This window comes from Pristiophorus japonicus, chromosome 23 (genome assembly GCF_044704955.1).
Source record: "Pristiophorus japonicus isolate sPriJap1 chromosome 23, sPriJap1.hap1, whole genome shotgun sequence".
Lineage (NCBI taxonomy): Eukaryota > Metazoa > Chordata > Chondrichthyes > Pristiophoridae > Pristiophorus > Pristiophorus japonicus.
Genome location: NC_091999.1, coordinates 58,120,809 through 58,264,987, shown reverse-complemented (window position 1 = coordinate 58,264,987; position 144,179 = coordinate 58,120,809). Strand labels below are relative to the sequence as shown.

The window sequence follows — 144,179 nt, the reverse complement described above, 5'->3', positions numbered from 1 at the left end:
CATACTTGCATGTTCTGTCAATATTAATAAAGTAAAAAAGTTCGAGAATATGTGTGGTTATAGATTTTCGATATATAATCGCAGATAGAGAAATGGGAGGGGGAATGTGTGCGCGAATGCTCTGTTCAAGAGATGATGGATCCTTATACTTTATCAAGAGTGTAGCATCGGCTGTGTTTCATTTCGATTTACTTCAATGTTTAACACAAACAGCGATCATTATAATGGGCAAAGTCGATGAAAATAGATTGGTGTGCAAAGGGGCTCGGATTGCCTGCGACACATTTTTTGCCTGGCAGCAAAAGTAGGAATTCACCCCAGTCCTACAATACTGATTCAGTATTATTATTCCTAGTTAAATAGAAACCGTTACTGAATTTGAGGAAAATAGTTGGTTGAAGATTTGGCGATTTTTTATAGTGTAAAGTGAGCAGCTGTGTAACATCAAACTAAAGCGCTATAACGCCCTTTATGCCGGAATTGTGTAAGTAAATAGTTAGCAGTTTCTATTAATGTAATGAAATAAATTCGCACAAACATTTGCCAACATGTAAAAATGGAAAGTCACTTTCCTTTAGTCACCAAGAGCAAGCAAAAATATGTTTAGCATATTATTATTCAAGATTGCAATCGATAGATTTTTGCATATTGGAGGTATCAAGGGATATGGTGATAGTACGGGAAGGTCGAGTTGAATTCGAAGATCAGTGCTGTCCCTGTGATTTTGAAGCAACGGCCTCATTTACGCCAGGCCGGCAATTCGGGTCACCAAACGGGTGTCCCGATGCTGCTCCTGGGTTGAGATCTCCCAATATCCGGACGCTACATGCCACGTGAATTTCCTGTTCATCACTCTTTCTATCTCAATTTTTTCTCAGAGTTTTGTGTCACACTCAATTAGATGCGAACATATTTAAATGGAAATTTCATGCAGCTTATTGTTTTATATCAAATGTTCATCTATCACTAAAATATTGTAGCTTCTCTTTGCAACTAAATATAATATTTACAAGACAAAAACATCAAACTTATTTATAGTTTATTTAATTACGCGTGGCTACTAATGTACATTTTTTAAATAAATCTTAGCCAAAACTTGTTTTGTTCTACTGGCCTACGACTAGGCCCTGTGCCCAACTCTCACCCTAATGACCGTTTCAAGACCTGTTCCAGCTTCCCCGATGAATGTCGACCCCTCCGACTCCCTCAACGTTCATTATGTCTTAAACACTGGTCCTATGATCCATGTTAAATTTTAATTCTGTCTACTCAGCCTTAACGATTTTCCTGTCAAACCCATCACTCCTCGGTTATCTAGCCCGGTTTTATGCTGAACGCGCAAGCAGCATGTCTTCCATGCCATCTTCCTTGCTCATCCACTTCTGGCCATCAGGAGTGTCTCAGAATCGAGCATCGCGAAATTACCCATTAACACTAAGCAGCCATACCTGAACAACGTTCTATCCAGTAAATAAACTATTCACCTTATTTGATAGTGATACTGACTCTCTCAATTAATAATTATTGTATAAATTAAACATAATCGCTTAAGTTAACTTATTCGATAAATGTAATCATTGATTGAATAATTGATTTAACAGCCTCACTTTTTAAAAATTCTATCCGATACATGTGATCGTTCTCGTCTGATATCTACATTGGTTTACAAAATGTAGTCTGTATTCAGTTTATATTCAGTCTTTCATTATCAGCAACGCAATCATTTCTGCTAGGAAACCCACTAGAAGCCGCCGAAAGATCCGATTTAAAGGCCAACATTAGCGCATTATGAGAAATAACAATAAAAAGTGGGTAACAAAAATGAACCAAAACCCTCTGAAATGAAACTGCAAATGTTGCAGCTCTGAAAATAAACCACTGAGATGGAAATGCACAACAACTCAATCAGCATCTATAAAGAACACAGAAAGAACCTGGCTTCGGTTACAGGCCCTTCACCAGAAATGATAAATTCCTCACCAATGACCTACACATCAACCCTCACATGTCGAATGTTCCTTACAACCGGGGACCCATCTGTTACTCATGTGCAACTTTTCAATGTTGTCTTTTCATGCACACTGTACGACAACGAAAATATTGAAGATTGCAATCCCCAATAATAGAAGCAACTAATTAAATGGGGATAAACCCCTAGATTTTATCTCTAGTGGAATAGAAAATAAAAGCCAAGAGATAATAATGAAACTATATAATACAAGAAATTGCATTTATATTGCGAATTTAACGTAGTAAAGCGTCCCAAGACGCTTCACAGGAGTATCATACTGAGCCAAATATACGGAACGATAACCAAATGCTTGATCAGAGAGATAGGTTTAAGGAGCGTCTTTCATGACGAGAGAGAGATAGCACGGTTCGAGAGAGAATTCCAAAGCTTAACGACTAGGGAGCTGAAGGCATGGCCACCAATGGTGGAATGAAGAACATTGGGGATGGGGGATAGGCCATAATTGAAGGAATGCATTCATGATCAAAGATGGTAGGGCTGAAGGAGGTTACAAAGTCTGGAGGTGTGGTGCAATGGAAGGATTTGGCCAACGGTGAGAACGTTCAAATCAAAGCGTTGTTCGACCAGGAACTCGTGTAGGTCAGCAAGCACAGGGCATGATGGATGAAACGGATGGTTGGAGTCAGTATACGGAAAGCATGGTTAACGAGATTTAGTTAAGAATACGGTATAAAGTATTGCAGTGTTGGAAGGATAGTGAGGCAATAGAGAGAGAAAATCACGCGATGCTGATTGGCATGATGGTATACAAATATCAATAAATCTTCCAAAATTGTTTTTTTATTGATTAGAACCCTAATTATGGGATGATGTGATAGAAATGTTTCAAATTATGAAAAGATAGGACAAGGGAGCGAGAAACAGACTGCTTGCATTGATTGAGATATGTAGAACGTGGAACACAAAAGGTCGATCCCAACTGAGCAGTTTGGTGTTGGAGCTGGAAATGAAAATCGACCAGCTTCCATAAGGACAAGTGATCAGCGATGCCAGTTTTAGGTAATAGCTGCAAATTGCAATCCTACCTCAATATTGAAAGTCAGGGCCGAAGAATTAATCTCAGGTGTTAGACACTGAATGTCAGGCACTGCGTATACCGGGCGATATATACACCTGGATATTGTAAATTGCCTCCGTCCTTAGCAACACGGGAATATAAAAATCAGAAGGAACACTGGGGTGAAATTAGTGACGGGCTGTAGCGAATAGGCCACCTGTTATATGCTCAATCGTAATTTCTTCTCCTTCGATGTCAATGGGCAGATAACCGGGATAATTGTAAAACTGTTTACTGATTACCTCTACCATGAAAGACCAATTTCACCCATAATCATTTCAAGCAGGCACATCTTCACTTCAAGAGGTAGTGTAAAGCGGCTGATAATGAACCTGCAGCTCGTTTTATGGCCGCATTTTCGCCTACCTCAGTGGCTCCGTGCAGGTTCCGATCTCGCTGCTGGCTCCAGCCAGTTATGTAGATAAGATTATCCATTGATTAAGCTTGTTAAGCCCGCCCAGAGCATTGCTCGGGCGGTTTGAAGGAAGGGGGCCTGATGACGTCATTTGGAGACGCGTCATCAGACGGTTTCCTGAAAGGGTCCTTTTCGAAATTGAATTTAATAGTTGTGCTCTGAGTGTTCCACAGCATTGAATTGCTACAAACAGTGACACGCACTGCAGAAAGATGCACGGCTTCACCCAGGCTCTCCTATGCAGCACAGAGAGACGTTTTCGTTACTTACTATGGGCAGGGGCGACCTCCCCAGGAAACCAAATCAGCACGGTTGCACATTGTAGTGGAATCAAAGGCAGTGATATCGTCAGCAGGACCAGACTGCAGTGGTGCAAATCTTTCCATGATCTAAGTGGATCACACCCTTTATTGCAAAGCCATTCTCAACCTTATCCTGCTGTGCCACTCACCACAGCCCCATCACTTCCTGCACATTCTTACGCACATCAACTTTCCTTGCACATCCACCTATCCCTCTCTATCTACATTATAACTTCTCCATCTCGCTAGCCACGCCCCATAGTCACCCTCATCCTGTTGCAATTATACCAACTAACAACACACAAGGGTAGGCATGTGTAGTTTAGCCAATGATCATACAAGGTTTCTGTTAATGTGCTGTCAAACATTGACACCTTTAATTTCATCACTTTGTGTTCTTGGACAGATTTATGCGCACCTTCAGATGTGATGCTATGAGCTGTGTGAATGTTGAAACATAACGATACCCCCCGCAATGGCAACGAGTGTGAAAGCTGTGGCTTGGGCACTGTAACGACGCTGTATGATGTTCTTTTGGAGTGGTGTCAAAATGGCGCATTATGTGACAGGCAGGCTGTACAGCGTCTGCTGAAGTAAATCATGGTCAGGCCATCCCTCCCGTCCTGGTCAGCAATATGGCCGAGTTCTGATGCCCTCTCTCCTGTGCAGCATCAGTTGATTGCGGAGAAGGATGTTGTTGTTGGTGCTGCTTGTGTTAATTGTGATTATGGTGCTGGCGCTAATCGTGATGGGATTCAGAGGAGCAAGGTGAGAAAGCTTAAATTGCCAAAGGCTAATGTAATAGATGGCAAGTGACCTTGAGAGGACAGAAGTGATCTATCAATGGTGAGAGATTGTTCCGAAAGTGAAACTTCCAATGAGAGATTGTTCCTAGGACGTGCAACGTCCACAAAGTTCAATGTGCCTCCCAAACCCAGTAAGCAAGACGTTTTAATCTTGAAATACAAACAGCTGTGAGATGGGAGTATTACAACATATTTGTAGCTAACAGGTAAAGAAATGAATTCATGGTAACAGATCGCCCGATGTCCTGCTTCCCGAGCCGTGTGAATCTCATTGAAAACCTGGCAAAATGGGAAGTTCAGCTCAACATTATTTTTAATAAACTCTTAACAAGGTCACAATGACCTAAATTGCCTCGCCTGCTGCAGCGTGGCGGGTCTGCTGAGAGTTTACAGACCGGACATCTGGGAAAGTAGCATGGTGCTCGGTCCCAACCCACTGTCAATGTTTTTATTTTGATAGCTGACTCTCCACCGATCCCGCCCTCTGAGCGCTGACAAAACTCCAGCATCCCAATTTGTATTTCTATTGAAGTCACACAATACAAGGTGTACTAATACAAAATAATGTGTCGGTAGACAATACAAGGTGTACTCACACAATATAAGCACTACTCACACAATACAATGTGAAATCACACAATACAATGTATCCTCACAAAATACATGGTGTACTCACACAACACAAGATGCATAAACTGACAATGCAAGTTGCAGTCACACATTACAATGGATTCTCACACAATGCATGATGTACTCACACCATAGAAGCTGTACTCACACAATAGATAATATATTCACACAATACAAGATGTACTCGCACAATAGAAGATGTGCTAACACAATACAATGTCTACTTATACAATACAATGTGTACTCACCTGCTTTAAAGTGTACTGCCACAATACAATATATATTCACACAATACAAGGTGTACTCACACAATACAAGATGTACTCTCACAATACAAGATGTACTCGTTCAATAAAATGTGTACTCACACAATACAATGTGTACTCAAATATTCCAATTTATTCTCACACAATAAAACGTGAACTGGCAGATTACGGGATGTACTCACACAATACAAGGTGTATTCACATAATGCAAAGTGTAATCACACAATACAAGCTGTACACTAACAATACAAGGGTAATCACATTACAAGTTGTAATCACACAATACAAGGTGTAATCACACAATACAAGGTCTATTCACAATACAAGATGTAATCACACAATTCAAGGTGTATTCACAATACAAGGTGTAATCACACAATACAAGGTGTAATCACACAATACAAGATGTATTCACACGATACAAGGTTTACTCACATGATACAAGGCATACGCACAAAATGCGAGGTGTACTCACAAAGTGCAAAGTGCTCACAAAATACAAAATGTACTCACGAAATACAAGATTTACTCACACAGTACAACGTGTACGTGCACAATACAAGATGTACTCATGCAACTCTGATTGTCCTCGCAAAATACAAGGTGTGCACACACAATACAATGTGTAGAAACATAGAAACCAGAGAAAATAGGTGCAGGAGCAGCCCATTCGGAACTTCGAGACTGCACCACCATTCAATATGATCAGGGCTGATAATGCAATTTCAGTACCCCATTACTGCCTTCTCTCCATATCCCCTGATCCCTTTAGCCGTAATGGCCAAATCTAACTCCCTTTTGAATATATCCAACGAACTGGTCTCAAAAGCTTTCTGTGGTAGAGAATTCCATAGGTTCACGATATTCTGGGTGAAAAAGCTTCTCCTCATCACGGTCCTATATGGCTTACCCCTTTTCATTAGACTGTGACACCTGGTTCTGGACTTCCCCAACATCGGGAACAAAGTTCGTGCATCCGACCTGACCAATCTCGTCAGAATTTTATATACTTCGATGACATTCCCTCTCATTCTCCTAAATTCCAGTGAATATAAGCCAATTGATCCAACCTTTCTTCATATGTCAGTCCTGCCATCCCGGGAATCAGTCCGGTTAACCTTCGCTTCACACCCTCAAAAGCAAGAAAGTCCTTCCTCAGATTAGGAGATAAAACTGCACACAATACTCAGGGTGTGGTCTCACCAAGGCCCTGTACAACTGCAGCAGGACCATCCTGCTCCCATACTCAAATCCTCATGATATGAAGGCCAACATGCCATTTGTTTTCTTTACTGTCTGCTGTACATGCCTGCCTATTTTAATGACTGATGTACCATGATGCCCAGGTTTCGTTGCACCTCCCCTTTTACTAATATTTCACGATTCAGATAATAATTTGCCTTCCTATGTTTGCCACCAAAGTGGATAAGCTCACACTTCTCCATATTTTACTCAATCTGCCATGCATTTTTCCACTCACTTATCCGGCGAATTCAACCTGCAGCCTCTTAGTATCCTCCTCACAGCTCACACTGCCACCCAGCTTAGTGTTATCTGCAAAGTTGGAGATATTACCTTCAATTCCTTCGTCTAAATCATTAATATATATTGTAAATAGTTGGGGTCCCAGCACTGAAACTTGCGGTATCCCACTACCCCTCAAAATTAAACCCTTTGTCTTTCTCTACTGAATTCTAAACTTCTTCCAGTCCTCAGGTTTGCTACTTTTTCTGGCCAATTTATGTGCCTCTTCCTTGGATTTAACAATATCCACAATTCCCCGTGTAAACCACGGCTGAGCCTCCATCCCCGTTTTATTTTAATGCCAGACAGGGATGTACAATTGTTGTAGTTCATCCATGTGATCTTTAAATGTCTGCCATTGCCTATCTACCATCAACCCTTTAAGTATCATTCGCCACTCTATCCTAGCCAATTTATGTCTCATACCATCGAACTTACCTTTCTTTAAGTTCAGGACCCTAGACTCTGGATTAACTGTGACATTATCCTTCTTAATGAAGAATTATACCATATTAAGGTCACTCTTCCCCTCGCATGACAAGATTGCTAATTAATCCTTCCTCATTACACAAGACCCAGTCTAAGATGGACTGCTCTTTAGTTGATTCATCGACATATTGGTATAGAAAACCATCCCAAATACACTCCAGGAAATCCTCCTCCACAGTACTGCTACCAGTTTGGTTACCCAGTCCATATGTAGATTTAAGTCATCAATGATAACTGCTGTACCTGTATTGCACGCATCCCTAATTTCCTGTTTCTTGCCATCCTCACGCTCACTACTACTGTTTGGTGGTCTGTACATAATTCCCGAAAACATTTTCTGACCTTTGGTGTTTCGCAGCTCTATCCATATAGATTCCACATCAGTCAAGGTAATGTCCTGCCTTACTATTGTGTTAATCTCCTCTTTAATCAGTAACGCTACCCCACCTGCTTTTCCTTTCTGTCTATCCTTCCTGAATATTGAATACCAATGGATGTTGTGTTCCCAGCCCTGGTTACCCTGGAGCCATGTCTCCGAAATTCCCAATTACATTATATCCGTTAAAAGCTATCTGCGCTGTTAATTCATCCACCTTATTATGAATGCTCCTCGCATTGAGACTCAAAGCCTTCAGGCTTGTTTTTTTAAAACTCTTTGTCCTTTTAGAATTATATTTTAATATGTCGCTTTTTGATTTTTCTGCCCTCCACTCTTACTTTTCTCCTTCCTATCTTTTGCTTCTGCCGCCTTTTTACTTCCCTCTGCCTCCCTACATAGATCCCCATCCCCCTGCCATATTCGGTTAAACACTCGCCAACAGCACTAGCAAACACACCACCGACGACCTAGGTCGCGGTCCTGCCGAGGTGCAGACCATCCGGTTTGTACTGGTCCCACCTCCCACAGAACCAGTTCCAATGTCCCAGGAATTTGAATACCTCCCCCTTGCCCCAGTCCTCAAGCCACGTATTCATTTGAACTATCCTGCTGTTCCAACTCTGAATAGCACGTGGCACTGATTGCAATCCTGAGATTCTACCTTTGAGGCCCGACTTTTAAATTTAACTCCTAGCTCCCTAAAATCAGCTTGTAGAATGTCATCCAGTTTTTTACCTGTATTGTTGGTACCTATATGCACCACGATAGTTGGCTGTTCATCCTCCCCCTCCACAATGCCCTGCACCCGCTCCAAGACACCCTTGACCCTTGCACCAGGGAGGCAACATACCACTCTGGAGTCTCGTTTGCGGCCGCAGAAATGCCTATCTCTTCCACTTATAATTGAATCTCCTCTCACTATATACCTTCCACTCTTTTTCCAGTTCACCTGCGCAGCACAGTTACCCCTGCTGCCATGAACTTGGCTGCTGCTCCCTTTCCCTGATGAGCCACCATCCTCAACAGTATCCAAAACTGTATATCTGCCCTACCTTCCTTCCCCTGCTCTTCCTGATGGTCACCCATTCCCTATCTGTCTGTGTCATCTTTACCTGCTGTGTGACCAACTCACTAAACATGCTATCCAAGACATCCTCAGCATCGCGGATGCTCCAGAGTGAATCCATGCACAGCTCCAGTGCCTCAATGTGACCTGACAGGAGCTGTAGCTCGACACACTTCACGCACACATAGTAGCCAGTGTCCCTGACTTCCCACATACCATAGGAGGAGCAGGACACGGCTCTGGGCTCTCCTGCCATGACTTAACCTTTAGATTAACATAATTTGGCAACAATGCCAAAGGTTTCCTACTGATAAGAAAAGAAATAGATAAAGAAAAAATGCTTACCAATCAACCAGCCAAAAACTTACCCGCTTGGCTGTGACATTACCCTTCGATTTCTTTTTACTTCTATTTTGCTTTTTGATTTTTGACGCTACACCAGCTGTTCCTGCGACTGCTATTCCTGACGATCTGCCGCAGAACTTTTATCCGCCTCGATCCTCCCACTCCCTCTAGCTCCTCCAACTGATGCTCCTCCCGATCAGAGAGCAAGGTTTACTCACATAATACATGTTGTACTTATACAATACAAGCTGAAATTACGCAATACAATCTATTCTCACACAATACAAGGTGTACATACACATTACAAGGTTTACGCACACAACCCCAAGGTGTACTCACATAATAAAAGGTGTACACATACAGTAAAAGGGGTGCTCATACAATACAAGGAGTACACATACAACAAAAGCTTTACTTTCACAATACAAGATGTACTTACACGATAAAACGTGTGCTCATACCATAAAAGTTATACTCACACGATATAAAATGTAAACTCACACCATAATATCAATACTCACACTATATAAGCTGTATTCATACAACAAAGTCAGTACGCACACAATACAAGGTGTGCTCACACAATAAAAGCTGTACTCATGCAACACAAGTTCTCCTCACACAATATATCGTGACTTCACACAATACAAAGTGTACCCACACAAAACAACATATACGGACAAATATTAATCTGTACTCACACAACACATTGCATACTCACCCGCTACAAAGTATCATCATTGGCAGTGCGTCGAAACGAGGATGACTTGCTTCCACGCCAAAAAGAAGGATGAGTTCACAGATGTTTCAATGAAGAACCTAATATTCCAGGTTCCAAACTACATCCTGACGGGTGGAAGATGCTTGTGCATGGATTTTTTTAACGTGTGGTGGCCGTTACACACCAGCCGCCACACGGGCTTGACAGAGCTAGGTCTTATTCCAGTGGCAAGGGTTATCCTAGATGTGCTCTGTTGCACGGACCTAGTGTGCACACATATCACTGTGTGGTCTGGCCCGCGCTGCCCAATGGCACCGAACCCACGCCTCTGTAAGCTACAAGGCTCCGGACTCAGAGCTGGAGAGTGGGATTAGGCTGGATAGCTCTCTATCAGTCTGCGCAAACACGATGGGCCTAAATGGCCTCCTTCCGTGCTGTAAATTTCTATGGTTATATAATGAGAAATAATTTACAGTTTCGGGGGTCGATAACCAGGTGTTTAAAGGCCATTCATTTCTCTCTTTCCATATCGCTGTTAGTTAAAGGTACACAGATTGATTTCCCCTCATTATGCATCTTTAGTTGTGAAACAAAAATCCTTCCTGTTAATAGAGAACCACATTCTGCCCTGGGGGAGACGGCGGGTAGCTTCAGCCTTTAAAATTCTCCTCCTCTTGTTCAAATCCCGCCAACACCTCGCCACTCCCTATCTCTGTAACCTCCTCCAGCCCACCAACCCTCTTAATGAAGGAAAACATTTTCAGTGTCAGACGGCTCGGTAGCCAGAGGACACCGATTTAACATGATTGGCAAATGAACCAGATGCCACAAGAGCGAAAAACATTCAGTAGCGAAATGTTATGGCCTGGAACGCACTGCCTGTAAGGGTGGTGGAGGCAGATTCACTCTTTACGTGCAAAAGAGATAAATATTTGAGTTGCAAAGATTTGCAGGGTTATGAGGCAGAGCAGTGGAGTGGACTAATCATACAGCTTAGGATAAGCAAGAGAGTAAAGAATGTTCCAGAGAAACTAGAACTGTCTGTAGAGAATTTATATCTTGGGCAGGCAGCACAGTCGGTTGGAATGCACATCCTGGGCAGGCAGCTCAGTCCCATGGAATGCACATCCTGGGCAGGCAGCTCAGTCCCAAGGAATGTACATCCTGGGCAGGGAAGCTCAATCCCACGGAATGCACATCCTGGGCAGGCAGCTCAGTCCCATGGAATGCACATCCTTGGCAGGCAGCTCAGTCCCATGGAATGTACATCCTGGGCAGGCAGCACAGTCCCATGGAATGTACATCCTGGTCAGGCAGCACAGTCCCATGGAATACACATACTGGGCCATGTGGGAACATCTGGATGACCACGTTGCGGGAAGTGTCGCCAGCTCCCTAATTGCCTGTTTGATGCCCTCCCCAACATCACTACTACTGTCTGGATGTCGGTACACAACTCCCACTAACGTGTATTGCCCTTTGGTGTTCTGCAGCTCTACCCATATAGATTCCTTATGTGCATTTTGAGCATCGGGTTTCGGAGCTTGAGCAGTTGCTAGCGTCAATGCAGTCTATCCGCGGGGCTGAGAGCTTCGAGAATAACGTATTTCAGGAGGTAGTCACCCAGCAGCTTAAAATTGTGCAGGCATAGAGGGAATGGAAGATCGTCACACAGACAAGGAGGAACTGGCATGTAGGACAGGAATCGCCTGACTCATTAACCGATTTTCAGTTCTGGTTAATGAGGAGCATGATGGTTGCTCTGGGGAGTGAAGCCAGTGCCAAGTCCATGGAACCATGGGTGGCTCAGCTGTACAGAAGGGAAGGAAGAAGAGTGGAAGAGCAATAGTGGTAGGTCATTTGATACATGGGGAATAGACAGACATAGAAACATAGAAAATAGGTGCAGGACTAGGCTATTTGGCCCTTCTAGCCTGCACCGCCATTCAATGAGTTCATGGCTGAACATGCAACTTCAGTACCCCATTCCTGCTTTCTCGCCATACCCCTTGATCCCCCTAGTAATAAGGACGTTTGGAGGCTGCAGACGTGACTGCAGGATAGTTATTGCCTCCCTGGTTACAGGGTCAAGGTTTGTCACTGAAAGGGTGCAGGACATTGTGAGGGAACGGGGGGAGGGGGGTGCATAGCAGAAGTCGTGGTCTAATTGTCAGCAATGACAAAGGTCGAAAGAGGGATGACGTCCTTCAGGCAGTTTTAAGGGAGCTGGAAAGGAGACTAAAAAACAGGATATCAAATGTAGTAATCTCCAGATTACTCCCAGTACCACGTGCTAGTGAGTACAGAAATAGGAGGATCGAGCAGGTGAATATGTGGCTTGAGACGATGCAGGAGGGAAGACTTTAAATTCCTGTGGTATTGCAACTGTTTCTGGGGGCGGTGAGACCTGGACAAGCCAGTCGGGATGCACCTGAACAAAGCTGGGACCTAGATCCTCTACAAGCTGGGGAGAGCCTCAGCTCGTTGGTGGGAAAATGTTTGGATAAAATGCTGAGGGATAGGATAAATCTTCATTTGGGAAGACACGGATTAATCAAGGACAGTCAGCATGGATATGTTAAGGGAAAGCCAGGTCTGTCTACCGATTGACTCTCCTATATAGCCCCTCAAAAAATTTAATGAGGGCAGTGCATTTGAATATGTGTATATGAATTCTAGCAGCGATTTTGATAAAGTCCCACAAGGCAGACTGGTCACAAAAGTATAAGCAATTGGGTACAAAGCAAAGTGGCAAGTTGGATCCAAAATTGGCTCAGAGTCAGGAAGCAAAGGTTAATGGTTGATGGGTGTTTTTGAGACTGGAAGGCTGTCTCCAGTGGGGAATCCATAGGGCTCACTACTAGGTCCCTTTTTTATCAATAATTTGGACTTCAATCTATAGGGTATGATTAGGAAGTATGCAGATGAAACACAAATTGGCCTTGTGTTTGATAATGAAGAAGAAAGTTATAGGCTGCAGGAAGATGTCAATGGACTGATCAGGTGGGCAGAATAGTAGCAAGTGGACTTCAATCCGCGGAAGTGTGAGGTCTTGCATTTGGGTGGGCTAACAAGGCAAGGGAATACACAATGAATCGTAGGATACTGAGAAGTGTAAATGAATAAAGAGACCTAGGAGTGCATATCCACAGACCCATGAAGGTTTCAGGACAGGTAGACATTATAAATACATTAAGAGGATAACTAGAGAAAGAATGGGGCCTATTAAAGACCACAAAGGAAATCTGTGTGTGGAAGCAGAAGATGTGAATATAATTCTTAATAAATACCCTGCATTTGTTTTCACAAAAGAGAGGGGCGATGCAGATTTTGCAATGAGGAATGAGTGTGAAATATTGGACGAGGTAAACATAGTTGGAGAAGAAGTATTAAGGGATTTAGCAGCTTTGAAAGTGGATAAATCCCCAGGCCCAGATGAAATGTATTTCAGGCTGTTAAGCGAAGCAAAAGAGGAAATAGCAGAGGCTCTGACCATCATTTTCCAATCCACACTGGCTACAGGTGTGGTGCCAGAGGACTGAAGGACCTCTGATGTTTAACCTTTGTTTAAAAAGGGAGACAAGGATAGATCGATTTATTAAAGGCCAGTCAGCCTAACCTCAGTGGTGGGAATTTTTTTTGGAAAAATCCTGAATGACAGGATAAATCTTTATTTGGAAACACATTGATTAATCAGGAAGAGTCCGCACGGATTTGTTCAGGGAAGGTCATATCTGACTAACTTGATTGAATCTGTCCCCTCTTCCAAGTCATCTATGCATATTGTAAACAATTGTGGTCCCAGCACCGATCCCTGTGGCACACCACTAACCACCGGTTTCCAACCCGAAAAGGACCCATTTATCCCGACTCTCTGCTTTCTGTTAGCCAGCCAATTCTCAATCCATGCTAATACATTTCCTCTGACTCCGCGTACCTTTATCTTCTGCAGTAACCTTTTGTGTGGCACCTTATCGAATGCCTTTTGGAAATCTAAATATACCACATTCATCGGTATTCATCATGCTCATTATATCCTCAAAGAATTCCAGTAAATTAGTTAAACTTGATTTCCCCTTCATGAATCCATGTTGCGTCTGCTTTATTGCACTATTCCTTTCTAGATGTCCCGCTATTCCTTCCTTCATGAGAGCTTCAAGTATTTTCCCCACTACAGATGTTAAACTAACCGGCCTATAGTTACTTGCCTTTTGTCTGCCCCCTTTGTTAAACAGAGGCGTTACATTAGCTGCTTTCCAATCCGCTGGACCTCCCCAGAGTCCAGAGAATTTTGGTAGATTATAACGAATGCATCTGCTATAACTTCTGCCATCTCTTTTAATACCCTGGGATGCATTTCATCAGGACCAGGGGACTTTTCTACCTTGAGTCCCATTAGCCTATCCAGCACTACCACCGTTGTGATAGTGATTATCTCAAGGTCCTCCCTTCTCACATTCCCGTGACCAGCAATTTCTGCAATGGTTTTTGTGTCTTCCATTGTGAAGACCGAAGCCAAATAATTGTTTAGGGTCTCAGCCATTTCCACATTTCCCAGTATTAAATCCCCCTTCTCATCTTCTGAGGGACCAACATTTACTTTAGTCACTCTTTTCCGTTTTATATATCGGTAAAAGCTTTTACTATCTGTTTTTATGTGTTGCGCAAATTTACTTTCGTAATCTATCTTTCCATTCTTTATTGTTCTCTTAATCATTCTTTGCTGTCGATTAAAATTTTCCCAATCTTCTAGTTTCCCACTAACATTGGCCACCTTATACGCATTGGTTTTTAATTTGATACTCTCCTTTATTTCCTTGGTTATCCACGGCTGGTTATCCCTTCTCTAACCGCCCTTCTTTTTCACTGGAATATATTTTTGTTGAGCACTATGAAATAGCTCCTTAAACGTCCTCCACTGTTCCTCAATTGTGCCACCGTTTAGTCTGCGTTTCCAGTCTACTTTAGACAACTCTGCCATCATCCCACTGTAGTCCCCTTTGTTTAAGCGACTGTAATATAAATAGAGACAGGGTCTCGTGTAATGTAAACAGAGACAGGGTCTAGTGCAATGTAAGTAGGGACAGGGTCTAGTGTAATCTCAGCAGAGACAGGGTCTAGTGCAGTAATACATTTTAAATCTCTGGCTTGTGGTTACTGTCCGTCCTACCAGTGGTAAAGTTTTCTAACTATTTACTTGATTAAAACTCCTCATAATTTTGATCGCCACTATTAAATCTGCCTTAACATTCTCGGATATAAGGAGCACCGTCCCAGTTTCCAGCTGTTCTACTGATGCACCTCATGAACATCCAGATGAGGATTCGCTAAGATTTGATCCCATTTTACAACAGTGCCAGAATATCATCCCAGGCAAGATAAGAGCATTATCCCCAGGAATTAAACCGATTGTGTAAGACTCGTCTCAGGCACTGATCTTTGGACACTCTGAACTAAATGACAACATCTAAAAAATTAAGCTGTGACGTGCTAAAGCCCCGGTACAATGGGATCACTCTCACCTCTGAGTGAGAAGGCTGTGGGTTCTCAACCCCTCTCTACAGACTGAGCACATAATCTCGGCTGGCACTCCCGGTACCAGTACCGAAGGAGAAGGGGAGGGGGGGCTATATTGACGGTGGAGCAGTCTTTCGGATGAGACGTTACATCTGCTGAGTCTTCGCTTACAGTTGGATGTAAGAGATTGAATGGCACAATTTTAAATAGCAGGGGAGTTCACCCCGAAGTCCATTACACATACTTATCCATTAACCAGCATCGCTAAAGAACAGATTCTGTATTATTATCACATTATGTTTGTGGGAGCTTTCTGTGTGCAATTTGACTCCACGTTTCCTGCATTACAAAAGTGACTACACTTCAAACGTACTTCATTATAAAGCACTTTTGGACATTCTGACGACGTGAAAGTCGTGAAAGTTATTTCTAAACGTCAACATTTAAAATACACGTTGCAATGGGTGACTCCTCTGTTCGCTGTTTTAACGTGTTTATTTTAAGTGGCTGGAATCTTACGCTAAATGGACATCCAGTGAATTACTGATCTGTTCAGCGAGATTCCATTGACATTGGTAGCAGAATTTTCAGAATTGAATTATTAATTTTAATATGTTCCCTTTGATATAAATCACATCTCTTCTAATTGAACAAACCAAAAACCGATGTCACAGCTGGAGATATTTCCATTTCTTTGTACCAACTACCAATATTCATAAAATAAATCGTGCTGTGAGTTAAAACTAATCAGTAAATGACTTTGTGGATCTGCTTTTGCTGCCATGAACACTTCATGGAAACCTGTGAGGTGTTTATGTAAATAAACGCAGAAATAGAAGTCCCAGATTAGAATAGTGAACGACAGAATAGAAATAAACAGAGAAAGAAACGCTAATGTCTCAACGGATTCCAGCAACAATTGATGTTTGGGATATTTATTTTCAGTTATTGGTGAACAAATCAACGATGTTATCCGCGGCCAGAATAGGGAAAGATTCTAGTCACCGTACATAGTCACAGCTCAAATGTATTCGTGGCAATTCTCTGTATCCCCTCCCTCTCTGCCTCTCTCTACTATCCCCACCTTTTGCCTTGCCTCTAAAGAATGCGTCATTATTTTTACTTCACAATAAGAAGCCAATGTCAAACAAAAATATTCTCTAAGGTCTATTTCCAGGCCTCAAACCAAATTGGTGGGTGTGCGGAGAGGCAGCTTTATAATAAAATATATCATGTGAACTCAATGATCTTGGGTGTTTGATGTGACTCTGTAGCGGGAACTTTACTCTGCATCTAACTACGTGCTGTACCTGCCCTGCGAGTGTTTAATGGGACGGTTTCGAGGGAGCTTTTCTCTGCATAGACCAGTGATGTACCTGCTCTGGAAGAGTTTGATGGGACGGTGTAGAGGGGGCTTTACTCTATAGCTTACCCGTGCTGTACCTGCCCTGGGAGCGTTTGATGTGACGGTATAGAGGGAGCTTTATTGTTTTTCGAATCGTGCTGTACCTGAGCTGGGAGTGTTTGATGGGACAGCATCGAGGGAGCTTTTCTTTGCATAGACCCGCGCTGTCCCTGCCCTGGGAATGTTTGATGGCACAGTGTGACATCACTATCGCAGAAAATTGTTTTTGTCAGTGCAACTTCCTGTATATTGCATTTCGTGTTTACCTCTTTGACATCATCACGTCAGCAACACGTAAACAATGGGTGACGTCATTGTTTACAACAAAGCAGCGTCATGAACGTGATTTAGTCGCCATAGCTTCATCGGTGCGACGTCTGACCCTCAGCCAAATGGATTGCTCGATTTGACCTATATAGACACATCTATACCCCAGGGTCTAGTGCAGTAATAACCGAGACACGTCCAAGTATAACATAGACAGAGAGAGGATATAGTGTAATATCTACAATGACAGGGACCAGTATAAAATATAAACACACAGCGTCTAGTGTAATATAAACAGAGACAGGGCCTAGTGTAATATAAACAGAGACAGTGTCTAGTGTAATATAGAAAATAAAGGGGCTAGTGTAATATAAACAGAGACGATATCTAGTGTAATATAAAAAGTGCAGGGTCTAGTGTAATATAAACAGAGACAGTGTCTAGTGTAATATAAACAGAGACAGTGTCTAGTGTAATGTAAAAAATAAAGAGTCTAGTATAATATAAACAGAGACAGGGCCTAGTGTAATATAAATAGAGACAGGGTCGAGTGTAATATAAATAGAGACAGGGTCTAGTGTGATATAACCAGAGACAGGACCAATCTATTATAAAGAGACAGGGGATAGTATAATATAAATAGTGACAGGGTCCAACATAATATAACAAAGGATAACGTGCTCTAATACTAACTAATACATGAGCTATTGTAGTAGAAACATTGACATTTTCTAGTGCAATATAAACTGAGACATATCGAGTGTAATATAAAGAGAGACATGAACTAGTGAAATATTGACAGAAACATGGTGTACGGTCATATAAACAGAGACAGCATCTAGTTCAGTAGTAACTGAGAATGGGTCTAAAGTATTATAACGGAGGGTCCAGTACTGTGATAACTGATACAGAGCCGAGCATAATATAAACAGAGACACGGTCTAGTGCAGTGTAACTGAGACAGTATCCACAGTAATAAAATTGATCCCGAGACTTGTGCAGTAATAACTGAGACAGGGCCTTGTGCAATCCGAAAAGAGAGATGATCGAGTGTAGTTATAATTAAACAGGGTCCAGAGTAATTTAAACATATAGAATGCCTGGAATAATTTGATGGTAACATTCCAGCCATGCGAATCTTCACGTCTGTCTGACTGTCTATCTGTCTTTCGTTCGGTCGGTCGGTCCATTCGTCTGTCCGTCCGTCCGTCGATTCGTACTTCTATCCATCTATCTGTACTTCTATCTAATATTACACTAGAACCTGGCTCTCTTAAGACCCTGTCCCTGTTAATATTACACGAGACCCTGTCTCTGTTTATATTACCCGTGTCCCTGTCTCTGTTTATATTGTACTAGACCCTTTCTCTGTTTATATTGCACTAGACTCTGTCCCAGTTTATATTACACTAGACACTGTCTCTGTTTATATTAGTCTCGACCCTGTCTCTGTTTATATTATAATGGACCCTGTCGGTGTTTATATTATACTGGGCCCTGTCCCAGTTTATATTGCACTAGACCCTGCCTCTGTTTATATTACAGTAGACTCTGTCTCTGTTTTTATTACACTGGACCCTGTCTCTGTTTATATTACACTAGACCCTGTCCCAGTTTATATTACACTAGACACTGTCTCTGTTTATATTGTACTAGACCCTGTCTCTGTTTATATTACACTAGACCCTGCCTCTGTTTACATTACATTAGACCCACTCCCAATTCATATTACACTAGAGACTGTCTCTGTTTATATTAGTCTAGACCCTGTCTCTGTTTATATTCGACTAGACCCTGTCTCTGTTTATATTACACTGGACCATGTTTCTGTTTATATTAAACTAGACCCTGTCTCTGCTTATATTACACTAGACCCTGTCTCTGTTTATATTGTTCCAGACACTATCCCTGTTTATATTACACTAGACTCTGTCTCTGTTTATATTACACTAGACCCTGTCTCTGTTTATATTGTACTAGACACTGTCTCTGTTTATATTACACTAGACCCTGCCTCTGTTTACATTACACTAGACCCTCTTCCAGTTCATATTATACTGGACCCTGTCTCTGTTTATATTAAACTAGCTCATGTCTCTGTTTATTTTACACTAGACCCTATCTCTCTTCATATTACACTAGACCCTGTATCCGTTTATATTAAACTAGACCCTGTCTCTGTTTATATTACACGAGACACTGTCTGTGTCTAATCGTCTTAACACTATCCCTGTTTATATTGGACTCGACCCTGTCTCTGTTTATATTAAACTAGACGCTGCCTCTGTTTTTGTTACACGAGACCATGTCTCTGTTTATATTACACCAGACACTGCCACTGTTTATATTCTTTCTGACACTATCCCTGTTTATATTACACTAGACCCTGTCTCTGTTTGTATTACACTAGACTCTGTCTCTGTTTATATTACACTAGACCCTGTCTTTGTTTATATTCTTCCAGACACTATCCCTGTTTATATTACACTAGACCCTGTCTCTGTTTATAATACACTAGACCCTGCCTCTGTTTATATTACACTAGACACTGTCTCTGTCTATATTCTTCTTAACACTATCCCTGTTTATATTGGACTCAACCCTGTCTCTGTTTATATTAAACTAGACCCTGTCTCTGTTTATATTACACTAGACCATGTCTCTGTTTATATTACACCAGACACTGCCTCTGTTTATATTCTTTCTGACACTATCCCTGTTTATGTTATACTAGACCCTGTCTCTGTTTGTATTACACTAGACCCTGTCTCTGTTTATATTACACTAGACCATGTCTCTGTTTATATTACACCAGACACTGCCTCTGTTATATTCTTTCTGACACTATCCCTGTTTATATTACACTAGACCCTGTCTCTGTTTGTATTACACTAGACCCTGTCTCTGTTCATATTACACTAGACCCTGTCTCTGTTTTTATTCTTCCAGGCACTATCCCTGTTTATATTACACTTGACCTTGTCTCTGTTTATAATACACTAGACCCTGTCTCTGTTTATACTACACTAGACCCTGTCTCTGTTTATTTTACTCCAGACCCTGTCTCTATTTATATTACACTGGACCCGGTCTCTGTTCATATCACACAAGACCCTGTCTCTGTTTATATTCTTCCAGACACTATCCCTGTTTATATTACACTAGACGCTGTCTCTGTTTATAATACACTAGACCCTGTCTCTGTTTATAATATACTAGACACTGTCTCTGCTATACTACATTAGACCCTGTCTCTGTTTATATTACACCAGACACTGCCTCTGTTTATATTCTTTCTGACACTATCCCTGTTTATATTACACTAGACCCTGTCTCTGTTTATAATACACTAGACCCTGTCTCTGTTTATACTACACTAGACCCTGTCTCTGTTTATTTTACTCTAGACCCTGTCTCTATTTATATTACACTGGACCCGGTCTCTGTTAATATCACACAAGACCCTGTCTCTGTTTAAACTCTTCCAGACACTATCCCTGTTTATATTACACTAGACCCTGTCTCTGTTTATAATATACTAGACACTGTCTCTGTTTATACTACATTAGAATGTGTCTCTGTTTATATTACACTAGACCCTCTCTCTGTTTATATTACACTAGACCATGTCTCTCTTTATATTACACCAGACACTATCTTTGTTTATATTCTTTCTGACACTATCCTTGTTTATATTACACTAGACCCTATCTTTGTTTGTATTACACTAGATTCTGTCTCTGTTTATATTCCAATAGACACTGTCTCAGTTTATATCACACGAGACCCTGTCTCTTCTTATAATACGCCAGGCATTGTCACTGTTTATATTATCTTCGACACTGTCTCTCTTTTTATTACACCAGATCATCTTTCCTTTTCAAATATATATTGATTTCCCGATTTGAAAGTTATAATTAAATTTGCTGCCATCACCCTTTCAGACACTACATTCCAGGTTATTACAACTCGCTGCATAAAAAATCTCCTTATCTCCCGTCTGGATTTATTTTTTCATTCATCTTAATCTTTATGTTCTGGTTACCGATAGACCTGCCGATAGAATCCCCACCTTACTATCAACTCAATGAAACCCCTTCACAATTTTGAAAACATCTGTTAATTCTCCCCTAAGCATTCCCTGCTATAATAAGAATAAACCCATCCTCTCTCGTCTCCAGAAAACTGAACTCCCTCATGCCTTGCACCAATCTCCTCTGCATCCTCGACAAGAGCCCGACAATCTTCTTAAAATTTGGATTGAAAAAAATTCAATCTTTATTTGCCCTTCAGATTATTTCTAAGGATACATGCTCCCTTCAAATTTGACTGACTGAGAAGCATTAATTATATTGTTTTACTTGTTTTGACAAAATGGACGGTGACTGAAATGCTCAGCAACATCCGTCTCCACATGACTCATGTATCAATATGATCATTGTCGCCACCTGCTGATAAACGACATCTACTGCAAGCTCCAGAGCTTACTTCAAACATGATTCATAACACCCACAACAATAACTAGCTTGAACGTTTACCCAGAGGATTTTTTTTAGAACAAACCACAAGAGGTGCAGATGATCAGGAAGTATCAAGGGCGGAATTAGCAAAATTATTATTGCAAATTCACCTTCAGCTCATCATACAGAGCCGTCAGATTAGATAAACTTCCATAATGAATAAAAACCTCACAGGAAAAATGGTGCAACCGTGGCTAACAAGGGAAGTTAAAGATAGTATTAGATTAAATTAACAGCCATGGAATGTTGACAAAAAGAGTAGTAAGCCCAAAAATTGGGAAGATTTTGGAATTCTGCAAAAGATGCACATGCAACTGATAATATGGGAGAAAATATAAAATTAAATAAGCTATCAAAATCTACAAACAGATTGTTAGAGCTTCTACACGTGTATAGAAAGATGACTTAAATTAGCGTACTTTACAATACAAAGGTAGATGGGACAGTAAACAGTGAGGAAGAAGTAAGGAGGCTGCAAAGGGATATTGACAGGTTAAGTGAGTGGGCATGAACATGGCAGATTGAGTATAATGTGGAGAAGTGTGAAGTTACGCACTTTGGTAGGACAAATAGAGACGCAGAAAATTTTTTGAATGCTGAGAAACTGGGTAATATTGTTATTCAGAAAGACCTGGATGGCCTTGTACACGAATCACAGAAAGCTAACATGGAGCCAAAGTGAGCTATTAGGAAAGCAAATGGTAAGCAGCATTTTATTGCAAAGGGATTGGAGTATTAGAAAAAAGAAGCCTTCATGCACTTATATAGGTCTCTGCTGAGACTACACCTGGTGTATCGTGTACAGTTTTGTTCTCCTTATCTAAGGAAGGATGCACTTGCCTTGGAGGGAGTGCATCTCAGGTTCATCAGACTGATCTGATTCCTGGGACGGCGGCGGGGGCGTGAGGCTGTTCTACCAGGAGAGATTGAGTATCTAATGTCCATATTTCCTCGGAAGTCACAACATAAGAACATAAGAATTGGAGCAGGAGTAGGCCATATGATTCAGCGAGCCTGTTCCGTCATTCAACGGGATCATGGCTGCTCTTCTACCTCAACTCCCCTTCCCTGCACTATCCACATATCTGAATGGAAACATATGCAGGGCTTCAGGGAAATGGCGGGGGATTGGTCAATTATACAAAGTACGTCAAGTGTGGTCTAACCATGTTTAGCATAACTATTGCACGTTTCAATTCTATCCCTCTAGAAATAAACCCGAGTGTAGGTGTTCTTTTTATAGCATTATTAACCTGCGTCGCTCCCTTTAGTGATGTGTATATTTGCATTCTCAGAGACCTGTGTTCCTCCATCCCACATAGATTCTTATTTTAAACGTGATAAGTGACCTCCTTATTTTTCTCACCAAACTGTAATAACTCATACTAGTCTGTGTTGAAATTAATTAGTCAGTTCGTATATTCTTTTAATTAGTTGCAGTGTTCCACAGTATTTACACGCCGACCCGCCCGCCCCAAGTGCATTGGTAAAATTTAGATATTGTGTGTTTGACTCCAAAATCTAAATTGTTAATATAAGTTGTGAACAATAGTGGACCCAGCACTGACCTTTGTGGGATCCCTCTTTATATCTATCTGTTTATCTATCTATCTATCTATCTATCTATCTATCTATCTATCTATCTATCTATCTATCTATCTATCTATCTATCTATCTATCTATCTATCTATCTATCTATCTATCTATCTATCTATCTATCTATCTATCTATCTATCTATCTATTACAGGGTTATGTGCAGTACTGATACTCCAGCTGACTGCTGCTAATGACATGATGTCTGAGACTTTGGATATATTTCCTTTCCTGCAATATGTGAATAGTTACACACATTTACACAACGAAAACATTTTTACTTGACACCAGTTCTGTTATTGGGTAGATGTGTATATAAATAGGTCTTTTCACAACGTAAATGTTTTGAAGTTGGCTTCCAGGCATGCGGTCAGTAGAGAGAAAACTGACCTTTGATGGAGTGCACAGAACCCCAGATGCTTCCTGAAAATGACACTGGTGTTCGAGGCTCGCTGACGGCAGTCGGTTGGGTTACTGCCAAATATTGTGCGGGTCAGATTAGCGTGAACAAGAATGAGAGAAAGATGGTATTTAACTATTTAAATATTACATTATTCAGTCGAACTTTTAAAATAAGAAACATTTTACATAGTATAACATCTCAAGAATGATTTTACGTAAATTGCATGCTCACAATATTACAAAACAGGATCGGAAAATAATGAATTGATCCACACGGTACCTAATGAAAACTATTTCCAAATAAAGACCATGGTAAGTCTTTCAGTCGATTTATTCAGTACAGCATGAAGTGCTGGAGAGAGGTTTAATGTCCTCACCCCACACTGTAATGAGAGGAGTGGGATTCGCAAAGTAACTAAAACAGGTTGAAGTGCCTTGAATATTCTCACAGAGAAGTGCCAGCTGCACTTCTTTAATATTCTCACAGAATTTTGCGTCTGGTCTAAACTAATGTCTCCATTATTCGTGATTAGTAGCCGCGCAGTGTGCAGTGTAATTTGAACTGATTTGGATCGCTGAACAAGCCCTCTCACAGCCCGGCTACCAGTGGGTGGTGAAAGGCCCAGATTGTGATCTGTTTCTGCTGGAGATGAAGCATTTATTCCTGTGATATTCTGTAACATATCACTATGTCCTGATAGACCGTGTTCCTGTTACCCGTGTCTGTTACACATTCGGTCGCTATTAAAGTTAGCTGCAAGGATTTGGATGTCGAGGTTTGCTGATCACATTATCGATTCTGATTCACCAGCTTCTCTCATAAAACGCTGGTCTGAAGCGGGCAGGCCCCACTTTCTTATGTGTCTTCGTCAACTCACTCCTTAATCATCAGACAAGCGGACTTATTTTACAGCTAAATTTTACAGCTAAACGGCTGTCTTAGAGTCACAGACTCAGGGGCAGTTAGTGAAATGCAGTGAGAGACAATTGTATAATGTGAGGAGTATGATCTCATCTCCAGAACAAAAGTGTAGCTTCAGCCAAGTACACTGTAAATAGAATCACATTACCCATCTACCGCACTCGGGTACATAGAGTGATATCAATTCAGATTATAGGGGATACTTTACTGGTACAGTTGCATGGATAGATAGCGGGAGATGTAAAAGCACAAACTGGCCGTGTGTTTAGATCCTGATAATGTAATTCAATCTCAAAGATTTACATCCCCTGTGAAAGAGTGAGGAATAAAGGGATTTAATTTACAGTCCAGATGTGAGTTCATTCTGTTGGTGATGTGGAAAGAGTGACGTGGATACAGAAACCGCTTCGATCAGGGAATCAATGGGTGGCGCCTTTAACCTCGCCCCCATCTCCCGGGTATTTAGCTGCCGGCCACTGGGAGCGCAATACAACAGTCTGGGAGTGGGTTTGCTCAGTGAGTTCTTGCCGGAACCAGTCACCACACATTGCCAGGAGGATGAGGTCGGCGATTGCTTTCGTTTTGTTGCTGGCTTTACTTTCCCGTGAGTCGTTTTTATTGTCCAATTCTCTCATTGTTACTGTCTCAGTGATAGTCTCTCTATGGAATTTTACAGAGTCAGGAATCATTTCTCGAGGATTGATCCTCGGGGTATTTTGATTATTTTTACAGGTGTCCAGTCGGATGTGGTGTTGACTCAGCCCGAGGCAAAGACCAGGATTTCCTGAGGCTCCCTGCGACTGACCTGCAAACCAGCAGGTTCGATCTTAGCGGCTATGGCATGAACTGGGTCCGCCAGGTTCCCGGACAGGGGCTGGATTGGCTGGTTTACTACTACACTCCAGCGAGCAACAATAACGTCCCAGGGATTGAGAGCCGATTTACTGCATCCAAAGACACTTCAAACAACATCTTCACGTTGGACATGAAGAACATGAGGAGCGAAGACACCGCCATCTATTACTGTGCAAGGAAGGACTACGGGAGTGGGTCACGGTGCAATACAGAGCGAGCTCTCCATACAAAAACCCCAGACAGGGAGTTTGCTCAAACCTGCGACCATTACCACGCCAGGAGCGTCGAAGGAACTGAGGCTTAAATAAAAATAATTAGAAATAAGTTATATATATATATATATATATTTAAATGTATAACAGTTTTCTTCTTTATTACTATTGATTGCCATGTTGAACATGCACAGATGCTTCAGAAGTATTCCAATCATTTTTGTAAATATAATGAACGGTACAAAATGAAATATCTCGCTGATTCACTCTTACGATAGTCGGAATCGGGTTTTTAGAGCTGGGTGGAATTTAATCTCTGTATTTTACAGTTAACAGTCCGCCGGAGTATTTGACACAACGTGTCTCACTCTGTTACGCAATTGGCTACTGGGGACAAGGAACCATGGTGACGGTGACTGCAGGTAAGGAGCATTCACTGATTCAGTAACACTTGTATTTGTGTCTTTATTTTATATTTCTGTTTATTTTAATAATTATTTCGTTCACTGAAACTTGGATGTGGTGGATTTTGTTTTGAGATTTTTTTGCAATTATCAATGTGATTCTGCTGCAAAGTGATTATAGAATTCAACTGTTTCTCCACAGAAAATGTTGTTGATGTGATTTGGTATTTATTTGCTGACGAGACTGTGTGTCGAGGTTACTTTAAATACCTTATGATTATTACACTGTTTGACGTTTCTGCAATGTTTAATCTTGGTGACCTCTGATTGCTGGAGTTTTTCTGATCGAATGCAAACATTGTGTTTGAATGTGTTTAAAAGAACATTGTAGGCACAAAACAGAAAGCTTAGAGGTCAGTAAATAACCTTAAGGTCTTTTAAGTTTTTTCATGAAAATTACATTGTCATCTACTGACCGAATGTTCCCGAATGATCAGATTCAATACATGAGTTGTAATTATGAACTGACAAATTAACATATTTCCAGCTGGAACACATTTAAATTAACATTATTATAACGTAGTAATATCACCGATTATTATTGAAATACGCTATAATATCAAAATTAATGTATTTAACATGATCCGTCCAATCACAATTCTCTGTCAGTATTTTATATTTCTGTTGAATTCAATCTTTCGTTATTTCAGTGTTAGGCGGGTTTGATGATTGTGTAATGAGATTTTTTGCAATGATACATTTGATTCTGCTGAAAGGGTTTATAGAATTACGGATCTGCTCCATGAAAGGTTCTGTCGAGGGATTCCGCCCCTCAGCGATGTGATTTAGTGTTGATCTGCTGAGGAGAGTTTGTGCCTGTGTTACTCAGAATACCTAGAATTTGTGAAACTGTTTGGCGTTTCTACAATGTTTAATATCGGTGACAGCAGCAGGTTTCTGATCGAATCCAAACACGATATGTATTTTGAAACTGTTTGAAAACAGGCGGTAGGCAAAGAACAGGACGGGTTTACACATCAGAAATTATTGAAAGGTATTTTAACATCACAATTATTGAAGTGATAATTATATATTCAACTATTAATCAATGTTGACGATGCTGGTATATTAATATGTGAAATGTAACTAGTTGCCATCTACATAATTAACTTATTCAGGTTGTAGTTGGATTAAATTACTATTAACCAACCGATTATAATGCAATAATATCTCTGAATGTTATTCAAATATGCTATAAGTCCAATGTTCATTTACTTAATATTATTCGCCTTCAAAAATCCTGCTCTACACTGGGCACCATTAAGGGAAGCAGAAACTTTTAGAGGCTGGATACAGTTATTAATTATGCCTGCAATTATTTCATTAACAACATACTGATTCCACCGCTGTGTTCAGTTTGAGTCGGGAGTTCAATTACTTGCTACCTCTTGTTTACACAGATGAATGACTGAGTGCAATTAATTATAACTTAAAGCCGTGTTGCAAATTCCATTTTATCAATTTAATATATCTGCCGGGGTATGACATTCTCACTGTGTAGCAGAAATTTGTTATTGAATCAATATTGTGTGTTGTTTGATAGAATTATCACTAAGTTAATCTTGAACACTTTGCAAGAACAAAAGCTGAGAGACAGGCGTCGCTGGCAGTCAAAGAATTGTTCATGTAATTATATTGAAATTCAAGGCAGGTTCCGACTGCGTATGGCTGGAGACAGCAAATAATCCATTGAAATTCAAGCAGATTAATTTACTTACAAAAGGTTCATCTTATTTTGAATTTAAAACAAAATCCTATCTCCCAAAACGCTGCTGTATGCGGAATAGAACGGTAGACAAAGCACAAATCATATCTGAGAGCTATGTTTAATTCTTATTAATATTAAATTGATGAACAATGTCTCTCCTCCATTTGCTCATTCAGTTTCAGTGCCCCAGATGGTCTGAATGAATTGTTATCCTCTAGTTTTACACTGACCATTCTGGAAACTATTTTCAAGAAGTAGCAGAATATATTTAATCATTAACTTACGGGCATTTTGTGAATAACTGGAGTATTCAGCCATGAACTCATTGAATGGCGGTGCAGGCGCGAAGGGCCGAATGGCCTACTCCTGCAGCTATTTTCTATGTCTCTATGAACTTTAAAAGATTGTCTGTGTTATTAAGTAGCGGAGGCTCTGCTACTGACTGCAAAACGCAAGGATGGATTTTAATTAATAAAACCATTTTTGGGGTTTAAGATTGAGGAGAATATTTCAGCTCGAGATTCCAGCATTAGTAAACAAGCGGTTTACAGCCCATCGGAGTTGTGACCCCGGCTGGACAGAGAACTATTTAAATTAGACCACCCCCAAATCCATCATGTGAAATGTTCTCTGCGAATAGACGCAGTTTATGCTACATTAGAAACATGCAGAGTTTAAAAAGGTGTCGGTCGAGAGCGGGACATTAGTAGAACTGCCTGATTATTGTCAATTATTCAATTTTGATTCCATTTAAGTAAAAATAAGGTATATTTCTGAGTAGTTATGTATTAATATGCTGCTTAATATTGTAATATTGATTAATTGTTATGGTATTTTAAGTAAACCATAATATATCACAAGTTATCAGGCAGAAAAGGTTTTAGAATTATTAATAATTACTTGTATTTGTATGGCTGAAATTCAAGCACATTAATTTAATTTCAAAAGTTCCAGGTAGGTATGCTTCTGAGGAGGAAGGGCCAGACTGGCACTCAGATTATTTTCAATATTCAGCTAACATGAACATTAAATTAGAATGTAACATCAATGCTAATTCATTAAAACATAAGCGAGCCCTTACAATTGTGTTGCATACTGGTCAGTATTACAATTATTGCAAAATTTCAAGGGTTGGAGATAATGTTTAATTCATTCATATATTAATTTAGAAAACAATACATTTATAACTCGGCTGTGCTGAGTTCGACAAGGTGTCGCTGCAGATTTTAGTGAATTAATTTCCTGTTTTTCCGCGACGATTTTACAGGTTATATTTACTGATGAAAATATATAAAATCAGTGGCTGATTAGGTATCACTGGATATGTCTCCTGGATTGTGACATTCTTACTCTGTCACCGAGTCCCGTGTGACAGGCAGCAAATTCCCGTGGAATGTGAATTATTTCCAGATACTTGCTTTCAGGGAAGTTAATTTTTACACGGTTTACAAGATAGTTGACAGAGATGGGGAAATGGCTGGATGTTGAAGAGTCTCTCAAATTAATATCAGATTAATTTCAAAGAATCTGCAGCGTTGAGGTGGTTGGAAATTGAAAAGAAATAAACTAGAAATCAAACAGCTTCATTGAAATTAACAGATTGAACTGGTCTCTCTCTGCATGGAGCACCCTTTTTGCACCGTTTGTGTCTGTTCTGTTTCTGTGCGCCTGCTCACTGGGTGAGAATCAGGAGTCCTCCTGACGGGTTGTAAACCTTCTGGGTTGTGATCCTGTATTGCGGGCAGTGTCACTTAATTCAGTTATTTAAGAAACTGGTATATGTGAGAAACGGGAAAGATTGACTTTAAGGTTGAGGAGTCGCCGTAGAGATGAGATCAGTAATCCAGATTGTGACAGTCAGAAGGAGCAGTTCCGAAACACCACGGGGAGACAGTCGAAGGAGTTTTAATCAGTTTCTAACCCGGTTGTACCTGCCCTGACAGTGTTTGATATGACAGCTTTACTCTGCAACTAACCCGTGCGTTATCTTATCTGCCAATGCTTGATGGGACATTGCAGAGGTAGCTTTAATCAGTCTTTAACCTTTTCTTTACAAGGACGTGGAATTTAATTGGGTCCTTCAATATAGAATGATCTTCTATTTAATCAGAGCTTTGGAGGGGTGGTGCGCTTTAATGGGACAGTGTTTTGGAAGCTTTTCATTGTACTCGTCATAATTGTGCTTAATTAATCGGTCAATTTGATAACGCATTTTATGGGGAGACATTTCGTGGCACATCTCTGCAGTACTTGAGCTGGGAATGTTTGACGGGATAGTATAGATAACATATTACTCTGTGTGCAACACTTGCTATACCTGTCCTGACCCACATGGCAGCATAGCGGGAGCTTTGCTCTCTTATCCGTGCTGTATCTGACCTGAGAGTGCTTGGTCAGGCAGTGTTCTAGGCACCGTTATCAGCATCTAACAGATAGCAGATAAACTGCTCAATTTTTAATGAGTTATTAATGTTTGAACATTTTGAGCATCAGATTACTAATGAACATGATTGGCCTGATCCTCAGCTCACTTTCAGAACAAACAGTTTCAGGAAGTGAATAACGCTCCAGAAAGCAGCGCCTGTTCTGATCTGATGGGAGGTTACAAGTTATTTCCACAATTAAAATAGAGAATATCGAAACTCCCACTTCAAATAACCATCATGGGGACCTCATGTTTAGAAAAATTATGTTGTCCAATTCTTCCTGAGAAGGTTAAAGGCAGGGACAAACTGTGACGAGATGCAGCTATTGGCCTGGGTCACAACACAAGGCACACAGTAACTGAGCTGCAATGCTGTGAAACATTTAAAGAGAGAGAGTCAACCTGCAATAAGTCATCATTCGCAATGAATTTAAGCCTTTCTAACAGCATGTGATTGACTAATTTGCGTCAGATTTATAAGATCCCTTTATTTTAAATATCCTCTTTTATTATTACGAACAATAAAAATAGATCTGGTATAGGTGTCCAAAATATGAAGTGTTTCCTTCCATGAAATCTAGAAGAACTATTCCCACTGACTTGTGTAGACTGATAGCATCTCACAGCATTGGAAGAGGCCATTCAGGCATCGTGCCTGTGCCGGCTTTGAAAGAGCTGTCCAATTTAGTCCAACTCCCCAGAGTTTAACGTGCAAATGAGTCCTCCTGACGTACTGGAGATACTGCCTTGTGCATTCCTGAAATTACCAACGCTCTGTGTGAAAAAAATCACCTTAATTTCACCTTCTGATCTTTTCACAATTATTTTAAAACGGCGACATTTGGTTACCCACCTACTTTCCAGCGGAACAATTTCTCCCGACTTAGTATATCAAAACCTGACATAATGTTGAATATCTCTCTTAGGTCTCCTCTTAACCTCTGCTCTAAGGAGAATATTCTAGCTTCTCCAATCTCTCCACACAACTGAAGACCCCATCCCTGGCATCATCCAGGTAAAAGTCTCCCCTCTACGCTCCCCAAGGGCTTGACATCCTTCCTACATTGTGGTGACAAAATTGTACGCAATAGTCCAGCTGAGGCCTAACACGTGATCTGTAAGCTTAGCATAACCGCCTTGTTTTTGTAGTCAATGCCCCATTTACAAAGTCAAGTATCCCATACGCTTTCCTAACAGCCTTACCAGTTTGCCCTGCCCTCTTCAAAGATTTGTGAATATGTACATCCAGATCTCTCTATTCGTGCATCCCCTCAAAACAATACTATTTAGATTATACTGCCTCTCCAACTTCCACCCAATGTGCATCGCTTCTCAATGTTTCGCATTTAATTGCAATTGCCATGTCCCAACCTATTTCACTGGTCCATCTGTCTTCTCATGGAGTCTGCTGCTATCATGCTCACTATTGGCTACGTTGCCAGGTTTTGCATCATTTTCGAACTTCGAAATTGTATTCCCTGTAACCAAGTCCATGTTATTGTTATATAACAAGAACAACAATGGGAATTGAAACGGGCCATTTAAGAAGTAAACTTCAAATTAACCGGATTTTGGAATGGTATTTTATTCGGATTATGAATGGAGTGGCAGGAAGCAGGCTACTCAAGAGACATGCATATAATTGAATGGAATAGTGCTCAGATCACAGTGCGCTGAAGGACATCGCTCTCACTCAAATGCTGAGAAAATAAGGAAGACATTCGTCTCAATCGCGGTTCATTTACAACATGCATCTTAGAAACTAGACTATGGAAATGCTACCTGTTGAATTATGTGGTAGGCAAGTTTGGAGGGTATTTTGCTAACGTCCTAAGCAGGAATTCCGCTGCTCCTTTGAAGTGCAGTCACTGTTGTTTTGTAGGGATACACCACAGGCAATGTGCACAGAGCAAATTTCCCCAAACTGCAATTAAATAAAGGACAAAAAATGGTGCTCATTGAGAAATAAATGCAGGCCGAAATAACAGGAACACGTCTCTGTTCTGCTATTGCACGATCCAATGAAGGCTTCTTTATTGACGAGTTGTGTAAAGGTTCTTGTTGTGTAATGTGATAGAGCTCGGTGATAGAGTGGTGCGTTCCTGACCAGCGCATTGACAGGTGCTTACGATAGAACTGACAGAAGCTCAAATGCCCGTGTAGCCTTTGATGGAGAAATGGTGGAATTAGTTTATTCTGCAGTCAAATTTCGATTTGTTTATTTCTTTTATAAGCACGGATTACAGAGTCTAACTTGTTCAATGGGCCATTCCTTCCCAGTAACACCGTCTCCCCCACCCTCTGCGCCCTGCTCTCCTCCTGTGAACAACCCAGCACCGATGGCTCCATCACGTAGGGCTGTTTGGTGATGGACGACTCCCCTGACATCATCAGCCTTTTCTGGAAGGAAGATAAAGAGCCGACCACGACTGGATTGAAGACCTACCCGTCATTGCTCAAAAAGAATTGAACCAACACCCTGAGCAGCCAATTAACCATCACCGAGTCCGAGGTGGGGAGCAGCACAATCTGCTGCGAAGTTCGACGTGGTGGGTCGCTGTGGAACATCACAATGTCAGGTTAATGATGTGGGATACAGGGCAAACTGTGAAAAGGTGAGAAGTTATGTTCAACTTGTATAGAAACTTGTTTAGACAACACTTAGAGTACTGTGCATAGTTCTGGTCTCCATATAATACTTAGAATACTGTGCACAGTTCTAGTTTCCTTATCACATTTAGGTTTTAGTTTACAATTCTGGTTTCCATCTCATACTTAGAATACTGTGTAAAGTTCTGTTCTCCATATCATACTTAGAATAGTATGCACAGCTCTGCTCTCCATATCACACTTAGAATACTGTGCATGGTTCTGGTCCCCATATCGCACTAACAATATTATGCACAGTTCTGGTCTGCATATTACACTGAGTATACTGCGCACAATTTTGCTCTCTGCAAATGCCAGGTTAGTGTGGATCTGACAGCAAAGAACTTGTTAAAATATAAGGAGACTTTGCCTTTCTTAATCATTTATTTTGCAAGCAATGTCAATAAAATGCCTTCTCGTGAACGTCCTGAACGGATCATCGTTCCTCCAATTGTTCTCCTCTTGCTAAGTTCCACTGAACAAATCATCTGCAGCAGATATGTAAGCGCCATGTGTTCAATCATCGAATTAAGGCCAAAGTCACTGACCGTGAATTGGCTGAAGAGTGGACAACTCCTGGATTCGGGCTTCATCACCTCTCCCGCCTTTGAGATGAACGGAAACGTTTTGACGGCCAGTCGTCTGACACTCCCAGACAGGGAATGGTTCACCGGCTCGGTCTACACCTGCCAGGTCACTCATGAAGGGGGCACACAAAGCCGTAACTTCAGCAGATCATAGGGTAAGAGGCACAATCGAGGGAGGTTCCAGACCATTCTGAGCGCTGATTGAAATTAGTAGAAAGCAGAGGAATATTCCTAATTCCCAATCATGCAGTTTGTGTATTCTTGTGATACAATTTTGACTTTATACAGCGCCTTCAGCGACCACAGACTGAACCAAAGCGCTTGCCAGGCAATGAATTAAGTTGTGAAATGTGGTCACAGTTGTAATGTACTAAGTGCGGCAGTCATTTAGTGCTCAACAAGCTCCCACAAACAGCAGTGTGATAACGACCATTTTTTTTGTTTAGTGTTATTTCTTGAGGGATTAATATTCCCAGGCCACCAGGGAGAACTCCTCTGCTTTTCATTGAAATAATTCCAGGGGAACTTTTACCTCCACCTGAGAGGCTAGACGGATTCTTGGTTTAACACATGATCCGAAATACGGCACCTCCGACAATGCACCACGCCCCCAGTACTGCACTGAGAGACTCAGCTTACATATTGTGATCAAATATCTGGAGTGGGACTTCAACCCACGATCTTTTGGTTCAGGATTCCTCATTGCTCAGGATTTATTAACCTCGCCAAAGAAGCTTTCCCCTTGCTCTGGTGTCAGGCAGTGAGTGAAGTGTCCTTAGTCTCAGGTATATCCTGAGTTAGCTGATCATATACGGAATGGCAATAGGAGTCTGGAATCCTTCACTGCTAACTGTCCAGGAACCCACTGCAAGAATGGGCATCTACCCTATTCAGAGTACTGAGCCCAAATCTAGGCTCCGCACCTGAGGAAGGATATACGTGGAGGTGCTAAACTGCAGGTTTACCCGAATTATACCGGGGCTAATAATGTAAAATGATCAGTTGGTGAGAATAGAACGTTAAGAGATGGTCCAATTGACGTGTTTAAGTTGATAAATGGAATTGTATCGAGTAGATATAGAAACATGTATTTAGTTTGATGGGAGAGTCCAGAACAAGTAGCAAAACCTTAACATTAGAGTTAGGCCGTGCAGAGGTGATGTCAGAAAGGATTTTCTAACAGGAAGAATATTGCAATTCGGGATTTCCCTCCCCAAAAGCTGCTGACACTTGCTTTCAATTGAAAAGTTGAAAACTGAAATTGATAGATTTTTGTTCGGCAAGTTTATCATGGGTTACATAACCAAGGCGTGAAGATGGTGTTGAGTGTTCATCAGCCATGATCTAACTGGATGGCGGGACAGGATGGATGGGCTGAATGACCTTCTCCTATTCCTTTGTTGCTATTAATGCCCTGAGGTCATAGTGCTTTCTGAATCTCTCTCACCAGACATGATAAATGTTCAGTAATTACAGATATTAACAAACTACCTCACATCATTACAAATGATGCCCCACCACAAAAGATTCCTTGCAACTCCATTCTCCGGACCTTGCACTTCTCCTCTGACGGTGGATGTGACTGGTTCCTGCACATTTTCATCGCAACAAAAATAGCAGCAAAAGACTAGAAACTTAACTTTGTTTCCTGTTGTCCCATAAATCCTGAAATTAATTTGACACTGGTTTTGAACCAGGGTAATGCAGGTGTAGACCTCTTGAACTTGGGGATATTCGGGCTTCAGCTATTATAACCAGTGGAGATGCACTTGGGTGCAAGAATCTATAGACGGGCGTAAAGGAGCAAGGGATTTCAGGAAGAGCGCTATTCAGTGCCTATCACAATTGCGTCCCAATGTATTCCCATTTTACGCCAGGTATTTGCTTCACAGGCCATTACAGGTAGCTCTGGCTCAAATACACAGGAAATATTCCAGATTCCCCGGAATCGTTGCCAATTCATTGTCCTTCCATAACGACGGTGTTCAAGCAATAGCGAGAGGTTGATATCTCAAAAGTGAGTTATTCCCCTTGAAAGAGTTAAGGCTAATTATTGGTGTCCTGATTCTGAAGATGCGGCTTTTCCTGACTTTCATTCCTGTTTCGCAGTGGATGTCCCATGCAGCGATTAAAAATCACTCTTCGCCCACCGTCACTGGAACAGGTTTTACTGGAGGCGACGGTGACCTTAACGTGCGTCGTGTCTAACGCTCCTTATGGGCTCACCGTGACCTGGACACGAAAAAACGAGTCTTTGAAATCAGAGATTGCCGTCCAACCCGGAGAGGATCCCAACAGTGTGATCAGCAACTAAAACATCTCGACACAAGACTGGCTGAGTGGGAATAAGTTCTACTGCGTGGTGAGCCATCAGGATATGCCGACTCCTCTCAGAGATTCCATCCACAAGGAAAAGGGTGAGCGGGGAGATTGTTGCAATAAGTAAGACACTGCGACAATTTCGATGCGTGTGCAAGGGCCAATTGATTATATAAAGTGTTTAATGGCTACTCTGATCATTCAGGTTGGTAATTCCACCATCTCAGCACTCTGGGACCTGACATTATGTATTTTAGGGGAAACTGGATAAGTCCATGAGCGAGAAAGAAATAGAACGGTATATTATTAGGTTTAGATGAAGTGGGCTCGGAGGAGGCTTGTGTGGATCACAACCACCGGCATAGACCAGTTGGCCAAATCTCCTCGTTCTGTGCATTAAATTCTTTGTCATTTTCCAGTCCAATGCTTCAAGATTTCAGAGAGAAAGATTACGTTCCCTCGGATAAGGGATGGAAAACCAGAGAGGCAACAGAGGGGAAAATGAAAAGCGTCAAAATTCAACGCGGTGTCCATTTCTCTCACATCTAACCACCGGAAATTGGCTGAATTTAAATGAAGAAGGCGAGTTGTGGGCGTTGGTCTCACAGGCCACCAGTGAAAACGGGAGGATTGGAAGCCGAGTGAGGAGGTCGCGGATCCTGGATCCAGGAGGTAGGTGCAAGGGCAATTACCACCTGGGAGCAGCAATCCCCACCTTGCTGTAACTGCTGAGATTTACACAGTGTGTCAAACCGGACCAACGACTGTTAAACACCAAATGGTGGTTAAAATAGAGGATTCAAGTATCATTTAAATATATTACTCAAATATAATATTACAACTGGAAGTAGGCGAGTTGAGGTAGGGATTCTAATTTTTACCAATTTAACAACCTCCACGCCCAAAACCCGCCCGCTGTATTGGGTTGAAATTCCCCCATTGTCTCTGGAACTATCCAGTTCATTGGCCTTTGTTGTAACTGTTCTACAGCGAAAGATCCGCGGGAACCAGCCGTGTCTGTCCTCCTGCCCTCAGCAGAAGTCTCTGCTCAGAGGTTGGTCAGCCTCACCTGCTTAGTGAGAGGTTCTCCCCCCGAAAAATCTTCGTCAAATGGACCGTCAATGAAAGCCGGTGGATTCCCGCAACTACCAGAACACCGAGGTGATGGCGGAGAACGGCAGCAGCTCCTTCTTCATGTACAGCCTGCTATCCATTGCAGCCGAGGAGTGGGCCAGCGGCGCCTCTCACACCTGTGTGGTGGGACATGAAGCGATCTCCTTGATAATCACCAACAGAACCGTCAATAAATCCAGTGGTAAAGCATTTTCCTTGTTCTGATGGACACCTTCATAAGAACATAAGAACATGAGAATTAGGAACAGGAGTAGGCCATCTTGCATCTGGAGCCTGCTCCGCCATTCAACAAGATCATGGCTGATCTGGTCGTGGACTCAGCTCCACTTACCCGCCCGCTCCCCATAACTCTTAATTCCCTTATTGGTTAAAAATCTATCTTTCTGTGAATTGAATACATTCAATGAGCTATCCTCAATTCCTCCCCTTTGCAGATAATTCCACCGATTCACAACTCTGTGGGAGAAGAAATTCCTTCTCAACTGAGTTTTAAATTGGCTCCCCTGTATTTTGAGGCTGTGCCCTCTAGTTATAGTCTCCCCGAGCAGTGGAAACAACCTCTCTGCTCTATCTTGTCTATGCCTTTCATTGTTTTAAATGTTTCTATCGATCAACCCTCATCCTTCTGATCTCCAACGAGTAAAGACCCAGTCTACTCAATCTATCATCATAAGGTAACCCTATCATCTCCTGAATCAGCCTCGTGAATCGTCTCTGTACCCCCTCCAAAGCTAGTATATCCTTCCTTAAGTAAGGTGACCAAAACTGCACACAGTACTCCAGGTGCGGCCTCACCAATACCCTATACAGTTGCAGAAGGACCTCCCTGCTTTTGTACTCCATCTCTCTGGCAATGAATGTCAACATTCCATTCGCCTTCCTGATTACCTGCTGCACCTGCAAACTAACATTAATTGCCGGTGCTTTTAGTGTCCCCCTCCCCTTTTATAGGGGGCACTTGGAGAAAAAATATGTTTTTGTGCCAAAAAAACCCCCCCAAAAAATACCACAAAAAATAAAAGGGCCTGTAAATGTTTGGTGTTTCCCCCAGATCGGGGGGGGGGGGGCACGGTTTAATGTTTTTTGTTTACTCCCAAAAAGAGTTTCATGCACAAGGACCAATGATGGAGCTTTGGAGGCGTGGCCTATGCACTTGGAGCCTGGCTGCTTTGAGAGAAGGAACTCCCTGCTTTAGCTTCTGTCTGGAAGGCCTGGAGTGAGCCCTGAGACCAGCCCAGGAACAGGAGATAGGAAGGGGCTTCATTACCATTCATCTAGAGTGAGAGGAGGAGAGCAGAAGACTGCAACACCTTCATTATTTCAACAAAGAGTTGGAAAGAGGTGGAAAAAAGAACAACAACTTACCAGTGTGGAAGGAGGGAAAGACTTCTTCAGCCAAAGGTGGGTGTGTTTTGGTGCATTCACCAAAAATACTTTGTTGTATCGGTGGGGGGAGGAAAGAAGACCAATCGAGGGCCAGAACACCGCGGGGGGGGGTGTGTGTGTGGAAGTGTGTGTGGGGGTCTTGCCTACAGCTAGGCCCACACACCACTGAAGCACCCCTCACCCAATTGCCTAGCCTGGGATAGCTGGAGCTACCAGGCTGAAGAAACTGAATCACCCTAATTAACATCGTTGGGAGTGTGTACCTGTGTGGCTCCAGCTGCCCCAGGTGAAGACATCTTCTCCCCCCAGCCGAAGATCACCCCAAAGACTGTTTTGTTTGCCATCTGGGGAGTGCACCCACCCATTACTGTGAAGGGAGACCTGCCCTTGCAGCCTCCCTCTTTCCCACACCCCATCACTCTGTCTCTCTCTCTGTCTCCCCCCTCTCTCTCTGAGAGCCTTTCCTCCCAATTGGGAAAAAAAGACAAGAACAATTAAGACAACTGAGCAGAGGGAGCAAGGCCCCTCCCCAATTGCAAATTAGGGGAGAGGTGTGCCTCTTTCAGAGCTCCCGCTTTTAAGAACTTAAACGAGGCCAGTTAAGACCATTAAGGCCTGTGACTTTGGGGTGGGTGTCGCGCTTAAAGGGACCCCGTGATGGCGACCCCATCCACGCTGGTGGCAGGGCCAGCTAGGAATTATGCGCAGGCGGCGTCCACATCCACGGCGCCTCCTGCGCCTCCTGTTGCCCTGCCACCATTCAGACTGATAACTAAAAAACACGGGGTCAAGGGCTACACTCACCCCACAATGAGCATTGAGGAGTGTGCGCGGGCGATGGCTGGGGTAGTCGGCCCCTCGGCCATTGTCGCAGCCTCCAAGATGTCTGGGAAGGCCGTGTTCTTCCTGGGGTCGGAGCGACCGGTGTCCCTGGCCCTTGAAAAGGGGCTCACGGTGGGCGGGACTTTCCTGCCAGTGGACCTTCTCGAGGTCACCACGCAGAGGGTCATCATTTCAAGCGTCCCGCCCTTTGTTCCCGCTGAGCTCCTCCTCCCTCACCTACACCAACTGGGGGAGGTAAGGTCGGGGATCAACCCCATACCGCTCGGCCTCAGGGAGACCAGCCTGCGCCATGTGTTCTCCTTCCGCCGCCAGCTCTTTGTCCGGCTGGCGCGGGAGGAGATGACGGAGGGTTGTTTTAATGTGGTGCACGAGGGGACTGCCTACCGCGTCTTCTGGACGTCGGATGGCGTGCGGTGCCATGCCTGCAGGGAGGTGGGGCATGTTCGCAAGAACTGCCCCGCCAACAAGGCTGCCAAACCACCGAGGGCGTCCAAGGCTGGCGCCGCCGCCACCCCTCCCCCTAGTAGCATCCGCTTGCCGGGAGCCATAGGTGCGCGGGCATCATCGGGGGCCTTTGTTTTCACGACCGGAAAGAAGGCGCGGAAGAAGGCGAAACATCCCCTCGGTGCGCCAAACAACTTGTTTACCGCGCAAGGCCAAACCCCGTCACCGGCGAGCGCGGGGTGCCCTGAGCCCGTGCCCGAGCACTTGACTAGTATCATCGAGGGGTTCGGGCGTGGGCAAGACAAGAAAAAGGGGGGAGTGGAGCGGGAGGCCTCGGCAGACATGGGGGTCTCCCTGCCTCCGCGAACCCCCAGGAAAAAAAGGAGGCGCCGCTCCAATGAGGTGGAGGGAGAAAACATCCCTCCGCGGAGGAGTCGGTGCCCGTCGCATGTCCCGCGTCCCCCACCAGCGCCCCCGAACTGCGCTGTAGGCGTGAGGAATCTGTCCCCGGGGAGGGTGAGGCAGTCGAGGCTGCCCAGCCGCTGCCTCCCGGGGATGATGTGGAAGATCTGCCTGTCGTGGGGGGCGTGGGGCCAGCGGAAGAATCCGTAGCCGCCGGGTCGAGCGTCCCGGGGACTGAGGCGGGCGAGGCCGAAAAGGCCGAACCTGAGGCCGCCCAGCCAATACCCAACTTGCCCCGGGATTTGCTCGACTCGGCAGAAGCTGACACTGCAGACAACGGTAATATGCATCCACACGCTGGGCCGGGGGGAGGCGGCGGGGAGGGGGAAGAACAACAACCCTCGCCCCATACTTTGGAGCTGGGATACTTGGTGGACCTGGAGAATTTCCTAAACCAGGTCTCTCCGTGTTCCCCGGCTCCTGGGGCGGAGGAGGAACCCCTTCCGCTGTCGCTTCCCGACCCAGCACCACTTTTAAAAATGCTCAGTGGGGACTCCTCTGCCGACGATCGTGGGGGTGGGATCGGGGCAGAGCCAGGGCCAGATGGAGCGGCCGGGCGGTTTGCCGTACCTCGTGCGGTCGATGGGCCGGCTGCTGGCGGCGACCTCCCGGAGGGGGACGGAGACTCGGTGGGGGACGCAGGAGAAGATCTAGAGACCATCGCCAGTGAGGCGGTGGATCTGCTCGCGGCTGCCGCTGAGACCCTCCTCATTCCTGTAAAGGAACTCCGGGACTTTTTGGTCCAGTGCCGGGGTCGCCGCGCCCAAGCCCGTCTGGCCCTGGAAAGATGGTCCGAGCCGGGGCTGCTCGTCGCTTCCGTCCGCACCGCAGCTAAAACCATGGCCGCGGGCGGGCCCTTATCAAAGGCGCAATGCCTTGAGCTGCGCCGGCTCAAAAAGTTCCTCGCTGGGCTGCTGAAGGAGTGGAGGTCAACAAACGACTCCACTCCCCCCCCACAATAGGTTAGGTAGAGGTTGCACTATGCTCTAGTCATGAAGATAACCATAGCCAGCCTCAACATCAACGGCGGCAGACAGGCACGCCGTAGATTTGACAATTTTTCGCTCCTGCGGGAGGGGAAATATGCGGTGGAGCCTTTCCTGCGCCTCTTGTGGACGAGGTTGACGGGACTGGCTCTGCAAGGGCCGGGCGTGGAAGTCGTCCTCTCGGCTTACGCCGATGACGTGCTCCTCGCGGTAGAGGATCCCGCTGACCTGCGGAGGATGTGTGAGTGCCAGGAGATTTACTCGACCGCGTCCTCCGCCAGAATCAATTGGGAGAAATGTTCCGGACTCCTGGTGGGTCAGTGGCGGGTGGACTCCCTGCCGGAGGAGCTCAGGCTTTTTGCCTGGAGCACGACCCATCTCCTCTATCTGGGAGTCTACCTTAGCCCCGGCGAGGAAGTGTGGGTGGCGAACTGGCAGGAGCTGGAGGCCAAGGTCGCCGCTCGCCTAGGCCGCTGGACAGGACTGCTCCAAGTGCTGTCCTACAGGGGTTGAGCGCTAGTCATAAACCAGCTGGTGGCCGCTATGCTGTGGTAGCGGCTGGTCACTTTGAGCCCTCCCCCTGCGTTTGTCGCCAAGATACAGAAGAAGCTGGTGGACTTCTGGAACAACAGGAAGCACTGGATCTCTGCCGCGGTCTTGAGTCTCCCGCTTGGGGAGGGTGGTCAGTCGTTGTTGTGCGTCAGCGCCCAGCTCGCGACTTTCCATTTCAGACCCTGCAGAGATATCTTTACGTCGAGCCTCCTCCTAGGTGGCGTGCTCTGGCAATGTATTTATTTCGCCAGCAGCACGGCCTCAACAACAACATGCAGCTCCTGTTTGTGAGTGTGGGGGCGTCAGGACCGCCCTCCGGGAGCTGCCTGTCTTTTACAAGGAACTCATCAGGGTCTGGAACAAAGTCTCCACCAAGCGCAGCTCTCCGCCGGCTGGACTGGCGGCCGTCCTGCAGGAACCGCTGCTCGGGAATCCGTACCTCCACGACTGAGGTTTTTTGTGGCGGTCGGATGAGAGGGCTGTGGCTGGTGAGGTGACCAGAGTCAGGGACCTGCTCGATGGCGGAGGAGCGGGCTGGATGGCGCCAGACACGCTGGCGCGGCGCCTAAATTCTGCCAACGTCCGCCACGCGGCCGATGCCATCGAGTCGCTAAAAACAGCTCTGGTCCCCGACTCCGTTTGGTGCATCGAGGAGGCTCAAGCACGTGGGGAGATCCCGTCCGAACTGACCCCCGTCCGGACAGAATTCCCCATTGGCGCCAAACCCCGGAACCTCCCTCGGGGGCCGGCGCCTCACAACTTGAGCCGCCTCGGGGAAATCCCATCCGTGCCTTTCAGTTCCGCGCGGAGGGGTTTCCTGTACGGGCTGCTCCTGCACACTCTCAACTTTGCCAACCTCGCCTGCCGTCCGGACACGCCATGGCGTACCATCTTGCCGTCCGGAAGAGGCGGGGGTCACCGATGGAGGGCACTCTACGCAGGCGTCCTCCCAGTATTTATCGGGGACTTGGCCTGGAGGGTGGTGCACGGAGCAGTCCCGTGCAATAAATTATTAAGCCGGTTCACGGGCTCCCAGGCCGCCTGTAATTTCTGCGGTCTAGAAGAGTCCGTGTTCCATGTTTTTATTGAGTGCACGAGGTTGCAGCCCCTATTTTGTTATTTAAAGGGGCTGCTCCTGAAATTCTGGCTGCACTTCAGTCCCACACTCCTGATCTTCGGGCACCCTGTGCGGAGGGGAGCGGGTAGGTCCGAGGGCCTCCTCGTAGGACGGCTCCTGGGCACGGCCAAGGGGGCCATCAGCCGGTCCAGGCAGCGGGCGGTCGTGGGGGTCGTTCAGCCAGACTGCCTGCCTCTCTTCCGCTCTTACATCCAGTCCAAGCTGTCCTTGGAGATGGAGCACGCGGTGTCCACCGGTACGCTCGCGGCCTTCCGCGAGAGGTGGGCACCGGAGGGACTGGAGTGCATCATCACGCCCGGCAACCAAATTTTAATTTGACTTTAGGTGTTTAATTGCCGGTGCTTTTCGTGTCCCCCTCCCCTTTTGTAGGGGGCACTTGGATAAAAATTCAATTCTGTGCCCAAAAAAAAAAGGACATTGTAAATGTTGGCGTTTCCCCCAGATCGGGGGCACGGTTTAATGTTTTTTGTTTACTCCTAAAGGAGTTTATGCACAAGGAACAATGGTGGCGCTTTGGAGGCGTGGCCTATTCACTTGGAGCTGTGCTGCTGAGAGAGAAGGAACTCCCTGCTTTGCTCCTGTCTGGGAGGCCTTGAGTGAGCCCTGAGACCAGCCCAGGAATAGGAGGAGGAAGGAAGGGGCTATATTACCATTCTTCCAGAGGGATAGGAGGAGAGCAGAAGACTGCAACAACTTGATTAATTCTACAAAGATTTGGAGAAAGGGGGAAAAAACAACTGTGTGGAAGGAGGGAAAGACTTCTTCAATCAGATGTGGGTGTGTTTTGGTGCATTCCCCAATAGACTTTGTTGTATCGGTGGGGGGAGGAAAGAAGACCTATCGAGGGCCGGAACATCGCGGAGGGTGTGTGTGTGTGTGTGGAAGTGTGTGTGGGGGTCTTGCCTACAGCTAGGCCCACACTCCACTGAAGCACCCCTCTCCCATTGCCTAGCCTGGGATAGATGGAGCTACCAGGCTGAAGAAACTCAATCACCCTAATTAACATGGTTGGGAGTGTGTACCTGTGTGGCTCCAGCTGCCCCAGGTGAAGACATCTTCTCCACCCACCCGAAGACCACCCCAAAGACTGTTTTGTTTGACATCTGGGAGTGCACCCACCCACTGCTGTGAGGGGAGACCTGCGCTCGCAGCTTCCCTCTTTCCCACACCCCCTCACTCTATCTCTCTCTCTGTCTCTCCCCTCTCTCTCTGAGAGCCCTTTCCTCCTAATTAAAAAAAAACAAACAATTAAGACAACTGAGCAGAGGGAGCAAGGCCCCTCCCCAATTGCCAACTAGGGGAGAGGTGTGCCTCTTTCAGAGCTCCCTCTGTTCAAATATTTAAACGCGGCCATTTAAGACCATTAAGGCCTGTGACTTTGGGGTGGGTGTAGCCGTTAAAGGGACCCCGTGATGGCGACCGCATCCACGCCGGTGGCAGGGCCAGCTAGGCCATATGCGCAGGTGGCAAGCGCTTCCACGGCACCTCCTGCGTCTCCTGCTGCCTGCCACCATTCAGACTGATAACTAAAAAACACGGGGTCAAGAGCTACACTCACCCCACAATGAGCATCGAGCAGTGCGTGCGTGCGATGGCTGGGGTAGTCGGCACCTCGACCATTGTCGCAGCCTCCAAGATGTCTGGGAAGGCCGTGTTCTTCCTGGGGTCGGAGCGGGCGGTGTCCCTGGCCGTCGAAAAGGGGCTCACGGTGGGCAGGACGTTCCTGCCGGTGGACCCTCTCGAGGCCACCGCAAAGAGGGTCATTCTATCGAACGTCCCGCCCTTTGTTCCCGCTGAGCTCCTCCTCCCTCACCTACACCAACTGGGGGAGGTAAGGTCGGGGATCAACCCCATACCGCTCGGCCTCAGGGAGAACAGCCTGCGCCATGTGTTCTCCTTCCGCCGCCAGCTCTTTGTCCGGCTGCCGAGGGAGGAGACAACAGAGGGCAATTTTAATGTGGTGCACGAGGGGACTGCCTACCGCGTCTTCTGGACGTCGGACGGCGTGCGTTGCCATGCCTGTAGGGAGGTGGGGCACGTTCGCAAGAACTGCCCCGCCTCCAAAGCCGCCAAACCACCGAAGGCGGCCAAGGCTGGCGCCGCCAACACCCCTCCCCCTAGTTGCGTTCGCGTGCCGGAAGCCGTAGGTGCGCGGGCATCGTCGGGGGCCTTTGTTTTCACGGCATCCGGCGGGGGGGAGGGAGAGCGTCCGGCCGGAAGGAAGGCGCGGAAGAAGACGAAACATCTCGAGCCGGGTCCCTTCGGTGCGCCAGACAATCTGTTTATCGCGCTCAGCCCAACCCCGTCACCGGCGAGCGCGGGGTGCCCTGAGCCCGTGCCCGAGCCCTCGATCAATACCGCAGAGGGGTTCGGGCGCGGGCATGATAAGGAAAAGGGGGGAGTGGAGCAGGAGGCCTTGGCAGACATGGGGGTCTCCTTGCCTCCGCTCACTCCCAGGAACAAAAGGAGGCGCCGCTCCAATGAGGCGGAGGGGGAACAACATCCCTCCGCGGAGGAGGCGGTGCCCGCCGCGTGTCCCGCGTCCCCCACCAGCGCCCCCAAGCTGCGCTGTAGGCGAGAGGAGTCTGTCCCCGGGGTGGGTGAGACATTCGAGGCTGCCCAGCCGCTGCCTCCCGGGGATGGCGTGAAAGATCTGCCTGTCGTGGGGGGCGTGGGGACCGTGGAAGAATGTGTGGCCGCTGGGTCGAGCGTCTCGGGGACTGAGGCGGGCGGGGCCGAAAAGGCCAAACCTGAGCCCGCCCAGCCAATACCCAACTTCCCCCGGGATTTGCTCGACTCGGCAGAAACTGACACTGCAGACAACTGTAATATACATCCACACGCTGGGCCGGGGTTGGCGGTGGGGAGGGGGAAGAACAACAAAGCTCGCCCCCTACTTTGGAGCTGAGGGACTTGATGGACCTGGAGAATTTCCTAAACCAGGTCTCTCCATGTTCCCCGGATCCTGGGGCGGAGGAGGAACCCCTTCCGCTGAAGCTTCCCGACCCAGCACCAATTTTAGAAGAGCCCAGTGGGGACACCTCTGCTGACGATCCTGGGGGTGGGATCGGAGCAGAGCCAGGGCCAGATGGAGCGGCCGGGCCGTTTGCCGTATCTCGTGCGGTCGACGGGCCGGCTGATAGCGGCAACCTCCCGGAGGTGGACGGGGACTCGGTGGGGGACGCAGGAGAAGATCTAGAGACCATCGCCAGTGAGGCGGTGGATCTGCTCGCGGCCGCCGCTGAGACCCTCCTCATTCCTGTAAAGGAACTACGGGACTTTTTGGTCCAGTGCCGGGGTCGCCGCGACCAAGCCCGTCTGGCCCGGGAAAGATGGTCTGAGCCAGTGTTGCTCGTCGCTTCCGTCCGCACCGCAGCTAAAACCATGGCCGCGGGCGGGCCCTTATCAAAGGCGCAAGGCCTTGAGCTGCGCCGGCTCAAAAAGTTCCTCGCTGGGCTGCTGAAGGAGTGGAGATCAACAAACGACTCCACTCCCCCCCCACAATAGGTTAGGTAGAGGTTGCACTATGCTCTAGTCATGAAGATAACCATAGCCAGCCTCAACATCAACGGCGGCAGAGAGGCACGCCGTAGATTTGACAATTTTTCGCTCCTGCGGGAGGGGAAATATGCGGTGTGCTTCCTGCAAGAAACCTACACCGTTCCGGGAGATGAAGCCACGTGGCTCCTGGAATGGCAAGGAGAGGTCCGCATGAGGCACCTCACTACCACTTCTAGTGGGGTGGCCATCTTGTTGGCCCCGCATTTTCAGCCGGAGATCTTGGGGGTCGTGGATCCCGTTCCAGGCCGCTTGCTGCACGTAACGGTTCGCCTGGGGGACGTGCCACTCCATCTCGTGAACGTGTACGCCCGTCAGCCCGGCCCGCAGCAAGTGCGCTTCTTCGAAGAAGTGTTCGCTCTTCTTGGCTCCGTCGACGTCGGCGACTGCATTATCCTCGGGGGGGGATTTTAACTGCACCCTCGAGGCGAGGGACCGCTCCAGTGCACCGCAGAGCATGACGGTGATGGAGAAGTTGAGGGACCTGGTCGGGTCCTTCGACTTGGTGGACGTCTGGCGAAATCTCCATCCCGACTCCAGCGCCTTTACTTGGGTGAGGCCTGGAGTAGGATGGTCCACAGTCGACCGCGTTTACGTGTCTCAGGCATACGTTTCCTGCGTCCTGGCGGCCTCCAAGCGGCCGGTGCCGTGTTCGGACCACCACCTGGTGTGGGCGGAGCTCGCTTCGCTCCGCACGAGAACGGGGTCCGCATAGTGGTATTTTATCAACCAGCTGCTGGAGGACGTAGGGTTCCAGGACTCGTTCCATCGTTTCTGGGCCGACAGGAGAAGGAAGCAGGGTGGCTTCCCCTCCTTGAGGCTATGGTGGGACGTGGGCAAGGCTCACATCCGCGTCTTCTGTCAAGAGTACGCGAGGGGGTCGACCAAGAGGCGGGCGGCCAGGGTCGGGCGCCTAGAAAAAGAGGTGCTCGAACTGGAGTCCCGTCTCGGTCAAGTCGTCCAGGACCAGGCCCTGCGGATGGTGTACGAAGCGAAGACGGCCGCGCTGAAGGATCTGCAGCTCGTCGGGTCCCGAGGCACGTTCGTGAGGTCGCGGATCCGGTTCCTGCGGGATCTGGACCGTGGCTCCGCCTTTCTTCTACTCGCTGGAAAAAAGGCAGAGTGTCCGTAAGCAGCGCTTGACGCTGCTGGCCGACGACGGCTCTCTCTCTCGGATCCGGAGGGCGTCAACAACAGGGCCCGTGAATATTACGGGGCTCTGTTCTCTCCGGATCCGTCCAGCGAGGAAGTGCATAGAGTTTTGTGGGAGGACCTGCCGAAGGTCAGCCCGGAGGGCGCAGAAAATCTGCAAGCTCCGCTAAGCCTGGCGGAGCTGACCGGTGCCCTCAACCGGCTCTCGAGGGGAATATCCCCGGGGCTGGACGGGCTGACCGTGGAGTTCCACAGGGTGTTCTGGGACGTCCTGGGGGGCGACTACGCGCGGGTCCTGGGGGAAAGTCTGGCGACGGGGAGATGCCCCTCTCTTGGCGCAGGGCAGTCATCGTCCTGCTGCCTAAGAAGGGTGATCTCCGCCTCCTTAAAAACTGACGCCCGGTCTCCCTCCTCAGCACGGACTACAAAATCTTTGCCAGGGCGATGTCTGCTCGCCTTGGTGCCGTGCTGGACAACATGATCCACCCCGACCAGTCCTACACGGTCCCGGGCCGGACAATCCACGATAACATCCATCTGGTCCGGGACCTCATCCATCATTTCCAGGAGGCTGGTCTGTCGGTAGCCTTCCTATCCCTCGACCAAGAGAAGGCGTTCGACAGGGTGGATCACGACTATCTGCTCGGAACTCTGCGCGCTTCCGGCTTCGGGACGCATTTTGTCGCCCGGATCCGACTTTTGTACGCCGCTGTGGAGTGTCTGATTAAGGTTAATGGGTCCTTGACGGCGCCCCTTCGCTTTAGGAGAAGGGTGCGCCAGGGATGCCCCATGTCTGGCCAGTTATACGCCGTCTGCCTGGAGCCTTTCCTGCGCCTCTTGCGGACGAGGTTGACGGGACTGGCTCTGCAAGGGCCTGGCGTGGAAGTCGTCCTCTCGGCTTACGCCGATGACGTGCTCCTCGCGGTAGAGGATCCCGCTGACCTGCGGAGGATGCGTGAGTGCCAGGAGATTTACTCGGCCGCGTCCTCCGCCAGAATCAACTGGGAGAAATGTTCCAAACTCCTGGTGGGTCAGTGGCGGGTGGACTCCCTGCCGGAGGAGCTCAGGCCTTTTGCCTGGAGCACGACCCATCTCCTCTATCTGGGAGTCTACCTTAGCCCCGACGAGGGAGCCTGGCCGGCGAACTGGCAGGAGCTGGAGGCCAAGGTCGCCGCTCGCCTAGGGCGCTGGACAGGACTGCTCCGAGTGCTGTCCTACAGGGGTCGAGCGCTAGTCATACACCAGCTGGTGGCCGCAATGCTGTGGTACCTGCTGGTCACTTTGACCCCTGCCCCTGCGTTTGTCGCCAAGATACAGAAGAAGCTGGTGGACTTCTTCTGGAACAACAGGAAGCACTGGGTCTCTGCCACGGTCTTGAGTCTCCCGCTTGAGGAGGGCGGTCAGTCGTTGGTGTGCGTCAGCGCCCAGCTCGCGACATTCCATCTTCAGACCCTGCAGAGATGCCTTTACGTCGAGCCCCCTCCGAGGTGGTGTGCTCTGGCGAGGTATTTCTTCCGCGAGCAGCATAGCCTCAACTACGACACGCAGCTCCTGTTTGTGAGTGTGGGGGGCGTCAGGACAGTCCGCCGGGAGCTGCCTGTCTTTTACAAGGAACTCATCAGGGTCTGGAACAAAGTCTCCACCAAGCGCAGCTCTCCGCCGGCTGGAGTGGCGGCCGTCCTGCAGGAACCGCTGCTCGGGAATCCGTACCTCCTCGGCCGAGGCTTTATGTGGCGGTCGGAAGAGAGGGCTGTGGCTGGTGAGGTGACCAGGGTCAGGGACCTGCTCGATTGCGGAGGAGCGGGCTGGATGGCGCCAGACACGCTGGCGCGGCGCTTAAATTCTGCCAACGCCCGCCACGCGGCCGATGCCATCGAGTCGCTAAAACAGCTCTGGGCCCCGACTCCGTTAGGTGCATCGAGGAGGCTCAAGCATGCGGGGATATCCCGTCTGAACTGACCCCCGTCTGGACGGAATTCCTCATTGGCGCCAAACCCCGGAACCTCCCTCGGGAGCAGGCGCCTCACAACTTGAGCCGCCTCGGGGAAATCCCCTCCGTGCCTTTCAGTTCCGCGCGGAGGGGTTTCCTGTACGGGCTGCTCCTGCACACTCTCAACTTTGTCATCCTCGCCTGCCGTCCTTACACGCCATGGCGTACCATCTTGCCGTCCGGAGGAGGCGGGGGTCCTCGATGGAGTGCACTCTATGCAGGGGCCCTCCCACTATTTGTCAGGGACTTGGCCTGGAGGGTGGTGCACGGAGCAGTGCCGTGCAATAAATTTTTAAGCCGGTTCACGGGCTCCCAGGCCGCCTGTAATTTCTGCGGTCTGGAACAGTCCGTGTTCCATGTTTTTATTGAGTGCACGAGGTTGCAGCCCCTGTTTTGCTATTTAAAGGGGCTGCTCCTGAAATTCTGGCTGCACTTCAGTCCCACACTCCTGATCTTCTGGCACCCTGTGCGGAGGGGAGCGGGTAGGTCCGAGGGCCTTCTCGTAGGACTGCTCCTGGGCACGGCCAAGGGGGCCATCAGCCGGTCCAGGCAGCAGGCGTTCGAGGGGTTCGTTCAGCCAGACTGCCTGCCTCTCTTCTGCGCATACATACGGTCCAGGGTGTCCTTGGAGATGGAGCACGCGGTGTCCACCGGTACGCTCGCGGCCTTCCGCGAGAGGTGGGCACCGGAGGGACTGGAGTGCATCATCACGCCCGGCAACCAAATTTTAACTTGATTTTATATTTTTAAGTTAATTTGTTTTAATTGCCGGTGCTTTTAGTGTCCCCCTTCCCTTTTATAGGGGGCACTTGGAAAAAAAATTGATTCTGTGCCCCAAAAAAAAAAAAAAAAATTAAAAAAAGGGACTTGTAAATGTTGGTGTTTCCCACAGATCGGCGGCACGGTTTAAGTCTTTTGTTTACTCCTAAAAGAGTTTGATGCACAAGGACCAATGGTGGAGCTTTGGAGGCGTGGCCTCTTCACTTGGAGCTGTGCTGCTGAGAGAGAAGGAACTCCCTACTTTGCTCCTGTCTGGGAGGCCTTGACTGAGCCCTGAGAACAGACCAGGAATAGGAGGAGGAAGGAAGGAGCTTCATTACCATTTATCCAGAGTGAGAGGAGGAGAGCAGAAGACTGCAACACCATTATTATTCCTACGAAGAGTTCGAGAGAGGGGAAAAAAAAAGAACAACAACTTACCAGTGTGGAAGGAGGGAAAGACTTCTTCAACCAGAGGTGGGTGTATTTTGGTGCATTCCCCAAAAAGACTTTGTTGTATCGGTGGGGGGGAGGAAAGAAGACCAATCGAGGGCCGGAACATCGCGGGGTGTGTGTGTGTGTGTGTGTGTGTTGAAGTGTGTGTGGGGGTCTTGCCTACAGCTAGGCCCACACACCACTGAAGCACCCCTCCCCCATTGCCTAGCCTGGATAGCTGGAGCTACCTGGCTGAAGAAACTCAATCACCCTAAATAACATCGTTGGGAGTGTGTATCTGTGTGGCTCCAGCTGCCCCAGGTGAAGACACCTTCTCCACCCACCCGAAGACCACCCCAAGGACTGTTTTGTTTGACATCTGGGGAGTGCGCCCACCCATCGCTGTGAGGGGAGATCAGCCCTCGCAGCTTCCCTCTTTCCCACCCCGCCTGACTCTTTCACTCTTTCTCTGTCTCTCCCCTCTCTCTCTGAGAGCCCTTTCCTCACAAGTGAACAAAAACAAGAACAATTAAGACAACTGAGCAGAGGGAGCAAGGCCCCTCCCCAATTGCCAACTAGGGGAGAGGTGTGCCTCTTTCAGAGCTCCCTCTGTTCAAATACTTAAACGAGGCCATTTAAGACCATTAAGGCCTGTGACTTTGGGGTGGGTGTAGGCCTTAAAGGGACCCTGTGATGGCGTCCCCATCCACGCCGTTGGCAGGGCCAGCGAGGACATATGCGCAGGTGGCAACCGCTTCCACAGCACCTCCTGTGCCTCCTGCTGCCCTGCCACCATTCAGACTTATAGCCAAGAAACACGGGGTCAAGAGCTACACTCACCCCACAATGAGCATCGAGCAGTGCGTGCGGGCGATGGCTGGGGTAGTCGGCCACTCGGCCATTGTTGCAGCCTCCAAGATGTCTGGGAAGGCCGTGTTCTTCCTGGGGTCGGAGCGACCGGTGTCCCTGGCCCTTGAAAAGGGGCTCACGGTGGGCGGGACGTTCCTGCCGGTGGACCCTCTCGAGGCCACCGCGCAGAGGGTCATCATTTCAAACGTCCCGCCCTTTGTTGCCGCTGAGCTCCTCCTCCCTCACCTACACCAACTGGGGGAGGTAAGGTCGGGGATCAACCCCATACCGCTCGGCCTCAGGGAGAACAGCCTGCGCCACGTGTTCTCCTTCCGGCGCCAGCTCTTTGTCCGGCTGGCGCGGGAGGAGACGACGGAGGGAAGTTTTATTGTGGTGCACGAGGGGACTGCCTACCACGACTTCTGGACGTCGGACGGCGTGCGGTGACATGCCTGCAGAGAGGTGGGGCACGTTCGCAAGAACTGCCCCGCCTCCAAAGCCGCCAAACTACCGAGGGTGGCCAAGGCTGGCGCCGCCGCCACCCCTCCCCCTCGTAGCGTCCACGTGCCGGGAGCCGTAGGTGCGCGGGAATCGTCGGAGGCCTTTGTTTTCACGGCCTCCGGCGGGGGGGGGGGGAGAGCGTCCGACCGGAAAGAAGGCACGGAAGAAGACGAAACATCTAGAGGCGGGACCCCTTAGTGCGCCAGACAATCTGTTTACCGCGCTCGGGCCAACCCCGTCACCGGCGAGCGCGGGGTGCCCTGAGCCCATGCCCGAGCCCTTGACCAGTATCACAAAGGCGCTCGGGCGCGGGCAAGATAAGAAAAAGGGGGGGGTGGAGCGGGAGGCCTCGGCAGACATGGGGGTCTCCCTGCCTCCACGCCCTCCCAGGAACAAAAGGAGGCGCCGCTCCAATGAGGCGGAGGGGGAACAACATCCCTCCGCAGAGGAGTCGGTGCCCGCCGCGTGTCCCGCGTCCCCCACCAGAGCCCCCAAATTGCGCTGTAGGCGCGAGGAATCTGTCCCCGGGGAGGGTGAGGCAGTCGAGGCTGCCCGGCCTCTGCCTCCCGGGGATGGCGTGAATGATCTGCCTGTCGTGGGGGGCGTGGGGCCAGCGGTGGAATGCGTAGCCGCCGGGTCGAGCGTCCCCGGGACTGAGGAAGGCAGGGCCGAACAGGCCGAACCTGAGCCCGCCCAGCTATTAATTATCTGCCCCCTAGAGTCGCTCGGCCCGGAAGAAACTGAAAATGGATTAATTTTAACGATTCTGTACACGCTGGGCCGGGGGGTGGCGGCGGGGAGGGGGAAGAACAACAACCCTCGCCCCCTACTTTGGAGCTGGGGTACTTGGTGGACCTGGAACATTACTTTGACCAGGTCTCTCCGTGTTCCCCGGTTCCTGGGGCGGAGGAGGAACCCCTTCCGCTGTCGCTTCCCGACCCAGTACCAATTTTAAAAGAGCCCAGTGGGGACTCCTCTGCCGTCGATCCTGGGGGTGGGATCGGGGCAGAGCCGGGGCCAGATGGAGCGGCCGGGCCGTTTGCCGTACCCCGTGCGGTCGACGGGCTGGCTGCTAGCGGCAACCTCCCGGAGGGGAACGGGGACTCGGTGGAGGACGCGGGAGAAGATCTCGAGTCCATCGCCAGTGAGGCGGTGGATCTCCTCGTGACCGCCGCTGATACCCCCGTCATTCCCGTAGAGGAACTCCGGGACTTTTTGGTCCAGAGCCAGGGTCGCCGCAACCGAACCCATCTGGCCCGGGAAAGATGGTCCGAGCCGGGGCTGCTCATCGCGTCCGTCCGCACCGCCGCTAAAAACATGGCCGCGGGCGGGCCCTTATTAAAGGCGCAAGGCCTTGAGCTGCGCCGGCTCAAAGGTTTCCTCACTGGGCTGCTGAAGGAGTGGAGGTCAACAAACGACTCCATTCCCCCCACCCACAATAGGTTAGGTAGAGGTTGCACTATGCTCTAGTCATGAAGATAACCATAGCCAGCCTCAACATCAACGGCGGCAGAGAGGCACGCCGTAGATTTAACACTTTTTCGCTCCTGCAGGAGGGGAAATATGCAGCGTGCTTCCTGCAAGAAACCCACACCGTTCCGGGAGACGAAGCCACGTGGCTCCTGGAATGGCAAGGAGAGGTCCGCAGGAGCCACCTCACTGCCACTTCTAGTGGGGTGGCAATCTTGCTGGCCCCGCATTTTCAGCCGGAGATCTTGGGGGTCGAGGAGCCCGTGCCAGGCCGCTTGCTGCACGTAACGGTTCGCCTGGGGGACGTGCCGCTCCATCTCGTGAACGTGTACGCCCCTCAGCCCGGCCGCAGCAAACACGCTTCTTCGAAGAGGTGTCCGCTTCTCTTGGCTCCGTCGACGTCGGCGACTGCATTGTCCTCGGGGGGAATTTTAACTGCACCCTCGAGGCGAGGGACCGCTCCGGTGCCCCGCAGAGCATGACGGCGAGGGAGAAGTTGTGGGACCTGGTCGGGTCCTTCGACTTGGTGGACGTCTGGCGAAATCTCCATCCCGACTCCAGCGCCTTTACTTGGGTGAGGCCTGGAGCAGGATGGTCCACAGTCGACCGCCCTTACGTGTCTCGGGCGTACGTTTCCTGCGTCCCGGCGGCCTCCATGCGGCAGGTGCCCTGTTCGGACCACCACCTGGTGCGGGCAGAGCTCGCTTCGCTCCGCGCGAGGACGGGGTCCACGTACTGGCATTTTAACAACCAGCTGCTGGAGGACGTGCGGTTCCAGGACTCGTTCCGTCATTTCTGGGCCGACTGGAGAAGGAAGCAGGGGGGCTTCCCCTCCTTGAGGCTATGGTGGGACGTGGGCAAGGCTGACGTCTGCGTCTTCTATCAAGAGTACGTGAGGGGGTCGACCAAGAGGCGGGCGGCCAGGGTCGGGCGCCTAGAAAAGGAGGTGCTCGACCTGGAGCAAGTCGTCGGGGACCCGGCCCTGCGGACGGTGTACGAAGCGAAGAAGGCCACACTGAAGGACCTGCAGCTCGTAGGTTCCCGAGGCGCGTTCGTGAGGTCACGGATCCATTTCCTGCGGGATCTGGACCGCGGCTCCGCCTTTCTTCTACTCGCTGGAAAAAAGGCAGAGTGTCCGTAAGCAGCTCTTGACGCTGCTGGCCGACGACGGCTCTCTCGTCTCGGATCCGGAGGGCGTCAACAACAGGGCCCGTGAATATTACAGGGCTCTGTTCTCTCTGGAGCCGTACAGCGAGGAAGTTCATAGAGTTTTGTGGGAGGACCTGCCGAAGGTCAGCCCGGAGTGCGCCGAAAATCTGGAAGCTCCGCGAAGCCCGGCGGAGCTGACCGGCGCCCTCGACCGGCTCTCGAGGGGAAAATCCCCGGGGCTGGACGGGCTGACCGTGGAGTTCCACAGGGCGTTCTGGGACGTCCTGGGGGGCGACTACGCGCGGGTCCTGTGGGAAAGTCTGGTGACCGGGGAGATGCCATTCTGTTGGCGCAGGGCAGTCATTGTCCTGCTGCCTAAGAAGGGCGATCTCCGCCTCCTTAATAACTGGCGCCCAGTCTCCCTCCTCAGCACGGACTACAAAATCTTCGCCAGGGCGATGTCTGCTCGCCTTGGTGCCGTGCTGGACCGCATGATCCACCCCGACCAGTCCTACACGGTCCCGGGCCGGACAATCCATGATAACATCCATCTGGTCCGGGAACTCATCCATTATTCCCAGGAGGCTGGTCTGCCGGTCGCCTTCCTATCCCTCGACCAAGAGAAGGCGTTCGACAGGGTGGATCACAACTATCTGCTCGGAACTCTGCACGCTTTCGGGTTCGGGACGCATTTCGTCGCCCGGATCCGACTTTTGTACGCCGCCGCAGAGTGTCTGATTAAGGTTAACGGGTCCTTGACGGCGCCCCTTCGCTTTAGGAGAGGGGTGCGCCAGGGATGCCCCATGTCCGGCCAGTTATACGCCGTTTGCGTGGAGCCTTTCCTGCGCCTCTTGCGGACGAGGTTGACGGGACTGGCTCTGCAAGGGCCGGGCGTGGAAGTCGTCCTCCCGGATTACGCCGATGACGTGCTCCTCGCGGTAGAGGATCCCGCTGACCTGCGGAGGATGTGTGAGTGCCAGGAGATTTACTCGGCCGCGTCCTCCGCCAGGATCAACTGGGAGAAATGTTCCGGACTCCTGGTGGGTCAGTTGCGGGTGGACTCCCTGCCGGAGGAGCTCAGGCCTTTTGCCTGGAGCACGACCCATCTCCTCTATCTGGGAGTCTACCTTAGCCCCGACGAGGAAGCCTGGCCGGCGAACTGGCAGGAGCTGGAGGCCAAGGTCGCCGCTCGCCTAGGGCGCTGGACTGGACTGCTCCGAGTGCTGTCCTACAGGGGTCTAGCGCTAGTCATAAACCAGCTGGTGGCCGCCATGTTGTGGTACCGGCTGGTCACTTTGACCCCTCCCCCTGCGTTTGTCACCAAGATACAGAAGAAGCTGGTGGACTTCTTCTGGAACAACAGGAAGCACTGGGTCTCTGCCGCGGTCCTGAGTCTCCCGCTTGGGGATGGCGGTCAGTCGTTGGTGTGCGTCAGCGCCCAGCTCGCGACTTTCCGTCTTCAGACCCTGCAGAGATACGTTTACGTCGAGCCCCCTCCTAGGTGGTGTGCTCTGGCGACGTATTTCTTCCGCCAGCAGCACGGCCCCAACTACGACACGCAGCTCCTGTTTGTGAGTGTGGGGGGCATCAGGACCGCCCTCCGGGAGCTGCCTGTCTTTTACAAGGAACTCACCAGGTTCTGGAACAAAGTCTCCACCAAGCGGAGCTCTCCACCGGCTGGAGTGGCGGCCATCCTGCAGGAGCCGCTGCTCGGGAATTCGTACCTCCACGACCGAGGTTTTAGGTGGCAGTCGGATGAGAGGGCTTTGGCTGGTGAGGTGACCAGGGTCAGGGATCTGCTCGATGGCGGAGGAGCGGGTTGGATGGCGCCAGACACGCTGGCGCGGCGCCTAAATTCTGCCAACGTCCGCCGCGCGGCTGATGCCATCGAGTCGCTAAAAACAGCTCTGGGCCCTGACTCCGTTAGGTGCATCGAGGAGGCTCAAGCACGTGGGGAGATCCCATCCGAACTGACCACCGTCCGGACGGAATTCCTCATCGGCGCCAAACCCCGGATCCTCCCTCGGGGGCCGGCGCCTCACAACTTGAGCCGCCTCGGGGAAATCCCCTCCGTGCCTTTCAGTTCCGCGCGGAGGGGTTTGCTGTACGGGCTGCTCCTGCACACTCTCAACTTTGCCATCCTTGCCTGCCGTCTGGACACGCCATGGCGTACCATCTTGCCGTCCGGAGGAGGCGGGGGTCCCCGATGGAGGGCACTCTACGCAGGGGTCCTCCCACTATTTGCCGGGGACTTGGCCTGGAGGGTGATGCACGGAGCAGTGCCGTGCAATAAATTTTTAAGCCGGTTCACGGGCTCCCAGGCCGCCTGCAATTTCTGCTGTCTGGAAGAGTCCATGTTCCATGTTTTTATTGAGTGCACGAGGTTGCAGCCCCTGTTTTGTTATTTAAAGGGGCTGCTCCTGAAATTCTGGCTGCACTTCAGTCCCACACTCCTGATCTTCTGGCCCCCTGTGCGGAGGGGAGCGGGTAGGTCCGAGGGCCTCCTCGTAGGACTGCTCCTGGGCACGGCCAAGGGGGCGCTCAGCCGGTCCAGGCAGCAGGCGGTCGAAGAGGTCGTTCAGCCAGACTGCCTGCCTCTCTTCCGCGCATACATCTGGTCAAGGGTGTCCTTGGAGATGGAGCACGCGGTGTCCACTGGTACGCTCGTGGCCTTCCGCAAGAGGTGGGCACCGGAGGGACTGGAGTGCATCATCACGCCCGGCAACCAAATTTTAACTTGATTTCATGTTTTTAAGTTAATTTGTTTTAATTGCCGGTGCTTTTATTTGTCCCCCTCCCCTTTTATAGGGGGCACTTGGAGAAAAAATATGTTTTTGTGCCAAAAATAAACCTTGTAACTGTTGGTGTTTCCCCCAGATCGGGGGGCACGGCTTAATGTTTTTTGTTTGCTCCTAAAAGAGTTCATGCACAAGGACCCCCAGGTCCCTCTGCATCGCAGCATGTTATAATTTCTCCCCATTCAAATAATATTCACTTTTGCTGTTTTTTTTCCCTCAAGCTGGATGACTTCACACTTTCCGACATTGTATTCCATCTGCCAAATCTTAGCCCATTCTCTAACCTATCTAAATTTCTTTGCAGCCTCTCTGTGTCCTCTGCACAACCCGTTTTCCCACTAATCTTTGTGTCATCTGCAAATTTTGTTACACTATACTCTGTCCCCTCTTCCAGGTCATCTATATATATTGTAAACAGTTGAAGTCCCAGCCCCGATCCCTGTGGCACACCACTAACCACCGATTTCCAACCAAAAAAGGACCCATTTTTCGCGACTCTCTGCTTTCTGTTAGCCAGCCAATTCTCTATCCATGCTAATACTTTTCCTCTGACTCCACGTGCCTTTATCTTCTGCAGTAACCTTTTGTGTGGCACCTAATCGAATGCCTTTTGAAAATCTAAATACAGCACATCCATCGGTACACCTGTATCCACCATGCTCGTTATATCCTCAAAGAATTCCAGTAAATTAGTTAAACATCATTTCCCCTTCATGAATCCATGCTGCGTCTGCTTGATTGCACTATTCCAATCTAGATATCCCGCTCTTTCTTCCTTAATGATAGTTTCAAGCATTTTCCCCACTACAGAGGTTAAACTAACCGGCCTATCGTTACCTGCCTTTTGTCTGCCCTCTTTTTTATCAGAGGTGTTACATTATCTGCTTTCCAATCCGCTGGTACCTCCCCAGAGTCCAGAGAGTTTTGGTGGATTTTAACGAATGCATCTGCTATAACTTCCGCCATCTCTTTATCCCTGCGATGCATTTCATGAGGACCGGGGGACTTTTCTACCTTGAGTCCCATTAGCCTGTCCAGCACTACGCACCTAGTGATAGTGATTGTCTCAAGGTCCTCCCTTCCCACATTCCTTTGACCAGCAATTTCTGGCATGGTTTTTGTGTCTTCCACTGTGAAGACCGAAGCAAAATAATTGTTTAAGCTCTCAGCAATTTCCACATTTCCCATTATTAAATCCCCCTTCTCATCTTCTAAGGGACCAACATTTACTTTAGTCACTCTTTTCCGTTTTACATATCGGTAAAAGCTTTTACTATCCGTTTTCATGTTTTGCGCAAGTTTACCTTTGTAATCTGTCTTTCCTTCCTTTATTGCTTTCGTAGTCATTCTTGTCAATGAGAATGTCTCGATTGCATTTCAGTTCTTAAATAAAAAACAATAAATGGCTTTTCTTCCATCGTGAGTTAAACACACAGCCACTCAATTAATTATGTTTCCTATTTTGGCCAATGTGAGGGCTTTTTATCTGAAGTAGGGTGTTTCGGATCTCGTTCCCAAGGCTTGTGCAGCCAGCGCTCCCAGTTCACATACAGAATGAGTTAGAAACTGGGTGGAGTTCTCTCATTACAGGATTCCTGAAGGTAACTTCAGCTGAGAGGGAGTAAAGGGTAATTTTAACTCACTGTACCTCTCACACGCACCAGCGAGAGGAGAAAGGGAAACGTGTAATTCATGTAACCCCCACTGCCCCTCCCGCAGGGAGATGGGAAGTGAACCACTCTCTTTTAAATGCACTAAGTTGCCATCGTACATTCTAACCCATGATCTAAACATTTTAAACTTGCCATATGAGTATTATATTCTGAAATAACTATTTATTCCACATAATATTTTTAAATAGGCTTGGGGGTGCAACAGTCCCTGTTAATTGTAAACTAACATGTTGAATTCTAATGGGCCATGTCTAAACTGGTGACTGAATCCTCTCCGAGTTTCTCACAGTTGTGTCCCTGATGTTGCTGAAGGCCATCGGTTGAATTGTTGCATTCGTTCGGCTGATGTCACCTTGCTCCTCACACAGAACACATTTACACAGAGCGGAGGAGAATACATGTGAAAGTGAGTTTGTGTGTGTTCACATGTAAGTGTTTTGATGATTTTGTATAAGTTTGTGTTTTTGTGTAAGTGCACAATTACACATGAAACACAAAGACTTACATATAAAGACATACTAACAACCTGAAACATAATATTATACATGACTAGAATATAATGAAAACCATCATTGTCAAATCCAGTTGTTGGTACTCTCTGAAACTTTGAACAAAACAATAATACACGTCAATCGAAACGTACACTAACACAACAGAAACTTATACTCACTTACACAAGCATAGACACACATATCAATCCAGACACACACTTACACAAAACACACTTGCACACATTTACACACATATCAACACCTACATCAATCTACACACACATTTACACAAAGCACACACACACTTACACACACATAAACACACACATCAATCCACACAAACACACTTACACAAAACACATTTATACACACTTACACACACATAAACACACACATCTACCCACACACACACTTGCAAAAACACACTTGCACACACATCAATCCACACACAGACTTGCACAAAACACACACACACTCGTAAACAAATGCATCAAATCAAATACAGATTTACACAAAACACACACACGCTTACATGCAAACACACTATTGCACTTATACACACACAGCAAAACACACACTTACACGAAACATACACACACAAACACTCACCAAACATGAACAACATTGAGACATAACCATACACTTACAGGAAAACACATACCTCAACACACTTACACAAACATGGACATGCCTATAAATCCAAACACAAACTAACACAAAACACACACACACACACACTTACATGTGAACACAATGTTACACGAAAACTCACACACACTTACTCATCAACATAAACAAACATTTCGACATAACAACACATATACATTTACAAACATGAACAAAGCATAATTTTAAAATTGTGTCATTACTATTTTATCAATTTTTGTAACTGCTGATAAAGCTTCATTTAGAAATAGAAACATCAAGGCCAAAATTATTAATCAATAACATAAAGGTATACATTGCGTACCAGTTCTTGTCATATTTTTGTAAAGCCAAGCTCAGTAATGAATTCTGAGTGACCATGGTCTGTATAATTGTTCTCAGAGAAGTGTTTCCTGCCACAGAGAGGGAGGGAGATAGAGATAACATAGAAAGTCAAAGGCAGTAGATAATATGATCTACTGTAAGGCTACAACAGCTGTAAATTTTCACAGCTTTTGAATGGGAGAAAAATGGTATAAAGTAACAGCTCTTCTACTCAGAAGGCAGTGCGAATCAAGCGAACAGGAGATAAGGAGTCGGCTCCACGGTCAGCTCGAGAGGACGATATCGAGAATTAGACTGTGACTATAATTTGTTAAGTATTACTTTTTGTAACAGAATGTAATTTACTTGATAAAACACTGTTTTTACTCACTATACCTGTATTAAAAGTATTTGGTATGATGTGAACAAGAGTTTCCCAGTTTGAATTAAGTATATACCCTGGAAATAGCTGAATTGCTATAGTTAGCAAAGCGGCAAAAAGCTGCTCATTGGTTAAAAACTACATCTGGCGACCACGAAGGAACAAAACAAAGAGATATTGAACTAAATGCAATATACTCAATAATCAAGTTAATTGGGAACTCTTATAATTTTTTCTGTCCATTTGAAAACAAGTTCTTGTGTGTCACCAGCAGATGCAAGGCAGATCAAATCTTGTGTAAGGTTGATTTACGTCAACTGCTAGTGACTGTTATCTTCATTAAGGAAGCTTACTTAAAAATTATTAATTTTCAGATGCCGGAGGAGTGTCTTTTGGAAGAGTATCAGAAAAAGTTAGAAAAAAGATGTGACGAAACGCAAGTGCAGACACTGTTGGTAGATTGCCTAGGGAAGAATCCGAATGTATCCCTTAAGGATACGGTCACTTTCATTGATGAACAGATTAAAGCTAAGAAATGGAAGCTGGGTAAGGCGATGAATCTAGTCACCTGTGCAGCTTCGTACTTCGCAGGACGTCAATCAAATGTCAAGAAAGAATTAGAGGATAAAATATCAGAACTGGAAAAAAAAATTCGGCTAAGAATGAATAATTGCAGAAAATAGATTCAGACATTAAACAGAAAATTGTGAATTTGCAGAGTCAATTTGCCTCAGCTACTGCAGTAATGCTACAGCAGCGTATCAATGCAATTCACGTAGGGACTGCAATGTAAACAATTAGGAAATCTTGAGATGTAAAATGAAGGTCTAAGCAGAGAGAATAAACGTCTCACCAAACAATTAGAGGACTCATGGGGAACAATGATAGAGGCTTTGCATCGACCCCTTCAAGGGATAAATTATAAGGTTGCAAATCGGAGCTCAGAATTATGATGAAGTTCTTGAACTTATAATTGCTACGTCGGTAACACGTGCTTATGTAGGTACAGCGCAAATGTATAACGCATTGAACTGAATCCGTAACCTCTGTAATACTTAAACAGCCGGTCAGCAGTTTTTTTACGTCCCTGAGGAAGAGATAAATAAGCAAGTACAGCCACTCTGACCGTCGGATAGACTGGGGTAGAGGGTAAAATGGAACAAAACAATGAGGAGAGATGGACTATTGCATTTACCACTCAGAGACCGTCGGATAAGAGTCGACAAATCAATGTAACTCCGCTGATATCAATAGAACTATCGATGATTTTGCAGGAGGATAGCTCCTCTCCAAAACCTGTATAAGTTATGCTTGAAAACTCTTGTATTTCGGAGGTTCCACGACTGAACCTTCCCTTGCAATTGCTGGTAATAAAAGCGAGTTGATCCTGGGATTTCGTGTGTTCACTTCCGTGGTCGTTATACAGTGGGAGAAAGGTGAGGTGTCGATGAACTATATCAGTTCGTCCACGTCGAAGAGGAGAAGTCTCCTTTTTAACCCCAACATTTGGCGTCATGAACCGGATGCAGACCTTCCGACCTGGATCACGTGACAGCTAAATGGTAGTGAGCATGTTTTTTTACCACATGCAGCTGTAGCATTGACGGGGAAGGAGCTAATTTGTATAAAGAATTTGAAGGGGTCAGCTGTAGGACAACTTATAACGAACCACAGATGGTTGAAAACCAAGGGTGGGATAGGTGTATGCCTGAGAAAGAAGGAATGCAACCGCAGGGGGAGTGGACCCCAGTGATCGTTAGAGGAAATATAAGGCGTATGTCCTGAAGCATGACGTGTTAATCACACAGTGAAGCTGGTATTGATCGTGTGCAGCGCAAACAAGAAGGAATACAACCTAAACTGTGGGGTGGGACCCCAGGATCCTAGGAAAACTGGCCAGTGGGATAAAATGCGAGCTGAGATAAATGGAAAATTAATAAAAGAAAAGAAAAATGTTGGATATCAAATTGAATTTACAAAGGACAGTTTGTTTTTATCAAAAGATAGAAATTTGATTTTGAAAACTGCAGAGAAACAAAGATGTTGAGCAAAATGGACTGGAGGAAGATCATCAAAATACAAAACCTAATTTGAAGAAACGAGATTTAAATTGGCTGTGAAAAGGATATTGGTTGAAATATAAAAACTTATGAGTTAAACCCGACAAAGCTTTGTGCCGAGGAAGAGAAACAAAGATGTTTAACTATGGACTGGAGTAAGGTCATCAAAAAATGATTAAGTTCAGATTCAAAAGGGGGAAAAGATCTAAGCTATGTGAACTCAGCACAGAAAGAAAAACTGGGAATTACAGGATTCTTAAAAAGGTGGACCGGCACCGAAGTTTAGATTTTGTGCCGAGAGAAAATAAAACACAAGATTTGCTCAGTGAACGGGACCATAAAAAACCAAAATGCTGGATTGTATATAGCTTGCGTGGAAACTGGATTTCTGTAAACAAAATAGCTATTAAAATGTGTGGTCTCGCTTTAAATCAATGAAAAACTCGTTGGCACGTATTTGAATTGGGTGTGCAGAGAAATTGGAGTTTAATCTAAAATGCTGCCTTTCCCGCTGAGAAAGTTTTATTTTGACAACTTTACCAATAATTTCTGCTATTTTAACGGATTCCTAATTTCTTATCAAGTTTTGAAAGCACAAAGAGTTGTGGTAATATTTTCAGATGGTTACTCGAAGTCACGTCATGACGCCAGACCTTCTTACAAACCTGTAGTGGAGTTAACGCTTTCCATTGAAAGATATTTTATACTGGACATTATTAGTTTGGATTTCTTAATAAAAGAAAAAAGACTCACCTGACAGACAGAAGAAATGTTGGGATATTCAGAATGAAAACAAAACGAAGAAAGCCTATGTAATATTACTCACCTGCTACAGAGGACAGATAGATACTTAAACACATCACATTCAAGAGTTAGAAGCTAAGATAAATAAGCTGGCAGAGAAAAAGACAGGACCAGATGGATAGTGCAGAGCACAGCCATAGCACCATCACCTACGGTAATAGAGATAATGTACCCCAAGGTGGGTAAGTGCAGTCCACAACCCCAACCTAACAGTCAATCAGACAGGGATAATGTGTTTGGAGTAGAGGTGGCCCCGTCACCTGATAATGGCTATTTATCAGTGGCACTGATATGCACGACCACCATTCGCTCCAGCGGATGTAGAGCAGCCCACATTGCCATACAGGAGGTGCCCCTCAGCCCACAGGAGACAAATTCTATTGAAGAAGTTACCACGCGCTAAAGCAAAATAGTAGTGATACAGAACTCTGACAAAAGACTGGAGTAGAATACTGTGACTCAAAAGGCAGGGAAAAGGGTTGGGGAGTACGGGGAACGAAAGTGGATTGAATACAAAAACCACTCTGGGGCTGATGACCGCAACAGAAATGATGCAGCATTCTTGAAAATGTTTAAGGATGGACTAGGAAAGGCACATCAAAAGATAATTAAGTGAGTATTTAAGACAGGAGATGATTATGATGAAACTATGATGAGGCTCTGAGGCTTGCGAGGGGAAAATGAGTAAATATCTATACAGACAGTCGATATGCTTTCGGATTAGAGCATGATTATATGATAGCCTGGAGCAGACGGTGATACACGACCTCAGGAGGAGGACCGATTAAACATGAGGAGATTGGGAAACATCTAGTGGAAGCCTCCTTCCTACCCCAGGAGTGTGCGATAATAAAGATCAAAGCACACGTAAAAAATAATGATCAGTATGAACAGGGGAATGCATGGACAGATGAAGCAGCAAAGCGAGTGGCAGGTACACTGGCCGGGGAAGCCCAAGGCAGAGCATGTACAATTGGGCCTGAGGAAGTAAATATGCTTGAGGTACAGGGAGAGGCCACTCCGCAGGAACAGGAGGGGTGGAAGCAGAGATGGCCAAACAAGGGACCGACGGGATATGGAGAAAAGATGGGAATGTGGTGGCCCCGGAATGCATCCAGGGGAGCCTATTAAATTTATCCCACGGGTATGTCCATACAGGTAGAACAAACATGATAAACTTGATGTCCAGATGCTGGTGGTGGAAGGGAATATCTAGAGATATAGAGGACCTCTGCAGAAGGTGAGTGATATGCGCAAAATGCAACCCAGGGGGGAAAGTAAAGGTCAGAATGGGACATCAGCCCCGACCGAAGGGATTCTGGGAAAATTTGCAGGTAGATTTTACTGGACCATTATCCAGCAACAAGGGGAAAACATACTGCTTAGTTATAATAGACACGTTTATGAAGTGGGTAGAAGCTTTCGCCACGAGGAATTGTTCAGTAGAAACCATAGCCAGGATCCTAGCAAACAAAATAACGGCACTGCAGCTGAACTCAGATCAAAGTTCACACTTCACAGGGAAGATAATGAAACAGGCGTGCGCTTAGGGATTAGGCAAAAACAATCCCACATCAACGAGACTGGAAAGGGATGGGTTGACAGGATACCCCGAGTACAAATAAAGCTCAAGGCAACCCCTAGTCAAACGATAGGAATGATACACTTTTAACTAAAATAATATGGAAATCTGTAATGGAACTCTGTAAGCAATTACATGATATAGAGTCAAAGGTTAGAGATCAGCAAATCAAGGATTTAGAGAACGACACTAAGAAACAGAAGTTCCAAACACCCCAAATAGGCAGTCAAGAGATTACCCCAGAGAGGTTCGGGATCGCATCCAAATGGATCGGTCTCTATCAGGTAATCATGGTAAGTTATGGTACTTATAAGGAGTATCGGCAAGTGGAAACACTGGACCCAGTTAAAAAAGCATGGTCACTAACTAACCAGTGACGACCGGAAAATATTGTTTTTTGCAGGACTCGAGAGCTCGTGGAAATAACGTGGAGTAATGCAGCCTCATATCAGTGACAACAGACTGAGGGATGGCAAGGCCTGTATTACAGGGACTTGGGCGACATTAGTATAATAAAACATCAAAAACACTGATGGTGTCGGACGGAGCAACAGTAGAGTTAAATAACGGGCATAAAACAACGTTACAAGGAAACGAAACAACATTGGGGATGAGCCAATAATATAGATCCATAATTAGTGGGAATAAGACCGCGGTGTGTTTTAGAATCAGGAGGGACAAACATACTGCACCAGGGGAAGGGTGTGCAGATTTCACTCAACATCTGTGAATGGTGGTGGAGGGATATCTCCAGAGATAGACCCACCAACACGGCCCCATCCACTAGTTTAGCAACAGTGAGCACTACCAGGGCCTCGACCATCACACCCCCAGCGCCACAAACCTGTCCAACTGTGAAGACTGGGGAAAAGAGAAATTGATAAGGCAGACCAAGGATAAGATACACTTCAGGGTACGTCAGCGAATAATTACTGTATTCCTAAATTTAAACAATAAAGCTACCCCAACATCTGCGGGTTAAACAGTATAAGCCTGTATAGAAACATGATCCTTCGAGCACTTAAAGGCGCTGAATCCAAAACCATGAAGTTTAATGTGTAAAGAGGGTCAGGTAAAAAAAAACGGGACAGGGGAAAAAGAGGGATACTAGAAATGGTACGAGGCAGGATACACGGCAGGATACGTGGCAGGATACACTGCAGAATACACGGCGGGATACGTGTATGTGGCGGGAGTTGCGAAACGAAAGACCTGCACACGATAGATGATTGAGTTAACGCCTTCGCATGAACCTGACAGAGATTGCTGGAAAGGGATAAGGATAATGAAAAGATACAGGCACAGCTGGGTAATGGCGCATAAAGCGAATTATTACAGTGGCCCACACATTGCGAGACCACACCAGAACTATAAATGAATAAAGCATAACGCAACTTAAGTAAAACCATACAGACAGAACTATTACGTGCAGGATATGGAGCATGGTTGCTCAATGGAATACAACATAACATAGAGTAGCTTCAGAATAGAAAGGTGCCGGATTGGATAACACTCGATATATTTACCAACTGGACCTTAGACAAAAACATGACTCATGCCTGCGAGGTGCAGAGAAACAGTCATGCTTGGGTTTCAAAGGCCAGCTGTGTTACCGGACATTTAAATAGATTTTTTATTATCTCTACCACAGTATGATGTGACAGCAGGAGATCCTCTATACCAAACAATGCAGGAGAAATAAGGAATCAAACTCGCGTGTGGTATGATGACAAACCAGAAATGTAACTGAGGAGAACAGTACTAAGAATCTCAGCATATGTAGATTGTTATAAAAATAACCAAGTTGCTTTATGTCGAGATCCACTACAAATGATCGAAGATGATTGTGGATATAACCAAGTGGACGGGTGCACCTTGAGCATCACCCCCACTAACACAGGACTACAAAATTATCGCTGTTTCACGAGGATATGGAGAATGATGTGTGACCACCACGGCAACTGAAATGAAGAAAGGAACACCTCATGCACCATTATGGATATTGACTTCTGCTTTACTCCACTTGATGAGACAGATATAAATGGGTTTATTATAACCCTGGAGCTAAAGGAGGAATGATCGATGGGACAATGATGGACATTGCCTGAGGAGGTTATGCGAAGACCAGCGGGCCACAAGGAAAACCGATACTCGAATTGAAAGAGAAACAAACTCGACTGAATTGGACACCATTCGACAACATAGAGGATACTCCAGGAGGGGCAGAAATTCGGCAGAACAGTGAAGACCCCAAGTGGAGGGAAGATATATGAAACAGCAGATACTCCAGGCACGGCATAATTCGAACACCGAGAAAATGTTGGCTCCAAAGGACTTCTACATGAACTAAGCTAGACTCAATGTACTGGTTGTAGTGCAAGGGTGCTCACCTTGCTAGTATTATCCTTTAGAAAGCTGTAACTGACGTAAGAGGCAAGCCCTAGCCCGTACTATAGTTAAAACATTGAAGAAAGGGAAATCAGACAGTCCGGCGGAAAGGACATACATAGTATAACCTTGATGGGAAGCCAACAGATAGCTCCAGGAGCTCGGGAAGTAGCACTACCCAAGTGAAAGGACAACCCTGGAATCTCACCCATGTGAAATTAATTGCGAAATGGCCTATCTTGGGCATATAGTGAAGGGCCATTAGCGGGTAATTGTAAGGGATAAATAGTAAGGTTCTAGATAGGGGGTCAGAATTATACCGAAGGTAGTGAACTTATCAATTGTCGATGTATGTAACACTTGCTTATATAGGTATAACACACTTATACGCATTATATCATAGCTTAACCTGAGTAACACTTAAACAGCCAAAGTCAGCAGTTTTGTTTAAATGTCGCTGATCAAGAGATAAAGCAGCCAGGACAACCACACCAGGCGTCGGATAGACTGGGTTAGAGGGCAAAATGGAATAAAACAATGATGAGAGATGGGCAGTTTCATGTACCACTCGGAGCCCGTCTGATAAGAGTCGACAAATCACTGTAACTTCGCTGATAGCAATAGACCTATCGATGATTTTGGAGGAGGATAGCTCCTCTCCAACACCTATATAAATTATGCTTCAAAACTCTTCTATTTCGGAGGTTCCAATACTGAACCTTCCCGTGCATTGCTCATAAAAAAAACGATAAACCTGAGGTTTCGTTTGTTTATTTTCGTGTTCGTCATACAGTGGGAAGCTGGACGAGGTGTCGATTAACTATATCAGTTAGTCCACCCCGAGGGAGAAAAGCCTAGTTTTATCCCAACGGAAGGGCAGGTATCGATTAACTACATCAGTTAGTCCACCTTGAAGGAGAGAAGCCTCCTTTTTACCACAACACCTTCCCTCCTCACCCCTCCTCTCCTCTCCTCTCTCCTCACGTCTCTCCAATGCTCATCTCCTCTCCTCTCCCCTACTTTCTACCCTCCTCTACTCTATTCTCCTCTCCCACCCTCGCCTCTACCCTCTCCTCTCCCCAGTCCTCTACTCTAAGCCCCTCCCCTCTTCACTCCACTTTCCTCTCCTCTCCTTTCCTCTCATCACATCCACTCTCCGTTCCACTACTCTCCCCTGCTCTGCTTTCTTCTCCCCTCTCCTCCCCTACACACTCGTCCCCTCCCTGCTCATCTCTACCCTCCTCTCTCCCCTCGTCTCTCTTTTCCTCGCCTCTCCACTACTCTCCTCCTCTCACCTCTCCTCTCCTTCCCACTCCTCTCCTCTCCCCTCTGCTCACCTCCTTATCCTTTCATCATCTCTCCTCTCCCCTCTCCTCCCCCATCCTCTCCACTCGGCTCATCCCTTCTCCCATCTGCTCCTCTATCCTCTCCACTTCTCTTCTCACCTGTCTTCCCGTTCTCTCCTGTCTCCTCTCCTCTCTCCTCTCCCCTCTCCTCAACTCTCCTCCCCTTTCAGCTGTTCTCCTCAACTCTCTTGTGCCTCATTTCCTCCCCTCTTGCCTACCTTTTCCACGCCTCTACTCCATTCTCCATTCTCCTCTCTCCCCTACACTATTCTCCTCCCTTTCCCTCTCCTCCATTCTCCTCTCATCTCCTCTGCTGTCTCATCTCCACTCATCTCCTGTCTTCCCCGATCCACCCCTATCCTCACCTATCCTCTCCTCTCTCCTGTTTTCAGGTCGCTTCTCTCTCCACTCTCCTCTCTCCTCTCCACTCGTCTCCACTCCAATTATCTCGACTCCTCTCCCCTAAATTCTCCCCTCCTCTCCTCACCCCTCTCCTCTCCTCCTCACCTCTTCTCTCCTTTCATTTTAACTTCTCTCCTCACTTGTGTCATCTGATGTTCTCCCCTCTCCTCTCCTCCCCGCTCCTCTCCTTCCCTCTGCTCTCCTGTACCCTCTCCAGTCCTCTCTTCTCCACTCCTCTCCTCCCCCTCCGACCCTCTCCTCCCCTCTGCTCTCCTTTCCTCTACCCTCTTTTCACCTCCTCCTCTCATGCACTGTCTTCTCTCTCCTCTTCTCTCCCCTAACTTACCCCCCTCTTCTCCACTCACCTCTACTCCCCTCTCCGTTACCCACTCTTCTATCCTCTCCTGCCCTCTCTTCTAATCTCCTCCCTTGTCCCCTCGCTTGTCCTCTCCTCTCCTCTAATCTACTACCTCCTCTCTCCACTCTGCTTTCATCTTTTCTCTGCTATCCTCTCATCTCTTCTATTCTCCTCTCCATTGCTCGAATCTCCATAGCTCTTCTCTCCTCCACTCTCATCTCCACTTCCCCTCTCTTCACCCCTCTCCTCCTCTCCCTTCTCATCTCTTCTCGCCCTGCTCTCCCCGCTCTCTTCCTCTCTTCTCCTCTGACGGTCTCTCCTCTGCTCTCCCACTGCCCTGCCCCTCTCCTCTGCTCTACTCTCCTTATCGCTCATCCTCTCACCTCTCCACTTCTCTCCATTCCTCCCTTTTCTGCTACGCTCCTCTCCTCGTCTCCCCGCTCCTCTCATCTCTCTTCTGTCCCCTACCTTCTCCCCACCTCTACACCACTCTCCTCTCCACCCCTCTCCCCTACACTCTCATCTCCACTCCCCTCGCCTCTCCACTCCTCTCATCCCTCTCCTCTCCCATACCTTTTCCTCACCTCTATTCCACTCTCCTCTCCTTCCATCTCCTCTACACTATCATCTCCTTTCCCCTCCTCTCCTCTCATCCCCTCTCCTATCTTCTCTTCTCCCCTCTTTTCTCCTCTCTTCTCCTCTCCTTTCATCTTATCAACTCTCCTCTGCTTTCCTCTACTCATCTCTGCTCTGCTCTCCTCTGCTCTCCTCTCTACTTCCCCTCTCATCTATCCTATCCTCCACTAACCTCTCCTCACCTTCCTGCTCATCTTCACTCTTTCCTTCTCCCACCCTCTCCAATCATCTCCTATCCTCTACTCTGTTCTGCTGTCTTCTCCACTCAACAGATCTCCTCTCCTCACCTCTGCTCTCCAATTCCCCATCTCTCCTCTCCTCCACACTCATCTCCTCTCGTCTACTCCCCTCCCACCTCCTGTCCTCTCTCTTCTCCCATCCTCACCTCTCTGCTCCTTTCATCTCCATTCCTCACCTCCAGTCTCTACATTCCCTGCTCTGAGGAAAATAAACAATTTGATGGCGTGTGACTGTATAGCATCGGTCGCCATGAATCCGGACTGACCATTGTAAAAATAGCACACACGTATCCTTACTGACCAATATATTATCTGCCCCATGTCCCCTTACTGACCACTGTATTATCAGTCCCCATGTATCCTTACTGACCTCTGTATTATCTGTACCCATGTATCCTTACTCACAATTATATTAACAGTCACCATGTACCCTTACTGACGATTGTATTATCAGTTCTTATGTAGCCTTACTGACCACTGTATTATCAGTCCCCATGTACCCTTACTGACAATTGTATTATCAGTCCTCGTGTACCTTACAGACCAATATATTATCTGCCCCATGTACCCTTACTAACCACTGTATTATCAGTGCCCATGTATCCTTAATTTGCGCTGTACTGTCAGTCCCCGTGTAGGTTACTGACATTTACTTAGCCTGCCTCTATCCTTCCATTTGTTTTATTTCACTTGTGTTACCCCGCGAAGTGAATTGAAAATCTGAAATTACACTTATTTTACATCTCAGTAATAATAGAAACTGCCTAAATGAAAGTTGCTCCCTTCACATGCATGCTGTGATTTTGTGGAATTAACTATTTCTGCTTTTACCAATAGTGCTTGGTTTTGGATAAAGTTATTTGATCTGAAAGCCACGTTGCTTTTAAAATATTATGCAATTGAAAGTGATGCAAAGAAAAGGTTCGGACAACTTGTTTATTCAGTGACTGTGATTAATATCCTTCAGTGTGCAGTTTAATTGTCTCACTGGAGAGTTCCCTCAGGCTATAAATAGGGATTCTTTTTCAGTCTGTACAGCAATGTTTGACTGAAGTTGTTGTCTAAAACGAACAGCGCTCTTTGGAGCTCACAGAAAGTCAAGTCATGTTCTGGGAGATTCCAACTCAGCTTTGGATCCTGTGGGCACTTTTCAATGTGGAACGTATTTATTACCCGCTCCTCGCTGCTGTTGGTGTTCCTGGTGAGTCCTTCATCTGCAATGAATTATGTAACCCATGTTTCTCTGTATTTGCTGTCCTTGTCCTTTAGTTCTAGTTATTAATTGTATTCAATTTAAACCTCTTGTTCTTTGTCTAGCAATGCAAATAAGTTTATGTCATGTAATGTTTGATCATTTGTTAATTCGCTGCTCCCAGTTCAATAAATAGTATGTTGTTTCCACAACTTGCTTCCATTGATAGTGGTTCACAGGATTTGACAGAAATTTGACTTTATTGACACAGATATGTTAGTGAACGAAAATATTATTGAACAGCTTGCAGTCAGCTTTTCGCACTGATGCCCAGTGTTGAATAATAAATATGTGTTCAGTGGCAACAAGTGTTTTAAGGATCGCTGGTTATTGTTAATGACACTGACCAGTGGAAATCAGCGTTGATAGATCCTTCACAAATACATTGAGATATGAGACATTATTCACTAATGATTCAGCTATAGACAGTTGTCGTAATTTCCACTGCCTCCCGCTCTGCCTCACAGTCACTAATTCCAGATGGTCAGGACAGGGTTAAAACTGCAATACGGATTCCAGTAAACTGTTTATTCAGTTGTGTTTGAATTGATATATTTCCCTTGTTCAGCCACAGTTCAGGAGAGCTCGGTGTGGGCTGCACGGTAGCAACTATTCAAAATGGAGCACTATATTGTGAAATATTTTGATATTTCCAGTCTCAAACTCTCTCTGTCAACTGGAAGTCTGTAACTTTCTCACACCAGGTGAAAGGAAGTTGGTTGACACAGTTCCAGCTGTAAACAGACACGTTCGAAAATCTTCTGTGACATCTTACAACATGGGTTATCATTAGTCTATTGTAAAGCGACAGTCCCTTCTTTAAAGATTATTTGCAATATTCTTGGAATGTCAGCTTAAGCCAGTTACAAAGTGTACTTTCAAAACAATGGTTGGAAAGGTTCTGATTTCGACACATAATACAATTCAATTCCTCTTCTTCAGCCTACGACAAAACCACAGTAACCTCGCCAAAGACTCCATTCCCCTCTCTGGCCACTATCAACTCTCCTCTGCTTTCCTCTACTCATCCCTGCTCTGCTCTCCTCTGCTCTCCTCTCTACTTCCCCTCTCATCTATCCTATCCTCCACTAACCTCTCCTCCCCTTCCTGCTCATCTTCACTCTTTCCTTCTCCCACCCTCTCCAATCATCTCCTATCCTCTACTCTGTTCTGCTGTCTTCTCCACTCAACAGATCTCCTCTCCTCACCTCTGCTCTCCAATTCCCCATCTCTCCTCTCCTCCACACTCATCTCCTCTCGTCTACTCCCCTCCCACCTCCTGTCCTCTCTCTTCTCCCATCCTCACCTCTCTGCTCCTTTCATCTCCATTCCTCACCTCCAGTCTCTACATTCCCTGCTCTGAGGAAAATAAACAATTTGATGGCGTGTGACTGTATGGCATCGGTCGCCATGAATCCGGACTGAACATTGTAAACATAGCACACACGTATCCTTACTGACCAATATATTATCTGCCCCATGTCCCCTTACTGACCACTGTATTATCAGTCCCCATGTATCCTTACTGACCTCTGTATTATCTGTACCCATGTATCCTTACTCACAATTATATTAACAGTCACCATGTACCCTTACTGACGATTGTATTATCAGTTCTTATGTAGCCTTACTGACCACTGTATTATCAGTCCCCATGTACCCTTACTGACAATTGTATCATCAGTCCTCATGTACCTTACTGACCAATATATTATCTGCCCCATGTGCCCTTACTAACCACTGTATTATCAGTGCCCATGTATCCTTAATTTGCGCTGTACTGTCAGTCCCCGTGTAGGTTACTGACATTTACTTAGCCTGCCTCTATCCTTCCATTTGTTTTATTTCACTTGTGTTACCCCGAGAAGTGAATTGAAAATCTGAAATTACAGTTATTTTACATCTCAGTAATAATAGAAACTGCCTAAATGAAAGTTGCTCCCTTCACATGCATGCTGTGATTCTGTGGAATTAACTATTTCTGCTTTTACCAATAAGTGCTTGGTTTTGGATAAAGTTATTTGATCTGAAAGCCACGTTGCTTTTAAAATATTATGCAATTGAAAGTGATGCAAAGAAAAGGTTCGGACAACTTGTTTATTCAGTGACTGTGATTAATATCCTTCAGTGTGCAGTTTAATTGTCTCACTGGAGAGTTCCCTCAGGCTATAAATAGGGATTCTTTTTCAGTCTGTACAGCAATGTTTGACTGAAGTTGTTGTCTAAAACGAACAGCGCTCTTTGGAGCTCACAGAAAGTCAAGTCATGTTCTGGGAGATTCCAACTCAGCTTTGGATCCTGTGGGCACTTTTCAATGTGGAACGTATTTATTACCCGCTCCTCGCTGCTGTTGGTGTTCCTGGTGAGTCCTTCATCTGCAATGAATTATGTAACCCATGTTTCTCTGTATTTGCTGTCCTTGTCCTTTAGTTCTAGTTATTAATTGTATTCAATTTAAACCTCTTGTTCTTTGTCTAGCAATGCAAATAAGTTTATGTCATGTAATGTTTGATCATTTGTTAATTCGCTGCTCCCAGTTCAATAAATAGTATGTTGTTTCCACAACTTGCTTCCATTGATAGTGGTTCACAGGATTTGACAGAAATTTGACTTTATTGACACAGATATGTTAGTGAACGAAAATATTATTGAACAGCTTGCAGTCAGCTTTTCGCACTGATGCCCAGTGTTGAATAATAAATATGTGTTCAGTGGCAACAAGTGTTTTAAGGACCGCTGGTTATTGTTAATGACACTGACCAGTGGAAATCAGCGTTGATAGATCCTTCACAAATACATTGAGATATGAGACATTATTCACTAATGATTCAGCTATAGACAGTTGTCGTAATTTCCACTACCTCCCGCTCTGCCTCACAGTCACTAATTCCAGATGGTCAGGACAGGGTTAAAACTGCAATACGGATTCCAGTAAAATGTTTATTCAGTTGTGTTTGAATTGATTTATTTCCCTTGTTCAGCCACAATTCAGGAGAGCTCGGTGTGGGCCGCACGGTAGCAACTATTCAAAATGGAGCACTATATTGTGAAATATTTTGATATTTCCAGTCTCAAACTCTCTCTGTTAACTGGAAATCTGTAACTTTCTCACACCAGGTGAAAGGAAGTTGGTTGACACAGTTCCAGCTGTAAACAGACACGTTCGAAAATCTTCTGTGACATCTTACAACATGGGTTATCATTAGTCTATTGTAAAGCGACAGTCCCTTCTTTAAAGATTATTTGCAATATTCTTGGAAAGTCAGCTTAAGCCAGTTACAAAGTGTACTTTCAAAACAATGGTTGGAAAGGTTCTGATTTCGACACATAATACAATTCAATTCCTCTTCTTCAGCCTACGACAAAACCACAGTAACCTCGCCAAAGACTCCATTCCCCTCTCTGGCCACAGATTTCATTCCCCACCTTGGCCACAGACTCCATTCCCCTCCCTGTACACAGATTCGATTCCCCTTCCTGGAAAAAGAATTGATTCCTCTCATGAGCCACATGCTCCATTCCCCTCCCTGTCACAGACTCCATTCCTTCCTTGGCCACAGACTCCATTCCGTCCCTTGGCCCCCAATTCCATTCTCCTCCCTGGACACAGATTTCATCACCCTCGCTGTCCCCATACTACATTCCCATCCCTGGACAATGATTCTATTCCCCTCAATGGACACAGGTTATTCACAAACTCGCGGCTTCTTGTGCTGAATTATTGCTTCCTCTGACTTGGATATGGCGTTATATCAGAGTCTCATTCGGAGTTTTACCCACCTGGAAAAAGTCCAATACATTAATTCTTTCAGTCATGACCCGGCACCCACACATCACATCCACCGCTTCACTCACTCCCTGTCACAACACCCAAATACCCCATGCACTGGTACATTCAGTCCAGAGCCAACACCCACACGTCCCATCCATTGGTACATTCAGTCCTTGTCCCGACACCCACACGTCCCATATATTGGTTCTTTCAATACCTGTGCCAAACATCACACGTCCCATCCACTGGTGTATTCAGTCCTGACCCAAACACCACAAGTCCCATTGGATGGTTCACTTAATCCTGACTCATTTCACACATAATTCTTTGAGACAGCTGTTAATGCTCTCAATCTGAAATATAAATTCCCTGTTTTTCTCTTTCTTGCAGTGAACTTAGTGACAATAATGATCCTGTCTCGAGGAAGGTGCGGTCTCTCCAAGTGTGTCAGCCGTTACCTGGTGGCAATGGCAGCGGCGGATCTACTGGTCGTTATCCTCGACCTGATATCCAGGCAGATTCCTATTCGTTATTCAACCGCGTTTGAGTTCATGTGGAAGGTTAAAGTGTGTAATATCCATGCTATCCTGCTTTACGCTGTCACAGACTGTTCCGTCTGGTTCACAGTTGCTTTTACCTTTGATCGATGTATAGCCATTTGTTGTCAGAAGCTCAAAACCAAATATTGCACCGAGAAAACGGCGACTGTATTTGTGGGAACAGTGAGTGCGCTGTTCTGTGTAAAGAACACTTTCTGGTACTTTATGTATGGAGGTATGTATCAGATTTCGAATAGTCCCTGGTTTTGTTTTGTTCGATGGGAAGTCTCTGAGTCAGTATCATGGGCAGTAATTGAATTCCTTCATTATATTATAACACCGTTTATTCCATTTGTTCTGATCCTTCTGCTCAATACTTTAACTGTCAGACACGTTTTAGTGTCGAGCAGAGCCCGCAGAAGACTCAGGGCCCACAGCAGTGGGGAGAGTCCCAGTGACCCAGAGATGGAGAAGCGAAGGAAATCCATCATTTTACTGTTTGTTATATCCGGCAATTTTATCCTCTTATGGGCAGTGTTTCTGTTATATTCTGTGGTTGAACGATTGTATTCGTTAAATATTATTCGTGTATCTCTACCTAAATATGTAGAGGAAATGGGATTTATGCTTCAGCTCCTGAGTTGCTGCACCAACACATGTATTTATGCCGTGACCCAGACGAAATTCAGAGAGGAGTTGAAGAATGTGGTGAAATATCCCTTTACTCTAATTGTTAAATGCATTAAATAATAAGAATCACACAATGTTTTGGACGTGTATTCTGCCCAATCCGCTCATCTCTGTGAAACACACACAGTGAGGCCTGTTTTCATCTTTCACCGCGCGGATTCAGCGACGAACAAAAATGATAGTGGTGGGGAAGTCCACGGGGATCAGTCCCGCTGGACTCCTGCAGGTTTTATCCCCGCTAAGACGTCTGTTGCGGCCTGGGATGGGTTTATAAAGCTCCCGACCGCCAGGCTCGTGTCGGATGTGTTTACCCAAAGGGAGCGGCGCGGGGAACTTTTCAGTCCACGGGCGGGCCGCTCAGTCCCCAGCACTCCCAGGAAAAGCTGGGGGGAAATGGCCTGAGACCAAACAACAGCCAGAGAGGGAAGGTTTCAAAATCTCAAAGGTCAGTGCTTTCATCCATTTGCAGGCTCCTTGTGTTTTTCTCTCAGTGGGGTTTAACCTGAGCAGCTCCAACGCCTGGTGATAGCGACGTATCCTTGTTTCAGATAATCTACCTTTGGGATTAAATGGTCTTCTGCAGACGGAGTATATCCCAGTGACATTCACCACTATAACGTTCCTTTGTAAGTTTGCCTGAACAATGCGGTGATCTGCAGGATGAAGTGTTCCCCGCACACATTCGGCACACATTAAACTCAGCTCCTCCTCACTCTCTCAATAATCTCCGTGCTAAACATAGCCCATAATATGCAGCATTCAGGGAGGGTGGTAACGAGCTTTGTTAATAGGTATTGCAGTATGTGTGATGTAATAAAGCGGGGAAACTCGCATGACACTGTGCCTGAGCATTGTGACATCACAGACCTGCCCTTTTGACCACGCCCTGGCCTGTGGCTGACTCAGAATCGCATTTCAGACATCCCATCTCCTTCACCCATCACCTTACAAAGAGTTACTTAATGTCTGCAGCACAGACATAGGCCATTCTGTGCTCGCGGCTGCAAACTTGTCTGAGGCGGTTCCCCTGAGGTTTCCCTGGGGGTGCTGGGAGTTAGCAGCCCGTCTGCCTGTGGACTGCAAATTTACAGAGCGATCTTCCCCACCCCGACTCTTTCGGCCCAGCAGAGCATGCCAGAGTTTACTCGATCACCACATCCTGATCTTAAACAGAGTGCACAAAGAGAGTGGTAAATTTGGGAACGTGGAGAAAGTGAGATTCAGTGGTAAGTCCGAGGTGAGTCTGGCTGAGTATTAGCTGTAAGAAGGTAAATTTAGTTGAAAGTTTTGAATTGAACTTAGAACTTTAAAAACAGAAGTTAGCAGAAACTGCCTGTTAGTAGTAGTTAACTATCAGTCAGCTGTAAGTGTTAGTCTTAAATATATGCTAATTACTGCGAGCAATGGGCACGGAGCTGAGACAGCACTTGTAACTTGTGTGTGGCTCCAAAGGTATAAAACTAAACACTGACTTGTGATTCACTGTGTGTTCTGCACAGTGATATTAAACGAAATTTGGTGAGAGTTTGAATGGGAACAGTGGTTGAAGGAGGTGCTGCTTTGGCCTCCAAAATACAGCAGGTAGATGAATGTTTGGTGAGTATTACCTTTTCTCTCGAAGCTTGGTCTACACTAAGACCTGGGAGCAATAACAATACTTTATTAAATTAATAATTTAACTATAATTACTAATTAATTAATATAATTATAAATAACCATTTGAATAAAAACTAAGTAATTAAATTAATTCAGTGTGTAAATAAGCAAATACATTTATAAAAAATAACTAAAGATGGCAGGGTAGGAAATGAGTCGAGACTGTAATGTGTGTGAGTTTGTGGACATCAAATCTGTCCCACATTCCCACATCTGCAGGAAATGTCTATGCTTTATTCGCTCTGGCTCAGCGTAATTGGGCTGGAGTTCGAGTTCGACACACTCTGAAACACACAGGATAAGTGATTTAATCCAGAAAACAGTCACATCCCACAGAAAAGCGCAGGTCAGGAAAGTCCGTGGCTGATTGGGTGCCGTGCAGTGAGAACTGAGGAGAGGCTGAGAATGAGACACTGCTCCTGTCCAACAGGTAGGATATACTCGAAACCTTTAACGATAAGGATAAAGATTGCGTGGAGGACATCCACAATACATACCAAAGTACGTGGCTCAGAAGGTTGTCTACAGGCAGAGATAGGTAGAAATATTAAACAATTACTTTGCGTCAGTATTTATCAGCGAGACAACACAGGTGTACATGCCATCGGATGATATTAGAAATGAAATAACTGCATTTAAAATAACAAGAGGAAAATATTATATAAATTAATCAAACCGAAAATGGATAAAATGCCAGCTTCGGACGAATCACATCTAGAGAAGAGATAGCAGAGGCATTAATAAACATATTTAAAACTTCGTTAGAATAAGGTGCAGTGCCGGAGGATTGGCAGACACCTAATGTAATAACTATTTTTAAGAAGGGAGGTAGAACGTGTCTGAGGAACTATAGTCCAGTCAACTTAACGTCGTTGGGAGGAAAAATAATGGATTCCCTACTAAAAGAAAAAGGGGAAGAACAACTAGAAACCAAAAATGAATAGTCAGCATGGATTATAAAAGGGAAAGTCTTGAATTGACCAAATTCTTTGAATTTTTCGAACAGGTAACAGATAGCGTAAACTAACATACTGTAGTAGATATAATTTATCTGGATTTCCAAAGGCCTTCGATAAGATACCCCATAATCGACTGAAAGGGCAGATCACAAAACGTAATTACAATTAATAATAATAATTGGGATGTTTTAAAATGGAGTTAACAGATTTTTAAAATGGATCCCACAGCCTGTTTTTCAGTCTGTGGGAAGCATGTGTGGGATGCCTTCCACAGAGGGGCAGATGTTCCAATTTATAGATCAAATGCCTTGGGAGCTGGGCACAGACACAGATAACATAGAATTTCAATTCTATAACAAGATACAAGTGAAATAAAAAGAATCATAAGAACATGTATCCTGAATTACCAATTAAACATATAGAGGCCAGATTGGAGGAAGCAACCTACCAGATAATCATGTATTAATCAATCAGCACATATTAATTGTAACTTGTGTAATTACGTAAGACTATAATCTGAAACTGTATAAAATTAGATATCTCTGGCAGTTTCTTTGAGCATTACTTCAAGGGTAGCTCCCCTGTTGGCTTGTATCTTTTATTAATAAAAACTGCATTTACTTTAAGCCTAACGGACTCCGAGTGGTGGTTTGAAGTTAACCCTAACAACTTGGCGCAGTCAGCAGGATCTACTGGACGGGCAGATTAGACACAAAAAGCTGACCAAACTAACAACGAATGAGTAGAGAATTACCTTGAGAAATTCTCCTTGCAAAGTAACCAGAGATGCAACAAATCTGAAGCAGAGTCTGTGCAGCCAGTAAATCCAGTTGAGGGGTGCGTCAGGACACTCTAAGTAAATACATGTGTCGGGAGAATAAGTACGTATATGGGATATTGGGCTAAAAGCCGCGGTGTAAATAGTTCCACTTAAGTAAAGATGGGTAAAATGGGAACTGGGGAAAAAGCCCCAGTGTAAGAAATGGCAAGGGAATCTGCCAAGGCCCTTGGAGGGGTGAGGTATAAACTACCAGAAGAGTTTCTGAGAGATAAATCTGAAAAGGTTAAGAAGATGGTTAAGGCAGGATTTGATGAAGGGAAAAAGAGCAGTTTAACAGCCGGAAAGATGAATAGAAAGATACCCGAAGTTGAGATGGACAGAGAAAGTGACAAAAGACAAGAGGCTGTAAGTATAAAAATAGATATAGTTGACAGAAGGGAATGGACAGAGGAATTTGGCCCAAATTTGTATCCCCCACTAACAGGGTTATGATTAGGAGCCGAAGAAAATAAAGGATTTATTGGGGGCCAGAAGTATTGCTAAGCAGATATTTTTCGGAAGACCATAATAAAAACCGTTAGTGACTATCTTAAGTGAAATATGGATCCAAAATTAGAGGCGGCCAAACAATAAGCTTTGTTGAATGAAGAGAGACTTTTGTGAATGTCTGTCTTTGAATGAAAGTGCTTCTGTGATTGTTGACTGCGGAATATTTGAGGTGGGAATTAATGAATTTTTCAAGTGTCTGAAAGCCTGCTTCAGAAAGTGGTGGAGCTGTCTGTTGTTTTGGCCCCACCTACTTTTTCAAACAGAGTGAACGTTTTTTTTAACCCTTTACAGTGTTGTCCTGTATGAGGGAAGTTTTAAGAAAGTAGGAACCTAGAATTGAATTACATTTTGATTTAGAAATCCAGGTGTGGATTTATTCGGATGATATGTTATGGAGTTAGGAAATGCACAAAGGATAGGTTTGTTGAGCAAAAGATAAAAAATGCGAGGTCCCGTTGGTTTAAATTGTTTTTTCCGACACGCTCACTTGTCAAAAGAAAACACGTATGCATTGATTACATTTTGTTGAATGAAAATACATTAAGTCTAGGAATGAAATAAAGAACGATGAAGGGAAATTGTAATGCCTTTAAAAAAAGAAGCTTGCGTGGGTGTCTCAAGGCTGTGGGCTGGGGAAATACGCCCCCATATTCCTTTGTGTAAAATCTTGATGCGAAGGCTTCTAGCTCAGTAAAAAGATTTTTAAATAAAAGATTGGCAAAACAATATTTGAATTGGGTCTTTGAGATATTTCAGGTGATTCTCCTTGACAAACATTTTGGTTGTATTGGAAAATATTGTGTTTGGAAGCCTTTTAATAAAAGTAAACATTCTGCGTCAGAAGCTGAAGCTTAAAAAGAGGTAATTTATGAGATACTGTATCACAAAATTGAAGTTACAGCGCAAAAGATTAGAGTTTTTGACGTTCAGCTTCTAAAACAGAAGATAGGCACATAATTATAAAACAAGTACTTTGCATTCTGTGATCTGTGACTCACTATAAGCATAAATGAGAAGTCCGATTAAAAAACAGTTTTACCATACTTGACATTTCATAATCCAACAATAAATACAAATACTACAAAAGGGGAGCAGAAATTACGATGGAAGCAGTGAAGAGTTAATTTTGTTGTGAAGATTTCAAGTACCACTGTTTAAGAAAATACACAACATAAAAAGTTAAATCTGATCTCTTAAAAAAAAAGAAATAAAACTATAATGTTTCGAAACAATGTAGAAATACCTTCAGGGATCAGGTCAAACTCCTGGGCAGGTGGGGAGCTATCTGTGAAAGTTAAAAGGAACTTTGAAAAAATTAAAATGTTAAAACGGCAGGCTTTAGCAGTTTAGAACAAAGGACAATATAAGTTGAACTTGTGACTTCAGATACGGTGGTTGAAGAACCACAGAAAGTGAGACATAAAGGCTTTGCAACTGGAACATTTGAGATAACGGAAAGCAATTATCAAAGCCTACGTATTAGACTTTGTTCTAGTTATGGAAAAGACATTTGAGATAACGGAAAGCACGATTTAAAGTAAATCCCAAAAAGGCACAAATCGGACAAGCTGTCGTACAGTACCTGGGACAAAAAATATCGCAAGGAACTCGGACTATGTCCAATGACAGGAAGGAGGACATTAGGATTATGCCCCGACTAAAACCAGCCTGAGGGCTGTGTAAGATATTGGGGTTCTTTAGCTATTGCAGGAAATTTGTGCCGAACCACAGCAATTGCAGAACCAATAGAATAGTGAAATGAAAATCCGGTTGAAATGGAAATGGTAATACTCTAACTAAAACCTGGAATATCCAGGATGTGTTTTATCAACAGAATATAAACGTGATCATCACCGTGCTTTCGATTCGACAAGGACAAGATGCAAGGTCGCCCCGAGAGGGCCCAGAAGCATTTTACCACACCAGAGGCTACGTAAATCAGCCTCTAGGGGGCGGCATCTAAGTGTCAGCAGCGTTTGTCTTGAAGCCATAAGATAAGTGTGTAAAAAATGTTACCTGAATATTGTAAACCAGGGGAATTAACCTTGGGAAATTGCGTGGTAGTTAAACCTGGAACAGAAGTAATGTTGTTTTTTGACAATGTCCAGCATGAAATGTGACCTGTGAGCATAAATTGAACAGCCAGAAAACATTAGCCACAAGACTAAAGCATTGTAAACATGATTGCTAGACACAATCCTGAGAATAGCTAGTGACACATCAGGAGCAAGGGAGTAACACAAGCAGCTGAGACACAAAGAAGCAAGACAGAGGAGATCTTTAGCAAATGACATATTAGCTGTACAGGGACATCTCGAGTAGATACACCAGATATACAGGCGATCCAGGCAGGTGTAGATAGTTTGAGGGGAACAACGGAGTTACTAATCAGGAAACAGACCAGGATTGGGATACAGTCTTCACAGTTAGGATACAAAACATCCAAAAAAATGCTACAGGGTGTATCCGTATGGGAAGGCCATGCACGAACAATTAACGATCTAAATAAGCAGGTATTGAGAGAACAATGCTGAGGACAGATAAGAGACACATGTCATGCCTATGGGAGATGGATGATTGGTCAGGTGAGACACAATATGGATCAGATACAAACCGGGCGAGTTACAGATTCAATAAATAGCACCCAGTTGAAAGAAATGGCACAACACACTGTGCCATTAGATGCATGTACCCTGAAACATAGAAACATAGAAACATAGAAAAAGGTTGCAGGAATAGACCATTCGCCCCTTCGAGCCTGCACCAACATTCAATAAGATCATGGCTGATCATTCAACTCAGTACCCCTTTCCTGCTTTCGCTCCACACCCGTTGATCCCATTACCTTAATGGCCATATCCAAGTCCCTCTTGAATATATCTGATGAACTGGCTTCAACAACGTTCTGCGGAAGAGAATTCCACAGGTTAACAACTCTCTGAGTGAAGAAGTTTCTCCTCATCTCGGTCCTAAATGGATTATCCCTTGTCCTCAGACTGTGACCACTGGTTCTGGACTTCCCCAACATCGGGAACATTCTTCGTGCATCTAACCTGCCCAGTCCCATCATAATGTTTCTGAGGTCCCCTCTCATTCTTCTAAGCTCCAGTGAATACCGGCCCAGTCGATCCTATCTCTCCTCATATGTCAGTCCTGCCATACCGGAAATCAGTCTGGTGAACCTTTGCTGCACTCCCTCAATAGCATGAACGTCCTTCCTCAGATTAGAACAAAACAGAACACAGTATTCCAGGTGAGGCCTCACCATGGCCCAGTACAGCTGCTATATTCAAATCCCCAAGATATGGGGCCAACATGCTATTTACCTTCTTTCTGTCTGCTGCACCTGCATGCCAACCATCAATGACTGATGTACCATGACACCCGGATCTCGTTGCACCTCCTCTTTTCCTCATCTACCGCCATTCAAATAATATTCTGCCTTCCTGTTTCTGCCACCAAAGTGCATAACCTCACATTTATCCACATTACACTACATCTGCCATGCAATTGCCCACTCACCTAACCTGTCCAAATCACCCTGCAGCCTCTTAGCATCCTCCTCACATTTCACACCGCCATCCAGCATAATGTTATCTGCAAACTTGGAGATATTATACAAAATTCCTTCATCTAAATCATTGATGTATATTGTAAATTGCTGGCGTCCCAGCACTGAGCCCTGCAGCACCCAACTAGTCACTGCCTGCCATTATGAAAAGAACCCGTTTATTCCGACTCTCTGCTTCCTGTCTGCCAGCCAGTTCTCTATCCACGTCAATACATTACCCCCAATACCATGTGCTTTAATTTTGCACACCAACCTCTTGTGTGGGAACTTGTCAAAAGTATTTTGAAAGTCCCACTACACCATATCCACTGGTTCACCCTTGTCGACTCTACTAGTTACATCCTCACAAAATTCTAGAAGATTTGTCAAGCTTGATTTTCCTTTCATAAATCCATGCTGACTTGGACCAATCCTGTCACTGCTTTCCAAATGGGCTGCTATTTCATCTTTAAAAATTGATTACAACATTTCCCCCACCACTGATGTCAGGCTAACTGGTCGATAATTACCCGTTTTCTCTTTCCCTCCTTTTTCAAAATCTGGTGTTACATTCGCTACCCTCCAGTCCATACAAACTGATCTAGAATCGATGGACTGTTGGAAAATGATCACCAATGCATCCACTATTTCTAGGGCCGCTTCCTTAAGTATTCTGGGATGCAGACCATCAGGCCCCGGGGATTTATCGGCCTTTAGTCCCATCAATTTCCCTAACACAATTTCCCACAAATAAGGATTTTCTTCAGTTCCTCCTTCTCACTAGCCCCTCGGTCATGTACTATGTCCAGAAGATTATGCGCATCTTGCTTCGTGAAGGCAGAACCAAAGTATTTGTTCAACTGGTCTAACATTTCTTTGTTCCCTATTCAGCTGAATCTGACTGCAAGGGACCTACGATTGCCTTCACTACTCTTTTTATCTTCACATATTTAAAGAAGTGTTTATGTTTCCAGCAACCTTCCTCTCATACTCTATTTTCCCCCTCCTAATTAAACCCATTGTCCTCCTCTGCTGAATTCTAAATTTCTCCCCGTCCTCGGGTTGATGCTTTTTCTGACCAATTTATATGCCTCTTCCTTGGATTTAACGCTATCCTTAATTTTCCTTGTTAGCCACGGTTGAGCCACCTTCCCCGTTTTTTTTTACTCCAGACAGGGATGTACAATTGTTGAAGTTCATCCATGTGATCTTTATATGTTTTCCATTGCCTATCTGCCGTCAACCCTTTATGTATCATTTCCCAGTCTATTCTAGCCAATTCATGTCTCATACCATCGAAGTTACCTTTCCTTAAGTTCAGGACCCCAGTCTCAGAATTAACCGTTTCACTCTCCACCTTAACAAAGAATTCTACCTTATTGTGATTACTCTTCCCCAAGGGGCCTCGCACAACAAGATTGCTAATTAGTCCTTTCTCATTACACATCAAGCAGTCTAGGATGGCCAGCCCTCTAGATGGTCCCTCGACATATTGGTCGAGAAAACCATCCCTAATACACTCCAGCAAATCCTCCTCCACCGTATTGCTACCAATTTGGTTAGCCCAATCTAGATGTAGATTAAAGTCGCCCATGATAACTGATGTACCTTTATTGCACACATCCCTACTTTCTTGTTGGATGCTGTCAGCAAAGTCACTACGATTGTTTGGTGGTACACAACTCCCACTAGCGTTTTTGACCCTTTGATATTCCACAGATCCACCCACGTAGAATCCACGTGAATGTCCTTCCTGACTATTGTGTTAATTTCCTCTTCAACCAGCAATGCCACCCCACCTCCTTTTCCTTTGTGTCTATCCTTCCTGACTGGTGAATAACCCTGGATGTTGCGTTCCAAGCCTTCGTCACCCTGGAGCCATTTCTCCGTGATGCCAATTACATCGTATTCATTAATTGCTGCCTGTGCAGTTAATTTGTCCACCTTATTACGAATACTCCTCGCATTGAGGCACAGTGCCTTCAGGCTTGTTATCTTAACACACCTTGTCCCTTTATAATTTGGCTGCAATGTGGCCCTTTTTGATTTTTGCCTTGGGTTTCTCTGCCCTCCACCCTTACTTTTTTACCCCAAAGGTTCCCATCCCGCTGCCATATGAGTTTAACCCCTCCCCAACAACACGAGCAAACTCTCCCTCGTGGACATTGGTTCTGCTGAGGTTTGCACAGGTCCCAGCTCCCCCAGAACGGTTCCAATGTCCAAAGAAATTGAATCCCTCCCTTCTGCAACACAAATTATCTGAACTATCCTGCGCTTCCTACTCTGAAAAGTGGTAGCTATCCCTGAGATTGCTACCTTTGAGGTCCGATTTGGAAATTTAGCTCCCAGCTCCATAAATTCAGCTTCTAATTCCTCAGACACAGGGAGTCAGACTCAAACACATGAAGAGCACTCTAAAGACAGAGAGTGAGAGGCACAGATACATTGCACAATCCCATTTCTTTGAATGTTACAAAGTTATCAACAAATGCAGATTCAACAGAATAGATTCGTGTATAACTGAGCAGGATGGGAGGAAATCGGTGTGAATTTAAAGATGTACCAGGAGTGGGGTTACGAACCCACGCAGGTATAAACCCAATCGGAATTTCCGTCCAATGCCTTCACAAATCGGCCATCCTGGTTTTGTCAATATTCGGATTTTGTCTCTGTGAGAATCTAGCTGCAGCTCCACTCTCACAGACACAGGTTTTCAATGAGCATTTTCGAATATTTATAGTAATATTGACACAGGGGCAACTCTCCTGTTCTTTTTCGAGTAATGCACTGGGAACTTTCACATCCACCCGAGGGTGCAGACGGAGCTTCAATTTAACATTTTATCCGAAAGTCAACAGCTTCAACAATACAAAATTCCCCAAATACTGCATTTGAGTGTCAGCCAAGATTATATGCTCAAGGCGCAGTAGTGGGACTTACACACACAACCTCCTTATTCAGTCGAGAATGCTGCCATTGATCCAAAGCCGATACCAAAGTTCACATCAGTATTATTTTCCCCAAGTCTTTTTATAAAGTATCAGGACATACAGAAGTAATATTCAACATTTTAAAAATGCTTCATCCTGGTCGGCGAATTGAACACCTACCTCGCGCGTGACAGAGAGGGATATTAACTAAGACACGAATGAGGAGCTGACGGGTGTGGATTCTGTCAGTGCAGGAATCGAGCTGAGAACAGAAATGGACACCATGAGAAGTAGACAGGCACATTGAGAGACAGAGATAAACCGACAAACAGGGAGAGACAGACAGCGAGATCGAGACAACGTGAGACAGAAAGTGTGAGACTGAGAAGGAGAGGCAGACTGAGTGAGAAAAAGACACAAACACACACACATACAGATATAAAGAGAGAGAGGAAAACAGTGAGAGAAAGACAGTGATAAAGACAGTAACAAGGAGAGAGACAGATGAAGAGTGAGCGACAGATAGAGAGATATACAGAGATATAAACAGAAAATGATGGAAATACTCAGCAGGTTAGAGACAGGTACTAACAGAGACAGGCAAATAGAGACAGACAGGTAGAGACATAGACAGACAGAGATGACGGGAATGAGAGAGACAGTCATACAGAGAGACTGAGAGAATCCAACTGGAAATTTCCAAATGTACTAGGGGACTGTGGGTCTCGTGAGAATGAGGAACTGAAAGATATCCTTATTGGCGGGAAATTGTGTTGGGGAAATTGATGGGATTAAAGGCCGATAAATCCCCGGGTCCTGATAGTCTGCATCCCAGAGTACTTAAGGAAGTGGCCCTAGAAATAGTGGATGCATTGGTGATCATTTTCCAACAATCTATCGACTCTGGATCAGTTCCTATGGACTGGAGTGTAGCTAATGTGATGGCACTTTTTTAAAAAGGAGGGAGAGAGAAAGCGGGTAATTCTAGACCGGTTAGCCTGACATCAGTAGTGGGGAAAATGTTGGAATCAATCATTAAGGATGAAATAGCAGCCCATTTGGAAAGCAGTGACAGGATCGGACCGAGTCAGCGTGGATTTATGAAAGTGAAATCACGCTTGACGAATAATCTGGAATTTTTTGAGGATGTAACGAGTAGAGTGGACAAGGGAGAACCAGTGGATGTGGTGTATTTGGACTTTCAGTAGGCTTTTGACAAGGTCCCGCACAAGAGATTGGTGCACAAAATCAAAGTGCATGGTATTGGGATTAATGGACTGATTTGACAGAGAACTGGTTGGAAGACAGGAAGCAGAGAATTGGGATAAACGGGTCCTTTTCAGACTGGCAGTAAGTGACTAGTGGGGTGCCGCAGGGCTCAGAGCTGGGACTCAAGCTCTTTACAATATACATGAACAATTTAGTTGAAGGAATAGAGTGTAATATCTCCAAGTTTTCGGATGACACTAAACTGGGTGGCGGTACGAGCTGTGAGGAGGACGCTAAGAGGCTGCAGGGTGAATTGGACAGATTAGGTGAGTGGGCAAATACATGGCAGATGCAGTATAATGTGGATAAATGTGAGGTTATCCATTTTGGGGGCAAAAACACGAAGGCAGAATATTATCTGAATGGCGGAAGACTAGAAAAACTTGAGGTGCAATGAGACCTTGGTGTTATGGTTCATCAGTCACTGAAAGTGGGCATGCAGGTACAGCAGGCAGTAAAGAAGGCAAATGGTATTTTGGCCTTCGTAGCTAGGGGATTTGAATATAGGAGCCAGGAGATCTTACTGCAGTTGTACAAGGCCTTAGTGAGGACACACCTGGAATATTGTGTTCAGTTTTGCTCTCCAAGTCTGAGGAAGGACGTTCTTGCTGTTGAGGGAGTGTAGCGAAGGTTCACCAGACTGATTCCAGGGATGGCAGGACTGTCATATGAGGAGAGATTGGATCAACTCGGCCTTTAATCACTGGCGTTTAGAATGATGAGAGGGGATCTCATAGAATCATAGAAGATTCTGACGGGACTGCACAGGTTAGATTCGGGAAGAATGTTCTCGATGTTGGGGAAGCCAGAAACAGGTGACATCGTCTTAGGATAAGGGGTAGGCCATTTAGCAGTGAGATGAGTGGAAACTTCTTCACTCAGAGAGTTGTTGACCTGTGAAATTCCCTGCCACAGAGAGTTGTTGAAGCCAGTTCATTGGATATATTCAAGAGGGAGTTAGATATGGTCCTTACGGTTAAGTGTATGAAGTGGTATGGAGAGAAAAACAGGAAAGGGTAACTGAAGGAATGATCAGCCATGATCATATTCAATGGCGGTGCAGGCTCGAAGGGTCTAATGGCCTACTCCTGCAGTTATTTTCTATGTTTCTATGTTTCAAAAACAGAAAATGATGGAAATACTCATCAGATTAGAGACAGGGACAAAATGAGACAGGCAAAGTCACGGACAGGGATGATGGGAAAGAGAGAGACAGTCAGACAGAGAGTCTGAGAGAATCGCATTGGAACAGAACTGGACACCGTGAGAAAGAGACAGATTGAGAGACAGAGTCAAACAGAGAACCAGGCACAGACAGAGTGAGTCAGAGAGAGGAAGACTGAGGGAGACAAAGGCTCAAGCACACAAACACATACGCAGCTCTCTAAAGAGAGAAAGGCAGAGACTGACATACACAGCTACATTTCACAATTTCATTTCATGATCGGCTCAGAGTGTCACAGAGTTACAGATTCAACAGATGAAAATCCGGTATCACTGGGCAGGATAGGAAAAATCTCTGTTAAATTAAAGAGATTCTTGGATTGGGGTTCGAATCCACGTGGGACAAACCCATTGAATTTTAAGGCCAACGCCTTAACCACGCGCCCATCCTGGTCTTTGTAGCGTTTGGATTCTGTCTCTGTGAGAATGTGGCCTTCAGCTCCACCCCCACAACAACACACACACATACACATCGGGTTTCAGTGAGCATTTACGAAAAATTTTAGTAATATTGCCACGGGCGCAACTCTCCTATTCTTTTTCGTGTAATGCTCTGGGAACTTTCACATCCACCCGAGGTTGCAGACGGTGCTTCAATTTAACATTTCAGCCGATGGTCAACAGCTTCAACAATGCAAAATTCCCCAAATACTGCATTTGAGTGTCATCCAAGATTATCTGCTCAAGTCTCAGGAGTGGGACATACACACACAACCTCCCGATTCAGTCGAGAATGGAGCCAATGAACCAAGGCCGATACCAAAGATCAAAACCTTATTATTTTCCCCAAGTTATTAAAAAATTTCCAGGACATACCAAATTCATGGTGATGATTTCTACAGACAGTTGCACAGACACAGAGACATACATACAGATAGACATACGCAGACACGCGCACACACAATAACCAAGAATATACAAGCATCAACAAAAAAACATAGAAACATAGAAATTAGTTGCAGTAGCAGGCCATTCGGCCCTTCGAGCCTGCACCACCATTCTTTAAGATCATGGCTGATCATTCAACCTCAGTACCCATTTCCTGCTTTCTCTCGATACCCCTTGAACCCTTGAGCCGTAAGGGCCATATCTAACTCCCTCTTGAATATATCTAACTAACTGGCCTCAAGAACTTTCTGCGGCAGAGAATTCCACAGGTTAACCACTCTCTGAGTGAAGACGTTTCTCCTCATCTCGGTCCTAAATGGCTTACCCCTTATTCTTAGACTGTGACCCCTAGTTCTCGAACTCCCCAGTAACGGAAACATTCGTCCTGCCTCTCACTTGTCAAATTTCGTCAGAATTGTATTTGTTTCTATGAGATCCCCTCTCATTCTTCTAAACTCCAGTGGATACCAGCCCAGTTGATCCAATCTCTCTTCCTATGTCAGTCCTGCCATCCAGGGAATCATGCTGGTGAACCTTCGCTGTACTCCCTCAATAGCAAGGACGTCCTTCCTCACATTTGGAGACCAAAACTGAACACAATATTCCAGGTGTGGCCTCACCAAGGCCCTGTACAACTGCAGTAAAACCTCCCTGCTCCTACACTCAAATCACCTAGCTATGAAGGCGAACATGCCATTTGCCTTCGTCACCGCCTGCTGCACGTGCACACCAACTTTCAATGACTGATGTACCATGACACCCAGATCAAGATATACACAGGTTGCCTTAGACAAATAGATGGATAGAAAGGCAGGGTCACTGTCGCTACTTTGTCTGGCTTTTGCGTTTTTCAATCGAGGATGCTGCCACTGAATCAAAGCCGATACCAAAGTTCACAACTGTATTATTTTCCCCAAGTCTTTTTAAAAAGTTCCAGGGCATACCAAATTCATGGTGATGATTTCCACAGACAGTTGCACATACACAGAGACATATATAAAGATAGACAGTCACAGAGAGACAAACATACATGCATAAACAAAAATATACATCAACCAACGGACATGCACAGATGCCTTAGACATCTCGAGGGATAGACAGGCTGAGTCACTGTCGCTACTTTGGCTGATGTTTGCTTTTTTCTATCCGTATGTATCGTGAATATTGCAGATTAATAAAAATGAGAAATAGATGTCAGTGTTGAAAGATGTGGGACGTTATTCCACCTATCTCAGGATTAGTTTTGCAAAAACCTTGTTAAATTGGAAGATCGAATGAAAATTGCAGTCGGCAGGATTCGAACCTAAGCGCAGAAAACCAAAAGGATTTCAAGACCATCGCATTAACCACTCGGCCACAATTACTGCGTCTCTGGCGCTTTAAATGTTACTCAGAAAAAACTCAGTCATCCATCTCTGTGCAGCAGACAGCCACAGAATCCTGAAAAAGTCTCCGTTTGCAAAAAATCTGGAAGAGGCAATCTCCTCTTGCTGTATTTTTACTGTTTTATATTGTTCTGGAACTTTTTAATATGAATCTATACCAAGAAACAGACGTAAAATTAGACATTTTGAAAAAACTGCTTTTTCGTCGGGGAATTGAACCCGGTTATCCTGCAGAACAGGGGAGCAAAATCACGACTATACGGACGAAGGTACGGGCTGTGTCAGAGCAGTAATCGAGCTGCGAACAGAAGTCGACAGACACATTGAGAGACAGAGACAAACCGACAAACAGGGAGAGACAGAAAGGGTGAGACTGAAAAGTCAGGCAGACTCTGAGAAAAAGACTCAAACACCTACATATACAGAGATGTGTGTGATCAATAAAGAGAGAGAGGGAAAGAGTGAAAGAAAGACAGTGATAAAGACAGTGACAAGGAGAGAGAGCGACAGATCGAGAGAGAGACAAAGATATAAACAGAAAATGATGGAAATACTCAGCAGGTTAGAGACAGGAACTACCAGCGACAGTCAAAGAGAGACAGATAGGCAGAAACATAGACAGAAAGACATGATGGGAAAGAGTGAGACAGTCAGACAGAGAGACTGAGAGAATCCCATTCGAACAGAACTGGGCACCGTGAGAAAGTGACAGACACATTGAGAACCAGAGACAAACAGGGAAACGGGGACAGATAGACAGCGAGATAGAGACAAAGAGAGACAGAAAGTTTGAGACTGAAAGGGAGGATCAGACTGAATGAGAAAAAGACTCAAATACATGTATTTGCGTGCTCCATAAAGGGAGGGAGGCAAATAGTGATGGAATGACAGAGAAAAGGACAGGGACAAAGAGAGAGTCAAAGAGGGCGACAGATAGCGAGAAAGACAGATAGAGAGAGAAACATAGAGACAAAAACAGAACATAATGGAAATACTTTTCTGGTTCGAGACAGGGATTAGCAGAGACAGGCAAAGACATGGACAGACAGATATAATGGGACAGAGATTGGCAGTCAGACTGAGAGTCTGAGAGAATCCCATTGCAACAGAACGAGACACCGTGAGAAAGAGACAGATTGAGAGACAGAGACAAACAGAGAACCAGTGACAGAGAGAGTGTGTCAGAGAGAGGCAGACACTCAAACACATTCACAGCTCTCTAAAGAGAGTGAGAGAGGCAGAGACCGAGCAACACAGATACATTTCACAATTTCATTTCATTGTCGGCTCAGAATGTCACATCGTTGCAGAAAATTGGAGATTCAGCAGATGAAAATCGTGTTATCACTGGGCAGGATGGGAAAAATCTCTGTTTATTAAGAAATCACCAGGAGTGGGGTTTGAACCCACGCGAGTATATACCCCATTGGATCTTAAATCCAACGCCTTTACCACTCGGCCATCCTGGTCCTGATCCTGTTGATGGTTGGACTCTGCCTCTGTGAGAATCTGGGCTTCAGCTCCACCCCCACAGCGACACACAGACACAGAGCATTTCAGGGTGCATTTACGAAAATTTTCATAATATTGACACGGGCGCAACTCTCCTATTCTTTTTCGACTAAAGCTCTGGGAACTTTCACATCCACCTGTTAGCGTTAGTGTTTTCTTAGAAGAATCACTCAACACTCAGGGTCGGTTCCAATGCCTGACGGTATTTAATAACGCTCAGCGGGGAGGAAACACACAGGACCGTATCCAGGTTTCTCTCCACAGAACAAAGGATTACATGCACCTTTATATGTTTCACAACAGTTACAAAACAGTTTACTACAGCTACACAGCCCATCACGGCTGGACACAAGCCAATCAGAACGATTATAGATTACATATAGGTTCTTTAACCCAATAGAATTAGTTCTTTCATCTGGGAGAAATAATTGGTATATAGCCTTGTTTACAGCAAATGGTTTCCCTCTTATCTTTCTTCCTGAAATAATTGGTTTCATGGCCTTGTTCACAGGAGATGGTTTCCTTCTTATCTCTGTCTTCCCAGGCATTCCTACAGTGGGCCTCACAGGGTTATTGCTCGGTCAGTGAACGTTCAACAGTTTACAGTTTGACTACCTGATTTCCCATAATGCCTGGGCAGCCATTTTATGTGTGTGTCCATTTAAGCTTATGTGAGTTTTAAATATCCAGCAGGTGCCTAATGCCTAAGTCTATATATATTTCTACTCTCTACAACAATTCCCCCCTTTCGGTAAAGGGACTAGTCCTAGTCCCCTTTTAACCGACCGTACTGCCTTTATCTGATATTTGTGCACTGCCCGGTAATCCTTGCCTCAACGTGCTGGCCAGTCACGCGGTTTCAGGAGTTCCGTTTGCTTAAATCAAATTAACAAAGGCTAGCTCCTCCCGTCCCCTTATCAAACAGGCCTGTTTAATATCCAGGGAACGGTGATTTGTCCGTCTTCGTTGTGCGTGGTGTCTGCATGCCTGGCAGGCCATTACGCCCCATGTTATTGCTAAGATCAATTGTATACCGACCAGTGTGTGTGAAATAATTCGGATCCATGGGTGGATGTTCACATTTATTCCCCAGTCCAAGACCTTTCTCCACCAACTCTGACTTTGTAAGTCTACCTCGGTATCTTCTTCCAGTTCTTTGATTTTAGTTTGTAGCTGGTGATAGAGTTTTACGGATTGCCCCACTCTGAGCCTTAACTCCCGTAATACCTCCGTGAGATGTGGGATAGGGACTTGCTCTGGCTCGTCATAATCCTGCAAATGATCATGGAGCTGATCAGCTACTTCAATAACTTCGGACTTCCGGCGCCTAACCTGGGTGATATGCGCTTGCCCGATCGCGACAGGTCGTAGTGGTGTAAAGCAAAAGTTTGGCTGCGGTATAGGGCACTGCAGGTCATTATACTGGTATGAACTCTCAGTAGTAGAGACGCAGTATCTTCCCCTCCCTCCGTAGCCTGCCCTCGCGAAGTGCATGTGTGCGGGCACTATTTCTAGTACACACCCGTTGGTTCGGTTAAACCCGCACTCGTCTAGTTCACCTCGGCCCACCGGGTGAGGGCATACTGTGATTTCCCCCCCTTTGCTTGCAATCTGCTAGGGAAATCCCAGTAAGTATGTTGTTTCGACGAACGGCAGAGGTGGTGGTCAGGTAGTAGCGTATGGAGACATTTTCCCGTATTACTCCGATATTCTCTAGTTGGTATAATGGGAACGGCCCTGAGTCCGGCGTTGCTATAGGGATCAACAGGACTATCCCTATCCCTGTAGTCCTACCCATCTGGCAATCTGGAATTGCGGGGTATACTCGGGTCAGTCCCTTCAGAGTACAATTATCCAGTGTCCCACTTTGGTTCGCCAACTGAGCTAAATGTGAACTGTCTATCCAATCGGGTACTTCCCCGCGTTGGATCTGGTCGAGGTTGTGGCGGATTTGTCCCACCATCCACAGACCATAAGCATGACAGAGTTGCCCCTGTCTTTGCTTTATTGTATCTTCTTGTTCTCTATCAATGAGGTGATTGATGGTTTTAGCGTGAGCTTCCAGGACTGAGATGCCATCCAACTGGATTTCGGCACCCTCCTTTCCTAGGTTGGCCTGGTCTTCCTGGTTTTGCTCCACCCTCTCCAATAACCCCTTCATCACCCCTTTAAGCTGTTCTACCCTCTCATTTAGCCCTTGTATGTCTATCGAGTTCACTACGGAGGTTCCTGTATTGAAAACGGTAGCAACATCATTTACTATTTCCCTCTTCACCCTGGGTGCTAACCCCTGTCCCCGGAACTTACTGGCACCCATGGCATCGGCAGCCTGCTGCATTACGACTTTACTTAATACATTGTACATCTTCCTTGACTGTTCGGTACAATATTCCGGCATCTGGATGCCTGAAATATTGATCAGAACAGGCACAATTTCATGTTTAACATTATCATACAATAATTCCCCTTCGTTGTACATTGCAATCCCATTTTCTGGTCCCTTAGTAGTTATGGGACAAGGCAGTTCTTCGGGCAATGTAGTGATTCTTATGGGGCGCGGTGTCGGAGGGGGTGAGAAACATACATACAATTATATTGCAGCCGCCCCCGCCTCCTCGTTATACCCACACAGCCCCATTCCCTTCTTGCGGATGACTGATTGCTGGGATTGTCCCGGAGGCGCGCAAATAATGCCGAAAGTACATTCATCAGGCCCTTTGACATCCCTCCGTTTAATGCATCTGCTCCTTATACCCGTGGAGCACTGTACACATACTCTTATTCTTATTAGGATTCTTATTAGGATTCACTTGTAACCATGCATTAAAATAAGTCCTGTCCTTGCTCCAGTCCTTGGCTGCTGGGATGCACATTCCGGCCGTTAAATTAAACAAGACTCCATAGTTCATATAGTTGTTTATTTCCAGCGTGCTCTGCTGTCCGTCGGTGTTGCCCAGGGTACGTGCATGTCGCAGGGCTATCCAGATTACGAGTAGCGCCGTTCGTATTCCCATTCCGGTAAGTATTACCTGTAATTGTAAACAGACGGCCTGGTCGTCACCAGGGGTTACGTTTTTTGCTCTACGAGAGTCCCTGTCACCCTGCAAAATCAGAAGCACAAGGTTATAATCGAACCATTTCGAGCTGAATCTGTAGGGCCTGCGCCCGTGTCTTTACCCACTTAAATATTACCCAAACTCCTATGACCAAGGCCAAAGCTATTCCTCCAAACATCGCTGTCTGCTTTACCGTTAGGTTGGGTTTGTGGACTACACCTACCCACCGTGGGGTACATTGGCTCTATTGCCAGAGGTGATGGTGCTATGGCTGCGCACTGCACTATCCGTCTAGTCCCGTTATCTCTTCCAGCCTGTTTATCTTAGCTTTTAACTCTTCAATTTGTTTTATTGAATATCTATTTCTTTATTGTATCAGGCAAGTATTATTACATAAGCTAGTTCTGTTTTTATTTTTGTTTCCTCTGTTAGGTGAGTCTTTTTTTTTCCCTATTAAGAAATCCAAATTAATAATGTTCAGTATAAAACGGCTGTCAATGGAAAGGGTTAACTCCTTTCCAGGTTTGTAAGAAGACCTGATGTCATTACGTGACTTCACGTAATCATCTGGAAAAAAAAAGTCTTTGTGCCTTCAAAACTGGCTTCGAAATTAGGAATCCGTTAAACAGCATAAATCATTAGAGTAAACTCCAATGTTTTCTTAACTTCTAATTCAAGTAATTGCCAAAGAATTTTTTTTTTAAATTGTTTTAAAACAAGACCACACATACAATAGCAATTTTGTTTACTGAAATTCAATTCTGTTTTTTTTTATTTCTCTCTTTCTCCTCGTTATCTTCAAAACCCTCCTGCTTGTTTAGACTGTTCGGGACATTTTGGAAATCTTTTCAAACTGCATTGAAACTTTTTCATAATTGAAAATTCGAATCCATGTCGAGTGTTTTTTACTTATTCCAATTTTTTTTTCTTCTAATTAAACCAATATCTTTTTCACAGCAAACATCAACTAGTATTTAGTAAGTTATGTCTTTTTCCATTTAGTCTGTTACATCTTTTTTTTCTTTCTTCAAATTAGGTTTTGTATTTTACACGGAGGGTTCGTAACTCCATAAAGTTGTTAATTTAAAATCATTTGTTTACTTTCAAAGTGGCGTCTTTATCTTTTTCTTTTTCTCCATAACTGGAATGAAGTCCATCTTTGAGAGTTTGAGTGCTTTTTCGTTATCTCAAAATGCTCCAGTTTCAAAGTCGTTACTAAAGCTTGCTGTTTTTTAACATTTTCCAAAATTTCCTTTTACACCTTCGCAGATAGCTCGCCACTTGCCCAGGAGTTTGACCTGATCAGATTTAATCTAATCTTTTTTTTTTTTTTAAATCCACCTCAGTATTTCCTGTGCCTTCTCTGAATATCTCAAAATCCCAATTCAAACTTTGTAATTTCAATCTTTATTTAAAACTTTTTTTTTTTAGAAGCTCTCTTTTTTTTAAGCATTCTTTATCTCATTCCGAGACCAAATTTATGTCTTTCAACCCAATCAATCATTGCATGTTTTCTTTCGGCAAGTAAGTGAGCATGTCAAATAAATATTTTGCTCAACAAACCTACTCTTTATTTGTTTATTTTCCTAGCTCCGTAACTTATCCTCCGAATAAATCCACACCTGCGTTTCTAACTTAAATGTCTTATAACTTCCCACATACAGGACAACATTACAAAGGGTTTAAAAAAAAAGACTTTCACTCTGTTTCTAAAATAAACAGACACTTGCATTCCTCTTCCAACCAGACTTTCGGAACATGAAAACATAAAAAAATTCATTCTGCAGTCAAAAATCACACAGACACTTCTCACTCAACGATTTACAACAGTCTCTCTTCTTGTTTTGGCCGGCTCTATTTTTGGATCCATGACCTTTCAGGGAATTCGTAGTTTTATCTAAATAATTCCTCACATAACTAATTCCTGAGGATTCCACCCTGCTTTAATCATATTTTCAATAAGCTTCTTTTGTTTTTCCGCCAGGTGGCGGGTAAGCGACCCTTCTGGTCCCCACTCGAGTTTACTTGTTTTCATGGCCATTCCTGGGTAGGACTACTACCGTTAGGAATCTACTCTCAGAGGTCCGCTTTCTTTCTAGCGCGACTTGTAGTAAACTGTCTCTTGGCTACTGTCAGGTCACAAGTTCTGCTGTTGCACAAACTTATACAATTCTTAAAAACGCGTTTAAGCAATTCCCGCAGTGCTCTACATATCCTTAACGACTACCTACCACCGCTCAGCCCGTTGGTCCGACCCTGTTCACAGGTTTGGATTCCGTTAGCCGCTGTACACCGCTTGGTTCTATCCCGGGGTATTTCAAATTACACTACTGGGTCCGGAAGATGTCTCTCGGTATCACGATCCCACGGTCTAAGTGTGTTCCCTACGCCTACTTGGTTCCTGGCCGTCACGTGGGACAAAAGTCCTCTTAATTCAGGCTCAGGCTAGGCGTTTGAGATATTAGACCGTCTCCTCATGTCGATCAACCAGCTTCCACCTTCCGCACCCTTTATACTTAAAAATAGTTTTTTTATACTCACACGGGTTTTTTCCAAGGGCGTCCAGCGACTCCGGGAAATCCTGCCGACTATGCCATTGTTAGCGTTAGTGTTTTCTTAGAAGAATCACTCAACACTCAGGGTCGGTTCCAATGCCTGACGGTATTTAATAACGCTCAGCGGGGAGGAAACACACAGGACCGTATCCAGGTTTCTCTCCACAGAACAAAGGATTACATGCACCTTTATATGTTTCACAACAGTTACAAAACAGTTTACTACAGCTACACAGCCCATCACGGCTGGACACAAGCCAATCAGAACGATTATAGATTACATATAGGTTATTTAACCCAATAGAATTAGTTCTTTCATCTGGGAGAAATAATTGGTATATAGCCTTGTTTACAGCAAATGGTTTCCCTCTTATCTTTCTTCCTGAAATAAGCCATTTTATGTGTGTGTCCATTTAAGCTTATGTGAGTTTTAAATATCCAGCAGGTGCCTAATGCCTAAGTCTATATATATTTCTACTCTCTACAACACACCCGACGGTGCAGATGGAGCTTCAATTTAAAATTTCAGCCGATGGTCAACAGCTTCAGCAATGCAAAATTCCCCAAATACTGCACTTGAGTGTCATCCAAGATGATGTGTTCAAGTCTCAGGAGTGAGACTTCCACACACAACCTCCTGATTCAGTCGAGAATGGAGCCACTGAACCAAAACCGATACCAAAGATCACAACCGTATAATTTTCCCCAAGTATTTTAAAAAGTTCCGGGACGTACCAAATTCATGGTGATGATTTCCACAGACAGTTGCATATACACAGAGACATACATACAGATAGACATACACAGACACACGCACACACAATAACCAAAAATATACACGCATCAACATAGAAACATAGAAATTAGTTGCAGGAATATGCCATTCGGCCCTTCGAGCCTGCACCACCATTCAATAAGATCATGGCTCATCATTCAACCTCAGTACCCCTTTCCTGCTTTCTCTCCATACCCCTTGATCTCTTTAGCCGTAAGGGCCATATCTAACTCCCTTTTGAATATATCTAACGAACTGGCCTCAACAACTTTCTGCGGTAGAAAATTTCACAGGTTAACCACTCTCTGAGTGAAGACGTTTCTCCTCATCTCGGTCATAAATGGCTTACCCCTTATTTTTAGACTGTAATCCTTGGTCTCAAACTCCCCAGCAATGAGAACATTCTTCCAGCCTCCAATCTCGTCAGAATTTTATATGTTTCTGTGAGATCCCCTCTCATTCTTCTAAACTCCAGTGGATACCAGCCCAGTTGATCCAGTCTCTCCTCATATGTCAATCCTGCCATCCCGGGAATCATGCTGGTGAACCTTCGCTCTACTCCCTCAATAGCAAGGACGTCCTTCCTCAGATTCGGGGACCAAAACTGAACATAATATTCCAGGTGTGACCTCACCAAGGCCCTGTACAACTGCAGTAATATCTTCCTGCTCCCATACTCAAATCCCCTAGCTATGAAGGCGAACATGCCATTTGTTTTCTTCACCGCCTGCTGCACCTACATGCCAACTTTCAATGACTGATGTACCATGACACTCAGATCAAGATATACACAGGTTGCCTTAGACAAATAGATGGATAGACAGGCAGGGTCACTGAGGCTACTTTGGCTGGTTTTTGCGTTTTTCTATCCGTATGTATCGTGAATACTGCAGATTAATGAAAGAAAGAAAACAGCGGCTGCATCGAAAGATGTGGGACGTTGCTCTATCTATCTCAGAATCAGTTTTGCAGTAACGTGGTTAAATTGTGAAACAGAATGAAATATGCTGAGAAACATAGTCAGCAGGATTCAAAACTGCGCAGAGAAACCCCGATGGATTTTTTGTCCATTGTCTTACCCACTCGGCCACGACTACTGGCTCGCTGCATCATTAAATGTTACTCAGATAAAACTCAGTCATCCATCTCTGTGCAGCAGACGGCCACAGAATCCGGAAAAAGTCTCCGTTTGCTAAAAAGCTGGAAGAGGCAATCTCCTCTTCCTGTATTTGTACTGTTCTATATTGCTCTGGAACTTTTTAATATGAATCAACACCAAGAAACAAGTAAAATTCTGCATTTTGTAAGTGCTGCCACCGCGTCGGGAAGTAGAACCACGGTCTCCGGCAGAACAGGCGGGGATACTCACCACTATACGAACGAGCATGAGTTCTATCAGAGCAGGAAGCGAGCTGTGAATGGAACTGGACAACATGAGAAGACGACAGACACATTGAGAGACAGAGACAAACTGACAAACAGGGAGAGACAGACAGCGAGATAGAGACAATGAGAGACAGAAAATGTGAGACTGAGAAGGAGAGGCAGACTGAGTGAGAAAAAGACTCAAACACACACATATACAGAGATGTGTGTGTGTGATCTATAAAGAGAGAGGGAAAGAGTGAGAGAAAGAGAGTAATAAAGACAGTGACAAGGAGAGAGAGCGACAGATAGAGAGTGTCAGAAATAGAAACACAAATGATGGAAATATTCAGCAGGTTAGAGATAGGAACTATCAGAGGCAGGCAAAGACATGGACAGACAGAAATGATGGCGAAGAGAGAGCCAGTCTGACAAAGAATAGAAGAGAATCCCATTGGAACAGAACTGGACACCGTGAGAAAGAGACAGAGACACAGGAACAGACAGAGTGAGTCAGACTGAGAGTGAAAAACACACAAACACAAACACACCTCTCTTTGGAACAGACAGAGTGAGTCAGACTGAGAGTGACAAACACACAAACACAAACACACCTCTCTAAAGAAAGAGAGAAGCAGAGACCGAGCGACACCGATACATTTCACAATTTCATTTCATTATCGGCTCAGAGTGTCACAAAGTTGCACATTCAACAGATGAAAATCGGGTATCACTGATGAGAATGGGAGGAAATCTGTGTTAAATTAAAGAAGTACCAGGAGTCAGGTGCGAGAACACGCGGGAAACATCCCATTGAATTTTAAGGCCAACGCCTTAACCACTCGGCCATTCTGTTCCTGTCAGAATATGGATTCTGTCTCTGTGAGAAACTGGGCTTCAACCCCACCCCCACAGAAACACATATATGTCGGCTTTCAGTGAGCATTTACGAACATTTTTAGTAATATTGACACGGGGGAAACTCTCCTATTCTTTTTCGAGTAAGGCTCTGGGACCTTTCACAGCCACCTGATAGTGCAGACTCAGCTTCAATTTAACATTTCATCCGAAAGTCAAAAGCATCAACAATGCAAAATTCCCCAAGTGCTGCACTTGATTGTTAGCCAACATTATATGCTCAAGTCTCAGGAGTGCGACTTGAACACACAAACTCCTGATTCAGTCGAGAATGCTGCCACTGAACCAAAGTCGATACAAACGTTCACAACCGTATTATTTTCCCCAAGTCTTTTTTATAAGTTCCAGGACATACGAAATTCATGGTGATGATTTCCACAGACAGTTGCACATACACAGAGGGATATATACAGATCGACAGACACAGAGAAACACCCACATACATAACCAAAAATTTACACGCACCAACGGACATGCACAGATGCCTTCAACATATAAAGGGACAGACAGGCTGACACGCTGTCGCAACTTTGACTGATTTTTGTGTTTTCCTATCCGTATGTATCGTAAATATTGCAGATTAATAAAAATGAGAAAAAAATGTCAGTGTTGAAAGGTGTGGGACGTTATACCATCTGTTTCAGGATCAGTTGTACAAAGTTCTGGTTAAATTGTGAAATGGAATGAAAAATGCCGAGAATCGTCGTGGACAGGATTCAAAACTACGCAGGGAAAAACAATGGATTTTTAATCCATCGTCTTAACCACTCGGCCACTTCGAATGCGACTCTGCCTTCTTAAACGTTACTCAGAAAAAACTCAGTCATCCATCTCTGTGTAGCAGACGGCCAAAGAATCCTGAAAAAGTCTCCGTTTACTAAAAATCTGGAAGAGACAATCTCCTCTACGTGTATTTTTCCAGTTCGATATTGCTCTGGAACTTTTTAATATGAATCTCGACCACGAAACAGAAGTAAAATTCTACATTTTGAAACACCTGGCTGCCAGTCAGGGAATTGAACCCCGGTCTCCCGCCTGAAAGGTGGGGATACTCACCACTATATGAACGAGGAACTAACAGGTACCAGTTCTGTCAGAGCAGGAATCGAGATGTGCACAGAACTGGACACCATGAGAAGTCGACAGACACATTGAGAGACAGAGACAAACCGACAAGTAGGGAGAGACAGACAGCAAGATAAGGACAACAAGAGACAGAAAGAGTAAGACTGAGAAGGAGAGGCAGACTGAGTGAGAAAAAGACTCAAACACATACATATACAGAGATGTGTGTGTGTGATCTATTAAGAGAGAGAAGTTAAGAGTGAGAGAAAGAAAATGATAAAGACAGTGACAAGGAGAGGAACAGACAGAGAGAGAGAGACAGAGACTAAAACAGAAAATGATGGAAATACTTCTCAGGTTAAAGGCTGGACTAACAGTGACAGGCAAAGACATGGACAGACCGAAATGATGGGAAAGAGAGAGCCAGTCAGACAAAGAGTCTGAGAGAATCCCAACACCTTAGCCACTCGGCTATCCTGGTTCTGTGAGAACCTGGATTCTGTCTTTGTGAGAAACTGGGCTTCAACCCCAACCCCACATACAAACACACGCATATCAGCTTTCAGTGAGCATTTACGAACATTTTTAGTAATATTGAAACGGGGGCAACTCTCCTATTCTTTTTCGAATAATGCTCTGGGACCTTTCATATCCACCCGAGGGTGCAGACGGAGCTTCACTTTCACATTTCATCCGAAAGTCAACAGCTTTAACAATGCAAAATTCCCCAAGTGGTGTACTAGCCAAGATTATATGCTCAAGTCTCAGGAGACACAAACTCAGGATTCAGTCGAGAATGCTGCCACTGAACCAAAGCCGATGCAAAAGATCACAACCGTATTATTTCCCCCAAGTCTTTTTTATTAGTTCCAGGACATGCCAAATTCATGGTGATGATTGCCACAGACAGTTGCACATACACAGAGAGATATATAGAGATAGACAGACACAGAGACACACGCACACATAACCAAAAATGTGCACGCACCAACGGGCATGCACAGATGCCTTCGTCATCTCGAGGGATAGACAGGCTGAATCACTGTCGCAACTTTGACTGATTTTTCCATTTTCCGATCCGTAAGTAGCGCGAATATTGCAGATTAATAAAAATGAGAAAAAAATGTCAGTGTTGAAAGGTGTGGGACGTTATTCCATCGATCTCAGGATCAGTTTGGCAGAGAACCGGTTAAATTGTGAAATGGAATGAAAAATGCTGCGAATCGTAGTCGGCAGGATTCGAACATGCACAGTAAAATGCCAATAACTTTCTAGTCCATCGCCTTAACCACTCGGCCACGACGACTGAGTCGCTGCCTTTTTAAACGTTGCTCAGAAAAAACTGAGTCAACCATCTCTGTGCAGCAGACCGCCAAAGACTCCTGAAAAAGACTCCGTTTGCTCAAAATCTGGAAGAGGCAATATCCTCTACCTCTATTTTTACAGTTCTATCTTGCAATGGAACTATTTAATATGAATCTCTTCCAAGAAACAGAAGTAATATTCTACATTTTGAAAAAACTGCCTTTCTGTCGTGGAATTGAACTTCATTCCCCATAGTGACAGGCGTGGATATTCATCACGAAACTAACGAGTACGAGCTCTGTCAGAGCAGGAAATGTGCTATGAACCGAACTGGACACCAAAAGATGTCGACAGACACATTGATAGACAGAGACAAACCGACAAACAGGGAGAGACAGACAGCGAGACAGAGACAACGAGAGACAGAAAGTGTGAGACTGAGAAGGAGAGGCACACTGAGTGAGAAAAAGACTCAATCACATACATATACAGAGATGTGTGTGATCTATTAAGAGAGAGAGGGAAAGAGTGAGAGAAAGACAATGATAAAGACAATGACAAGGAGAGGAACAGACAGATAGAAAGAGATAGAGACTAAAACAGTAAATGATGGAAATAGTTAGAGACAGGCAAAGACATGGACAGACCGAAATGATGGGAAAGAGAGAGCTAGTCAGACAAAGAGTCTGAGAGAATCCCATTGGAACAGAAGTGGACACCGTGAGAAAGAGACAGATTGAGAGACAGAGATAAACAGAGAAACAGGGACAGACAGAGTGAGTCAGAGAGAGGCAGAGACCGAGCGACACAGATACATTTCACAATTTCATTTCTTTATCGGCTCTGACTGTCACATAGTTACAGAAAATTGCAGATTTAACAGATGGGAGGAAATTCGTGTTGAATTAAAGGGTAGAATAAAAGGAAAAGTAGGTGGGGTAGCATTGCTGGTAAAAGAGGAGATTAATGCAATAGTTAGGAAGGACATTAGCTTGGATGATGTGGAATCTATATGGGTAGAGCTGCAGAACAACAAAGGGCAAAAAACGTTAGTGGGAGTTGTGTACAGTCCTCCAAACAGTAGTTGTGATATTGGGTAGGGCATCAAACAGGAAATTAGGGGTGCATGCAATAAAGGTGCAGCAGTTATAATGGGTCACTTTAATATGCACATAGATTGGGCTCACCAAACTGGAAGCAATACGGTGGAGCAGGATTTCCTGGAGTGCATCAGGGATGGTTTTCTAGACCAATATGTCGAGGAACCAACTAGGGGGAAGGCCATCTTAGACTGGGTGTTGTGTAATGAGAGAGGATTAATTAGCAATCTCGTTGTGCGAGGCCCCTTGGGGAAGAGTGACCATAATATGGTGGAATTATGCATTCGACGGAGAATGAAACTGTTAATTCAGAGACCAAGGCCCAGAACTTGAAGAAGGCTAACTTTGAAGGTATGACGCATGAATTGGCTAGGATAGATTAGCGAATGATACTTAAGGGGTTGACTGTGGATGGGCAATGGCAGACATTTAGAGACTGCATGGATGAACTACAACAAAGGTACATTCCTGTCTGGCGTAAAAATAAAAAAACGAAGGTGGCTCAACCGTGGCTATCAAGGGAAATCAGGGATAGTATTAAAGTCAAGGAAGTGGCATACAAATTGGTCAGAAATAGCAGCGAACCCGTGGACTGGGAGAAATTTAGAACTCAGCAGAGGAGGACAAAGGTTTTGATTAGGGCAGGGAAAATGGAGTAGGAGAAGAAGCTTGCTGGGAACATTAAGACGGATTGCAAAAGTTTCTATAGATATGTAAAGAGAAAAAGGTTAGTAAAGACAAACGTAGGTCCCCTGCAGTCAGAATCAGGGGAAGTCATAACGGGGAGCAAAGAAAAGGCAGACGGATTGAACAAGCACTTTGGTTCGGTATTCACTAAGGAGGACACAAACAACCTTCCGGATAAAAAAGGGGTCAGAGGGTCTAGTAAGGAGGAGGAACAGAGGGAAATCCTTATTAGTCGGGAAATTGTGTTGGTGAAATTGATGGGATTGAAGGCCGATAAAACCCCAGGGCCTGATGGACTGCATCCCAGAGTACTTATGGCGGTGGCCTTGGAAATAGCGGATGCATTGACAGTTATTTTCCAACACTCCATTGACTCTGCATCAGTTCCTATCGAGTGGAGGGCAGCCAATGTAACCCCACTTTTTAAAAAAGGAGGGAGAGATAAAACAGGGAATTATAGACCGGTCAGCCTGACCTCAGTAGTTAGTAAATTAATGGAATCAATTATTAAGGATTTCATAGCAGCGCATTTGGAAAGAGGTGACATGATTGGTCCAAGTCAGCATGGATTTGTGAAAGCGAAATCAAGCTTGAAAAATCTTCTGGAATTATTTGAGGATGTTTCCAGTAGAGTGAACAAGGGAGAACCAGTTGATGTGGTATAATTGGACTTTCAGAAGGCTTTGGACAAGGTCCCACACAAGAGATTAATGTGCAAAGTTAAAGCACATGGGATTGGGAGTAGTGTGCTGACATGGATTGAGAACTGGTTGTCAGACAGGAAGCAAAGAGTAGGACTAAATGGGTACTTTTCAGAATGGCAGGCAGTGACTAGTGGGGTACCGCAAGGTTCTTTGCTGGGGTCCCAGCTGTTTACATTATACATTAATGATTTAGACGAGGGGATTAAATGTAGTATCTCCAAATTTGCGGATGACACTAAGTTGGGTGGCAGTGTGAGCTGCGAGGAGGATGCTATGAGGCTGCAGAGTGACTTGGATAGGTTAGGTGAGTGGGCAAATGCATGGCAGATGAAGTATAATGTGGATAAATGTGAGGTTATGAACTTTGGTGGTAAAAACAGAGAGACATACTATTATCTGAATGGTGACAGATTAGGAAAAGGGGAGGTGCAACGAGATCTGGGTGTCATGGTACATCAGTCATTGAAGGTTGGCATGCAGGTGCAGCAGGCGGTTAAGAAAGCAAATGGCATGTTGGCCTTCATAGCGAGGGGATTGGAGTACAGGGGCAGGGAGGTGTTGGTACAGTTGTACAGGGCCTTGGTGAGGCCACACCTAGAGTATTGTGTACAGTCTTGGTCTCCTAACTTGAGGAAGGACATTCTTGCTATTGAGGGAGTGCAGCGAAGGTTCACCAGACTGATTCCTGGGATTTCGGGACTGACCTATCAAGAGAGACTGGAATAACTGGGCTTGTATTCACTGGAGTTCAGAAGAATGAGAGGGGACCTCATAGAAACGTTTAAAATTCTGATGGGTTCAGACAGTTTAGATGCAGGAAGAATGTTCCCAATGTTGGGGAGGTCCAGAACCAGGGGTCACAGTCGTAGGATAAAGGGTAAGCCATTGAGATGAGGAGAAACTTCTTCACCCAGGGAGTGGTGAACCTGTGGAATTCTCGACCACAGAAAGTTGTTGAGGCCAATTCACTAAATATATTCACAAGGAGTTCGATGAAGTCCTGACTACTAGGAGGATCAAGGGGAATGGCGAGAAAGCAGGAATCGGGTACTGAGGTTGCATGTTCAGCCATGAACTCATTGAAAGGCGGTGTTGGCAAGAAGACCGAATGGCCTACTCCTGCACCAATTTTCTATGTTTTTATACCAGGAGTGGGGAACGAACCAACTTGGGGAAAAACCTATTAAATTTTCAGGCCAACGCCTTAAACACTCGACCATCCCGGTCCCATGCGAATCTGGGCTTCAACCCCAACCCCACAGACAAACACATACACATCGGCTTTCAGTGAGCATTTATGAACATTTTTAGCAATATTGATACGGGGACAACTCTCCTATTCTTTTTCGAGCAATGCTCTGGGACCTTTCATATCCACCCGAGGGTGCAGACGGAGCTTCAATTTAACATTTCATCCGAAAGTCAACAGCTTCAACATTGCAAAATTCCCCACGTGGTGCACTTGAGTGTTAGCCCAGATGATATGCTCAAGTCTCAGTCGAAAATGCTGCCACTGAATCAAAGCCGATACAAAAGTTCACAACCCTATTATTTTCCCCAAGTCTTTTTCATAAGTTCCAGGACATACTCAATTCATGGTGATGATTTCCACAGACAGTTGCAAATACACAGAGACATATATACAGATCGTCAGACAGAGACACACACACATACGTAACCAAAAATTTACACGCACCAAAGGACATGCACAGATGCCTTCGACATATAAAGGGGAAGAAAGGCTGACTCACTGTCGCAACTTTGACTGATTTTTATATTTTCCTATCCGTATGTATCGTGAATATTGCAGATTTATAAAAATGAGAAAAAAATGTCAGTGTTGAAAGGTGTGGGACGTTATTCCATCTATCTCGCGATCTGTTTGGCAGAGAACTGGTTCAATTGTGAAATGGAATGAAAAATGCTGAGAATCGTAGTCGGCAGGATTCGAACCTGCACGGAATAACCCAATGGATTTCTAGTCCATCGCCTCAACCACTCGGCCACGACTACTGTATCGCTGCCTTTTTGAACGTTACTCAGAAAAAACTCAGTCACCCATCTCTGTGCAGCAGACGGCCAAATAATCCTGAAAAATTCTCGGTTTGCGAAAAATGTGATCTCCTCCACCTGTATTTTTACAGATCGATATTGTTCTGGAACTTTTTAATATAAACCTCTACCAAGAAACTGAACTAAATTCGACATTTTGAAACAACTGGCTCCCCGTCGAGGAATTGAACCCCGGTCTCCTCCGTGACTAGCGGGGACACGCACCACTATACTAACGAGGAACCGACGGCTGTCATACCTGTCAGAGCAGGAATCGAGCTGTGAACAGAACTGGACACCATGAGAAGTCGACAGACACATTGAGAGACAGAGACAAACCGACAAACAGGGAGAGACAGACAGCGAGATAGAGACAACGAGGGACAGAAAGTGTGAGACTGAGAAGGAGAGGCAGACTGAGTGAGAAAGAGACTCAAACATATACATATACAGAGATGTGTGTGTGTGATCTATTAAGAGAGAGCGGGAAAGAGTGAGAGAAAGATAATGATAAAGACAGTGACAAGGAGAGAGACAGATAGAGAGAGAGCGATAGAGATTAAAACAGAAATTGATGGAAATACTTCTCAGCTTACAGGCAGGGACTAACAGAGACAGGCAAAGACATGGAGAGACCGAAATGATGGGAAAGAGAGAGCCAGTCAGACAAAGAGTCTGAGAGAATCCCATTGGAACAGACGTGGCACCGTGAGAAAGAGACAGATTGAGAGACAGAGACAAACAGAGAAACAGGGACCGACAGAGTGAGTCAGACAGAGAGAGACAAAGACTCAAACATACAAACCTCTCTGAAGAGAGAGAGAGAGGCAGAGACCGGGCCGCACAGATATATTTCACAATTTCATTTCATTATCGGTTCAGAGTGTCACATTGTTACAGAAAATTGCTGATTCAACCGATGAAAACCCGGTATCACTGATGAGAATGCGAGGAAATCCGTGTTAAATTAAATTAAAGAGATACCAGGTACGAACCCACGCGGGTAAAACCCATTGAATTTTAAGGCCAACGCCTCAACCACTCGGCTATCCTGGTCCTGTGAGAACCTGGATTTTGTCTCTGTGAGAATCTGGGCTTCAACCCCAACCCCACATACAAACACATACACATCGGCTTTCAGTGAGCATTTATGAACATTTTTAGTAATATTGACACGGGGGCAACTCTCCTATACTTTTTTGCGTAATGCACTGGGAACTTTCATATCCACCCGAGGCGCAGACGGAGCTTCAATTTAACATTCATCCGAAAGTCAACAGCTTCAACATTGCAAAATTTCCCAAGTGCTGCACTTGAGTGTTTGCCAAGATGATATGCTCAAGTCTCAGGAGTGCGACTTGAACACACAAACTCCCGATTCAGTCGAGAATGCTGCCACTGAACCAAAGCCGATACAAAAGTTCACAACCGTATTATTTTCCCCAAGCCTTTTTTATAAGTTCCAGGACATACCAAATTCATGGTGATGATTTCCACAGACAGTTGCACATACACAGAGACATATATAGAGATAGACAGACACAGAGACACACTCACACATAACCAAAAATTTACACGCACCAACGGGCATGCACAGATGCCTTCGTCATCTCGAGGGATAGACAGGCTGAATCACTGTCGCAACTTTGACTGATGTTTGCGATTTTTGAAACGGATGCATCGTGAATATTGTATATTAATAAACATGAGAAAAAAATGTCAGTATTGAAAGGTGTGGGCGTTATTCCATCTACCTCAGGATCAATTTGGCAGAGAACTGGTTAAATTATGAAATGGAATGAGAAATGCTGAGAATCGTTGTCGGCAGAATTCGAACCTGCGCGAGATAACCCAATGGATTTCGAGTCCATCGCCGTAACCACACGACCACGATTACTGTGTCGCTGCCTTTTTAATCGTTACTCAGAAAAAGCTCAGTCATCCATCTCTGTGCATCAGACGGCCAAAGACTCCTGAAATAGTCTCCGTTTGCTGAATTCTGGAAGAGGCAATCTCCTCGATCTGTATTTTTACAGTTCGATATTGCTCTGGAACTTTTTAACATGAATCTCGACCAAGAAACAAAAGTAAAATTCGACATTTTGAAACAACTGCCTCCCCGTCGGGGAATTGATCCCCGGTCTCCCGCGTGACAGGCACGGATACTTACGTCCATACTAACGAGGAACTGACGTGTACCAGTTCTGTCAGAGCAGGAATCGAGCCACTGTGAACAGAAATGGACACCATGAGAAGTCGACAGACACATTGAGAGACAGACAAACCGACAAACAGGGAGAGACAGACAGCGAGATGGAGACAACGAGAGACAGAAAGTGTGAGACTGAGAAGGAGAGGCAGACTGAGTGAGAAAAAGACTCAAACATATACATATACAGAGATGTGTGTGTGTGTGATCTATTGAGAGAGAGAGGGAAAGAGTGAGAGAAAGACAATGATAAAGTCAGTGACAAGGAGAGAGAGAGATAGAGTGGGAGCGATAGAGACTAAAATAGAAAATGATGGAAATACTTCTCAGCTTACAGGCAGGGAGTAACAGAGACAGGCAAAGATATGGACAGACCGAAATGATGGGAAAGAGAGAGCCAGTCAGACAAAGAGTCTGAGAGAATCCCATTGGAACACGACGTGGCACCGTGAGAAAGAGACAGATTGAGAGACAGAGACAAAGAGAGAAACAGGGACAGACAGAGTGAGTCAGACTGAGAGAGACAAAGACTCAAACATACAAACACATACACAACTCTCTAAAGAGAGAGAGAGAGGGAGAGACCGAGCGACGCAGATATATTTCACAATTTCATTTCATTATCGGTTCAGAGTGTCACATTGTTGCAGAAAATTGCTGGTTCAACCGATGAAAATCCGGTCTCACTGATCAGAATGGGAGGAAATCCGTGTTAAATTAAAGAGATACCAGGAGTGGGGTACGAACCCACGCGGGAAAAACACATTGAATTTTAAGGCCAACGCCTCAACCACTCGGCTATCCTGGTCCTGTGAGAGCCTGGATTTTGTCTCTGTGAGAATCTGGGCTTCAACCCCAACCCCACATACAAACACATACACATCGGCTTTCAGTGAGATTTACGAACATTTTTAGTCATATTGACACGGGGGCAACTCTCATACTCTGTTTCGATTAATGCTCTGGGACCTTTCATATCCACCCGAGGGTGCAGATGGAGCTTCAATTTAACATTCATCCGAAAGTCAACAGCTTCAACATTGCAAAATTCCCCAAGTGCTGCACTTGAGTGTTAGCCAAGATGATATGCTCAAGTCTCAGGAGTGCGACTTGAACACACAAACTCCCGATTCAGTCGAGAATGCTGCCACTGAACCAAAGCCGATACAAAAGTTAAACAACCGTATTATTTTCCCCAAGTCTTTTTTATAAGTTCCAGGACATACCAAATTCATGGTGATGATTTCCACAGACAGTTGCACATACACAGAGACATATACAGAGATAGACAGACACAAAGACACGCACACACATAACCAAAAATTTGCACGCACCAACGGGCATGCACAGATGCCTTCGTCATCTCGAGGGATAGACAGTCTGAATCACTGTCGCAACTTTGACTGACGTTTGCGATTTTTGAAACGGATGTATCGTGAATATTGGATCGTGAATATAAAAATGAGAAGAAAATGTCAGCGTTGAAAGGTGTGGGACGTTGTTCCATAAATCTCAGGTTCAGTTTGGCAGAGAACCGGTTAAATTGTGAAATGGAATGAAAAATACTGAGAATCGTGGTCGGCAGGATTCGAACCTGCACGGGATAACCCAATGGCTTTCTAGTCCATCGCCTTAACCACTCGGCCACGACTAATGTGTCGCTGCCTTTTTAATCGTTACTCAGAAAAATCTCAGTCATCCATCTCTGTGCAGCAGACGGCCAAAGACTCGGGACAAATTCTTCGTTTGCTAAAAATGTGGACGAGGGAATCTCCTCTAAATGTATTTTTACAGTTCGATATTGTTCTGGAACTTTTTAATATGCATCTCTGCCAAGAAACAGAAGTAAAAAGCTGCATTTTAAAACAACTGCCTCCCCGTCGGGGAATTGAACCGCGGTTTCCCGCGTGATAGGGGGGGGCATACTTACCACTATACTAACGAGGAACTGACGGGTACCACTTCTGTCAGAGCAGGAATCCAGCCACTGTGAACAGAACTGGACACCATGAGAAGTCGACAGACACATTAAGAGACAGAGACAAACCGACAAACAGGGAGAGACAGACAGCGAGATAGAGACAACGAGAGACAGAAAGTGTGAGACTGAGAAGGATAGGCACACTGAGTGAGAAAAAGACTCAAACATTTTCATATACAGAGATGTGTGTGTGTGATCTATTAAGAGAGCGAGGGAAAGAGTGAGAGAAAGACAACGATAAAGAGAGTGACAAGGAGAGAGACAGATAGAGAGAGAGTGATAGAGACTTAAACAGAAAATGATGGAAATACTTCTCAGCTTACAGGCAGGGACTAACAGAGACAGGCAAAGACATGGACAGACCGAAATGATGGGAAAGAGAGAGCCAGTCAGACAAAGAGTCTGAGAGGATCCCATTGGAACAGACGTGGGCACCGTGAGAAAGAGACAGATTGAGAGACAGAGACAAACAGAGAAATAGGGACAGACAGAGTGAGAGAGACAAAGACTCAAACATACAAACACATACACAACTCTCTGAAGAGAGAGAGAGAGGCAGAGACCGAGTGACACAGATACATTTCACAATTTCATTTCATTATCGGTTCAGAGTGTCACATTGTTACAGAAAATTGCTGATTCAACCGATGAAAATCCGGTCTCACTGATCAGAATGGGAGGAAATCCGTGTTAAATTAAAGAGATACCAGGAGTGGGTTACGAACCCACGCTGGAAAAAGCCATTGAACTTTAAGGCCAACGCCTCAACGACTCCTGTGAGTACCTGGATTCTGTCTCTGTGAGAATCTGGGCTTGAACCCCAACCCCACATACAAACACATACACATCGACTTTCAGTGAGCATTTACGAACATTTTTAGTCATATTGACACGGGGGCAACTCTCCTATTCTTTTTCGAGTAATGCACTGGGAACTTTCATATCCACCCGAGGGTGCAGACGGAGCTTCAATTCAACATTCATCCGAAAGTCAACAGATTCAACATTGCAAAATTCCCCAAGTGCTGCACTTGAGTGTTTGCCAAGATGATATGCTCAAGTCTCAGGAGTGCGACTTGAACACACAAACTCCTGATTCAGTCGAGAATGCTGCCACTGAACCAAAGCCGATACAAAAGTACACAACCGTATTATTTTCCCCAAGTCTTTTTAACAATTTCCAGTACATACCAAATTCATGGTGATGATATCCACAGACAGTTGAACATACACAGTGACATACATACAGATAGGCACACATAGAGACACACACACACACACACACTACCAAAAAGTTTCTCCTCATCTCGGTCTTAAATGGCTTACCCCTTATTCTTGGACTGAGACCTTGGTTCTTGAACTCCACAGCAACGGGAACATTCTTTCTGCCTCTAACCTGTCCAAACTCGTCAGAATTTTATATATTTCTATGAGATCGCCTCTCATTCTTCTAAACTCCAGTGTATACCGCCCAATTGATCCAGTCTCTCCTCATATGTCAGTCGTGCCATCCCGGGAATCAAGCTGGTGAACATTCGCTGTACTCCCTCAATCGCAAGGACGTCCTTCCTCAGATTTGGAGACCAAAACTGGACACAATAGTCCAGGTGTGGCCTCAGCAAGACCCTGTGTAATTGCACTAAGACTTCCCTGCTCTTATACTCAAATCACCTCGCTATGAAGGCGAACATGCCATTTGCCTTTTTACCACCTGCTGCCAACTTTCAATGACTCATGTACGATGACACCAGATCAAGATATACACAGAGTGCCTTAGACAAATAGAGGGATAGACAGGCAGGGCCACTCTCGCTACTTTGGCTGCCTTTTGCTTTTTTCTATCCGTATGTATCGTGAATATTGCAGATGAATGAAATAAAGAAAAAAATGGCAGCGTTGAAAGGTGTGGTACACGGGGCAACTCACGACACTTTTTCGAATAATGCTGTTGGAACTTTAACATTCACCCGAGAGAGCAAACAGAGCTTCAATTTAACATTTCATCCGAAAGTCAACAGCTTCGACAATGTAAAATTCTTGAAGTACTGCACTTGAGTGTCAGCCAAGATTATATGCTCAATTCTCAGGAGTGGCACTTGAAATCGAAAATACTGCCGCTGAACCAAAGCCGATATCAAATGTCACAACCGTATTATTTTCCAAATCTTTTTAACAAGTTCCAGTTCATACCAAATTCATGGTGATGATATCCACAGACAGTTGAACATACACAGTGACATACATACAGATAGGCACACATAGAGACACACACACACACACACACTACCAAAAATATACATGCACCAACGGACATACACAGAGTGCCTTAAACATATAGAGGGAGAGACAGGTTGAATCACTGTCGCTAATTTGGCTGATTTTTGCGTTTTTGCAACCGTATGTATCGTGAATATTGCAGATTAATGAAAATTAGAAAAAATGTCAGTGTTGAAATGTATGGGACATTATTTTACCTAACTCTGGATCCGTTTTGCAGAGATCTGGTTAAATTGTGAAATAGAATGAAAAATGCTGAAATCAGTAGTTGGCAGGATCGAACCTGCGCAGGAAAACCCCAATGGATTTCTTCGTCCATTGCCTTCACCAACCAGGCACGATACTGGGTTTCTGCCTCTTTAAATGTTACTCAGATAAAACTCAATCATCTATCTCTCTGCATCAGAACGCCACAGAGTCCAGAAAAAGTCTCCGTTTCCGAAAAATTTGGAAGAGCCAATCTCCTCTTGCTGTATTTTTACTCTTCTATGTTGCTCTGGAACTTTTAATATGAATCTATACCGAATAACAGAAGTACAATTCAACATTTCGAAAATGCTTCCTCCCGCATGACAGGCGGGGATACTCACGACTATACTAACGAGGTGCTGACGGGTGTAGATTTTGAGACAGCAGGAATCGAGCTGTGAAAAGAACTGGACACCGTGAGAAAGAGACAGACACATTGAGAGACAGACACAAAAAGAGAAACAGGGAGAGACAGACAGCGAGCTAGAGAAATAGAGAGAGAGAGCAAGTGTGAGACTGAGAGGGATAGGCAGACTGAGTGAGACAAAGACTCAAACACACACATACACAGAGATGTGTGTGTGTGTGCTCCATAAAGAGAGGGAGGTAAATAGTAATGGAAAGCCAGAGACAAAGACAAAGACATGGACAAAGAGAGCGACAAAGAGAGAGAGAGAGATAGTGAGAGAGAAGATAGAGAGAGAGAGACAGAGATAAAAACAGAAAATGATGGAAATACTCAACAAGTTAGAGACAGGGTCGAACAGAGACAGGCAAAGAGAGACAGACAGGCAGAGACATAGACAGACAGTGATGATGGGAAAGAGAGAGACAGTCAGACAGAGAGACTGAGAGAATCCCTTTGGAACAGAATTGGACACTGTGAGAAAGACACGGGCAGATTGAGAGACCGAGACAAACAGAGAAAAAGGGAGAGACAGAGTGAGTCAGAGAGAGGCAGTGTGAGGGAGGCAAAGACTCAAACACGCAAACACATGCACAGATCTCTAAAGAGACAGAGGTAGAGAGTGAGGCAGAGACTGAGAGACAGAGATAAATTTCACAATTACATTTCTTTATCGGTTCAGAATGTCATAGAATTACAGTAAAATGCAGATTCAACAAATTCTTACTGCAGTTGTACTGGGCCTTGGTGAGGCCTCACCTGGAATATTTTGTTCTGTTTTGATCTCCTAATGTGAGGAAGGACGTTCTTGCTATAGAGGGAGTGCAGCGAAGGTTCACCAGACTGATTCCCGGGATGGCTGGACTGTCATTGGATGAGAGACTGGATCAACTGGATTTTTATACATTGGACCTTAGAAGGATGAGAGGGGATTCCATAGAAACATAAAGATTCTGGCGGGATGGGACAGGTTAGATGCGGGTAGCTTGTTCCCGATGTTGGGGAAGTCCGGTACCAGGGTACACAGCCTTAGGACAGCCATGTCAACGTGATGCCAATTATATCATATTCATTAATTGCTGCCTGTGCAGTTAATTCTTCCACCTTATTACAAATACTCCTCGCATTGAGGCACAGAGCCTTCAGGCTTGTCTTTTTAACAACTTTGTCCCTTTTGACATTTGCTGTAATGTGGCCCTTTTTGAAAGGAATGACAAGGGTGTATGCGGTTACAGGAGGATGTGAGGGGAAACAAACATAATACGAGGGGAAGAGTACATCCGCAATGGACCAGTATGATAGCAAAATGAATGGAAATATAAGGGGAATATCGTTATCCGTGTGCCGGAGAGAAAGATGCCTAACTATAGGTCCTCGCCCAGTGGGAGACGGGAGCAAGGATAGCTGCGGGTATGACAATACTACGGAAGGATGTGTCAGTGGAAAAAACCCTGCCCGAACCGAACCCACACATTACAACGATCAAGGGCGAGGGGAATATTGTGCGGTAACTAGCCTGGGAACTTACGTGACTTCAAGACAATCGGTGGCAGTGGGAAGAGCACGCATGACATGCCAGGAAGACAGTGACATGAAATATAAGCGATGAGATTAAGCAAGATATTGATGTTTACATGTAAGAGCAAGCACAATCAATTCCCCTGTTACTTGAAGATTTAACTAGCTCAAGAAATAACATTAAAATATATCAAGATCTGAAGGATAAAGCAAAAGAACTGGACAGTGAAATAAAGGATAACCTGATATTATACATCCCTGGATAACGATCCTTTCACATAACCTAGTGGCAGTACAGATAGTTATAGCCTTGATTTGGTTGGTGATGTTATGTAACAAGTGCAAAGATAGGCGAGGCTTACCCGAGCAAAGTTGGAAGATAGGGATTATAATTATATCCAATGTGTTAGTCCTAGTGCAGCTGATAGTGTTGCTGATGCTCCTGGGAGACTGTGGAGGCAGATACAAGAGACGCAGAAAGAATAGGTTGGCCAAGGCCCGTAATCAAGAACGCAGAAAGCCTTTGCTAGATCCAAAGAAGGTTAATCAAACAAAAAGACGGCATGAATACCTGATCTGAGTCATGAGTGTCCCAATCCGATCGCCTGATCAACGAAACCGAGGCAGGAGACACACGAATCAAGACAGAATAAGGCAGGGAAAGCAAAAGTGTTGTTCATCGTGCGATATGTTTAAGGGCTGGTCACCTGAAGCCTACGCAGTCCTCAAATTGAAGTGGCATTCAATTGAGGTAATAATGGTAGTGGAAGTGATATGTATCGTGATCCAACTATATCTGATGTGTCAGATCAGAGAGAAATACAACCACGTGGTTCTAGCCGAACAGCAAACAGCCTAGTTAATTATGTAATGTAGGCATGATAGGGGAGGCGAATGATTTTGTAACGCATTAGGGAAACAACCAAGACCCCGAGCTTATGCACTGCCTGTACAAAAATAAATATAAGTGGCGTGCCAATATCCCAGGGAAATGGTCAAGGGTAGTATGTAAAGACTCCGCAAAAGATGGAACTACGAGCGATCCCAGGGATATGAACTTGATATCACCATTTCCAGCAGAAGGCTCAGAACATATATGTGCTCAGCTGATTATTTAGAAATAATCAGGGACCAACAGGAGGGACTGAAAGGGCAGATTAGAAATTGTAATTACAACTAATAATAATAATTGCGATGTTTTAAAATGGAGTTAACAGGTTTTTAAAATGGAACCCACAGCCTGTTTTTCAGATTGTGGGAAGCATGTGTGGGATGCCTACCACAGAGGAGCAGATGTTCCAATTCATAGACCAAAGGGAGCTGGGCACGGACACAGATAACATAGAATTTGAATTGTATAGCAAGATAAAAGTTAAATAAAAAGAATCATAACAACATGTGTTTGGTTTTCCCAATTAAGGCATATAGAAGCCAGATTGGAGGAATCGCTGAACCAATCATTCATGTATTAATCAGCATTTATTAATTGTAACTTGCGTAATTACGTAATGCGATAATTTGAAACTGTATAATGTAAGTTGTCTCTGGCAGTATCTTCGAGCATTCTTTCAAGGATAGCTCCCCTGCCGGCTTGTATTAATAAAACCTGCATTTAGTTTAAGGCTAACAGAATCCGAGTGGTGGTTTGAAGTTAACCCTAACAAGGTTAGAGAGATAGGGAGAGGTGTAGGGGCCCGTGGAGGTTAGAGAGATAGGGAGGGGTGTAGGGCTGGAGGAGGTTACAGAAATAGGGAGGGGTGTCGGGGCTGGAGGAGGTTAGAGATAGATGGGGCGGGGCCATCGAGGGATTTGAACACGAGGCTGAGAATTTTAAAAGCAGCGCCTCGCTGGGGCCGAGGAGGGGGGGAGAAGTGCAGGAACACAACCCCCTCACTACCTACCCTGCACTAACCCTCATCATCTGTTAAATCACCTGGAGTTCATGCGACACTCCTCCCCCTCTCTCTTGGTATTTATCTACTCACTGCCTCACTCAAAGTTTATCTCCCATTGACAGTCCGTGTGAGAGCCCTCATTGTCCCAGAATTGCTCCCCTTGGACACCGACTGACCTTCCCCGTGCCTCAGCCGCCCCTATCCTGTTCCATGACGGCCGATAAATTCAGGTTGTGTTCCAGTTCGCAAGCAAAAGATCCGGGCAGCGCAGGGGGAGGGCTCGTACAAATTAAAACTCATGGCGGGCCGGTTAGGGCATGGGGGGGCCCACAGGCCATATGTTTGACACCCCTGATCTACCCTGTCAAGCCCAATAAGAATTTTGTTTGTTTTAAAATGAGATCACCTCTCATTCTTCTAAACTGTAGAGAATATAGGCTTAGTCTACTCAATCTCTCCTCACAGGACAATACCCCCATCCCAGGAATCAGTCAGGTGAACCTTCGTTGCCATCCTCAATGGCAAGTACATCCGTCCTTAGGTAAGCAATCAAAACTGTACACAATACTCCAGGTGTCGTCTCACCAGGGTCCTATATAATTGCAGTAAAACGCCCAAGAGCAAGTTATTATTTAAATGGAGAAAGATTGCAAAGTGCCGCAGTACAGCAGGACCTGGGGTTACTTGTCCATGAAACACAAAAGGATAGTGTGCAGGTACAGCAAGTGATCAGGAAGGCCAATGGTATCTTGACCTTTATTTCAAAGGGGATGGAGTATAAAAGTGGGGAAGTTTTGCTGCAGTTATAAAAGGTTTTGGTGAGGCCACTCCTGGAAAACTGCGTGCAGTTTTGGTTTCCATATTTAAGAAAGGATATAATTGCTTTGGAGGCAGTTCAGAGAAGGTTCACAAGGTTGATATTAGGGATGAGCAGGTTGACTTATGAGGAAAGGTTGAGTAGTTTGGGCCTCTACTCATTGGAATTCAGAAGAATGAGAGGTGATCTATCGAAACGTTTAAGATTATGAGCGGTCTTGACAAGGTGGATGCAGAGCTGATGTTTGCACTGATGGGGGAGACTCGAACTAGAGGGCAAGATCTTAGAAGAAGGGGCCGCCCATTTAAAACAGATGAGGAGGAATTTCTTCTCTCAGAGGGTTGTAAATCGGCAGAACTTGCTGCCTCAGAGAGCTGTGGAAGCTGGGACATTAAATAAATTTAGGACAGAAATAGTTTCTTCAATGATAAGGGGATAAGGGGTTATGGAGAGCGGGCGGGTAAGTGGAGCTGAGTCTATGATCAGAAAAGCCAAGATCTTATTGAATTGCAGAGCAGGCTCTATGGGCCGTCTGGCCTACTCCAGTTCCTATTTCTTATGTTCTTATGTTTACTATTATCTTCAAATCCTCTTGTAATAAAAAACATACCATTTGGTTTCTTAATTGCTTGCAGTACCTGCAAAATACCTTTCAGTGATTCGTGTACAAGGACACCAAGATCCCTCTGAACACCAACATTTCCCAATCTCTCACCATTTCAAGTAGCTGTTTCCAGTCCACTTTGGCTAAACCACATCTCAGCTCAGTAAAATTGGCGTTTCCCCAATTGAGATCTTTTATTCCTGGTCTATCTTTGTCCTTTTCCATAACTACCCTAAATCTAACTGAATTACGATCACTAACACCAATGCTCACCCACTGCTACCCCTTCCACCTGCCCAGCTTCAGTCCCTAATACTAAGTCAAGAACATACCCCTCTCTTGCTGGGCTTGCTAAGTACTAGTTAAAAGGTTCAGCTGGTTGCTGACCCCTCTGTGAAGGGAAATAGGTCCTTCCTATCCACTCTATCTCGGCTCCTCATAATTTTATACACCTCATTAACGTCTGCCCTCAGCCTCCTCTGTTCCAAAGAAAACAAACCATTAAGTGGGTTGATGGATTGGAGGAGGTTACAGAGATAGAGACGGGTGAGACCCTGGAGAGATTTGAACAAGAGAATGCGTATTTTAAAGGCTGATGCCACCAGCCATCACGCCCAGTACAGAATGTGACTCACTACCAACAGGAAGGATGTTACGTTAACTACTACAAATGCATAATGAGAGGAAATCAATCTCTGTCCCTTTAACTAACAGCGACATGGAAAGAGGGAAATGAATGACCTTTAAATACCTGGTCCACTTGGCACTGAAGTGTCTGAAACTCATGATAGGAACTCATAAATGGAAATAAAATACTGACAGATGTTAAACTGTTTTGTTGACAAAATAAATCTCGATTTAGCTTTTAAAAGATAAATTGTTGAACAGGGGTTGACACATACTCACCTGACAGGCCGACTCAGGATCCACCCCTCAAGAACCCCGATTGGTTGCAGAACACGCTGCTCCCTGGGCCCTCCGGCTTCTGACCTCTCTTCCTGTTGGTTCCCAGGGCAATCAATCACCACTCGCCAACCTCCCACTGCCAGATTTAGTTGAAGGGCTCGGAGGAAGAAATAAAATGAGGCCGTGAATCTGAGTGAAGAAATAAAATTAGAAAAGCATGATTTAATGAACGAGGAGAGGCAATATAAACTAAAGGGTACAATCCTAAAGCTAATGCATGAACAGTGATACCTGCGGGTATATGTGAACAAATCGCTGAAGGTGGCAGGACAGGTTGGGAAAGCAGTTAAAAAAACCTTACAGGATCCTGGGCATCATAGAGTACAAAAGCAAGGAGGTTATGATGAACCTTTGTAAAACACTGGTTCGGCCTCAAGTGTCCAATTCTGGGCACCGCCCTTTGGGATGGGATACCCTAAGAGAGGATGCAGAAGAGATTGACAAGAATGATTCACGAGATGAGGGACTTCAGTTACGTGACTTGACTGGAGAATCTGGGGTTGTTCTTCTTGGAGCAGAGAACGTTGAGAGGAGAATTGATAGAGATGTTCAAAATCATGAGGGGTCCGGACAGAGTAGATCGAGAGATACTTTTCCCATTGGTGGAAGGTTCAAGAACCAGAGGAGACGGATTTAAGGTGGATGAGCAGAAGAACTAAAGGCGATGTAAGAAAAATCTATTTCATGCTATGAATCATCAGGATCTGGAATGCACGGCCTGAAAGGATGGTGGAGGCAGACTCAATCACAGATTTCAAAAGGGAATTGGATAAGTATCTGAAAGAAAATATTTTCAGGGCCGGGGGGAAAAGGCGTGGCTGTGGGACTAGCTGGGAGCCGGCAAGGGCTCGACGGGCCGAATGACCTTCCGTACTGTAACCATTTTCTGATTGTGAGCATAACCACTCTGTTCCCTGACTCAATCTAAAGCCTTCCTGATTGTGAGCATCTCTGTTAAACTTGTCTATCTCCGCCTTAAATTTATTCAATGATCCAGCCTCCACAGCTCTCTGGGGCAGAGAATGCCACAGATTTGCAAGAAGAAATTCCTCGTCATCTCATTTTTAAATGGTCTGAGGAGAATGGCTGCATTTGTAAATACAACAGGATTTACTGGGATTGCTTTGGGCACTGAACCATATTCATTCTGGCAGCTCTTGTTTGTTTCTGATTATATTAATAACCTATATATATGGGCTGGAGATTAATATCTTGTACAAATGTTGACAAATTATCTTCGTTTCAAACACAGTGTGTCGAATATTTGATTCCTCCATGATCAGAGGAGACTAATTGATGTTCTGTTACCGACTTCCATTTTAGTGCTTTTTCTTAATCTAACTTATATCACTTCTCACCCCTTTCACCTTCTATTATATCAAACCCCAAACTCTCACCAAGTCCAGCTCACCCATCAGCCCTCTGCTCGCTGAACAACATTGGTTTCTGGTTCAGCAACGCCTTGATTTCAAAATTCTAATACTTATTTTCAAAACACTCCATGGCCTCGCCCCTCCCGAGCTCTGTAAACTCCTCCAGCCCCAACCAGCACCACACCGCTAACTCCACCCCCACCCCCCCGTCGCCCACCCATGAGATATCTATCTTCCTGAGCATCTCTGATTATAATTGGTGGCTGTGCCTTCTGTTGTCCAGGCCCCAAGTTCTTGAAAACCCAGCGTAAACCTTTCTGTCTAACGTGTGCAGTACCTGCCCTGGCAGTTCCTGATGGGATACTGCAGAGCAAGCTTTTTTCTCTTATCTAATCCATGCTGCATCTTTCCACGGAGTGTTTGATAGGATAGTGTAGGGTGAACTTTACTCAGTATCTAACCCACGTTGTTCCTCCTCTGGGTGTGTTTGATGGGATGGTGTAGAGGGAGATTTACTCTGTATCTAACCCGTGCTTTATCTGTCCTGGAAGTGTTTGAGGGACAGTGTCGGGGGAGTTTTACAGCGTATGTAACCTGTACTGTACCTGCGCTGGGAGTGTTTGATGGGACAATGTCGCAGGAGTTGTACTCTATATCTAATCCATGCCGTAACTGCGATGGGAGTGTTTAATGGATCAGTCTATGAGGAGCTTTACTCTCTGACAAACCCATGTTGTGCCTATTGTGCGAATGATTGATGGGACAGTGTAGAGGGTGATTAACTCTGTATCTAACCAATGCTGTACCTGCCCTGGGACTGTTTGGGACAGGCTAGAGGGTGAGTTAACCTTCAATATCCAAGGCTGTATCTTCCTGGGAATGTCTGGTGAGACATTGTAGATGGAGCTTTACTCTGTATCTAACCTGTGTTGTCATCATCATCATCATCATCATAGGCAGTCCCTCGGAATCGAGGAAGACTTGCTTCCACACCTGAAGTGAGTTATTTGGTGGCTGAACATTCTAATACGAGAGCCACAGACTCTGTCACAGGTGGAACAGATAGTCGTTGAAGGAAGGGGTGGTTGGGTGCAGCACGCTCTTTCCACTACCTGCACTTGTTTTCTGCATGCCCTTGGCGATGAGACTCCCGGATGCACTTCCTCCACTTAGGGAGGTCTTTGGCAAGGGACTCCCAGATGTCAGTGGGGATCACGCACTTTATCAGGGAGGCTTTGAGGGTATCCTTGTAACGTTTCCTCTGCCCACCTTTGGCTCATTTTCAGTGAAGAAGCTCCGCATAGAGCACTTGCTTTGGGAGTCTCGTGTCTGGCATGCGAACTATGTGGTCTGCGTAGCGGAGCTAAACGAGTGTGGTCAGTGCTTCAATGCTGGGGACGTTAGCCTGGACGAGGACGCTGATGTTGGTGTGCCTGTACTGCCAGGTGATTTGTAGGATTTTGCGGAGACATAGTTGGTGATATATCTCCAGCGAGAAAAACTGTACATTGTCCATGCCTCTGAGCCATACAGGAGGGCGTGTATTCCTACAGCCCAGTAGACCATGAGTTTGATTGTACCTGCCCAGGGAATGGTTAATGAGACAGTTTAGAGGAAACATTACTCTGTCTCTAACCCATGCTGTATCTGTCCTGGGAGTGTTTGATGGGACAGTGTAGAGGGAGCTTTACTCTGTATCTCACCCGTGCTACACCTGCCCCGCGAATATCCGCTGGAACAGTATAGAGGGAGATTTTCTCTACATCTAACAGGTGCTGTATCTGCCCTGGAATGGCTGGGACAAGTTAGAGGGAGATGTAGTCTGTGTCTAACCTGTGCTGTACTTGCACTGGAAACGTTTGGTGGAACAGTATAGAGGGAGCTTTATTCTATATTTAACATGTTAAGTCCTGAAAAAGTAATGTGATTGAGTACTGTAGACGTGAGTACATGTGAATTGTCTCTTTATTCGAACTTCAGAGTGCACGTACAACATGGAAGGTCTGCTTATATACAGTGCTCCCAAGGGACGCTGGGATCCCTTGGGACTCCAACAGATACGCCCTGTGGTGGTGGTAGAATTCTGGTTAAATAGGGTTGCACACATAACATCACTCCCTCCCAAAGTTAATAGTACACTTATTTGCAAGTTGAGATGATCTGGAGCTTTTCGCTCCCAAGTCGATCGTCTCAGTACAAATGCAGGTGCAGGTGAGTTGGTTGGTTCTTCGCTGGTCTGCTGCGCAGCTGACCTTGCTGGGCTGCTGGGGATGATGAGTTCAGCTTCGTCGTCAGCCATGATGTTGGTTGACACTTGTGTGTGTGTCGGAGGGTCGATGTTGGTTGCTTGTGGCTGTCTGTCAATCGCAGTTTGGTTTGGTCCAAATGCTTTCTGCAAGTTTGACCTGAAACACCCTCCTCCCTTCTTTGGCTATGACAGTGCCAGCAAGCTATTTGTGACCATGTCCATAGTTGAGTACAAATATTGGGTCATTGCCTTCAATATTGCGTTACAAATCTGTGCGATCACGGTAAATGCTTTGTTGATGCCGCCTGCCCTCGACTTGATCATGGATATCAGGGTGAACGAGAGAAAGCCTTGTTTTGAGAACCCTTTTCAGGAGCAGCTCAGCTGGGGAACCCCGGTGAGAGAATGGTGTCTGGTGCAGTGGCTGAGCAGGACTCGGGACAGGTGGGTCTGTACGGAGCCTTTTTACATGTGTTTCAAGCTTTGCTTGATGGTTTGGACTGCACGTTCTGTCTGGCCATTGGATGCGGGCTTGAACGGGGCAGATATGATGTGCTTGATCCCATTACGTGTCATGAATTCCTTGAATTCAGCGCTGGTGAAGCATGGCCCGTTGTCGCTGATAAGAATATCAGGCAGGCCTTGCATGGCTCGTAGGTTTTTGAGGGTGGCAGTGGATGTGCTTACAGACATTATTACACACTCAATCCAGTTAGAATAAACATCCACAAGAACAAAGAACATTTTGCCTCGAAATGGGCCAGCAAAGTCAACGTGGATCCTAGACCACGGTTTTGAGGGCCATGACCGCTAACTTGGGTGCCCTGGGTGCATTGCTCAGTTGCGAGCAAGTGGTGCATTGGCGCACGCAAGACTCCAAATCTGAGTCGATATCGGGCCTCCACACATTGGGTCTGGCTACAGCTTTCATCATTACTATGCCTGGGTGGGCACAGTGTTGTTGAGGTTTGAACATTTGTCTGCCTTGCTTGGGCAAAACCACGTGATTACCCCACAAAAGACAGTCAGTCTGTCTGGACATTTCGTCTTTTTGCTGCTGGAACTGCTTGATCTCTTCATGCATCTCCGCTGGAGGACACAGTTTTTACAAGGGACAGTAAAGGATCCTGGCTGTTCCAGGTCCTCATCTGTTGGCCAAAACGGGTGACTTTTCATTTTCAAATGCATTCATCCCCAAGAGCAAGTCTGCAGGCTGCGCCATTTCCACCCCGGTGGTGGGAAAAGTAGCCAACTGAGGGCATCAGCGCAGTTCTCTGTGTCTGGCCAGTGGTGAATTACATACTTATATGCATACAGCGTGAGCGCCCATATTTGGATGCGAGCAGAAGCTTAGGTTTTAATACCTTTGTTCTCTGTGAATAGCGATATGATCAACTTATGGTGAGTTCCTAACTCGAACTAAAGCCCAAACAGCTACTGGTGCATTTTTTCACCCCGTAAACGAATGCCAGAGCTTCTTTTTCAATCATGCTGTAGGTCCTTTCGGCCTTGGACGAACTCCTGGACGCATGGGCGACCGTTTGCAATGTTCCCAATTCGTTTTCTCATTGTAACACACGCCCGACCCTGTACAATGATGCATCGCAAGCTAGCACTAAACGTTTACATGGATCATACAGGACAAGCAGTTTGTTAGAACATAACAGATTTCGGGCTTTCTCAAAATCAGTCTCTTTTGATTTCCCCCATGCCTAATAATCTCACTTGCGCAGCCACATGTGTAGAGGTTCTAGCAAGGTGCTCAACCCGGGTAGGAAATTACCAAAATAATTGAGGAGACCCAGGAACGACCGCAGCTCCGTCACGTTCTGTGGTCTCGGCGCATTCATGATGGCCTTCGTCTCGGTGTCAGTGGTCTGATGCCATCTGCCACGATTCTTCACCCTAAGAACTCGACCTTTGGCACCAGGAAAACACACTTCGAGCGTTTCAACCTGAGTCCCACATGATCTAGCCGACTTAGAACCTCTTCCGCGTTCTGCAAGTGCTCGATGGTGTCCCGACCTGTGATCAGTATATCATCCTGAAAACCACGATGTGCAGAACCGAATGTAGCAGACTCTCCATGTCCCTCTGAATAATAGCCACTGTCGATCGAATTCCAAACGGGCATCTAATGTAGAGGAACAGACCTTTGAGCGTGTTGATGCAGGTGAGGCCTTTTTAAGATTCCGCCAGCTCCTGCGTCATGTGGGCCGAGGTCAGGTCCAACTTGGTGAATGTCTTTCCTCCTGCCAGTGTCGCAAATAGTTCATCTGCCTTGGGTTGCGGATACTGGTCCTGCAGCGAAAAATGGTTAATCATTATTTATAGTCCCCGCAAATTTTGACCATGACATCGCCCTTGAGAACCAGAACAATCTGACTGGCCCACTCGTTGAACTCCACCAGTGCGATGATGCCCTCTCGTTGCAGCCTGCCGTAATCGTTCTCCACTTTCTCTCGCATCATATATGTCACTGCTCGTGCCTTGTGATGGATGGGTCATGTACCGGGAAACAAGTGGATCTGCACATTCACCCTCAAGACACTTCCGATCCTTGGCTCAAACAATGATGGAAACTTGCTCAGAACCTGGGCACATGAGGCGTCATCGATGGATGAAAGCGCTCGGATGTCATCCCAGCTCCAGCGTATTTTTCTCAGCCAGCTTCTGCCAAACAGTGTGGGGCCAGCTCCTGACACTATCCTTAGTGGTAGTTCGTGTATGTTCCATTATAAGAGACTTTTAATACCGTGCTGTCAATTACTGGTATCAGCTCTTTCGTGTAAGTTTTCAGTTTGGTGTGAATGGGGCTCAGCTTGGGCCTGTCGAAGGTCCTTTTCTCATGATGGACTGACTCGCACCCATGTCCAATTCCACAGATACTGGAATTCCGTTCAGTTCAACATTTAACATGATCGGTGGACATTTCGTGATGTAGATGTGTACCCTGTACACTTCTGCCTCCTCGGTTTGAGTCTCTAGTTCAGTTTGATCCACCATGGATCGGTCTACCACTGCAATGTGGTGATTTGCAGTGTTTGCAGCTCATCTGCACATTCGCTGGAGGTGTCCCATTGTTCCACAGCCTTTGCACGCATAGTGTTTGAAGCTACATTGATGGGCTCGATGATCACCTCCGCAGTGCCAACAAGCTGTTAATTGCCTCGCATTAACGCTTGATGGCAGACTCTGAGTCATCTGAGATCATGCAGCTGCAGGCGTGTACATTCTGCCATATGCATTCCTGCCTGAAAACGATGTTACTTTGTGTACAGTACTTGCCAAAACCTCTGATTGCTGCAAAACTTGTTTGGTGTTATCGCTGGTGGACATAAATGCCGAGGCTATCGTTATGGCTTTGCTCAGTTTCGGTGTTTTAACAGTCAATAATTTGCCAAGTATATCTTCATGGCCAATGCCAAGCACAAAAAATCTCTTAGCATTCATTCCTGGCATCCATCAAATTTGCAATGTCCTACAAGGTGCCTTATTTCACTGACGTAGCTCGCCACTTCCTGGCCTTCAGACCGTTGACATGTGTAAAATCGATACCTTGCCATCAGAATGCTCTCCTTCGGATTTAGGTGCTCCTGGACCAGTGTACACAGTTCTTCATACGATTTGGTTGTTGGTTTCACCGGAGCAAGAAAATTCTTCATGAGGCTATAGTTTGTTGCCCCGCAGAGAGTGAGGAGGATCGCCCTTTGTTTGGCAACATTCACATTCCCTGCCAGCTCGTTGGCCATGAAGTATTAGTCGAGTCACTGCATGAAGACCTCCCAATCGTCCCCTTCTGAGAATTTCTCCAGGATACCAACAGTTCTCTGCATTTTCGCATGATGGTTCATTATCTCGTCGCCAATTGTTATGTCCAGAATAAAGTAACGTGATTGAGTACTGTAGACATGAGTAAGTGTGATCTTGGTCTCTTTTTTCCAACTCCAGAATGCACGTACAGCACGGGAGGCCTGCATATATACCAGGTTCCCAAGAGATGCTGGGATCCCTTGGGACTCCAACAGATATCCCTCTGATGGCGGTAGATTGCTGGTTACATAGGGTTGCATACATAACATAACCCATGTTGTACGTGCCCTGGGAATGTCTGCTGAGACAGTGCATAGGGAGCTTTAATCTGTATCTACTCCATGTGCGTTGTACTCCGTAGAGGACGAAATCCACATTGTGACTCCAGGAGGAGCTCCTCAGCCACAGGCGAAGACGATTGAGGATGATTCTAGCAATGACTTTCCCAGTGGCTGGTAACAGGGATACTCATCTGTAATTGCCACAGTCGGACTTGTCCCCTTTGTTAAAGATGGTCACGATTACTGCATCTCTGAGATCTCCAGACATGCTCTCCTCCTTCCAGCTGAGAGAGATGAGGTCCTGCATCCATTCCAATATTGCCTCTCCACCATACTTTAGTGCCTCAGTGGGGATTCCATCCGTTACCATTGCCTTGTTGTACTTGAGCTGGCGGATGGCCATTTCTATCTCGTGCAGGGCTGAGGTTTTGCTGAGATGGTGGCGGGTAGCATGCTGCAGGATGGAGTCGAGGACACTCGAGTCAAAGGCATAGTCTCGGTTAAGGACATCTTCGAAGTGCTCCTTCCAGTGGGTCCTGGCTGCCTCAGTGTCCTTGATGAGTGTTTCACCATTCTTGGCCAGCAGTCGGGTGGTGCCTTGAGTACTTGGGCCTTGACTGCGATGAAGAATTCTCGCACATCATAGCTGTCAGCGAGCTACTGAAACTCCTGTGATTTCTCCACCCACCATCTATGCTTTAGGTCACAGGTTTTTTCTTGGACCTCGGCCTTAAGCCGTCTGTAATGCTGCTTTGCTGCTCCCGAGTTGGGTTGTTGTTTTAGGTTCAGAATTGCACTGTGCTTGATTAATTAGCTCTTGGATCTCCTGGTCATTCTCATCAAACCAGTCCTGGTGATTCCTCGATCAGACAACATCCCCAGCATTGAAGCACTGACCACACTCGACCAGCTGCGTTGGGTGGGCCACATTGTTCACAACTATTTTAAGTAGAACAATAATTAAGTTCCCCCTGATTAAAGGGGGGAGGGGCGTCACACTCCAGAAACTTTCATTAAAGTGCCCACTTGTGTTTTTTTTCGGGAACCAAAAACACAAATTAACAATTCAACATAAAGGTAACTTTTGTCAAATCAAATCAAATTAATTAAAATTACAATTCTGTTCCCTCTTGAATGATGCACTCCAGTCTCTCTGGTGCTCACCTCTCATGGAAGGCCACGAGTCTACCGGTGGACACTGCATGCTCAATCTCCAGGGATACCCTGGCTCGACACATTGTTCACATGCCTGACACAAGACTCCCAAAGCAAGGCTCTATTCGGAACTGCTACACGGCAAGCGAGCCTACAGTGGGCAGAGGAAACCTTTCATCGACACACAAAGCCTCTTTGATAAAATTCAACAACCCCCCAATACCTAGGCGTCCCTGTCAAAAGTCTGCCCTAAGTTGAGGAAGTGCATCCGGGAGGGCTCTGAGCACCACGAGTCTCATCGCTGAGAGCATGCAGAAACCAAGCGTAGGAGCATGCAGAAAACCAGTCCCACCCACCCTTTCGTTCAACGACTGGCTGTCCCACCTGTGAAAGAGACTGTAATTCCCGTACTGGATTGTTTAGTCACCTAAGAACTCACCTTTAGAGTGTAAGCATGTCTTCCTCGATTTTGACGGACTGCCTGTGATGATGATGATGCGTACCTAACCTGTGTTGTGCCTGTCCTGTGGATTTTTGCATTGGCTGTTTAGAGAGACGTTTACCCTGCATCTAAATTATGCTGTACTTGCCCCGCGAGTGTTTGATGGGAATGTGTAGAGGGAGCTTCACTCTGTATCTAACCCATGCTGTGCCTGCACTGGGAGTGTTTAATGGGACAGTGTAGAGGGAGCTTTACTCCGTATCTAACCGATGCTGTACCTGACCTGGGAGTATTTGATGCGTCACTGTAGATGGAGCTTTACTCTGTATCTAACATGTGCTGTACATGCCCTGGGAGTGTTTGATGGGACAGTGTAGAGGGAGCTTTACTCTGTATCTAACATATGCTGTACCTGCCACCAATACGCTTGCAGCCTTCTGTAAGAGGTCGGCATCGGAGGGACTGGAGTGCAGCATCGCCTCCAGCAACCAAATTTTAACTTGATTTAAGTTTAACGTCCAAAGTTTAATTGTTTATTTGTCGGTTATGGTGTCCCCTTCGCCCTTTAATCAGGGTGCATTTGATTTGCAGATCAACAACAAAATAGTTGTGCTGTACCTGCCCTGTGATTTTTTTCTTGGGACAGTATAGAGGGAGTTTTATTATGTATCTAACCCGTGCTGTGCATACCCTGGGAATACCTGGTGGGACAGTGTAGCTGGATCCTTACTGTGTATTTAATATGTGCTGCACCTGCCCTGGGAGTGTTTGATGGGTCAGCGTACAGCAAGCTTTAAATTGTAACTAACCCGTGCTGTACCTGCCCTGGGACACAGAGGCAGCTTTACTCTGTATATAAACCGAGCAGTATCTGGCCCACTCCTGCTCCAATTATTCATGGCCTTATGTACCCAGCATGCCCCGCGGGGGAGAATGTGCATCACCCAGACTACAGGAGCTCAGTGCGCAGACGCGGGTACTGGGGGTGTTTGGAGCATGCGCGACGCGTGTAATGGCGGAGCGGATATGTTTTGGACAGGCTCCTCAGAAGTGTCCTTTTCAGCGGGACAGAGCGGAGTAAGGGACCAGCAGGGAGGTGGGGAGGCTTCACAAACAACCGGTGCCAGCCGCAAGCCCGGAATAATAACCGGAATATCGGCGGTTCCAGCCTCCGGGCTTTCTCCCGGTCACAGGACCAGGCTAACGGCGGCCATCTTGGTACAGCAGGGCAGGTTCAGCGCCGCGCCATCTTGATGCAGTGAGTAGCACCGCGCATGCGTGGCCATCTTGGTGCAGGTACAACGTGAAAGATGTCAGTGTCTGGAACTGAACCAAGCCAGAGTCAGTACCTTCAGGGGAGGGGAACCAGTGAGTGTAGAACTGAACCCAGCCAGAGTCAGTACCTTCAGGGGAGGGGAACCAGTGAGTGTAGAACTGAACCCAGCCAGAGTCAGTACCTTCAGGGGAGGGGAACCAGTGAGTGTAGAATTGAACCCAGCCAGAGTCAGCACCTTCAGGGGAGGGGAACCAGTGAGTGTAGAATTGAACCCAGCCAGAGTCAGCACCTTCAGGGGAGGGGGACCAGAGAGTGTAGAACTGAACCCAGCCAGAGTCAGTACCTTCAGGGGAGGGGAACCAGTGAGTGTAGAATTGAACCCAGCCAGAGTCAGTACCTTCAGGGGAGGGGAACCAGTGAGTGTAGAATTGAACCCAGCCAGAGTCAGCACCTTCAGGGGAGGGGGACCAGAGAGTGTAGAACTGAACCCAGCCAGAGTCAGTACCTTCAGGGGAGGGGAACCAGTGAGTGTAGAATTGAACCCAGCCAGAGTCAGTACCTTCAGGGGAGGGGAACCAGTGAGTGCAGAACTGAACCCAGCCAGAATCAGTACCTTCAGGGGAGGGGAACCAGTGAGTGTAGAACTGAACCCAGCCAGAGTCAGCATCTTCAGGGGAGGGGAACCAGTGAGTGTAGAACTGAACCCAGACAGAGTCAGTACCTTCAGGGGAGGGGAACCAGTGAGTGTAGAACTGAACCCAGCCAGAGTCAGTACCTTCAGGGGAGGGGAACCACTGGGTGTAGAACTGAACCCAGCCAGAGTCAGTACCTTCAGGGGAGGGGAACCAGTGAGTGTAGAACTGAACCCAGCCAGAGTCAGTACCTTCAGGGGAGGGGAACCAGAGAGTGTAGAACTGAACCCAGCCAGAGTCAGTACCTTCAGGGGGTGGGAACCAGTGAGTGTAGAACTGAACCCAGCCAAAGTCAGTACCTTCAGGGGAGGGGAACCAGTGAGTGTAGAACTGAACCCAGCCAGAGTCAGTACCTTCAGGGGAGGGGAACCAGAGAGTGTAGAACGGAACCCAGCCAGAGTGAGTACCTTCAGGGGAGGGGAACCAGTGAGTGTAGAACTGAACCCAGCCAGAGTCAGCACCTTCAGGGGAGGGGAACCTGTGAGTGTAGAACTGAACCCAGCCAGAGTCAGTACCTTCAGGGGAGGGGAACCAGTGAGTGTAGAACTGAACCCAGCCAGAGTCAGCACCTTCAGGGGAGGGGAACCAGTGAGTGTAGAACTGAACCCAGCCAGAGTCAGTACCTTCAGCGGAGGAGAACCAGTGAGTGTAGAACTGAACCCAGCCGGAGTCAGTACCTTCAGGGGAGGGGAACCAGTGAGTGTAGAACTGAACCCAGCCAGAGTCAGCACCTTCAGGGGAGGGGAACCAGTGAGTGTAGAACTGAACCCAGCCAGAGTCAGTTCCTTCAGGGGAGGGGAACCAGTGAGTGTAGAACTGAACCCAGCCAGAGTCAGTACCTTCAGGGGAGGGGAACCAGTGTGTGTAGAACTGAACCCAGCCAGAGTCAGTACCTTCAGGGGAGGGGAACCAGTGAGTGTAGAACTGAACCCAGCCAGAGTCAGTACCTTCAGGGGAGGGGAACACGTGAGTGTAGAACTGAACCCAGCCAGAGTCAGCACCTTCAGGGGAGGGGAACCAGTGAGTGCAGAACTGAACCCAGCCAGAGTCAGTACCTTCAGGGGAGGGGAACCAGTGAGTGTAGGACTGAACCCAGCCAGAGTCAGTACCTTCAGGGGAGGGGAACCAGTGAGTGTAGAACTGAACCCAGCCAGAGTCAGTACCTTCAGGAGAGGGGAACCAGTGAATGTAGAACTGAACACAGCCAGAGTCAGTACCTTCAGGGGAGGGGAACCAGTGAGTGTAGAACTGAACCCAGCCAGAGTCAGTACCTTCAGGGGAGGGGAACCAGTGAGTGCAGAACTGAACCCAGCCAGAGTCAGTACCTTCAGGGGAGGGGAACCAGAGAGTGTAGAACTGAACCCAGCCAGAGTCAGCACCTTCAGGGGAGGGGAACCAGTGAGTGCAGAACTGAACCCAGCCAGAGTCAGCACCTTCAGGGGAGGGGAACCAGTGAGTATAGAACTGAACCCAGCCAGAGTCAGTACCTTCAGGGGAGGGGAACCAGTGAGTGTAGAACTGAACCCAGCCAGAGTCAGCACCTTCAGGGGAGGGGAACCAGTGAGTGTAGAACTGAACCCAGCCAGAGTCAGTACCTTCAGGGGAGGGGAACCAGTGAGTGTAGAACTGAACCCAGACAGAGTCAGTACCTTCAGGGGAGGGGAACCAATGAGTGTAGAACTGAACCCAGCCAGAGTCAGTACCTTCAGGGGAGGGGAACCACTGGGTGTAGAACTGAACCCAGCCAGAGTCAGTACCTTCAGGGGAGGGGAACCAGTGAGTGTAGAACTGAACCCAGCCAGAGTCAGTACCTTCAGGGGAGGGGAACCAGAGAGTGTAGAACTGAACCCAGACAGAGTCAGTACCTTCAGGGGAGGAGAACCAGTGAGTGTAGAACTGAACCCAGCCAGAGTCAGTACCTTCAGGGGAGGGGAACCAGTGAGTGTAGAACTGAACCCAGCCAGAGTCAGCACCTTCAGGGGAGGGGAACCAGAGAGTGTAGAACTGAACCCAGCCAGAGTCATTACCTTCAGGGGAGGGGAACCACTGAGTGTAGAACTGAACCCAGCCAGAGTCAGTACCTTCCGGGAGTGGGAACCAGTGAGTGTAGAACTGAACCCAGCCAGAGTCAGTACCTTCAGGGGAGGGGAACCAGTGAGTGTAGAACTGAACCCAGCCAGAGTCAGTACCTTCAGGGGAGGGGAACCAGAGAGTGTAGAACGGAACCCAGCCAGAGTCAGTTCCTTCAGGGGAGGGGAACCAGTGAGTGTAGAACTGAACCCAGCCAGAGTCAGTACCTTCAGGGGAGGGGAACCAGTGAGTGTAGAACTGAACCCAGCCAGAGTCAGCACCTTCAGGGGAGGGGAACCAGTGAGTGCAGAACTGAACCCAGCCAGAGTCAGTACCTTCAGGGGAGGGGAACCAGTGAGTGTAGAACTGAACCCAGCCAGATTCAGCACCTTCAGGGAAGGGGAACCTGTGAGTGTAGAACTGAACCCAGCCAGATTCAGCACCTTCAGGGAAGGGGAACCAGTGAGTGTAGAACTGAACCCAGCCAGAGTCAGCACCTTCAGGGGAGGGGAACCAGTGAGTGTAGAACTGAACTCAGCCAGAGTCAGTACCTTCAGGGGAGGGGAACCAGAGAGTGTAGAACTGAACCCAGCCAGAGTCAGTACCTTCAGGGGAAGGGAACCAGTGAGTGTAGAAATGAACCCAGCCAGAGTCAGCACCTTCAGGGGAGGGGAACCAGTGAGTGTAGAACTGAACCCAGCCAGAGTCAGTACCTTCAGGGGAGGAGAACCAGTGAGTGTAGAACTGAACCCAGCCGGAGTCAGTACCTTCAGTGGAGGGGAACCAGTGAGTGTAGAACTGAACCCAGCCAGAATCAGTACCTTCAGGGGAGGGGAACCAGTGAGTGTAGAACTGAACCCAGCCAGAGTCAGCAACTTCAGGGGAGGGGAACCAGTGAGTGTAGAACTGAACCCAGCCAGAGTCAGCACCTTCAGGGGAGGGGAACCAGTGAGTGTAGAACTGAACCTAGCCAGAGTCAGTACCTTCAGGGGAGGGGAACCAGTGAGTGTAGAACTGAACCCAGCCAGAGTCAGCACCATCAGGGGAGGGGAACCAGTGAGTGCAGAACTGAACCCAGCCAGAGTCAGCACCTTCAGGGGAGGGGAACCAGTGAGTGTAGAACTGAACCCAGCCAGAGTCAGCACCTTCAGGGGAGGGGAACCAGTGAGTGTAGAACTGAACCCAGCCAGAGTCAGTACCTTCAGGGGAGGGGAACCAGTGAGTGTAGAACTGTACCCAGCCAGAGTCAGTACCTTCAGGGGAGGGGAACCAGTGAGTGTAGAACTGAACCCAGCCAGAGTCAGTACCTTCAGGGGAGGAGAACCAGTGAGTGTAGAACTGAACCCAGCCAGAGTCAGTACCTTCAGGGGAGGGGAACCAGTGAGTTTAGAACTGAACCCAGCCAGAGTCAGCACCTTCAGGGGAGGGGAACCAGTGAGTGTAGAACTGAACCCAGCCAGAGTCAGTACCTTCAGGGGAGGGGAACCAGTGAGTGGAGAACTGAACCCAGCCAGAGTCAGTACCTTCAGGGGAGGGGAACCAGTGAGTGTAGAACTGAACCCAGCCAGAGTCAGTACCTTCAGGGGAGGGGAACAAGTGAGTGCAGAACTGAACCCAGCCAGAGTCAGTACCTTCAGGGGAGGGGAACCAGAGAGTGTAGAACTGAACCCAGCCAGAGTCAGCACCTTCAGGGGAGGGGAACCAGTGAGTGTAGAACTGAACCCAGCCAGAGTCAGCACCTTCAGGGAAGGGGAACCAGTGAGTGCAGAACTGAACCCAGCCAGAGTCAGTACCTTCAGGGGAGGGGAACCAGTGAGTGTAGAACTGAACCCAGCCAGAGTCAGCACCTTCAGGGGAGGGGAACCAGTGAGTGTAGAACTGAACCCAGCCAGAGTCAGTACCTTCAGGGGAGGAGAACCAGTGAGTGTAGAACTGAACCCAGCCAGAGTCAGTACCTTCAGGGGAGGGGAACCAGTGAGTGTAGAACTGAACCCAGCCAGAGTCAGCACCTTCAGGGGAGGGGAACCAGTGAGTGTAGAACTGAACCCAGACAGAGTCAGTACCTTCAGGGGAGGGGAACCAGTGAGTGTAGAACTGAACCCAACCAGAGTCAGTACCTTCAGGGGAGGGGAACCAGAGTGTGTAGAACAGAACCCAGCCAGAGTCAGTACCTTCAGGGGAGGGGAACCAGTGAGTGTAGAACTGAACCCAGCCAGAGTCAGTACCTTCAGGGGAGGGGAACCAGTGAGTGTAGAACTGAACCCAGCCAGAGTCAGTACCTTCAGGGGAGGGGAACCAGTGAGTGTAGAACTGAACCCAGCCTGAGTCAGTACCTTCAGGCGAGGAGAACCAGTGAGTGTAGAACTGAACCCAGCCAGAGTCAGTACCTTCAGGGGAGGGGAACCAGTGAGTGTAGAACTGAACCCAGCCAGAGTCAGTCCCTTCAGGGGAGGGGAACCTGTGAGTGTAGAACTGAACCCAGCCAGAGTTAGTACTGTCAGGGCAGGAGAACCAGTGAGTGTAGAACTGAACCCAGCCAGAGTCAGTACCTTCAGGGGAGGGGAACCAGTGAGTGTAGAACTGAACCCAGCCAGAGTCAGCACCTTCAGGGGAGGGGAACCAGTGAGTGTAGAACTGAACCCAGCCAGAGTCAGTACCTTCAGGGGAGGGGAACCAGTGAGTGTAGAACTGAACCCAGCCAGAGTCAGTACCTTCAGGGGAGGGGAACCAGTGAGTGTAGAACTGAACCCAGCCAGAGTCAGTACCTACAGGGGAGGGGAACCAGTGAGTGTAGAACTGAACCCAGCCAGAGTCAGTACCATCAGGGGAGGGAAACCAGAGAGTGTAGAACTGAACCCAGCCAGAGTCAGTACCTTCAGGGGAGGGGAACCAGTGAGTGTAGAACTGAACCCAGCCAGAGTCAGTACCTTCAGGGGAGGGGATCCAGTGAGTGTAGAACTGAACCCAGCCAGAGTCAGCACCTTCAGGGGAGGGGAACCAGTGAGTGTAGAACTGAACCCAGCCAGAGTCAGTACCTTCAGGGGAGGGGAACCAGTGAGTGTAGAACTGAACACAGCCAGAGTCAGCACCTTCAGGGGAGGGGAACCAGTGAGTGTAGAACTGAACCCAGCCAGAGTCTGTACCTTCAGGGGAGGGGAACCAGTGAGTGTAGAACTGAACCCAGCCAGAGTCAGTACCTTCAGGGGAGGGGAACCAGTGAGTGCAGAACTGAACCCAGCCAGAGTCAGCACCTTCAGGGAAGGGGAACCAGTGAGTGCAGAACTGAACCCAGCCAGAGTCAGTACCTTCAGTGGAAGGGAACCAGTGAGTGTAGAACTGAACCCAGCCAGAGTCAGCACCTTCAGGGGAGGGGAACCAGTGAGTGTCGAACTGAACCCAGCCAGAGTCAGTACCTTCAGGGGAGGAGAACCAGTGAGTGTAGAACTGAACCCAGACAGAGTCAGTACCTTCAGGGAAGGGGAACCAGTGAGTGTAGAACTGAACCCAGCCAGAGTCAGTACCTTCAGGGGAGGGGAAACTGTGTGTAGAACTGAACCCAGCCAGAGTCAGTACCTTCAGGGGAGGGGAACCAGTGAGTGTAGAACTGAACCCAGCCAGAGTCAGCAGCTTCAGGGTAGGGGAACCAGAGAGTGTAGAACTGAACCCAGCCAGAGTCAGTACATTCAGGGGAGGGGAAGCAGTGAGTGTAGAACTGAACACAGCCAGAGTCAGCACCTTCAGGGGAGGGGAACCAGTGAGTGTAGAACTGAACCCAGCCAGAGTCAGTATCTTCAGGGGAGGGGAACCAGTGAGTGTAGAACTGAACACAGCCAGAGTCAGTACCTTCAGGGGAGGGGAACCAGTGAGTGTAGAACTGAACCCAGCCAGAATCAGTACCTTCAGGGGAGGGGAACCAGTGAGTGTAGAACTGAACCCAGCCAGAATCAGTACCTTCAGGGGAGGGGAACCAGTGAGTGTAGAACTGAACCCAGCCAGAGTCAGTACATTCAGGGGAGTGGAACCAGTGAGTGTAGAACTGAACCCAGCCAGAGTCAGTATCTTCAGGGGAGGAGAACCAGTGAGTGTAGAACTGAACCCAGCCAGAGTCAGTACCTTCAGGGGAGGGGAACCAGTGAGTGTAGAACTGAACCCAGCCAGAGTCAGCACCTTCAGGGGAGGGGAACCAGTGAGTGCAGAACTGAACCCAGACAGAGCCAGTACCTTCAGGGGAGGGGAACCAGTGAGTGTAGAACTGAACCCAGCCAGAGTCAGCACCTTCAGGGGAGGGGAACCAGTGAGTGTAGAACTGAACCCAGCCAGAGTCAGTACCTTCAGGGGAGGGGAACCAGTGAGTGTAGAACTGAACCCAGCCAGAGTCAGTACCTTCAGGGGAGGGGAACCAGTGAGCGTAGAACTGAACCCAGCCAGAGTCAGCACATTCAGGGGAGGGGAACCAGTGAGTGTCTAACTGAACCCAGCCAGAGTCCGTACCTTCAGGGGAGGAGAACCAGTGAGTGTGGAACTGAACCCAGCCAGAGTCAGCACCTTCAGGGGAGGGGAACCAGTGAGTGTAGAACTTAACCCAGCCAGAGTCAGTACCTTCAGGGGAGGGGAACCAGTGAGTGTAGAACTGAACCCAGCCAGAGTCAGTACCTTCAGGGGAGGGGAACCAGTCAGTGTAGAACTGAACCCAGCCAGAATCAGTACCTTCAGGGGAGGGGAACCAGTGAGTGCAGAACTGAACCCAGCCAGATTCAGCACCTTCAGGGGAGGGGAACCAGTGAGTGTAGAACTGAACCCAGCCAGAGTCAGTACCTTCAGGGGAGGGGAACCAGTGAGTGATGAACTGAACCCAGCCAGAGTCAGTACCTTCAGGGGAGGGGAACCAGTGAGTGTAGAACTGAACCCAGCCAGAGTCAGTACCTTCAGGGGAGGGGAACCAGTGAGTGTAGAACTGAACCCAGCCAGAGTCAGCACCTTCAGGGGAGGGGAACCAGTGAGTGTAGAACTGAACCCAGCCAGAGTCAGTACCTTCAGGGGAGGGGAATCAGTGAGTGTAGAACTGAACCCAGCCAGAGTCAGTACCTTCAGGGGAGGGGAACCAGTGAGTGCAGAACTGAACCCAGCCAGAGTCAGTACCTTCAGGGGAGGGGAACCAGTGAGTGCAGAACTGAAGCCAGCCAGAGTCAGTACCTTCAGGGGAGGGAAACCAGAGAGTGTAGAACTAAACCCAGCCAGAGTCAGTAACTTCAGGGGAGGGGAACCAGAGAGTGTAGAACTGAACCCAGCCAGAGTCAGTACCTTCAGGGGAGGGGAACCAGTGAGTGTAGAACTGAACCCAGCCAGAGTCAGTACCTTCAGGGGAGGGGAACAAGTGAGTGTAGAACTGAACCCAGCCAGAGCCAGTACCTTCAGGGGAGGGGAACCAGTGAGTGTAGAATTGAACCCAGCCAGAATCAGTACCTTCAGGGGAGGGGAACCAGTGAGTGTAGAACTGAACCCAGCCAGAGTCAGCAGCTTCAGGGGAGGGGAACCAGTGAGTGCAGAACTGAACCCAGCCAGAGTCAGTACCTTCAGGGGAGGGGAACCAGAGAGTGTAGAACTGAACCCAGCCAGAGTCAGTACCTTCAGGGGAGGTGAACCAGTGAGTGCAGAACTGAACCCAGCCAGAGTCAGTACCTTCAGGGGAGGGGAACCAGAGAGTGTAGAACTGATCCCAGCCAGAGTCAGTACCTTCAGGGGAGGGGAACCAGTGAGTGTAGAACTGAACCCAGCCAGGGTCAGTACCTTCAGGGGAGGGGAACCAGTGCATGTAGAACTGAACCCAGCCAGAGTCAGTACCTTCAGGGGAGGGGAACCAGAGAGTGTAGAACTGAACCCAGCCAGAGTCAGTACCTTCAGGGGAGGGGAACCAGTGAGTGTAGAACTGAACCCAGCCAGAGTCAGCACCTTCAGGGAAGGGGAACCAGTGAGTGTCGAACTGAACCCAGCCAGAGTCAGCACCTTCAGGGGAGGGGAACCAGTGAGTGCAGAACTGAACCCAGCCACAGTCAGTACCTTCAGGGGAGGGGAACCAGTGAGTGTAGAACTGAACCCAGCCAGAGTCAGTACCTTCAGGGGAGGGGAACCAGTGAGTGTAGAACTGAACCCAGCCAGAGTCAGTACATTCAGGGGAGGGGAACCAGTGAGTGTAGAACTGAACCCAGCCAGAGTCAGGACCTTCAGGGGAGGGGAACCAGTGAGTGTAGAACTGAACCCAGCCAGAGTCAGTACCTTCAGAGGAGGGGAACCAGTGAGTGTAGAACTGAACCCAGCCAGAGTCAGTACCTTCAGGGGATGGGAACCAATGAGTGTAGAACTGAACCCAGCCAGAGCCAGTACCTTCAGGGGAGGAGAACCAGTGAGTGTAGAACTGAACCCAGCCACAGTCAGTACCTTCAGGGGAGTGGAACCAGTGAGTGTAGAACTGAACCCAGCCAGAGTCAGTACCTTCAGGGGAGGGGAACCAGTGAGTGTAGAACTGAACCCAGCCAGAGTCAGTACCTTCAGGGGAGGGGAACCAGTGAGTGTAGAACTGAACCCAGCCAGAGTCAGTACCTTCAGGGGAGGGGAACCAGTGAGTGTAGAACTGAACCCAGCCAGAGTCAGTACATTCAGGGGAGGGGAACCAGTGAGTGTAGAACTGAACCCAGCCAGAGTCAGGACCTTCAGGGGAGGGGAACCAGTGAGTGTAGAACTGAACCCAGCCAGAGTCAGTACCTTCAGGGGAGGGGAACCAGTGAGTGTAGAACTGAACCCAGCCAGAGTCAGTACCTTCAGGGGAGGAGAACCAGTGAGTGTAGAACTGAACCCAGCCAGAGTCAGTACCTTCAGGGGAGGGGAACCAGTGAGTGTAGAACTGAACCCAGCCAGAGTCAGTACCTTCAGGGGATGGGAACCAGTGAGTGTAGAACTGAACCCAGCCAGAGTCAGTACCTTCAGGGGAGGGGAACCAGTGAGTGTAGAATTGAACCCAGCCAGAGTCAGTACCTTCAGGGGAGAGGAACCAGTGAGTGCAGAACTGAACCCAGCCAGAGTCAGTACCTTCAGGTGAGGGGAACCAGTGAGTGTAGAACTGAACCCAGCCAGAGTCAGCAACTTCAGGGGAGGGGAACCAGTGAGTGTAGAACTGAACCCAGCCAGAGTCAGTACCTTCAGGGGAGGGGAACCAGTGAGTGTAGAACTGAACCCAGCCAGAGTCAGCACCTTCAGGGGAGGGGAATCAGTGAGTGTAGAACTGAACCCAGCCAGAGTCAGTACGTTCAGGGGATGGGAACCAGTGAGTGTAGAACTGAACCCAGCCAGAGTCAGCACCTTCAGGGGAGGGGAACCAGTGAGTGCAGAACTGAACCCAGCCAGAGTCAGTACCTTCAGGGGAGGAGAATCAGTGAGTGTAGAACTGAACCCAGCCAGAGTCAGTACCTTCAGGGGAGGGGAACCAGTGAGTGTAGAACTGAACCCAGCCAGAGTCAGCACCTTCAGGGGAGGGGAACCAGTGAGTGTAGAACTGAACCCAGCCAGAGTCAGTACCTTCAGGGGAGGGGAACCAGTGAGTGTAGAACTGAACCCAGCCAGAGTCAGTACCTTCAGGGGAGGGGAACCAGTGAGTGTAGAACTGAACCCAGCCAGAGTCAGTACCTTCAGGGGAGGGGAACCAGTGAGTGTAGAACTGAACCCAGCCAGAGTCAGCACCTTCAGGGGAGGGGAACCAGTGAGTGTAGAACTGAACCCAGCCAGAGTCAGCACCTTCAGGGGAGGGGAACCAGTGAGTGTAGAACTGAACCCAGCCAGAGTCAGTACCTTCAGGGGAGTTGAACCAGTGAGTGTAGAACTGAACCCAGCCAGAGTCAGTACCTTCAGGGGAGGGGAACCAGTGAGTGCAGAACTGAACCCAGCCAGAGTCAGTACCTTCAGGGGAGGAGAACCAGAGAGTGTAGAACTGAACCCAGCCAGAGTCAGTACCTTCAGGGGAGGGGAACCAGTGAGTGTAGAACTGAACCCAGCCAGAGTCAGTACCTTCAGGGGAGGGGAACCAGTGAGTGTAGAACTGAACCCAGCCAGAGACAGTACCTTCAGGGGAGGGGAACCAGTGAGTGTAGAACTGAACCCAGCCAGTGTCAGCACCGTCAGGGGAGTGGAACCAGTGAGTGCAGAACTGAACCCAGCCAGAGTCAGTACCTTCAGGGGAGGGGAACCAGTGAGTGTAGAACTGAACCCAGCCAGAGTCAGTACCTTCAGGGGAGGAGAACCAGTGAGTGTAGAACTGAACCCAGCCAGAGTCAGTACCTTCAGGGGAGGGGAACCAGTGAGTGTAGAACTGAACCCAGCCAGAGTCAGCACCTTCAGGGGAGGGGAACCAGTGAGTGTAGAACTGAACCCAGACAGAGTCAGTACCTTCAGGGGAGGGGAACCAGTGAGTGTAGAACTGAAACCAGCCAGAGTCAGTACCTTCAGGGGAGGGGAACCAGTGAGTGTAGAACTGAACCCAGCCAGAGTCAGTACCTTCAGGGGAGGGG

At 46.3% G+C, this 144,179-nt stretch overlaps 1 non-coding gene and 2 pseudogenes across 1 annotated transcript; 2 read left to right on the top strand and 1 right to left on the bottom strand.

The window, feature by feature from the left end:
- The first annotated feature begins 25,217 nt into the window (after nucleotides 1-25,217).
- Nucleotides 25,218-32,793, top strand: LOC139235562 (Ig heavy chain V region-like; annotated as a pseudogene).
- Nucleotides 32,794-33,482: 689 nt separating this feature from the next.
- Nucleotides 33,483-130,167, top strand: LOC139235561 (Ig heavy chain C region-like; annotated as a pseudogene).
- Nucleotides 93,644-93,727, bottom strand: trnal-uaa (transfer RNA leucine (anticodon UAA)). Its single transcript has one exon. It is a non-coding gene; the product is annotated as a tRNA-Leu (tRNA).
- Nucleotides 130,168-144,179: the final 14,012 nt, after the last annotated feature.